We start from the raw sequence: 144,179 nt of genomic DNA, 5'->3' as shown, positions 1-144,179 counted from the left end.
TAAATAATTCCTGTTTAAAACTAAATACTTACCTATAAAATAAACCCTAAGCTAGCTACAATATACCTATCTTAGGTTTTATTTTTATTTCACAGCTAAGTTTGTATTTATTTTAACTAGGTAGATTGGTTAGTAAATAGTTATTAACTATTTACTAACTACCTAGTTAAAATAAATACAAATTTACCTGTAAAATAAATCCTAACCTGTTTTACACTAATACCTAACATTACACTTAAATTAAATAAATTACATTCATTAAATACAATTAACTAAATTACAAAAAAAATAAACACTAAATTACAAAAAAGAAAAAAGAAATGATCAAATATGTAAACTAATTACACCTAATCTAATAGCCCTATCAAAATAAAAAGTCCCACAAAATAAAAATAAAAAACCTAGCCTAAACTAAACTGCCAATAGCCCTTAAAAGGGCCTTTTGCGGGGCATTGCCCCAAAGAAATCATCTCTTTCCAAACAACCCCCCAAAAGTAAAACCCACCACACACACAACCACCACCCCCCAAAAAAAAACCTACCTAAAAACCTAAGCTCCCCATTGCCCTGAAAAGGGCATTTGGGTGGGCATTGCCCTTAAAAGGGCATTTAGCTCTTTTTCATTGCCCAAAGTCCCTAAGCTAAAAATAAAACCCACCCAAGAAACCCTTAAAAAAACCTAACACTAACCCCCGAAGATCCACTTACAGTTTTTGAAGACCGGACATCCATCCTCATCCAAGCGGGCAGATTATGTGATTATCTTGTATCTAAGCCTCTGCAAACTGCTTCTTTATTTCAGTTCTTTTGACAGACTTGCAGTTTAGCCAACCAGTGCTGGCTCCCAGATAACTTCACGTGCATGAGCACAGTGTTATCTATATGAAACACATGAACAAACACCCTCTAGTGATGAAAAACTGTTAAAATGCATTCTGAAAAGAGGTGGCCTTCAAGGTCTAAGAAATTAGCATATGAACCTCCTAGGTTAAGCTTTCAACTAAGAATACCAAGAGAACAAAGCAAAATTGGTGATAAAAGTAAATTGGAAAATTGTTTAAAATTACGTGCCCTATCTGAATCATGAAAGTTTATTTTGGCTTAGACTGTCCCTTTAAACTCAGCACATTATTGGTTACTCTAGTATATATAAAGCATTTGTTGTTTAAAATCCATAGCCTTAGAGGCACCAATCTTTGTTACCCCTCAACATTAATTGACACAGCCAATAAATCTAATATTCAGCAAGATACTTGTTTCAGCTTTAATCTTTTTGAATTTATTATAGTAAGTACTAGTAACCTTATTTCTTGTTGCCTTTTACATTGATTTATTTTTAGGCTTTACTTCTAACAAAATTAAAGTTTTTTTCCAAGCAGTTTGATGTATAAAAGTGAGTAAATAATGCATCCTAATAACAAACTGATGTCATATGAAAAGATAATAAAACTGAAATTAAAATCTAAAATTAATCCAGTGCATGCGGAGTTAAAATATGAAATGTCTCAAAGGAATATAAAATTATTTTTTTTGATACTATCATAGTCAACTTTAGTGTAGTTTCCAACAATTCTGTGACAAACAATAATTGTAATTTATTATTTTAAATATAAATGACAGATACTGCATTAGAATTATAAATAGGATGGGAATAAGGCATTAACATAATTATATTATAATGAATTAATTTTAGTTAGGCATGTGATCCTAAAAAGAAATCTCTGGTTCTCTGTATTTGGTTCTGGTTCTCTGCATTTGCACAGATCCTATAGTATGGGAATTAATCCGGCTACGAAAATATCCAAACAGTAAAAGCAGCTGCTTAATTCCACATTAAGATCTTCACAAAGGATCTGAATTCACATCCCTAATAGATACTGTATATATATATATATATATATATATATATATATATATACACAGTATATATATATATATATACACAGTATATATATATATATATATATATATATATACTGTGTATATATATATACATAGTTATATATGTGTATATATATATATATATATATACATACATAGTTATATATATATACACACACTCACATATACTGTATATAGATATATAGCTTAGTGTACAATTATAAGTAACATTTTAGAACAACAGAGTGTCCCTTCCTCAAACCTGAAAAAATAAACAGGCCCAACATATATAACAAAAACATGTTAAACCCCACCCACCCTACAGCCAATCACTAGATTTCCAAATTAATGATAATCCCCACAGCACCTGTTTATCACTGACCCCTTAAAAAGTGCATAACACACCAACATTAATTATAACCATAGTGAATCACCACATAGTAAACAGATTCCATTTTATTAAGTTTGTAGCAAGCAAGGTTTAGACCCTAACATCACATTAAAGCTTTCAAAGTCACCATGTAATTAAATTATTCCGATCATCGCAACACTCGATCACACTAAACTAAACTCTGTCCCTTCTCTGACGTCACTGCGTCATTCATAGCTAATGTAATCAAGTCATAGGGTCAAAAGCTGTCCTAACTGACAAAAGGTAAATACTGGTCATTTAGCCCTTAAGGACCAGCACCGTACCCTGTACAACGCTGCTGTCCTGGGCTCTTTCTGCTGCGATCACGCTAATGGTGGTGCTATTTCTGCATGCACCACAAGTGGGGCAGTGCAGAAATAGCAGGGCAGAAGATCATCAATGCAGAGAGGGGCACTCTGTGTCTGCATTGTTTTGGGGTGGTGGGGTACGTTGGTGATGTGGGAGGGTGAGAAGCAGGAGGGAGGGATGGATGGAGAGAGAGAGAGAGAGAGAGAGAGAGAGAGAGAGAGAGAGATAGAGAGAGGGAGGGAGGGATCCACTACCTATAGAAAATGTGCTGGGAGAGGGGGCCCTACAGAAAATCATTTTTGTTTTTAATTAAATTAGAAAAAGTAAAAAATGATATGAACTTGGTACTGGCAGACAGCTGCTAATACCTAAGATGGCGGATAGTAGTTAAAAAGGGGAAAGGGTTAGAGGGCTGTTTGGGGGATCAGAGAGGTCGGAGGGTAAGGGGGGATTCCTAAACTGGAGGAAATAAAAACTTTAAAAAAAAATTCCCTAAAACTTAGCATTGGCAGTAGCTAAGATGGTGGTGACCAGTGGCGGGGGGGGAGGGGGTGATGCAGAAAGGGAGCTGTTTAAGATGAATCAGGTAGGGATCAGAGGGTGGGAGGTATCAGGTGGAAGAGTAATTTCTACACTATAGCTAAACTTAACATTACAAGCTACCTGATTAACCCCTTCACTGTCAGGAATTTCTGAAGTGTGATGCGCAGCTGCAATTAGCAGCCTTCTAATTACCAAAACTCAATGGCAAAGCCATGCATGTTTGCTATTTCTAAACAAAGGGGATCCCAGAGAAGCTTTTACAACTATTTATGTTATAACTGCATACGTGATATGTAAATAATTTCAGTGAGAATCCAAAAGTTTGTGAAAAAGTGTGAAAAACACTTTTTTTTAATTTGATTGCATTTGGCAGCAAAATGGTGGCATCAAATATACCAATATGACTCTAGATCAATACCTTGGGTTGTCTATCTTTTCTTAATGCAATACTAATTCTATTTTTATACGATATTCAGATAGGACATGCAATTTTAAACAACTTTCCAATTTACTTTTATCATCAAATTTGCTTTGTTCTCTTGGCAGTCTTTGATAAAAGCTAATCCTAGTTAGGCTCATATGCTAATTTCTAAGCCCTTGAAGTCCGACTCTTTTCTCAGTGCATTTGGATAGTTTTTCACAGCCAGGCGGCATTAGTCCATATGTGCCATATAGATAACATTGTGCTCACTTCAATGGAGTCAGCACTGATTGGCTAAAATTCAAGACTGTCAAAAGAACTGAAATAATGGGGAAGTCTGCAGAGGCTTAGATACAAGGTAATCACAAATGTATAAAGTTTATTAATATGTTAGTTATGCACAACTTGGGAATGGGTAATACATGGATTATATATTGTTTTAAACAATAAAAACTCTGGAGTAGTCTGTCCTTTTAATTCCTTTTTTTATCTGAAGAACATAAATGTATTAAAGGGACAGTCAAGTCCAAAAAACACTTTAAAAAACAAACAAAAAAAAAACCCTTTCATGTTCAAATAGGGCGTGTAATTTTAAACAACTTTCCAATTTACTTTTATCACCAATTTTGCTTTGTTCTCTTGGTTTTCTTAGTTGAAAGCTAAACCTAGGAAGTCTCATATATGCTAATTTCTAAGCCCTATAAGGCCGCCTCTTATCACATGCTTTTTTATTTGCTTTTCACAACAGGGGAGAGCTTGTTCATGTCAGCCATATAGATAACATTGTGATCACGCCTGTGGCTTATGGCGACACTGCACTAATTGGCTAAAATGAAAGTCAATAGATAATAAATAAAATGTCATGTGATCAGGGGGCTGTCAGAAGAGGATTAGATACAAGTTAATCACAGAGGTAAAACGTATATTAATATAACTGTGATGGTTATGCAAAACTGGGGAATGGGTAATAAGGATTATCTATGTTTTTAAACAACAACAATTTTGGTGTTGACTGTACCTTTAAGTTACAGAGAGTTATATTATATCTGAATTATATAAAATTATTTTAGATACATGTAATGCTGTATTTACTTGGTTTGAAGAACAGTTAGCTAATTTAAACCTTAAAAGCCAAAAGCATATTAGATCATAATAGTCTATTTTGTCTAATCCATTAAAAATAAAAAATAAATATTAAAAAAAATAAAAAAAATAGTGATATATTTAGATGCATATGACAATATTAAAAACTCAATGAGCATGGTTCCTGGAAATTATTTAATAAAAAATTCTCTCATGTCCTTTATTATAACACAATGCTAATCTTGACAAATACTTTATATTCTCATACACACTCAGAGAGGAAAATGTTCCTGGAGACAATGAGAGTCTAAAGTGCTGAAATTATTAACAGAGATGCTATTTGCAAGAACTTTTACTTAAAAGGAAAAAAAAAATCAGCAATGTCCTTTGTACCAGACTCAAAATCATAAAAATGTTATTCCTTGAAAAAGATATAAGTTATAACTAATTTTTCCTTAGACAACAATGATAGTATTACTATAAGTTTTATATTTGTCTAAAAGTCGATTGACCTGGATATAGACTATGGACATATTCCATGCCATTAACATGATCCCATCTATGATAATTAATTGGCCAAAAACACTGAATCCTGCATAGGTGCTTTTTTACTTCATTTATATGAAAAACTATCATTTCAATTAGTTAAACCCACCTAAATATTATCAATAAACTGATTAAAGGACTAGTAAATACAGTAGATTTTCATAATCAACAAATGCATGATACAAAGACAATGCAATATCAATTAGTCTGAACTTCAAAAAATTAGTACATTTTTTTCTGACACATTTCAAAGTTATGTCTATTTTCACTCCCTTTTATCATGTGACAGCCATCAGCCAATCACAAATGCATATACGTATATACTATTAACTCTTGCACATGCAAAGTAGGAGCTGGTAAATCAAAAAAAGTGTAAATATGAAAATACTGTGCACATTTTGTTAATGGAAGTAAATTGGAAAGTTGTCTAAAATTGCATGCTCTATCTGAATCATGTTCCATTTAGTATGCAAAAAAATCCACTATACAACACCTTTCAAAGACCCTTCAATAGTTTTTTTTTTTTTTTCAAAATATTTTATTGAAGAAGAAATATAGAAACATCAAAGAAGTCTCATCTTACAGACATAAACCGTATTGCATAATGCACAATGTACCATTTGTCATTATCAATGTCCATGCAAAATTGCCCATATGGTGCTGAACCAACCGTCCATTGTGTTTATCTTTTTCTTCTCTTTTCCATTTTCTGTAATGTATTATTTTTGTACAACAACTTTAAACCAATAAAGAATTATGAAATAATTACATAAGGAGCAAATAGCTTCATCTTATTATTGCTTAATTATCTTCCTTTTGTACCTTAATTATATAGCAGAATAAAATTTTCCATTAAAAAACCCATAATATTAATAAAATAGCTTTAACGTCTCTCCAGTTGCCAACACTCCATGTCTTAGGAGGTAAGGGGGGGGAGGAGAAAAAAAAAGGAAGACCACACAGCAATCTGTGTATGGCGAGCGTGTAAAACGCTACTTGGTTGTACTATTCTCTGCAACTCCTGTAATTCTGATTCAATGAGCATCCTATTTGTGGGTTTTAGTATCTAGTCTTTTTTGGGGTGTGATCTAAGAAACCATGTATCCCAAATGCTCCAGTATGTCTGACTTGTCTAGATGCTGATAGAAGTCTCTTTCCATTGTAGCAAATGACTCAATTGCTTTCAAAACACTTTCTAGAGTATGAGGGTTTGTTTGTTTCCATGATCTGGCTGATGATATTTTTGTAGCTGCAAAAATGAAAGAGGCTAAGTGTTTCGAAGTTTTGGCCATTTTCTGAGGAAAGAGGTTTAAGAGAACAGACTGAGGGTTTTTTGAAATCTCCGATTCCAGGGAACTACCCAGTCTAAACACTTCTTCCCATAATGGGGCTATTTTTGGGCAATCCCACCAGATATGTAAGTCAGATCCCACCTGCCTACATTCCCTCCAGCATTGTGACGAATGCTTGGGGGCCATTTGTGAAAGTCGCAAAGGTGTGTAGTGCCATCTAAGTGTTATTTTAACAAAGAGTTCTATAGAGTTTGCACAGTGAAGTGTATTTTTAGTGATAGAGAAGGCCTGAGTCCAGGTCTTAGCTGGGATTCTAACTTTTCAGATCTTTTTCCCTGGCTTTCAGCTGCCAGATGTCTCCAGTGACCACATCCTTCATTATATGGGTGTAGTGCCAAGAAAGGGGTTTGATCAATTTGGATCCTGATTGCCATCTTTTTTCCCAGTCATTTTGCTGTCTTAGTCCCTTTTTACGGGAATCCCCACACAACCAGAAAATTACACAGTCTAATCTGCTCGAATTGAAACCAACTAGGCTGTAGGAGCCTGTCCGGTGTTAGGATTCCTAACTGTTGTAGCTCATCTTGCAAATACAGTTGGGATACTTGCTCAATATCCCATGCTCTCCATTGTGCAATATGGGAGTCTGGTAAACCTCTTAATTGACCCAGAACTAAATAAGTAGGAGAGGGATAGGGGAGCCACCTCAGAGTAGTGTCTGAGTGACTTCCAACAACACAAATTTTGTATAATGATCTCATTATGGATATTTAATCTTTGCGCCTGATATTCCGGAATCCAAGGTAGATCCCTGTGAAAATTGTTCTATTCTTTTCCAGCCTGAGGAGTCATCTATCATGTCCCATCTAGAGATGTGTGCCAGGCGCGCCTCCTTGTAGTAGATGAGGAAATTTGGGAGAATAACTCCCCCTCAAGTAAAATTTTTTTGCAATATTTCCTTAGAAATCCTTAGTTTTTTGTTCTGCCATATGTATCTCATACTCAGGGCATTTAACTTGTCTAGGAGCTCTTTAGGTAAGTTCTGAGGTAGGCAGTGGAAATGATATAGGATTTTTGGTAAAATGGTCATTTTAACCAAGACTATCCTATCTAGCATGACACCTCCCGAAAGCACCAATAATTCTGGAGACTTCTAATGTTCTGAGTAAGAGCATTGTAATGTGTGTCCCTTACTATAAGAATATTGGTGTCTAGTTGAACTCCCAAGTGTCTAATAGTCTCTGATGCCCATTTGAAGCTGTACGACTCCTGAAGGATATGTAATTCGAACGACGGGATATGAATTGGCAATGCTCCCGTTTTAGAGAAATTAATCTTATAAAAGCTTAAATCACTAAACTTAGCTATGAGGTCAAAGAGCGCTGGGAGTGATACTATAGGGTTAGTTAAGAATAAGGTATTGTTCCCTCTGATCGCAGCAGAGCATCTAATGGCTTCGGCAAGGGGTTCTACGGCTAGAGCAAAGATTAATGGGGATAAGGGCCATCCTTGGCGGGTTCCATTGGTAATTGCAAGTTCTTCTGAGCAGAACCCCAGAAGATGGTGGGAAAAATATAGTGCCTGTATGGCTGTAACTATGTCTGTAGAAAATCCAAACTGAAGTAGCACCTCCCACAGGTATTCCCATCTGACCCTGTCAAAAGCCTTCTCAGCATCCAGGGACAGGGCCAGCATGGGAACCTTCCATCTATGTGCTTCAGTTAAAATGCCAAGCAGCCTCCTAGTGTTATCTGGGCCCTCAAGACCCCATGTGAACCCCACTTGATCTGGATGTAGGAGCAAAGGAGTGACAGTTTGCAGCCTATTGGCCCAGAGCTTAACGTACAGTTTGACATCTATATTAAAAAGAGATATGGGCCGGTAACTGTTACATAGAGTGGGGTCTTTATTGGGTTTTGGGATGGTAAGGATCGAGGCTTCTAAAAGTTCTCTTCTAAAAGAGCCACGTTCCCTAGCCTTTACAAAAGTGCTTAGAAGTAAAGGTAAGAGGGATTCCTGAAAAGTTTTATAGAACACTGCGGTGAAACCATCTGGGCCAGAGGCCTTGTTATTTTGCAACTGCTTAATTACTCTTTTTAATTCAGCTATCGAAAATGAGGCCATTAAAGTTTCTCTAGATTCCTCTGACAATGCAGAAAGTTTAACGGTTAGATTACCAGTTTTGTGGTAAGCTGAAAAAGCAGCGTTAACAGGTCCTAACGCTGCTTTTTCACTACCACTGCTATTACGAGTATTGCAGGTTTAGGGGCACTCATAACTAAAGTGCTAAAAAGTACACTAACATCCATAAACTACCTATTAACCCCTAAACCGAGGCCCTCCTGCATCGCAAACACTATAATAAAATTTTAACCCCAATCTGCCGCTCCGGACATCACCGCCACTAGAATAAACATATTAACCCCTAAACTGCCACATTCCTGCCTCGCAAACACTAGTTAAATATTTTTAACCCCTAATCTGCCACCCCTAACATTGCCGCCACCTACATTGTACATATTAACCTCTAATCTTCCGCTCCGGACATCGCCGCAACCTACATTATATTTATTAACCCCTAATCTGCTGCCCCCAACATCGCCGCCACCTACCTACATTTATTAACCCCTAATCTGCTGTCCCCAATGTTGCCGCCACTATTCTAAATTTATTAACCCTTTAAACTTAAGTCTAACCCTAACCCAAACACACCTAACTTAAATATAATTTAAATAAATCTAAATAAAATTCCTATCATTTACTAGATTATTCCTATTTAAAACTAAATACCTATAAAATAAACCCTAAGCTAGCTACAATATAACTAATAGTTACATTGTATCTAGTTTAGGGTTTATTTTTATTTTACAGGCAAGTTTGTATTTATTTAACTAGGTAGAATAGTTACTAAATAGTTATTAACTATTTAATAGCTACCTAGCTAAAATAAATACAAATTGACCTGTAAAATAAAACCTAACCTAAGTTTTAATAACACCTAACACTACACTACAATTAAATAAATTAACTAAATTAAATACAATTAAATCAATTAAATTAAATTAGCTAAATCACAAAAACAACAAAACACTAAATTAAAGAAAATAAAAAACAAATTACAGATCTTTAAACTAATTACACCTAATCTAATAGCCCTATCAAAATAAAAAAGCCCCCCCAAGATAAAAAAAAACCCTAGCCTAAACTAAACTATCAATAGCCCTTAAAAGGACCTTTTGCGGGCATTGCCCCAAAGAAATCAGCTCTTTTACCTGTAAAATAAGTCTTCATCCAAGCGGCAAGATTTCCTCAAGGAAGCCGGCAGAAGTGGTCCTCCAGACGGGCAGAAGTGGTCCTCCAGACGGGTAGAAGTCTTCATCCAGATGGCATCTTCTATCTTCATCCTTCCGATGCGGAACGGTTCCATCTTCAAGACATCCGGAGCGGAGCATCGTCTTCAAACGACGTCTTCTTCGGAATGAATATCACTTTAAGTGACGTCATCCAAGATTGCGTCCCTTAGATTCCGATTGGTTGATAGAATTCTATCAGCCAATCGGAATTAAGGTAGAAAAAAACCTATTGGCTGTTCCAATCAGCCAATAGAATGCGAGCTCAATCCTATTGGCTGATTGGATCAGCCAATAGGATTAAAGTTCAATCCTATTGGCTGATTGCATCAGCCAATACAAACTTGCCTGTAAAATAAAAATAAACCCTAAGATAGCTACAATGTAACTAATAGTTATATTGTAGATAGCTTAAGGTTTATTTTATAGGTAAGTATTTAGTTTTAAATAGGAATAATTTAGTTAATTATAGTAATTTTATTTAGATTTATTTAAATTATATTTAAGTTAGGGGGTGTTAGGGTTAGACTTATATTTAGGGGTTAATACATTTAATATAGTGGCGGTGACGTTGGGGACGGCAGATAAGGGGTTAATAAGTGTAGGTAGGTTGCGGCGACATTGGGGGCAGGAGATTAGGGGGTTAATAAATATAATGTAGGTGTCGGCGATGTTGGGGGCAGCAGATTAGGGGTTAATAAGTATAATGTAGGTGGCAGCGGTTTCCGGAGCGGCAGATTAGGGGTTAATAAGAATAATGTAGGTGTCGGCGATGTCGGGGGCGGCAGATTATGGGTTAATAAATGTAAGATTAGGGGTGTTTAGACTCGGGGTTCATGTTAGGGTGTTAGGTGTAAACATAAAATGTGTTTCCCCATAGGAATCAATGGGGCTGCGTTACTGAGATTTACGCTGCTTTTTTGCAGGTGTTAGACTTTTTCTCAGCCGGCTCTCCTCATTGATGTCTATGGGGATATTGTGCACGAGCACGTACGATCGGCTCACCGCTCACTTAAGCAGCACTGGTATTGAAGTGCGGTATGGAGAACATTTTTGCTCTACGCTCACTTCTTGCCTTTTAACACCGGGTTTGTAAAAACCCATAATACCAGCGCTGCAGGTAAGTGAGCAGTGAGAAAAAACTGCATAGTAGCACCGCATAGCTCATAACTCAAAACTTGTAATATAGCCATACGTTTTTTAAGAAGGATTGGATTTTGTCTTTCAAAAGTCCATCATCTACTACATAATCACAAATATTGTAAAGTTTAGAATAATATGCCGCAAACGCCTCACCTATATCTCTGGGGGTAGTGACAAGTTTGCCTTCATTTTGGATGGCGTGGATACGGGAATTCGCGCATCTAACTTTCAATTTATGTGCAAGAATAGACAACACTTTATTGCTTGGTAAAACAATAGCTGTTTAAAGGGAAGTGCTGCTTCCTGTACTCTTTTAGTTTCTATATCTTTGATCTGGTTGCGTAGGGATTCTATTTCTGTGATTAAATTTGGAGTGAGATTAATTTTCTTAAGTGTTTCTTTGCTCCTTAGCTTGGCAACTAGGAGTCCTAGAGGCTCTCCACATAGTTTTTTGATGGAGGCTTGTTTTTTTAATACAGACTCCTCTGATGTAAGCTTTTAGAGCCGCCCAGATTGTCAGATTGGAGATCATTGGGTTTAAATTATGCGCCAAATAGTTTGGTGGTTTAGCTATAATATATACTGTATATATATTTTTTACTTTGTTTTTTTTCTAACTTAGTGGTTTTAGTTTAGAGGGGGATAGGAGTGAGGTTAGTTTGTGTTTGGGCTACTTTCTGTTTAGGGGTATTAGGATTAGACAGATGGAAGTTCTATTCAAGGAATCCCTTTACTATACATCTCCAATATGGTCAGCGATGCTGGATGATGTCTAAAGCCAACATCGCCGACCAATGGCATATATAGTAAATGCCTCTCGGCAATGCCACTATGTCAGGATCTTGGAATATTTTTACAGGCTCGCTTGACATAGCAGCGTATGCCTTTGAATATCTCGCTGCCTCGTAGCACTTTCAATCATCGGGACCACAGTGAGCAGATATTGAACAAGTTAGCTTAGCAACCTTAGATCTTCAGTAGAGAGCACAGAGTGTCTAGCAAGTGTGGCAGTGTCCCCCCTTCTGCTATTCTCTATGTGAAACACTAGGGTTCCTTTGTGATTATGCTAAACCTGATTTTGTTGAGTTAAATGGCCCCATCCTACTTCCAACCTTGTTTTGTCACAGGTCTTTCAGAACCCTTATTCTTAAAGGTGAATACTAAAAATGCATTGGAGGTGGTAGAAGGCAATACTATTAACTTATTTAACCTCTTAAAGTGACAACATGTCTTATTGAGGATACTTATTAAAGATAAGTATATAAGTATAAGTATAATGATACGTATATATGATTGACAGTCAAGCTAGATAAGAATGAACTTTCAAATGGAGATTTTGAACACAATGTCATAGGTGTGTTACTAGGTTGAAAGGGTGTTACTAGGTTAAAAATCACCATAGGGTTTTAGCACGTTAATATGATCAATGCCCCCCTCCTGAAAAACTCACCTAAAGTCCACACCAATCCCATTGTATATTTCTCCCCAGCTATACAAAATATTTCCTAAAAATGAGCAACAAATGTATCCTTCCTGGCTGCCAGTAACACAAACAGAGCAGTGATATTACTCCTGTCTGGTTGCTGTTTTTATAATAAAAAACTAAAAGAAAATATTTTATTCTGCTAATTTATATTGAAGCCAGTAGAAATATTATTCTATGAATCAACATATAAATCTGGAATTCCCCAGGGTCAATTATTTGTATTTCACAGTAGAGGTTGATAACAATCTTGAGTTTAATTATTTGGTAAACAGTGACACTTTTTAATGTTGATGCAATCACAATAAGCTATTTCCCTTGTTTATCAATAGAAAATATATAATTGGCTTGATGAAATATGACACTATCCTTAACCTGTTTGTCTGATCACAATACAAATTTTGAAAACTTTACAATGCATTTACAGGGACATTTTTCACTTCTCAAATTCTACAGCTAAAAACTACTTGATCTTTTCAAATGTAACATTGGACAAAACACGATAAGGCATCAATATTTAAAAAATTGCAATATATATTTTAAAAAGTGGGCTGAACCTCTCTGTGTTGACAAGATGATATAATAGGGATCGCAATTTCAGCAAAAGTTCGCCCACATCGCTACTTACCTGCGATATAGATCACAGGGGGGCTGTCTTTAAAGTGTGTTTACACAACATAGACTGTTAGCTTGCAAAACAAAAATGGTTTCTGTGTAGTAACACTTCAATTCATGCATATTGAAATTCAGTTTCACTGTACATTCACTAGATTTGTCAAACTGGAAAATATCACCACCAAAAAGCTGGCGAGACTGATATGGCTGAAAAGGTAAAGATAAGAAGGAGGATAGTTCTTTGAATATTAGAAACTTACGGTGATATTTCCCCATTAAAATACAAGTTAGTCCGACGGAAACCGTTTAAACTCCCACTAAACGCCTATATATTCACAATGGTTCCTATTTAAGAAAGTCTGGTGGAGCTGATCCGACAGTGCGGATCAGGTCCGCCAAACCTCGCTAAATACGGCGAGCAATACGCTTGCCGTATTCAGCATTGCACCAGCAGCTCACAAGAGCTGCTGGTGCAACGCCGCCCCTTGCAGACCCGCGACCAATGGGCCACCAGCAGGGGGGTGTTAATCAACCCGATCATACTCGATCAGATTGTTTTCCGGCGATGTCTCTCCGCCTGCTCAGAGCAGGCTGACAGGTTATGGAGCAGCGGTCTTTGTGACCGCTGCTTCATAACTGCTGTTTCTAAAAATCTTGTATTGTTTCCTTGTTTTTTTACTTATTTTAGGAATGCGATTGGGCATTCACAATATTTCATAATATACCATAGGCATGACTTCTGTTTTTTTTTTATGTCCTGAGCGTTTTATACTTATAATATTGCGACCACACTGTAGCAAACATGTTATTAATAAATAACACGTCTGCTACAGTGCGGTCGCAATGTTGTAAGTAACACGTTCAGAACATCGTATTCACAATCTTAGAAGATTAAAAGGCACATAATATTGAATGCTTAAAGCGCAAATATAAAAAGAAAAATCGCATTCCTAAAATAAGTAAAAAACACGCCAAAGGAGACAACACAAGATTTTTACAATCAGATCTAACTTTAACATACAATATAAAATTATACTATACAAAACATGTACATTAAACATTGTATATACATATATCACATATCCGAAATCAACCTGCTCTTATAGGTGTATTATTGATGTGTTTATTTCAGTACTGTGTAAAGGGATCATTGCATTACACCTTCGATGTAAATGGCAATGCTGCTTTAAATATATCACCAGTATCTTTAATGCATCACCGCCCACTGAAATGTATGTTAAAATGCCTGTCAGATAGACTGCCTATGTACAGTTCTGTTGGCCCTTTGAAATATGTTGCCAGTTTTATAAACATTGCAAAGGATCCCTTTTGAATATTTTAGGGAAAAATGTCACCAGATACAAATGATACCTGCTCGATCAATTCAACTCAAAAATGAATAATAAACACATTTGCACTAATAAAAATTTGCCAAATCAATAAGCCTATAAACACACATATCCACTGTAATGATGATGCCTCTTTCAAATCCTTTAAAAAAGACATACACACATATTTCTATGGGTTTGGACTATAACATATTTTGCACACTACACTTATTATCATCATTACAAACTGTTAAAAGAAATGAATCAGCATAAGTTGCTTTAAACTGTGATGCAATAGTTAAACCACAAAAAACATAAATTATGCTTACCTGATAATTTTCTTTTCTTCAGATGGAAAGAGTCCACAGCTGCATTCATTACTTTTGGGTAATTAGAACCTGGCCACCAGGAGGAAGCAAAGACACCCCAGCCAAAGGCTTAAATACTCCTCCCACTCCCCTCATTCCCCAGTCATTCTGCCGTGGAACAAGGAACAGTAGAAGAAATATCAGGGTGAAAAGTGCCAGAAGAACAAAAATTACAACTGCCCCCTATAAAAGCACGGACGGGGAGCTGTGCACTCTTTCCATCTGAAGAAAAGAAAATTATCAGGTAAGCATAATTTATGTTTTTCTTCATAAATGGAAAGAATCCACAGCAGCATTCATTACTTTTGGGAAAACAATAACCAAGCTATAGAGGACACTGAATGCTAAAATGAGAGGGTACAAAAATGCGGCCCATTCAGAGGGCACCAAGCTTGAAACCACAACCCCAGAAAAAATCCGCTTCGTACAAAGCCAGAAAATATTTGAAAAGGAAAACACATCCACAAGGACACTGACCCACAGATAGTACATAAGCCGTACTAGAGTCCGCAAAATGGATGCAACTGAGCCAACACTCCTCCAGAAGATACCATCGCCCAAAGGACGAACCTCAACCACACACCCCTTCATAGAAAGGGAGGCAACGGAAAGAGGGAGAGGACATGGAGGAGCAAACAAGGATTCCCGGAAGACCCTAAACAGGGCGCAATAAATCCAAAGAAAGTGGAAAGCCCCCAAAAAAGCTAACCACACTCACAGGGGCCCCAAGGGTACCCTAAACAATGGAAAGCAACTCCCAGACCCCAACATCACTGAACCACAAGGTTGAAACTGGGAAACAGAACAGAGAAACAAACTTCTCTGAAAATATCAGAGCAATCACCCCGAACAAACGACTGAAACCGTAGTCCCAATTCACCAGAAACTCAGAATATCAAATTATTCTCACCAACACGTGCGTTATCCCCAGAGACGCAACCTCTGAGCACCAAACGCCGCAGTCATACCAAGATGACTGAAAAAAAGAGCACTTGCAGACAAAAAAAAGCAGCTGAGAATAGAGTAACATCCTCCAAGTAGTGGGTACACTCAGGTTATCCAAAGCCGCAAGGCCAACACACGTAGCCAAGCAACAAGGAGCCCAGAACCTCAAAAAAAAAGGCTCACCAGTCCTCCACAAACTGAGGATACACAACTCATCTTAGATCCTAATCCACACCGGACCAGCCCAATCCACAGGTCTAAGAGACAGAGGAACAGAAAGGGTCCCAACGACTAGCCCCCATATAAATAGGGCAGAAAAAGGATGGCCCCAGACACTCCAACAGAGCTCAGAATCCTTCCAAAAGCACCTACAAACAGATACTTCCAAGGAACATCCCCATAGAGTTAGGTAGAAAAACACAGAAGTCCTATGAATCTAGCCTGATACTCTATGGCAGTTGGCAGACTGCACATAGCACCTACAACGGACACTCCAAAGGAGAACCTATATAGATAAGCGGAACTATGCAGTTTAACTTGGATCTGCAAAATCACAGACAGAACAGAACAATCCCAGAAAGTGAATCACTCTCTTAACAGGACAAACCACCTGTTCTATTCACCTGCACACAGGATAGGGCAAAAATCTTTCAGAGAGAGGAAACCTCACCTCTGAGAAAGGCAAAACAACCCACCTCAAGAGAAGGGCATAGACAAAGGACAGCATACATACTCATAAGGCCAAAGCCATAAGTAGAGCTGAACAAAAATCATCCAGGCGCCCCTGATGAACATGAAAAAAGGAACTCCCAAAAGGAAAGCATATACCATCAAGAACAAAGCAGTCCATAAGGAGGCTAAGCACACAGAGCTCCTAGCCCGCTGCTAGTAGGACAACAAGCAAGGCCATAAGAAATAGTCCACGTTCCCTGGAGAGTAAGAGCTTCCGGACCAGACATAGAAATATACAAATTTTCTAAAAGGAAGCCCGAGCCCCAGAATTGTTTAGACAAACAGTACCCCAGGAAACATCATACCCCATCTGAAGAAAAAAACAGACTACACCAGGAAGAAGACTAACCTGGGGAACGGGTCGAAGACTCACACAAAAATTCCCAACCCAAAGGGAAGAGAACACCCCATACAGAAGTCCAACTCCAAGGAGCAATAGGGCACATCAGACCCGAAAAGATTCTAAACCCAACAGGTGCACAATACCCACACTTCCATAACTGAGGGAAAACATTGTGGACAAAGTCACCCGAGTCAATAAGGCTAGGCCTCATAATCTCCTCAGAGTACAAACCCAGAGGAAAACATCCAGGGAAGAGACTGTATAGCATCCCAACCCCGGAAACAACCCTTAGACATAGCTCTTGCTTAGCTCTTGAAGGTCGCCTCTTATCTGAATGCATTTTGACATTTTTTCACAACTAAAGGGCATTAGTTCATGTGTGCCGTATAGATAACATTGTGCTCACACCAGTGAAGTTACCTAGGAGTCAGCACTGATTGGCTAAAATGCAAGTCTGTCAAAAGAACTGAAATAAGGGGGCAGTTTGCTGAGGCTTAGATACAAGGTAATCACAGAGGTAAAAAGTATATTAAAATAACTTTGTTGGTTATGCAAAACTGGGGAATTGGTAATAAAGGGATTATCTATCTTTTTAAACAATATAAATTCTGGTGTAGAATGTTCCTTTCATTTTAAGCATAAATACCAAGGTGCATGTGCTGGAAAGGGTGCTACATATGGTATTTTAGAAATGTTCTTACTCTGCAACCACATTTTAAATTGATGAAGAACACATTTATCATATAATCTGTTCTAGTCAAATCTACATTTTAACTTTTATGACCTTTATAATATTTCTATATTTTATTAACAGTAAAGGTTTATAACAATATGTTTAAATTTTGTTGTTTTTCCTGGTAAGTAATTCTGCCTATAAAATATGCTACTAAAAACAAACAAAGCAGCCACACAAATGGTACAATGATCTCACTCAGTTCACTTAAAATGGTGGAACCAGCAAAGTGAATGATAATTGACACTTTTTCAACATTGTTTCTCATATCATTCTTTTGCACCATGAACATGGGGACACATTTTTTATTTAAACGCAATTGGTTTCCTCTTCTTTTTACCCTCATTGTTTAAAATTAGGATTAAATACAAGGTACAGTTAAACAAAACATGGAGTTTCATATACCCCTGTACACTTAAAGACAGTAAACACCTTGAGATTTTTTATATAAATAATTAGCTATGTTTAATGAAGCAACTTTTTAAATATACAAGTACTTTAATAGAAGAACAAAAAATAGGCCAGTTTCTAAACTTTACATTTCTGCTTTTTAAATAAATATAGCAATAGAACAAAGAAAAATTTGTATTAGAAGTAAGTTGCTTAAAATGGCATGCTCTATCAGACACACTAAAGAAAAAATGTGGGTTTAGCATCCATTTAATTATTGCGCACCCGCAAACAGACAAATTTGCCCGTTTGCGGACACGTGATAATTTAGCACTCCACTTGTATTCTAGCCCATAATTTGACCAACGTACCAATATATACAAGTAGGTATTTAGTAGAAGGAAAATATAGGTAGACATTTTTGTAGTAAGTGAAAAAATAACAAATATATAATAGGAAAGGGACATTAAACATTCAATACATGCTAGATGTAATTATTCTAAAAATATGGAATAAAAAGCGCAGAGTAAAAGCACCAAACTCCTGATATACCTAAAAAGTCCCTAATATAGGCATATAAAAAACAGATAAAATTATATTTAAACAGGAGCGCTGTAGCTAAAGGTGTTGGTGGATGTGAAACAAATTATCAAATTTATGAATAGAACAAGTGATAAAATTACAAAAAATACGTGTTAAAACATCAATATTGATAAAAATTGATAAAAATATTGGGATAGTGACAAAAACTTAGTGATAAGGTTATTCGTGCATATTGTGAATAATCAAAAAAAGGGCTTTATGAAGCAAAATAAACTGAAATAAACAGTGACAAGTAAAGTGTAGTTTAGCAAGGCTCTGCCTAAAAATATTTAATACAACATATGCAAATACAGAATAAAAACACAATATACTAAAAACGGACGTCTCCGTATATAACAAAATATGCCAATACACCGACAATGTCAAAATGTATCTCCTTATGGCCAGAAACGGGATAAAACAGTCCAGGTAGAAGTTAATATGTGGATAGATGATGCAGGCTTACCCCCAAACAATTGCGGCTCTCGTTGAAGGAAAAGAGAAAATTACCGCTGTAGCGAAAGTGACGTCACTTATAGGGGCGCTGGCCTGACTTGTCTATGTACCGATACTATAAGCCTTATTGAAGGTTATAAATGGAACTTTTGCATCTACTCTAAACAGTTGCATCTAGTACATAACAGCCGTTATTAGTATCCTGCGTGCATTTGGGCACATAAAGAGCGGATACCTTGCCACTGTGAGCTAAGAAGCTGAAACCTGAGAGCGATCGTAACAGGAACCAATCGGAGTGCTCAGTCAGGCCAGCGCCCCTATAAGTGACGTCACTTCCGCTACGGCGGAAGTTTTTAGTATATTGTGTTTTTATTCTGTATTTGCATATGTTGTATTAAATATTTTTAGGCAGAGCCTTGCTAAACTACACTTTACTTGTCACTGTTTATTTCAGTTTATTTTGCTTCATAAAGCCCTTTTTTTGATTATTCACAATATGCACGAATAACCTTATCACTAAGTTTTTGTCACTATCCCAATATTTTTATCAATTTTTATCAATATTGATGTTTTAACACGTATTTTTTGTAATTTTATCATTTGTTCTATTCATAAATTTGATAATTTGTTTCACATCCACCAACACCTTTAGCTACAGCGCTCCTGTTTAAATATAATTTTATCTAGATGTAATTATATTTTCAAAGCAAAAATTACCCTAAGAAAAATATGCCATGTATATACATATAAATATGTATTTTTTTAATTAATACTTGTTATTTAGGTATTGAAGAATAACCTTAAAATTGTAGTTTTTATAAACTAATGAGTGATACCATATTTTAATATAGTTTTACCTAGTGTTAAAAATATTCGGCTAGATTACAAGTTATGCGTTAGGGTTTGGGCAGCAATAGAGCTAAATGCCCTTTTTAAGGGCAATGCCCATCTAAATGCCCTTTTCAGGGCAATGGGGAGCTTAGGTTTTTTTAGTTAGGGTATTTATTTGGGGAGTTGGTTGTTTGGGTGGTGGGTTTTACTGTTGGGGGGTTGTTTGTATTTTTTTTACAGGTAAAAGAGCTTATTTCTTTGGGGCAATGCCCCGCAAAAGGCCCTTTGTTTTTTATTTTGTATAATTTAGTGTTTGTTTGTTTTTGTAATTTAGGTATTTGTATTTAATTTTGCTAATTGTATTTAATTTAGGTAATTTATTTAATTGTACTGTAAGGTTAGGTGTTAGTGTAACTAAGGTTAGGTTTTATTTTACAGGTAAATTTGTATTTATTTTAGCTAGGTAGTTAGTAACTAGTTAATAACTATTTGGTAACTATTCTACCTAGTTAAAATAAATCCAAACTTGCCTGTAAAATAAAAATAAACCCTAAGTTACACTGTAACTATTAGTTATATTGTAGCTAGCTTAGGGTTTATTTTATAGGTAAGTATTTAGTTTTAAATAGGAATTATTTATTTAATGATAGGAATTTTTATTTAGATTTATTTTAATTATATTTAAGTTAGGGGGTGTTAGGGTTAGACTTAGGTTTAGGGGTTAATAAATTTAATATAGTGGCGGTGACGTTGGGGGCGGCAGGTTAGGGGTTAATAAATGTAGGTAGTGGCGGTGATGTTAGGGGCGGCAGATAAGGGGTTAATAATATTTAAATAGTGTTTGCGAGGCGGGAGTGTGGCAGTTTAGGGGTTAATATGTTTATTATAGTGGAGGCGATGTCGGGAGTGGCAGATTAGGGGTTAATCATTTTAGTGCTTGTGATGTGGGAGGGCCTCGGTTTAGGGGTTAATAGGTAGTTTATGGGTGTTAGTGTACTTTTTAGCTTTGTAGTGTAAAACTCATACCTACTGACTTTAAAATGCGTTACGAATCTTGCGGGATAGGCTGTACTGCTCACTTTTTGTCCTCAAAAATAAAGCTTGTAATACCAGCGTAATGGAAGTCCCATTGAAAAAAGACTTTACGCAAATTGCGTAAGTTAATTTGCGGTACGGCCAAAAAAGTGTGTGGGACAGCTGTACCTACAAGACTCGTAATAGCAGCAGTAGTAAAAAAGCAGCATTATGAGCCTTAACGCTGCTTTTTTACTCGTAACGCAAAACTCGTAATCTAGCCGTTATTCTGTTATCGTATCTACCCTATCAAGGCCAGTTAGGGACCGTAATAACAAAGCTGATAATGTAACAATCTAACAGTGTTTAATGTCAATTTAAGTAATAACAACATATTTATATTTAATACTGATATAACGTAAACATATTATTAAGTGGAGCATAAGGTATGTTTTTCACACCAATAAAAACAGTTTTACTTTAATATGAATAATGTAAACTTTTGAGAATAAACAGATATAAATAGAGATACAAATTGAGTTTATGTGCATAGTTTAAAAAGAAATCTCAGTGGATAATCATTCTAACATGAATTTTATTTGTGAGCACATGCCACTTTTTAAAGATGTAATGTTCATTATTAAGTGAAAAACTGATACTGATCTTAAGAGCTGGAATGGTTTAGACGATAGGGCAACAGATGCCTATTGTCCGTTTACAAGGTTCAAATCCGGTCAAACACTTTTTCACCCTTCGACATGTAGAGAGTAATATTTATAGAACAGATGCTGAGTCTATTTTAGATATGATTAATATAGCCCACTGTGTGTTATGTAATAATATGAAAGGTTTGTTCACTAACAGGAAACTATAAAAATGTGGCAGTATGCTATTCTAAGGAAAACATTTGCATATTTTTCACAGCTTAGTTGAACCTGAATAAATAAAAGAAAGTACTAACTTTAATTCATACAATTCAGTGTTTGAAATATCCTAAGGGTTGGAAATAATTGAATAAGCAGAATCAATTACCAAGAAAAAATTCTGAAGAAATTAGGTCACTTACAAAATAATAATTGTCCTGGCTATAATAGAATTAAAGATACTGGAATGATAATCATTTAATTAAAATAATATTTTATGTCCCTATTCTTCTATTTCCTATAGTAACCCTTTAGCTATATAAAATGAGAGGACATTAACAAACATCTCATTTTAAACGGGTCAATAGTGGCCTAAAATAAGATTCTTAGCAGCCTATTTTTAAGTATAGCATACTATTATTTTCTGTACTCAGTCAACTAATTCAAGACCCTGTTTTAATTATATTTCCTATTAAGTTTGCTAATTCTGAATGGTTTATGCCATCAAAACTGAAAACATAATCAAATTATGGTCATGCTATTGACCAGTTTTATATATGTTTGATATATATATATTTTTGGACTTCTATTACAGTTAATCATCCTTTACCAGCCTTGGGGGTGCGTTCCGATCTCCTTGATGAGCTTGAATGGATTAATATAATGCAATAATTACTTAAATGATCAAGAAGGACAATTTGATTTGGAATGGAAGATACAGAGATATTGTAATATAATATACTCATTTGTCTGTTGTATTTCTCTCTCTTTTATTACCTGGTATATACATTTTGACATTTAAATACTATAGAAAGTATTGATTACAGTAATTTAAAAAAAAAATAACAGTATACAGTATATAGGATCCATAAGCAGAATCATTTGCTGATTTTATAACTCTTTTTTAATTTTTCTTACCTAACCTTAAAGGAACATTAAAGTCAAAATTAAATGATTCAGATAGAGCATTGATTTTAAACAACTTTCCAATATACTTCTATTATTCTATTTTGCTTTGTTCTCTTATTATATTTTCCCAAAAAACATAACTAGAGGAGCAGCAATGAACTTCTGGGAGCCAGCTACTGATTGGTGGCTGCACATATATTCCTCTAGTCATTGACTCACCCAATGTGTTAAACTAGTTCCCAGTAGTGCATTGCTTCTTCTTCAACAAAGGATACAACAATAATCAAGTATAGTTGTTTTAAATTGCACTAAGATGTTGAGAAACACAAAAAAATAAAATAAAAAGAAGGTATAAATGCAATGAAAAATAAATTAAGTAGGCAAGCATCCATCCTCATATACTTATGTTTATCCAGATTTGACATTGAACTATTTTTTCTGCACTTTGGTTAACAAACTATTACAGGACTTTTTATTTTGCAAAAATATATGTAGAGAGTTAGGGGCCAAGGACATACAAAAATACAAAAGCAAAAAGGGTAGGAGATGAAACAGTCCAATGATCAGATCCCTTTTTAATTGTGACTAGTCTTGTCTGCATATTGTTTCTATGGTCAGAAATAGCAATTACTAATTTAACCTACTAAAGCAATTGTGGCTTCCTGAGATGTGATAAACCATTTGCTATGATGATTACGATGATGATAACGATGATGATGATTATTACTGCAATAGTAATAATTAGAATTTTAATAGTAGTAATATTAATAGTATTATTAAAAAGAATCATAATTAAACATTTAAAACAATGGGAATAAAATGAGATACTACAATATATATATATATATATATATATATATATATATATATATATATATATACTGTATATATATATTGCGGGTAAAGTCAGATATCGGGTAATCATATGATTACCCGGTAAAACTGACATTACCTTCTCGGGTAATCCTACTCTACTTTTAGGATTATCTAAATGCTTCTGGACAAAGCTTTGCCTGGAGGGTTCAAAGGGGGAGCAGCTGTTAGATCAGGTTTGTGCAAGACATGCTTGAGCATTACATGCACATGTGGTATGAGTTTCATTTGAAGCTTGCCAATAAGTCCAACATTCAATCACATCATTACATTCAAATTGCCAAAGATCACAGAATTTGACAGACATAAAATCATACTTTTGCATCAGCAAGGCCACTCTGAAAGGGAAATCAGCAAACAAACTGAATACACAAGATGAGGTATTCAAGCTGTTATAACATTTTTTGAAGAATCAGGAGAAATCCAGCGAGGACCTTGCTCAGCATTTGGCAGCTGCATCGAGAGGCAAAGTTGACCCTTCTACAGTCCGACGAAGCTTGATCAGGAATGGTCTTTGTTTAAGGGTAGCAGCCAAGAAACTACTTTTTTTGGAAGGGAAACAGGGTGAAAAAGCTAAGATATGCTAAAGCTTGCAAAGATTGGAATGAAGATCAGTGGAAATAAGTATTATGGAGTGATGAATCCAAGTTTGAAATTTTGGGGTCCAATTGTCAACAATTCTGTATGTGAGAAGACTTGGAGAGAGATGTAAAAATGAGTGCTTGTTCCCCTCAGTGAAACATGGTGGAGGGTCTGTCCTGGTTTGGGGCTGCATTTCTGCCAGTGGTGTTGGCAATATTGTCCGAATTGATGGCTTTATGAATGCTGAAAATTACAGACAGGTTTTAATTCATCATGCCATTCCTTCTGGAAAGCACCTGATTGTGAATGGTTTTATTTTTAAACATAATAAAGATCCCAAGCACTCTGCTAATGCAATGAAATCATATTTGGAAAGAAAAAAAGCTGATAAAACATGGACAGTCATAGACTGGCCTCCATAGAGTCCAGACCTGAATATTATAGAGGCAATATAGGATCACCTGGACAGAGAAATAAATAAAAGGCAACCTAAATCTAAAGAAGATCTCTGGGATGTGCTGAAAGAAGTTTCCCCAAAAGAGTTCAAGATGTGCTTAATGCCAAGGGAGGTCACACTGAATACTGACTTTTGTTCTGAAAATTGTGTGTGTGTGTGTGGGGGGGTTTATTTTTTTTTACATATTTCCTGTATTTACTGTTTGTATCTTAATAAAGAGACCAAAAATAAATATGAACAATCATTAAAACTTTGCTAAAGCAACACATCTAATGGTGGCTTAAGACTTTTTGTACAGTACTGTTATATTTCATACAGTCATTGACTGCACACTCTAGTGACATATTTATAGCTATACCTAATTGGCCACAGAAGTGAAGGTAACCTAAGTTACAATGTGGCCGCACCCATGGCTTTATATACACAAAGGGCCACATTACAAGTGGAGCACAAACATTTGCGTGCAAACGATCGTATGCAATCCATTTAAATTGTGCTCATATTACAAATTAAAAGTAAATGTGATTGCTTGATCGCAATTGAAGTGAAAGCTTGCACAACCTCAGAGCTGTGGTTAACTGTTTTGCAAGACAAAAAAGTGTCACAAAACACATTAAACATACATTACACAATACAGTTACACTCATAATAACACTATGTAATATTTTTTATAAAAAAAATATTTCACAAAAAAGGTTATAAGGGCTCAGAGATATGTTAGAAAAAAAAGGCAGACAAAGGGCTTTAACATAGACATACATACATATACATGTCTAAGGATGTAAATGTATATATATACATATATATATATATATATATATATATATATATATATATATGTATACATATGTATTTTTATGTTTATATATGTATTTACAGACATATACACATATAAACACATAAATACATGTGAACACATCTATAGATATATATATATAAGTGCATTGGAGCTCTTTGCAGTTAAGTAGATGAAAACATGTTGAATAATATTTAATGCCCTATTCATATTTAATAAAGTGCTATAGTGTGTATTTACTGTAAATATTTCACAATTCAATATTCTGCACATAGCAGAATATGTTCTATGTATTTCAAAACAGATATTCCGATTCATCTGTAATAATATATACTTATATATAATCAAGCAAAAGAAAGAGAGGGTGATAGAAACTAGAGGGCGCACTAAACTGTCTGTACAAATGATAGAAGAGGATATCTATTTATAGATTCTTTAATTTATTGGGTAACACCCCAGTATGTATAAAGAAGGGGGTAAAAGATGTGTTCAAATAATTCCAATTGTTGTAATTGACTGCGATTATATATACCTATAATTATCCTAATAATAATAATAATAAAAATTTCAGAAGATAGCAATGCCCAGAATGTTATCGATATTGAAATGTTTAAAAATATGTTTAAAAAAATGCTTATTATTACCTGATGATGATCAAAACACTAAATATAGTCAATACAATGCAGTTAGTATAGATAATATCGTCAGTACAGTTAAAAAAGACAATATCTTCAGTAAAAAACAGTAGATATAAATGTACACTCTATAAGAGTTAAAATGCCAACAGCAGTATATTATGTAATTGGTTCAAAAGTTCATTAAGTGTAATAAGTTTGTTCACATCAAATAAAAACCATATATATGGTATATCTTTAAGTACACTCTAAACTCCACAGAGCCTGGAAAACGATAACCCCGTAGGGTGTCTACTTACACTCCTTACCCCCAATCGATATGAGGTTAGAGTCGCGCAGTGTAGGGAGAGTCTTATTCCAGCTTCCACGGATGCAGATTACAAATACAGGACCACGTTGGTGTCTTTTTTCATGTGGCCGTTTGCATGTAAAACAGAGAAGAAATAATAGTGCAACCCTGTTTTTTGGAAACAAACTGGTATATTTATTGAGAGTTTAACTACTCACATTAAAAAACCTCAATGACATATGAGGTAATCGAAAGGTATAGGTATACACGGTCAACAGACCCACAGTCTAAGTAAAAAAAAAAAATTAGTTAACATTTTTTTCCAATTGCCACAGCAAATAAAAAACAGTCCACAGCAGAGTTTAATATATGCAGTAAAATAGAACAGCAGACTGATTTGTCCTGACGCGTTTCAAAGGTATATCCATGACAACCCTCTTCTTCATTGCTGTGGCAATTTGAAAAAAAAATGTAAATACATTTTTTTTTAACTTAGACTGTGGATCTGTTGACCGTGTATATCTATACCTTTTGATTACCTCAAATGTCATTGAGGTTTTTTTAATGTGAGTAGTTAAACTCTCAATAAATATACCAGTTTGTTTCCAAAAAACAGGGTTGCACTATCATTTCTTCTCTGTTTTACATGCAAACGGCCACATGAAAAAAGACACCAGCGGTGTCCAGTATTTGTAACTTGCATCCGTGGAAGCTGGAATAAGACTCTCCATACACTGCGCGACTCTAACCTCATATCGATTGGGGGTAAGGAGTGTAAGTAGACACCCTACGGGGTTATCGTTTTCCAGGCTCTGTGGAGTTTAGAGTGTACTTAAAGATATACCATATATATGGTTTTTATTTGATGTGAACAAACTTATTACACTTAATAAACTTTTGAACCAATTACATAATATACTGCTTTTGGCATTTTAACTCTTATAGATTGTACATTTATATCTACTGTTTTTTACTGAAGATTATGGCCTCTTGTTATCAACGTGTCTACTTAACTGCCATCGCCGGCCCTAATACGCTCGCCTAAGCTCGCCTCACATCGCCGCCGTGGACCTGAATACGCTCGCCAAAGTTATCAAAAAAGCTGTCAAAAAGCCACGCACCAAGTACGGGGCGATGAGCAGCGGACTGTGATAGTTATCACTCATCCGATCTTGCTGCTCTTCGGCTTTTTTACAGCTTTATTGATAAGCTGTCACTAAGCACCCACACTAAACTACACTGTTCTACCCCCTATACCAGCGCCCCCGGAGCCCCCCGCAACTAAATAAAGTTATTAACCCCTAAACCGCCGCTCCTAGACCCCGCCGCAACTATAATAAATGTATTAACCCCTATCCTGCCCCCCTTATACCGCCGCCAACTATAATAAATTTATTAACCCCTATCCTGATGATCCCGGACCCCTCCGCAACTCAATAAATTGTTTAACCCCTAATCTGCCGCTCTCGGACCCCGCCGCAACCTATATTAAACTTATTAACCCATAATCTGCCCCCCCTACATCGTCGCCACCTATATTAAACTTATTAACCCCTAATTTGCCCCCCTACACCGTCGCCACCTATAATAAATTTATTAACCCCTATCCTGCCCCCCCCTACACCGCCGCCACTATAATAAAATTATTAACCCCTAAACCTAAGTCTAACCCTAACTCTAACCCCTAACTTAAATATTAATTAAATACATCTAAATATTATAACTCTTATTAACTAAATTAATCCTATTTAAAACTAAATACTTACCTTTAAAATAAACCCTAATATAGCTACAATATAAATAATAATTATATTGTAGCTATCTTAGGATTTATTTTTATTTTACAGGCAAATTTCAATTTATTTTAACTAGGTACAATAGCTATTAAATAGTTATTAACTATTTAATAGCTACCTAGTTAAAATAAAGACAAATTTACCTGTAAAATAAAAACTAACCTAAGTTACAATTACACCTATCACTACACTATCATTAAATAAATTATTCCTATTTAAAACTAAATACTTACCTGTAAAATAAACCCTAAGATAGCTACAATAAAATTAATAATTACATTGTAGCTATTTTAGGATTTATATTTATTTTACAGGTAACTTTGTATTTATTATCTTTATTTTCTGACATTTTTATTATTATTATTAGGAAAATGAAAGATATATGTAATCGCAGTCAATTACAACAATTGGAATTATTTGAACACATTTTTTTACCCCCTTCTTTATACATACTGGGGTATTAGCCAATAATTTAAGGAATCTATAAATAGATATCCTCTTCTATCATTTGTGCAGACAGTTTAGCGCGCTCTCTAGTTTCTATCACTCTCTCTTTCTTTTGCATTTTTTCCATATCATATTCGAAGTATTTAGGGATACTTCGGCTCTGATAGATAGATTTGGGCAACATATAAGTAAATTGTCGGTTTCTTTGGGCTCTGTAAAGCGGATAACTCACAATTCTTTGTTTCTTTATTTATAATCATGTATATACAGTATATATATATATATATATATATATATATATATATATATATATATATATATATATATAGGTTAAGATATATATTGTAACAAAATACCATAAAATATATGTAGATATATGTATTTATAGATAGAACATATTCAGCTATGTGAAGAACATTTAAATATGAAATATTCATATTTTCATGTCAGGTTAGTGCACATGAGAATATGGGATTGGGTTTGGATGTGAGCGGGGTGTTTTTTTTGCTCTATTGACTTCTATGGCAGGAATAGTTTATCGTACGTGCAATATTCTAAGTTTGTCTTTCTGCGCTGGTCGGGTTAGTGCAAGAGCGATAACTTTTTAGTTTCAACTCATACTACAAGTGCAACCCAATGCTTGCAACAAGTTAACTTCTAGCGCAATTAGCGCTCTAGCGAAAGCACTAAATAGCGCTCCACTCTTAGGGGCCTATCTATCAAGCTCCGAATGGAGCTTGACGCCCCGTGTTTCTGGCGAGCCTGCAGGCTCACCAGAAAAAACAGTTATGAAGCAGCGGTTTAAAGACTGCTGCTCCATAAACCTGTCCACCTGCTCTGAGCAGGCAGACATGAATCGCCACAATTCAACCCGATCGAGTATGATCGGGTTGATTGACATTTCCTGCTGGTGGTCGATTGGCCACGAGTCTGCAGGGGGCGGCGTTGCACCAAGAGCTGCTGGTGCAATGCTGAATACGGAGAGCGTATTGCTCTCCGCATTTAGCGATGTCTGACGGACCTGATCCTCTGGCCCTAAAAATTTACACTTATTTTGTCAATATTTTAACAGCTTGTGAAACTTTAAAAATATATCTACATGTTATTCTCAGACTAATCTTTTCTTTGAATGCATCATTCTGTCTAGCATTTATTCAGTGTTTAATCTCCTTTTAATAACGGGCTCAGGGCCGGACTGGAAAATCAAAGCAGCCCTGGAAATTTTGAAGACCAGCCCAGAACCCCCCCCCCCCCCTCCGGCCCTTCACCTTGCCTGCAAAGTCTATCCTTTCCATATATTCCCTCTTTTGATTCTGCCAGTGACTTTATTTCTCCAACCCAGACAGAGCAGTATTTTTTCCCCCCTGATCTGCCCCCACCAGTGGTCAGTTTCAAAATTAGGGCTTCATGGGCCAGTAGTCGAACATTTTGGTGGGTCTATTTTTGCAGAAACTCTGACAAACAGACACACTGACACACAGAGGCACTAACACCCTAAACACACATACACACTAAAACAAACACTGACACACTAATATTCAGACACACTAATACATTAATAAACACACACTAACACACCCAGAGACACTAACAAGCACACTGATTGAGGGACACACACATACACTGATACTCTGACACACGCAGACACACTAACACACACAGACATACTAAACAAACAGACACACACACACACATATACATATATATATATATATATATATATATATACACACCCCACATGTATACACAAATACAATGCAGGGACACAGTATATTTTTTTATAACACCCAATTTAGGGACACAGTATATTTTTTATAACTAAGGCAGGGACACAGTATATTTTTTTAGAACACCCAATTCAGGGACACAGTATATTTTTTATAACACCCAATTCAGGGACAACACAGTATATTTTTTATAACAACTAATGAAGGGACACAGTATATTTTTTATAACAACTAATGCAGGGACGCAGTATTTTTTTTATACCACCCAATACAGGGACACAGACTGTATATTTTTGTATAACAACTAATGCAGGGACACAGAGTATATTTTAGCGGTTGTTTTGTTTAGAATAGGAACAGCCACTAAAAGCACAGTATAGTTTGTGTTAATCCAAATAAGTGTGACAATCTAAATTAATTACTCTCTGAATTAATATATATTAAATTAGTGGGGGGTGTTTTATGAAATGGCTGAGTAAACTCATACAGCAATGTAGTAGTACTCTATATAGAATGCCAAAACATAATAATTACTTCTTACTTAGTTAATACTATTAATTATTTTTAAACAGGGAATACAATTAATTATATACTTATTTATATTAGTAGAGCACCGTACGGTGAGCTTGTGGTGTTCAAGTCTGACTTACTGTAACCCACAGTTTACCCACTAACTTCTTGGTGTTCAAGTCTGACTTACTGTAACCCACAGTTTACCCACTAACTTCTTGGTGTTCAAGTCTGACTTACTGTAACCCACAGTTTACCAACTAACTTCTTGAATCTGCCTCTGTGTTGCTGGCCTGCCACCGACTGCCCCACCGTGACCGTCGTCTTTGGTCCATCCCTCCCACATGTGACCCAACGTGGCCTGCCTCCAACGCAACTGGCTTACTAATGCTCCCAGGCTGAGCCAGTGTTACTCAGTCAGTGACGTAACGACGTTCAAGCCGGCATGGCCCACCCCTGCAATTTCATCCAGTGACAGTCAGACTTGAGCTGTGAGTGACACAGACACAGACTCAGTCTGATTGGCTTGTGGAGCAGTAGCCTAGGTTGCGTTGTGGCTGGAGGGGGGGTATTGGACTTAGACTTAGTTAGACATAAACAGTCAGACTCAGACACACAGTCAAGTAGCACTAAGCGTGCCGCTTTTAGCCTATACTTGCTAATTTGCAATGATATGTAACTATCGCAAAAAAAAATTGGTTGCTAATTAATTGCTGGCACTGCTCTACTGCAGCAGCTGAGCCCAGGCCAGACCAGATGAGCTGCCGGCCGGTGGCCCACCGGGATTTATCCCGGTATCCCGGCTGCCCAATCCATCCCTGAATGGGCTTATTGGCTTTATAACAATGGGTCATGTGATTCTCTAGGTCTTTCTGATGGCCTATTATAAGTATAAATATGATTAAATATATGTGGTTTATATTTTTAACAGTGTGTTTAGACTTTATATTCCCAAGAAACACAAAGTAGCTAATTGCCTTTCAAACAGTGAGTTTTGGGAGTTTCCATTGCTTAAAGGTACAGTCTAGACCTAATACATCATTTTGATTACTTATGGTTCATACCAGAGAAGCATCCTGCAACTGGTCCCACACCTATAAGCTTGTAAGAAGTACATGAAACATTTAAATATTCATCACTTTTTAGGAGTCAAAAACTCTGCCTATTGCATGTATAGTTTGGTATGTTAAGTTTGTCCAATAACAATCAACTTTTAAATAAACTGATTTGTGCTGGTGCAATTTGAAATAGAAAACTGAAAAATAAATATTAAAAACACAGCCAGAGACAAAGAAGAGGGGAAAACCCTCACAAGTGTAGTTGCGCATTTTTTAGAATATCTTGACTCCAAACAAGAAGATGTTCAATGCTGGGGGATAGAAAAGGTTAGTATGGGCATGAGAGGTGGAGATCTTGAAACAACCTTACTGAAGGCAGAAAGTAGATGGATTGCCGCCTTTGATAAAGCCCTGAGGGGCGAAACACGTTAGAGAGCTTACTGAGAGCTTACAGGGGCTCTTTTGTAAAGGATTAGAGTAGCGAGTCAGTAGCAGTGGATCTGAGCAATCCAGTATATTTCACTTAATGTTGTTGTATTAGCGCTTTCCGTGCATGGTAACTAGTTAAGGGTACAAAAGCGGAAATACTCAAAGAGTACTATTATTATTATAATTATTACTGTAATGATAAGAACGCTCTTCTTAACTATTTAGAATTGAGCATAGTAATGGGTGCTTTCGGGTTAACCCAAATTTATTCCTACTACCATACTGAATATAATGCTCTGTATACCAGATCACCGAAGAGTAATCCATATATTAAGCTTACAATTTGAATGTAACTAATATTTGTATCGTTATAAGTACTACCGTATGATTGAGCAATAGAACGTATGTTTCAAATTTATGCTGCAATAGTATTTAAGAGATCTATGAGGGGTCTGCACCTGTTACAGTAGGCCCATTATTTAACCACTAGATATGATATATTATTATAGATTGCTAATTTATTGATAAATTTGTAACAATCCTACGTAATAAGGATCCTAATGCTGGATATGTGGAACAGCAAGGCTTTCCTTTACTAGTATTAGTTAGCAATCCATACTTACTACCTCAATAGGGGTTAATATTTGATCAACTATATTGGGTATCTGCAGCTTACATACTTCAGCAATCACATACTTTATATGTAGTACAGCATAGTTGATATCTATTAAAGCGATATAATACCATGCTCTAGGTGATATCTATTCAAGCGATATATTTCCATGCTCTAGGTGATACTGAGCAGTATTTATTCAAATAATATATGTATGTAGGAATTGTACAATGTGTGAATATTGACATTTATATAATATGATGATACACGTGTATAAGCACTACATTACATAAAAAATGATTATGCCCTCCTTATTTACCCTGACTTGGTGACAATCCATAATATCTAACAGACTAAATCTATAACACCAATCTGGTAGGAGTCACTGAGATAATTTTGCAGAGTTATCTCTTTTCTTACACATAGGGGGTGTTCTACATATCCCTATAGGAGTACCTTTTACCTATTACATTTGTTACTTATTTTAAGGAATTGGTGTAAGCTTCCCTACAGTTTGTGAATAATTCTAAACTTATTATATGAACACATTGTGATCAGAGTACTTATATTGTTCCACGCTTATGATTTAACCCTTATTTACAAGAGGCTATTAAAACCTCAGAGGCCCATTGAGAAATATTCAATTAGGGTTATTATTATCTCACCTTTCCATCCATGGTTTTAAATTTCTTTACCCATTTTATATGGTAACTATAAAAGTTATGATTTAATTTAGTAGTCCTTTATCTTCTGCCTAGCAGTCAGGGCAGTGAGTTCTGCAATCACATTCTTTAGTGGGAATTTCTTCTTATTCCCACGACTTGTGCTTAATAAACTGTTTGTGCGAAGCACCCCTCCTTTATTTTCATCAATATTATAATATTATCTTTATGACTATTATATAGGGAGTTGGCCTGTAGCATTGCCATTGCTCTAAATCAATGTAAATCATCAGCAGCATATGCTTGTGCAATTATCAATCGGCCAGATTACGAGATTTGCGTTAGAGGCTATGCAGTGCTAACGAGCAGTTTTCTCTCACCGCTCACTTACCTGCAGCGCTGGTATTACGAGTTTTTACAAACCCGTCGTTAAAAGGCAAGAAGTGAGCGTTGAGCAAAATTTTGCTCCTTACCGCACTCCAATACCAGTGCCGCTTAAGTCAGCGGTGAGCTGGTCGTACGGGCTCATGCACGTTTTCAACGGGGAGAGCCGGCTGAAAAGCAGTGTAAAACTCAGTAACACAGCCCCATTGATTCCTATGGGAAATAAAAGTTATGTTTACACCTAACACCCTAACATGAACCCCGAGTCTAAACACCCCTAATCATACACTTATTAACCCCTAATCTGCCGCCCCCGACATCGCCGACACCTATATTATACCTATTAATGTCTAATATGCCGCTCTGGACACCGCCACCACCTACATTATATGTATTAACCCCTAATCTGCTGCCCCCAACATCGCCGACACCTACATTATATTTATTAACCTCTAATCTGCCGCCCCCAATGTCGCCGCAACCTACCTAGATTTATTAACCCCTAATCTGCCATCCCCAACGTCGCCGCCACTATAATAAACATATTAACCCCTAAACCGCCGCACTCCCACCTCGCAAACACTAGTTAAATATTATTATCCCCTAAACTGCCATCCCTAACATCGCTGCCACCTATCTACATTTATTAACCCCTAATCTGCCGCCCCAACGTCGCCGACACTATACTAAATATATTAACCCCTAAACCTAAGTCTAAACCTAACACCCCTAACTTAAATATAATCACAATAAATCTTAATAAAAAATTATTTTATTACCTAAATTATTCCTATTTAAAACTAAATACTTACCTATAAAATAAACCCTAAGCTATTTACAATAGAACTAATAGTTACATTGTATCTAGCTTAGGGTTTATTTTTATTTTACAGGCAAGTTTGTATTTATTTTAACTAGGTAGAATAGTTATTAAATAGTTATTAATTATTTAATAACTACCTAGCTAAAATAAATACAAAAGTTTCTGTAAAATAAAACCTAACCTAAGTTACAATAACACCTAACACTACACTATAATTAAATACATTTACTAAATTAAAAACAATTAAAAAAATTAAATTAGCTAAAGTACGAAAAACCCCACTAAATTACAGAAAATAATAAACAAATTACAAGATATTTAAACTAATTACACCTAATCTAATAGCCCTATCAAAATAAAAAAGCCCCCCCAAAATAAAAAAAACCCTAGCCTAAACTATCAATAGCCCTTAAAAGGGCCTTTTGCGGGGCATTGCCCCAAAGTAATCAGCTCTTTTACCTGTAAAAAAAAATACAAACAACCCCCCTAACAGTAAAACCCACAACCCACACAACCAACCCCCCAAATAAAATGCTAACTAAAAAACCTAAGCTCCCCATTGCCCTTAAAAGTTCATTTGGATGGGCATTGCCTTTAAAAGGGCATTTAGCTCTTTTGCAGCCCAAACCCTAATCTAAAAAATAAAACCCACCCAATACACCCTTAAAAAAACCTAACACTAACCCCCTGAAGATCAACTTACAGTTCTGAAGACCGGACATCCAACCTCAAGGAAGTGGCAGAAGTCTTCATCCAACCGGGCCGAAGTCCTCAACGAAGCCGGGAGAAGTCTTCCTCCAAGCCAGGGGAAGTGGTCCTCCAGACGGGCAGAAGTCTTCATCCAGACGGAATCTTCTATCTTCATCCATCCAACGCGGAGCGGCTCCATCTTCAAGACATCTGACGTGGAGCATCCTCTTCTTCCGACGACTAACTGGCTAATGAAGGTTCCTTTAAGTGACGTCATCCAAGATGGCGTCCCTTAGATTCCGATTGGCTGATAGAATTTTAACGCAAGGCAGGAGTGCGGCGATTTAGGGGTTAATATGTTTATTATAGTGGCGGCAATGTCCGGAGCGGCAGATCAGGGGTTAAACATTTTATTTTAGTGTTTGCGATGTGGGAGGGCCTTGGTTTAGGGATTAATAGGTCGTTTATGGGTGTTAGTGTACTTTTTAGCACTTTAGTTACGGATGTTGGAGGTAGAGGGTGTACCACTCACTTTTTGGCCTCCTAGGACAGACTCGTAATACCGGCGCTATGGAAGTCCCATAGAAAAAATACTTTACAAAGTTTGCGTAAGTCATTTTGTGGTAAGGCCAAAGAAGTGTGCGGTGCCCCTAAACCTGCAAGACTCGTAATAGCAGCGGTAGTGAAAAAGCAGTGTTAGGACCTGTTAACGCTGCTTTTTCAGCCTAACGCACAACTCGTAATCTAGCCGACTTTTTGTCCAATGACTGCTTGCTGTGAATGCGGGAGGACAAGTTCACTAGCTGGGATCCTTGTCCTCCCTAAAGTTGATAACATGACCCCATTATTATTTGCCCTATATGGTGCTGGACATTAATTTTCTATTCAAGCATATATATGAATAGAGGGCTTGTTGATCTGGTCTGATAAAGCCTGCACTTGTAAAAACAGAAAGACAATGCCTAACCCAGGAGTAACAAGTCCTGGCATTTTCTACCAGGTCCCTTTTAACATAGTGCTTGATTCTCTAAAATTTGATTTGCAGGGAGAGTAATATCACACTGACCTTCTCAAATGCAGTCCCTTCTATAGTTTCTAAAAGAGGTTCAGAACAGAAGTCTGAGCAAGTGTTGAGTTGCTTGACACATAAAGTAAAGAAGATCTCTGCATTGGAGAATCTATCAGGGAACATTAAAGGGAGCAACAGGCACTGATAGCAATATTTTTAAGTAAATACAAATCAATCTGTGTCGCTTTCCGCGCAGGCTACTTTGCTTCCACTTTCACATACATGTCTTCTATCACAGTGCTAAAATATATTATTTAAATTACATTGCACTTTTGACTATTTATACTATTGTGTTTATATAAAAACTTCTGCCAGTCTTATATTTGTGTAGCATAGGTTTATAATGCTACAAATACTAAACTAAAGTGCCCTCAGCTGACAACCAGCAATATGACAATGATTATGTCATCAAGTAATGCAGGCTGTTTGAGTTAACATGATTGTTACGACTGTTTGATATAAGAGCCTGGCCTAGAAACCTTTATAATTAATATAAATGATGTGTGTGCATGATGCACAATATATTATGCGTTATAACACTTCCAATTAAGTACTGGATTATTTAAATACATCATCATTTGTCATTCATTGTGACAAATGTTTCATTTTTTCAATGTAGCGTAAACTATAAAATATTACATTTTTATGGCTACTTGCACAAGAATCCAGTATTAAGAGCACACTTGTGCCATGACAAATATTTGCTTTGCCATGTGTGCCATAGTCTACAAAAATCTGAGAATCACTGTTTGCATATTTAAAAAACAAACTTTTCTGCAAGATAAAATAGTAAGATCTGCAGATGTTACATGCTTAAGGAATATGATCAGACCTGTGAGAAAGCTTCAGACACACCCAAAGGAAGTCAATATTTAGCCTGCTCGCCAAACTCAGTTTACAATAGAAAAAATAAATACACTTTTTGGTACAATTTAGCTTCATATTTTGAAATGGCATTGTACTTTTAAATTATTTTTACTCTTTATCTTAGATTCAGGTTTTTCTTATAATTGTAAAGGGACATAATACCCCAATTTTTTCTTTCATGATTCAGAGAAGCATACAATTTTAATAAAGTTTCAAACTGACTTCTGTCTCAGTCTTAGTTCTCGTGTTATTCTTTGTTAACCCCTTAGTGACCAGAGCACTTTTCCATTTTCTGTCCGTTTGGGACCAAGGCTATTTTTACATTTTTGCGGTGTTTGTGTTTAGCTGTAATTTTCTTCTTACTCATTTACTGTACCCACACATATTATATACCGTTTTTCTCGCCATTAAATGGACTTTCTAAAGATACCATTATTTTCATCATATCTTATAATTTACTATAAAAAAAATGATAAAATATGAGGAAAAATGGAAAAAAACACACTTTTTCTAACTTTGACCCCCAAAATCTGTTACATATCTAAAACCACCAAAAAACACCCATGCTAAATAGTTTCTAAATTTTGTCCTGAGTTTAGAAATACCCAATGTTTACATGTTCTTTGCTTTTTTTGCAAGTTATAGGGCCATAAATACAAGTAGCACTTTGCTATTTCCAAACCATTTTTTTCCAAAATTAGCGCTAGTTACATTAGAACACTGATATCTTTCAGGAATCCCTGAATATCCCTTGACATGTATATATTTTTTTTTAGTAGACATCCCAAAGTATTGATCTAGGCCAATTTTGGTATATTTCATACCACCATTTCACCGCCAAATGCAATCAAATACAAAAAATTGTTCACTTTTTCACAAATTTTTTCACAAACTTTCGATTTCTCACTGAAATTATTTACAAACAACTTGTGCAATTATGGCATAAATGGTTGTAAATTCTTCTCTGGGATCCCCTTTGTTCAGAAATAGCACACATATATGGCTTTGGCGTTGCTTTTTGGTAATTAGAAGGCCGCTAAATGCCACTGCGCACCACAAGTGTATCATGCCCAGCAGTTAAGGGGTTAATTAGGGAGCTTTTAGGGAGCTTGTAGGGTTAATTTTAGCTTTAGTGTAGTGTAGTAGACAACCCCAAGTATTGATCTAGGCACATTTTGGTATATTTCATGCCACCATTTCACCGCCAAATGCGATCAAATTAAAAAAAAACGTAAAATTTTTCACAATTTTAGGTTTCTCACTGAAATCATTTACAAACAGCTTGTGCAATTATGGCACAAATGGTTGTAAATGCTTGTCTGGGATCCCCTTTGTTCAGAAATAGCAGACATATATGACTTTGGCGTTGCTTTCTGGTAATTAGAAGGCCACTAAATCCTGTTGCGCCTCACATGTGTATTATGGCTAGCAGTGAAAGGGTTAATTAGGGAGTTTGTAGTGAGCTTGCAGGGTTAATTTTAGCTTTAGTGTAGAGATCAGCCTCCCATCTGACACATCCCACCCCCTGATCCCTCCCAAACAGCTCCCTTCCCTCCCCCACCCCACAATTGTCCCCGCCATCTTAAGTACTGGCAGAAAGTCTGCCAGTACTAAAATAAAAGGGTTTTAAAAAAAAATGAAATTTTTTTTAGCATATTTACATATGCTACTGTGTGGGATCCCCCCCTTAGCCCCCAACCTCCCTGATCCCCCCCAAAACCGCTCTCTAACCCTCCCCTCTGCCTTATTGGGGGCCATCTTGGGTACTGGCAGCTGTCTGCCAGTACCCAGTTTACAATAAAAAGTGCTTTTTTTGGGGGGTTTTTTTTTTTTCTGTAGTGTAGCTCCCCCCCCCACCCCCCACAGACAAACCCCCACCACCTTGCTGATTGTTTTAATTTTCCATTTTTTTATATTTTTTATTTCCACATTTTCTGCAGTGTAGCGGTTCCCACCCGCTCCCTCCCCGTGCACGCGCCCGCCCCCACCCTCCCGTGCACGCGCGCGCGCCCGTGCGCGCCCCCAGCCACCCCCGCCCACGATCCGCCCCCCTTCACATCCACAGGGCCATCGATGGCCGCCACCCGCCTCCCGGTCCGGCTCCCACCCACCAACACAGGGAGCAACCGATCTCCGGTGCAGAGAGGGCCACAGAGTGGCTCTCTCTGCACCGGATGACTTAAAAAGGTTATTGCAGGATGCCTCCATATCGAGGCATCACTGCAATAACCGGAAAGCAGCTGGAAGCGAGCAGGATCGCTTCCAGCTGCTTTCCACACTGAGGACGTGCAGGGTACGTTCTCAGGCATTAACTGCCTTTTTTCTGAGGACGTACCCTGCACGTCCTCAGTCGTTAAGGGGTTAAAGAGATACTTAGATAGATAGCGTGCACATAGTGCTGCCATCTAGTGCTCTTTGTAATGTATAACATTCTTGCAAAACTGTGCTGCCATATAATGCTGCAGACAAATGCACACACCTGAGGTTGCCTTCCTGCTTTTTAACAAAGGCTAACAATAAAACAAAGACAATTTAGAAATAAATTGGAAAGTTGTCTAAAATGGTATGCTCTAGCAGTGTTATAAAAGAAAACCAAATGGTTTTGTGTCCCTTTATTTAAGAATTTGCTAAATCATTGAGTTTTCTGTTTGCTGTGTACTTATAAAGGGAATTCTAATGCATATTATTAATATGATTTTTATTTCATATAGTTTTACATTATACTTTCAATACACTTTTAAATAGCTCATTTTATTAAGAACTATACTGAAATGAATTTGTTTCTCCTTGGCATTCGGAAATGTGGGTTAGTGAGATACACAGCTATTAAAGTAAAACATTGCCTTTAGAGAATATGGTGAAGGATCTCATAGCATTGATAGATCTTTTTTAGAGAGACTTGTCTGAGTGAAGAACTTTAGTGAATATGACCCTGAATTATAACATAACAGCCTTGAGTTTCAGAAACTTGCTAATGAAGTTACATTTGTAAAATAAATCTGTTCTTAAGGAGACCATTATTAAAATGCTGCAGCTAAAATGTATCTGCATTGTAAAGACTGCAGTAAATGCTGCTTTTGCCTTGATAATTTAAGTTCTGGTGCCCTCTGCTGTTCTAATGTACGTTAAATATGAAGATATTGCGTTTTAATTGCTTAGTAAGATATATTCTTCAATAAATAAAATCCCATATCTACAGTCGTAAACTGTATATTCTTTATTGTGTGCTTAAAATATAACTGATATAATTCAGACTTTCTGAACCATACAATCATGTTAAACTTGCTAAAGAAACACTGTGAAAAAAATCAACCATTGCAGACCACGATGCACAAAACTCATATTTTACATTATTATTATATTATCATTATTATTATTATTATTATTATTATTAATATTATTATTAAATATATTTTTCTATATATATCTGATACTGTTCATGTAAAATAATCCATAAGTAAAATGTCCTTTATTGAATACACGTAAACGGATAGTTATGTATATTCAATAAAGGACATTTAACTTATTGAAAGGTGCTGAGAATCATTTATTTGGATTATTGTGTGGCTGGAGGTCGCCAGCTTTTACCTATGTGCACCTAGCCGGACAAGGCTCTACCTGGGGTTGCTGGTCTCACTTTGAATTGTTCATGTAAAATACATATCCATACATATATATCTATAGGAATAAATATGCAGATATAGGCATATACACATATATAGAAATGTGTATTTAAGAATAAATAGAACATTATCCTGTAAGTGAAGAACATTGGAATGTGAAATATGTTTAGTAAATATACAGTAAAACACATAAATACTTATATAGATCTGTACACACACATATAAACATATATATATATATATATATATATATATATATACATACATATTTAGACATGTATATGTATGTATCTCTATATTAAAGCCCTTTGCAGTCCTTTATTTTCTAACACTTAATATCTCACATCTTTGAGCCATTATACCTTTTAATTGTAATTTTTTAAATACTTTGTATTAGATAGTGTTATGAATGTAACTGTACTTTAAAATGTATTTTTGATGTTTTTGTGCAACTTTTTATTCAATCGTAACAGTTAAACAGAGCTATGAAGTTGCGCTTACCTGATGCGCGTTAAATGAAATTGCACTTGAGTGAATCCTTTCAACTTAATACACTCTACCTTATCGCTCGCACATAACAAAGCATTCCACACCTAACCTAGCCCCATGTTGGTCAATTAACCCTGTTTCTTAACCTACTAGTGACATGTCTCAATCCCAACAGACTTCTCGGGGAGAGGTGATTGACAGCTCCTGCTCATGTGCAATTGCAAGTGCGCAAGCAGGCGGCATGTGCAATGATAAACGCTGACATCATATCTGCCCTCTAGCTACAATGACCACTAGCCACAATGCAATACATCACTACTAGCTCTCTGAGCATGCATGGAGCTAGATTTACTAAAAGTTTTGCAGACAAGGGCAGATATATTCGCCCCTGTCCACCTAACCTTTAGTAAATCTAGCTCCATGCATGTTCAGAGAGCTAGTGACGGTGTATTTAATCAGTGTCATAAAAGCCACTGCTGACTCTCTAAGAATGTGTGGTGTTTGAATGTTGGCTAATGGGATGTTCCCAGCAAATGTGCGCACACTGCTGACAAATAGTATTACTTTTTACTAGAGGCTTTATGGCTATTGTAAGTATAATGCTAAAATGTTTCTATTCCAAACTGAAATGCACCCATGCACATCTAAATTTTGTCCTTTCTATACCTTTAACCTTCTGTAAAGTACTTAACGCAAATGCATTTGGTCATTTTACAAATCATCATAAATATTATGGCATAACGTGAATAGGTACATGTTAGAGCAAACCACATGTGGCGATAAAGTTTCAATAATGTCTCTCAGAATAATCTCCTCAGTGGAATTTTAAATAATTTTACAAATTTTTACTAGACATTTATTATAAGAGTTTGTAAATGTTTAAGAAAACATTAATCTCTCCCCAGTTAATAAATAAACATCACAGCTTTCATTATGAGGCTTTTTGTGTTTTTCTTTTTTTAAACGGATATGTTATAATCCAGCATGCAATTTGTAACAATTTTCCAATGTACTTCTATTATCACAATTTTTTCATACTCTTGGTATCCTTTGTTGAAGAAGCACCAATGCATTACAGGAAGCTAGCTAAACACATTGGGTGAGCCAATAAAAAAAGGCATATTTGTGCAGCCACCAGCTCCCAGGAGAGCATTTCTAGTCATGTTCCTACCTAGGTAAGCTTTTCAACAAAGGATACAAATAGAACAAAGCAAATAAGATAGTAGACATAAGCTGGAAAGATGTTTAAAATGCAATGCTCCATCTGAATGAAGTTTCATTCTGACAAATCCATCTCTTTACTAATATAAATGCATCATTTGTGACAAAGGGTCTCAATACATTGTTTTTGTCTGCACTTATTTTATCATGCGGACTAGACGTGCATTTGTTCCGTTACAAATACAAATTATTTCATGTTTTTCATGACACAAATATCCCAAATGAATGCACAATGAAATTTAAAGAAAATGGATAAATACTGATGAAATTTGGCATTTATTGGTTTTCTTTAAATTACTTTAGGGGGTTAAAATACGTACCTGTAGCATGCTGGAGAGCCGCACAAATCCCAATCCTTCTTCACAGAGCCCAGGATGCGCTAATAGGAGGATTAGCGCTGCAGATCCCAGGGCCTGTGCTAAAGATGAAGTCCTTTTAGCATAAACCATGCAATTCACTAATCTAAGCCTCCTATTAGCGCACCCTGGGGCTCTGCGAAGAAGAATCGGAATTAGTGCGGCTCTCCAACACTCTAAAGGGGAGTATTTACCTGTAGCAAAGAAGCATTTACATTTGTTTAACAAAATCTAATGACAATGTTCCATGGATATTCAGTATTTGTTTTGCAAAACTAAATGAATACCAAATAGTATGGGCAATGAATACTTGAAAAAGATGCAACAATAGGTTACTAAAGGTCTAAAGTGTATCTGCCTTTTTTTAAATAAAATAAAAAATACATTTCTGTCACAGCATGGACGTAAAACCCATATGTTTTCTTTCATGATTCAGATTGAGCAGCTGATTTTAAACAACTTTCCAATTTAGAGAGACAACAATTAGTACGTCAGGTGACACCAATGTCCCCAGAGTACTACTTATTTATTTTAAATATGGCAGCTTAGAGAAATGTTTGTATAGCCTGATGAAACAGTGTGTTACACTGAGAAACGCGTTGCTTTTGTTTTTATTGTTATTATACATTTTTAAATCTCTATTTACTGCTGAATACACTTTTTCTGTATTGAATTTTGGCCTAATATATCCATTTGGCACCTTCCTAAGCATCTTGTCAGACTCCCTGTTGGATCTTTGGAGCACTGATCCACACCTACTATATTTCTTGGGTATCCCTGGACTCTCCCTGGTGAGACGAGGACCTCCATCGGTGAAATCTACCTATTGTGGTCTACCGGACGACGTGCGGTTCCGGACTGCGATTACTGCACTCTTATGTGCGCCAAAACTTGTGAGTAGGATTCCTTTGATCATACTGTTGCTTTGCTTTTATCTCATATGATCTGCACCATGTGGCGCCCTCTATCTATTTTCTCCTAAACTTTCCAATTTACTTCTATTATCTATTTATTTATTTATTTATTTTTGTTCTCTTGATTTTTTTGTTTAAAAGGATACCTAGGTAGACTCAGAAGCTACTATTATTGCTATAATTACTTTTTATTGCTGCACATAAATATCTCATTTTATTGGCTCACACAATGCATTAACAAGCTCCAAGTAGTGCATGTATGCTTCTTCAATAAAGGATACCAAGAGAATGAAGCAAATAAAAATAATAAAAAAGAAGTAACTTGGAAAGTTGTTTAAAATGAAATTCTTTATCTCAATCAGGAAAGAAAAATGTTGGCTTTCATGTCCCTTTAAATTGGTTGTGGGCCTCTTGCAGCTAAGGATAGCCCAGTAGGAGGTTTAGCATAGTAGAATTAAAAGCTCCTTAGCAGGTTAACAAAATGATCAGACAGAAAAAGTTAAAGGGAAACTGAATCCAATTTTTTTTCTTTTGTGATTCAGATAGAGCATGAGATTTTAAGCAACTTTCTAATTTACTCCTATTATCAACTTTTCTTTATTCTCTTGGTATCTTTATTTGAAATGTAAAAATGTAAGTTTAGATGCCGGCCCATTTTTGGTGAACAACCTGGGTTGTCCTTGCTGATTGGTGGATACATTCATCCACCAATAAAAAAGTGCTGTCCAGAGTTCTGAACCAAGAAAAAAAGCTTAGATGCATTATTTTTCCAATAAAGATAGCAAGAGAATGAAGAAGTAATTTAGAAAGTTGCTTAAAACTGCATGCTCTATCTGAATCACAAAAGAAAAAATTGGGGTTCAGTGTCCCTTTAATATTATGATAACAGTATAGACACAAAATTGTGAAGGCTATTCTTCTACTGTCAATTTATTTTAATGGTGGCACCTCAGTTAAAATCTAGCTCCTAGCAATGCATTTTTACTTCTTTGATAGTTAATCCACAGCAGTATAACTAATATAATAAATCTGTTCCTATATGAATTGCAGTTTTAAAAGCATTCTTTGAAGTTGCCAGGCTCTGTATAAGGCAACTCCATTGACTTTCTGGGTTACGAGGAAATACTTGATGACTGATGAGATGTAAGGATCTTGATTAATCATTCATCGTTTAGGCAAACCTAGCCTATTGGTTTACCTACAACCTATTCTAATTCATCATCAAACTGTCAGTGCTGGGTGATAATGTGTTACAGAATGAATGTGGCATTCTCAAAATTAATCTAATCTGAGTTTATTGCTTGGCCTAAAGTTTATGTTTTGAGGTGTTCTAATTGAAAATGCAAAGTAATTTGCAGAACAAATTGTCATCTAAGGAATGTATTTCTCATTATTTTTGGTATGCATACACCACTTTTAAAAAATGTTCAGAATTGTGGATAATTCTTATTTTATCAGAATTATTTTTTTGATTGAAGATGTTGGTTGACAATTTTTAAATATGGTATCCTTTTCTAAGTGAAACTATGACATTTTTTTTCTGCTGCACTGCTGTTTAGAAAAAGAAAATTCCATAAAGAGAGTATATGAGTGTAAGTAGTTTCTCTGTATGTCATACTTCCTCTTACATCAGATGTAAAGGTTTCTAGATGCTGGAAAAGAATGTTTCAATATTATCATAATCTAAAGAAGCCCTATCTATTCACAGGCAGGAAGCAAAGGCATCATCAATCACACTTAAACAGAATTGATCATAATAATGTGGCAAAAGTCACATAACTCTAGGCCTGATATACATAATACTATCATGAGGATTAATTAAGCTGTTTGTTTAGGTAGGAAAGATATAAGGAGAATATGTTTTCTTATCTGCAAAACTAAAAGCTCCTTCTCCATATTTTGTCTAATTAGAAGATCACAGTAGACCTAATAGTGAATGTATTCTAAATGTAGTTATTTATAATTAGACATTATAATTATTTTTTATATATGCATAATATATTTATTAACAATGCTGCAAGTGCAAAAGGTCAGCACATTAGATGTTTATAATAATTTAAAATGGCCATTTGCTAGGTTGAATTTTACTACAAACATTTAACCATTGTGGGCTAGATTACTAGTGGAGCATCATCGACTGGGTAGGGTGTGTTATCTTTTGCCTAACCTTGTGCAAAGAATAGTGCACAATCTAGTATTACAAGCGGATTGTTAAATAGTTTAACCAAAGCATCTTAACCCTTTATGCCTATTGGACTTAGGTACTACATAATAGGGTACTTTGCTGTTGATGTAGGACCTATGTCCAACCTTCTGCCTCATGCTGTGGTTTCTACTGTCAGCTTTGATAGCTAAGACTGTAGCCAGAGGCAGAAGACATCTGCCTTCATATATACTTATAGTGCTCCATTTCTCATATGAAGGAAGATCGCTGATGCACTCAGTGTCACTGTCTGCATTTGCTTGTGGTGATGCCTTTAATGCAAAAGGTGGGCAGGTGTCTCTTCAGAGGAGAGGGAGGGAGAAGAGGAAGGGGAGGGTCCCTTATGCTCCTTTTTTTTGTGAGGGAGGAAGAGGTATGGGCCACTATGCTACTGAAATAGGTGAGAGAGGGGGCCCTATCAAATAAACATTGGGGGGAAGGTGAGGGGGAGAGCACTACACTACAGAAAAAAAAACTACAAACCTGATACTGGCAGACAGCTGCCAGTACCTAAGATGGTAGCATCTAGTGAGAGTGAGAAGGATTAGAGAGCTGTTTGGGGGGTATCATGGAGATGGGTTGGTAAGGAGATTTGCCTACATTACAGACATTTTAAAAATATATATTAAGAAAAAATTATCCCTAAGATGGTGGTAACAAGTGGGAGGTGAGGGAGGTAAAAGAGCTGTTTAGGAGGGATAAGGTATGGATCAGGGGATGGGAGGTGTCAGGTTGACCAGAAAACTCTACGCTACAGCTAAAATTAATCTTACAAGGTACCTGATTAACCCCTTTACTGCCGAAAATATTAGAAGTGTGGTGTGCAGATGCTATTAGCGTCCTTCTGTTACCAAAAACAAATAGCAAAGCAATGCATGCCTGCTATCTCTGAACAAAAGGGATCCAAGAGAAGCTTTTACAACCATTTGTGTTATGACTGTACAAGTTGTATATAAATAATTTTAGTGAGAAACTCAAAGTTTGTGGAAAAGTTAACGATTTGTTTACTATGATCGCATTTGGCTGCAAAATGGTGGCATGAAATATACTGAAATGGGCCTAAATAAATACTGTCATAACAGGGACTTGGCTAGAAGAGTGATTTCTGTTCCTGCTGCCTGCATTAAGACGTAATGTACCTATAAGGAGACCTAGGAGCAAAATTAGGCCCTTATTGTAGTAGTCTTTATTAGCTCTCTGTTTTCAGTATGTGGTTGCGTGTATATTGAGTTAATTCCTATACTCTGGCAATTACTATTTGGATATACTGTTTTGACTTCTGCTTCTGTAAACTTTTGTTTGGACTGACTTGGTAAATGACTTTAGCTCATTTGTTGACTCTGCATTTGTTTAATGTTTGACCAGGACTGATTGACTAGGACTGTCTGACTTAGATTAGACTGTGTTTACATCCAGTACTCTAATAAGGGCTTATTGTGAAATAGTCCTCTCAACCATTGATTCCAGCTTGTTTCATTATAAAACTACAGCACTCTACCTGACACTGAGAAAACGCGTTCTCAGACAGGTTTGCTGTTTTCTACAAATACTTTGGGTTGTCTACTAATAATTATAGTTTTGATAGGTAAATAAAAAAAAGAAAAGCAAAAAAAAGAACAAGGCTCTATTTCTGTTTAAATTGAGTGATAGAAATAAATGATAAAAATGCTCTGGTTCTTTGGGCAAATTTTTCTCTAAAATTCCTGGTCCTGAAGAGGTTGAAGGGGTTAGAAAAATCAAAATTGAAATGTGTTTGGGTGCATTTCAATTTGAAATAGAATAATTTTTTGCTTTAAACTCTTATTAGCAAAACATGTTTTAAGCAAAAATTATTACTGTTTTTTAGCAGTATATGCACATATGTTGTGTGGGACCACACCCATTCAAGCTCAGAGAGCTGGCAGTGGTTTGCATTGTATCTGTTAATACTTAATTAGTGCAATACAAGTCACTGCTGATTCTCTGAGAAGGTATAGTGTTTGAATACTGATGCATGAGCCCTCATAGCATATGTGTGTATGCCGCAGAAAAAACAATAATACATTTTACTAGAAGCATTTTTGCTAATGGAAGTATATTGCAAAAAATGCTACTATTTAAAATTGAAATTCACCCATGCACATTTCAATTTTGACCTTTCTATTACTTTAATACCGCCAAAAATGTTTTAGCGTTAGGGACCAGGGCTATTTTTACATTTCTGTGTTTTTTGTGTTTAGCTTTAATTTTCCTCTTATTCATTTACTGTACCCACACATATTATAGACAGTTTTTCTCGCCATTAAATTGAATTTCTAAAGATATCACTATTTTCATCATATCATATAATTTACTATAAAAAAATTATAAAATATGATGAAAAAATGAAAAAAACACACTTTTTCTAACTTTGACCCCCAAAATCTGTTACACATCTACAACCACCAAAAAACACCCATGCTAAATAGTTTTTACATTTTGTCGTGAATTTAGAAATACCCAATGTTTACATGTTCTTTGTTTTTTTTGCAAGTTATAGGGCAATAAGTACAAGTAGCACTTTGCTATTTCTAAACCATTTTTTTTTCAAAATTAGCGATAGTTACTTTGTAAGTAACACTGATATCTGTCAGGAATCCCTGAATAACCCTTCACATGTGTAAATTTGTTTTTAGTAGACAGCCAAAAGTATTGCCCTAGGCCAATTTTGATATATTTCATGCCACCATTACACCGCCAAATGCGATCAAATAAAAAAAATAATGAACTTTTTCACAAAATGTAGGTTCTTACTGAAATTATTTACAAACAGCTTGTGCAATTATGGCACAAATAGTTGTAAATGCTTCTCTGCGATCCCCTTTGTTCATAAATAGCAGACATATATGGCTTTGGCATTGCTTTTTGGTAATTAGAAGGCCGCTAAATGCTCCTGGCTAAATGCTCCTGTGCACCACACTTGTATTATGCCCAGCAGTGAAGGGGTTAATTAGGTAGCTTGTAGGGTTAATTTTAGTTTAGTGTAGAGATCAGCCTCCCACCTGACACATCCCACCCCGTGATCCCTCCCTAACCTCCCTTAAACAGCTCTCTTCTCTCCCTCATCTCACAATGATCACCCCCATCTTAAGTACTGGTAGAAAGTCTGCCAGTACTAAAATATAAGTTTTTTTTTTAACCATGTTTTAATATATATATTCTGCAGTGTAGGTTCCCCCCCAAACTCCACAATCCCCCCCAAAACAGCTCTCTTAACCTCCCCCCTCTTCCTATTTGCGGCCATTCCTAGTTTGTAATAAAATTAGCCTCCATTTAAATTTTTTTTATAAACCCATTTTTTTCGTAGTGTAGCTGCCCGCCCTAATACTCTACCCCCCTATCCTTTTCCCAATACTTATACCCCCTCACCCTCCTTCCCTTTCACTACAAATATTCCATAGTGCAGAGGACCCACCCTCTCCCGACCCCCTGGCACGCGCTCCCGCCCCTCACGCGCGTGCTCCTGGACCTCTCTAAAATGGAAATTAGACTCTTTCCAGCGATGGGCCGCTCACCCGCCTCCCTGCTATCCCTTCCATGCCACCAACAATCTGCACCATCGCTGGACGATGCAGAGAGGGCCACAGAGTGGCTCTCTCTGCATTGGTTGCTAAAAAATGGTTTTGCATTATGCCTCAATATTGAGGCATCGCTGCAATACCCTAAAAGTGGCTGGAAGTGATCACAATCACTTCCAGTCCTTGAAACCCCAGACAACGTGCCAGACAGGTCCTTGATCTTTAACGACCTTTTTTGTAGGACGTGTCGGGCATATCTTTAGTCGTTAAGGGGTTAATGAATAGTGCAGGCAGAGCTATTAGCCTTCTCATTACAATCGTAAGTGGTGAGTAAAGTGCTGTGCTTAAGCCCTAAACACTAAACACAACATAAAAACATTAAAATAACTGAAAAACAACCCCTAAACTACTTAACCCCTAAACTACCACAACCCCCATCGCAAACCCCCTGTTACACTACTTAAGCCCAAACCACAAAAACGCTAGTCTTAAAACCACAGCTAAACTACTCAACCCTTAAACTGCCACAACCCCCATTGCAATAAACCCCTACTCTATTAAACCCTAAAATACTACAACCCCATCAGAATAAACCCCTTACAGCTAACCCCTTAAGACCCCTAACCTAAATCTGAAATGGAGAAGAGGACCACTGCCTCCATGGACCACCTACCGCTGTAGAGCCACTGCTGCCCCCCCCCCCCAAGGTTCTAGCCTTGAGTTTAGTTTTTTTGGGGGGGTTAGAATTGGGTTATTTTTTGTGGGGTTCATTTAGTTTTAGGATATATATTTTTTTTTTGGGAAGGTACTCTAGCTTTGGTATAGGGATTTTTTATTTGTGTGTATTTTTTTTTTTTTTAAACTGGCAGTGTGTTTTTTATGTTTTTAGATGTATGGTGTCTTAGGTTAGAGGTTAATAAAGTAGTGGGGTTATTGAGATGGGATTGTGGCAGTTTAGGGGTTAATAGAGTAGGGGGTTTATTATGATGGAGTGGTGGCAGTTAAATGGCTAATAGAGTAGGGGGTTTATTGTGATGGGGGTTGCAGTGGTTTAGGGCATACATAGTGTAGCAGGAGTTTTACGATGGGATTGTGGTGGGTTAGTGGTTATGTAGTTTAGCGGGGGTTTTGCGATGGGGGTTGTAGTGTGTTAGGGGTTAGGTAGTGTAGAGGGGTCTTTTTGCGAATGGGATTGGGTTGTGGCGGGTTAGTTATAATGCCATCACAAATAGAAGTTGGACCACCATAGACACAGGTTAAATATGTTACAGGATCATATGCATTATGTTTCCAGCGTTCAAAAGTGTGATATAAAGTATATTTCTAACTTTTCATTGAAAACAATGTCTAATAACATGTGAAATTAACATATTCAAGAAATTAGCATTAAAACCAGCTACACACATAATGACTGATTGGAATTATGGTGATGAATTGTCTCCATAGGGGTATTTGTGTGACGTGAATGTGTTATAAAATGATAAATAATTAAATACAATATTGTGTTATTTTCAAATTATTTGGAATTGGTTTGAAATTGAAAAAAATCATAAAAACGATATATGATCAACTTAACAAGTAAACTATGATCAATTGAAATGCACCACACTGTGTTTGTCTGCTTTCGCAAAAAAAAAAAAAGCATTGCAGGTTTTGTTATTTTTTTATTTGTTTTAATCAAAAGTTACTGATTGATAGACTGGTTATATACGCATTATATAATTATTTGTTTGTGTGAATTTTAAGATTTAATTTAGTTTGTTTTATCAGACAGGACATGCTTAAATAACCCAAGGGGCATAATAAGCTCAGGAACTTGGTCAGTGTTGCCTATGGGAAATTTTAAGGCTGAGCTGTTACCAGACGTCATCTTCACAGTTTCTACAAGATTTAAATGCCACATTCTTTAAGTGTCTTCTGCATTTTACATTTCATAAGAAGTGAAAAATGAATTGTGCTTTCTTTTCTTCAAGCATAAAAAACAGCCTTTCTATGTCTTTTCTCATACAGGCAGGGACCCCGTATTCTGTTCTTTCATAATTCTTGTTTAGAAAAAAAAATATATGACAGCTTTGATGATTTTTTTTTTTTATCTATAATGTTCTTCTCAATTTGAATTACTACAGTAAAATAGCTACAAACAGTCAAAATATAACAGGGAAACCTAGTGAAACATACAAATAAAATAAGAAAAATATATATTATAGGCTTTTCAAAGGAGGTTTTGCAAGTACTTTCACACCTTAGAAGCAAAAGATAAGTCTTCAAAGCAATACTAATGGATAATTCATTCAGTATTGATGATTACTGCCTAACATGTCTGCATTTTTTTAAATTAACCAATAAAGGGCTAAATTATTGTAATTACTGCTCCCGCTTAAGCGTTAACTTTGCTACAATGTAACTTTTTACGCACATCGGGCAGCACATATATTACAAGTTGAAAGTAAAAACGTTGCATGCGAGCGAAACCCGATGGATGCAAAAAGTTAGACTTACAATATTCTCCCAATACACTACAATGGAGCCACAAATTATAGGGCAATAAGTACAAGTAGCACTTTGCTATTTCCAAACCATAACACTGATATTTGTTAGGAATCCCTGAATAACCCTTCACATGTATACATTTGTTTTTAGTAGACAACCCAAAGTATTGATCTAGGCTCATTTTGATATATTTCATGCCACCATTACACCCGCCAAATGCGATCAAATAAAAAAAATGAATTATTGCAAAACCCCTGTTACACTACTTAACCCCTAAACCACAAAACCGCTAGTCTCAAAACCACAGCTAAACTACTTAACCCTTAAACTGCCACAATCCCATTGCAATTAACCCCTACTATAATAACCCCTAAAATACCACAACCCCCATCACAATAAACCCCCTTACAGCTAACCCCTTAAGACCAGTAACCTAAGTCTGAAATGTAGAAGAGGACCACTGCCTCCATGGACCCCTACCGCTGTAGACCCACTACTGCCCCCCCCCCCCCAAGGAACTAGATTCAAGATTGTAAGTAGAATCTTAGGGTTCTTGCCTTGAGTTTAGTTTTTTTTTTTGGGGGGGGGGGGTTAGTACTGGGTTATTTTTTGGAGGGGTTACTTTAGTTTTAGGATATTTTTTTTTTTTTCATTTTTTTGGGTATTCTAGCTTTGGTATATGGATTTTTTATTTTTGTGTATTTTTTTTTTAAACTGGCAGTGTGTTTTTTATTAAAAAGTAAAAAAGGAGAGAAGAAAGCAGTGCCAAATACCAAATAACGTGTCCCTTGAAAAAGGTAGGAAACTTTCCAAAATCAGGGAAAAGGCTATATCCAGCCAAATGATTGCTGCTGTACACAAATCTGTGGGTTCCTCCTCCACAAATGAATAGTTGACAAGCTGTACAATTTAAAAGGGAGACAGAGCAATCCTCGATTCAAGGTAGTATTTATTAACAAACGAACACAGCACAATAGTAAGTTTGCACTTACTAGAACTATAAAAATAACAAGCCCCAAAGTGGAGATAAGTCCTACAGGAGGAGATACAGATCTTGCAGTGACCAGCGTAAGTGCCTCAATGTTAAGAGGGACCATCACAGAGTTCAATTAAATTCAAACCTCCCGGCTTTCAGCAAAGGTGACTCCACTGACGTCAGTGCAAAACGCTTCTCCTACTGGTTCTGTAGAGGACCAAAAAGCTCAACGCGTTTTGCCGGTAGAACACACCGGCTTTCTTAAGAGTGATTGATCCTATAGTGACTCAGGTGCTTATTTTAAGGGCCTCCTAAGAAACAATTGGTTGTTCATATGCAAATCAAGGGCGGATTTAACAGCCACATTTTCAACAATTGCGGTACATTGAAATGAATAAAACGTGAATTCACACAGAACAAGCATTTAAATTCATTTGTGATATATATGAAAAGAAAATTAATCAATTGATTGACATCATTTTATACATCAAAAATATCCAGAAAGAGAGTAAAATGAAATTCAACTACATTAAAACAATAATCATCTACGTTAAACGCATATCTTATATGAAACATACAAAAAATACAAATCTAAGAACACATGTTAAAAAAATTAAGGTAGGAAAAATTAATTAAGGTAGGAATTAATTAAGGTAGGAAAAATCTGATTTGCTGATTGGATCAGCCAATTGGATTAAACTTCAATCTGATTGGCTGATTGAATCAGCCAATCAGATTTTTCCTACCTTAATTCCGATTAGCTGATAGAATCCTATCAGCCAATCGGAATTCGAGGGATGCCATCTTGGATGATGTCATTTAAAGGAACCGTCATTCGTCGGGAAGTCATTGGCCAGGATGGATGTTCCGCGTCGGAGGTCTTCAGGATGCTGCCGCTCCGCTCCGGATGGATGAAGATAGAAGATGCCGCTTGGATGAAGACTTCAATCGGATGGAAGACCTCTTCTGCCCCGCTTGGATGAAGACTTCAACCGGATGGAGGACCTCTTCTGCCCCGCTTGGATGAAGAATTCGGCTTGGCTGGGTGAAGACGACTCAAGGTAGGGAGATCTTCAGGGGGTTAGTGTTAGTTTTTTTTAAGGGGGTTTGTTTGGGTTTTAGAGTAGGGGTATGTGGGTGGTGGGTTGTAATGTTGGGGGGGTATTGTATTTTTATTTACCAGTAAAAGAGCTGATTACTTGGGGCAATGCCCCGCAAAAAGCTCATTTAAGGGCTGGTAAAAGAGCTGATTACTTTGTAATTTAGGATAGGGTAGGGCATTTTATTATTTTGGGGGGCTTTTATATTTTATTAGGGGGCTTAGATTAGGTGTAATTAATTTAAACTTCTTGTATTTTTTTTTATTTTTTGTAATTTAGTGGGGGGGTTTTGTATTATAGTTTAATTTATTTAATTGTATTTTAGTTTAGTTAATTGTAGCTAATTTATTTAATTAATTTATTGTGAGTGTAGTGTTAGGTGTATTTGTAACTTAGGTTAGGATTTATTTTACAGGTAATTTTGTAATTATTTTAACTAGGTAGCTATTAAATATTTATTAACTATTTTTTTTAATTTTTTTTTTAAATATTTTTTATTGAGGTTTTGCATGTCAAACATTGAACATAATACATCTCTTATGAATAAAAAAAAGAAATAGATACAAACAAATTTGAACAAAATACTTTGACAATTATATAAACCATTAATGGTAGGCTAATGAAACCTCGATTTTTCGATAAGATAGCATACATGACTGACCAGATGAAGACACAGGTTTAAGCCCAATGGACCAGAATTGTAATAGAAGAAATAACTACTGGTCAGGTAAACGGCTCTTTAGGAGCTACCAGAAGTGAAGGAATATACATATAGTAAGGGGGGGAAATATTCAGCGGATAAGCACCGCTCTAAGGATGTGGGGGGTGGAGGGCGGAGCTATAAGTTATATTGTTGCTAACATACTTCCCAGGGCTCTACCATGGTAGTTGCATTTTATGAGTATCTTCGAGTAGAGACCTAATAAAGGTGTCTAGGCTTTTATGGGTATAATGAATAAGATTAACTCCTAATACAGTTGTACTCAGGGAGGGATATGATTATATGTGTAATATGAAATATGAAATATAAGATATAAGTGCCTTCTGGATGGGCTCCTCTCCCAGGGGAGTGCCACCTATAGGCGATGTGGAAAAAGGGAGTAGGGATATGACCCGCAGGCAAAAAGTACCGGCGGGAAAGGGAGGAGAGGGGCCCAACAGGGGGAAGCTGATTTACTTTAGTAATGAAATTAACCTAGGGAGCACCCTTAATCATAATAAGGCTTACAGCGTCACCTTGACATGTAATCACTGCATATACGAGATGGGGGTCATATATAGAGGAATATCACACCAATAGAAAAATAGTTCAGACTTTCTCTTTAAGCTCTTGTATGGCAGAATATCAACTAGTCTAAGCATAATGTATCAACCATAACTACAGCACCATGGTGATTGGAAGGTTGACAATTATGAGCAGTGCAGTGCTTAGGCCTTTAAAAAATGTTGTTTTAAGTAGCTAAGGGTATAGGCATCATTTAAAATACTAATGTCATTGAAATATAGAGCAATATAGAAATCCAAAATTACACTAGCTTCAGGTAGAGCACATGTACTAAAAGGGGAATACGCTAATGAAGACAAAACAACTATGTATATAGGTAGATACAAAGGGACTTAGTAGTGCTTGCTCAAGCTAGCCCTGGAGCCTAAGTGAAGTAGAGGACTGTGCTGTATATATCTGCTGGTATACTGATATGAAGTAAAGAAGCTAACTCTAACTCTCAGGAGTCAATATAGCAAACTAATAGATCGTAACACAGGACTATACACTTTCATAAATTAAGTTTTAACAAAGACATGCTGAGCAGAGTATTATAGTCACACAAGAAGATGTAGCAAGTGAATCTGGATTACCATGTTATTCTGCTTAAGCAGTGGCTTCAGCCAATATAGGCTTCTACTATTGAGTTACAGTAATATTATCTTATTTTACAAATTAGGCCATGATATACTGATGATTAACCTCTAAGTAAGAAGTCAGTACAAGCGCTTAGATTGGCACGAGAACAAGAACCCTAAGTCAGGTTAGCATAACCTACCTAGTAAATATATTGAATCTAGACGAAGTTTAACAAATACATAACTTAATTAATAATTAACAACACTGTAAACAGGCATGTACTAAGTAACAGCAGTGTTATCCTCATGAACCTTCCTTTAAAGGTGTGAGCAAATTAACATAATGATACAACTATAGCATAGACAGGATAACATTGATAATGTTTTGGCCCTAGATAAGGAAGTTCAAACATATTTTGGAATAATTATATGTGCCTTAAACAGATAGGTATAGATGAATTCCTCAAATAGTTTAATTCAGGGTAATAGCAGCCCATGGGTGCAGTGTTGTCCCAAAATGCAACAGATCATATACACTTTAAAGCAAAAATGTAATATATGGCATGTGACAAGTAGCTGTAGAGACAGTAAAGGTAAGAGCAAACAAAGTGCAGGTCTCATTAGTCACTAGTATTCAGGATAATTGCAAGGATAGCAATGTAAACTGTAACTATTTTCTATCTATTGTCTGCAAAGTCACTACATGATATATAAACTAAACATGTGAAATATAGGTATTATCATGTCTGGTAAAGCAAAATTCTAATAAACTGCTGAAGCAAACTATGGTAAGTGGAAGATAGGCTACACATTACTAAAGAGAGGGCCCAGAGCAAAGTTTAACGCACAACTAGGCTAGCCATATTTTTTTTAACTAGCAGCTGTTGTTACTAACATTGAATCTAGATTCCATTAGCGTCTAGGTAGGTGCAAATAAAATGGTACATAGGCTCAACAAGGCTTCCTTACAAATAATAAAAGGTAGAGTAAATACAAAATTCAGAGAGCACTAATGTTAAGCCTAATCAGCTCTATCCTCAGGGGATGAATATAGTGGGAACATTAGATCAGAACCTTAAGGCATACTTCTAACAGTAAAACAAAATAGTAAAATCCAGAGCCTGTAACGTGTGAATGGTAAACATGTATGCTGCGTCTATAGAGTTATATCATTAAACATGTCGCAGCAGCATAAGTAGAAACAAGATATAAACTATTAGAGTGTGAGCTAACATGCCCACAATACACATATCACTATAATATTAACAAAGAAAGACATCAGAGTGCATTTGTTGTGATAACACAACTATGATGAGCTAGAGAGCAAAACAAATGATATACTGCAGATGCGTTAATCCCGGCCCTAAGGCCGACAGTGAACAAGGGCAAACACAAATCATCAGGTAATCAAGGACTCTATCAAAGTTTGATGCTCAGTTCAGCAAACACAGTCCTTAAATGGCCAGTGTTGGTAGAAACATGGAGAGTCTTCAACCGATGAAAGATTTGAAACTAGGCAGTGTAGGGAGTATCATCACAGGCCAGTCTGCTTCAATTGCACTTAGTAAGTCCCAGCTATTCTGAGCTGTTTTCCCTGTAAATACAGACCTTCGTGTTTTCTTGCATTTGGTCCCAGTATCGTTAAGACAAGCATTCCCCTTGCCTCCCTGTCGCTCAGGTAGTTTACCGTTAGTGCGCTCCCAAGCTAAGATGTTTGCTGGATTATTCTTCTTTGTCTGTGAATGGCTCCGGTCTTGCTCCCGGAACACAACCGCTATCTTGCTAGTTCGGGCAATGTTTAGAGTGTGTAGATGCGTGCCTGGGACACATGGAAGAGATGACAAATCAGCCACTAAACCGTCATTATCCAGCAGCTGCCCATGCAGACTGTCAGGTGGTTCTGTAGGGACTTGAATACACATCCCAGTAGTTACACCTCCCTGTTTAACAGACAGTTCCTCTGTAGTGTACACATCCATGCTCTGTAAGGGAAGGAGATCAGCAGGGCTTGATGGATCCGTGATCGGTATCTGACTAGGTAGGAGTCTATACAGCTTGCCAAAGACAATCTCCAAGTCCAGTTTTAGGTCTCTAAAATGATCAGCCAAGACTTGTGTCACCTCAGATTCCCATCTATTCAAACCCTCCATTATGCTGTGCGAGCAATTGAGATCACTTATTGTGTAAACTTTAAGTCCAGCTGGTATGAGTAGTAACGGGCTGACTATAACTACGGCGTTACAGCCATATTATAAGTGCATCCAAGTTATCAGTCGACAGCGTTGTCGCAAGATAGTCAGTAGAAAAGAGCATTTGTATGCCAAGATGGCGATTTGCCCCTCTGCTGTAAGCTATGCAGCATAGATTGCAGGGTCTTTTCTTTCCGTATTAACGCTCCATATGTATGCCGTTACTGAATAGGCATCAGCATTATCTGGGCTATCTGCTAGGATTGTGAAATAACATGGTTTTCAAATAATGCCATTTTGCACACAAAGTATTCAGGAGCTCTTGCTATGTGTGACTGATCTCTTTAGCAGTTGGCCCCGCCCCCCAATATTTATTAACTATTTAATAGCTATTGTACCTAGTTAAAATAAATACAAAGTTGCCTGTAAAATAAATATAAATCCTAAAATAGCTACAATGTAACTATTAGTTATATTGTAGCTATATTAGGGTTTATTTTATAGGTAAGTATTTAGTTTTAAAGAGGAATAATTTATTTAATGATAGTAAATTTAGTTTGTTTTATTTAAATTATATTTAAGTTATGGGGTGTTAGGGTTAGGGTTAGACTTAGGTTTAGGGGTTAATAACTTTATTATAGTAGCGGCGGCGTTGGGGTTGGGAGATTAGGGGTTAATAATTGTAGGTAGGTGGCGGCGATGTTAGGGAGGGCAGATTAGGGATTAATAAAATTTATTATAGTGTTTGCGAGGCGGGAGTGCAGTGGTTTAGGGGTTAATACATTTATTATAGTGGCGCCGATGTCTAGTCGGCAAATTAGGGGTTAATAAGAGTAGGTAGGTGGCGGCGACGTTGGGGGGGGCAGATTAGGGGGTAATAAATAAATAATATAGGTGTCGGAGATGTTAGGGGCAGCAGATTAGGGGTTCATAGTTATAATGTAGGTGGCAGTGATGTCCAGTCGGAAGATTAGGGATTAAAAATTTTTTGGGGGGCCTCGGTTTAGGGGTTCATATGTAGTTTATGGGTGTTAGTGTACTTTATAGCACTGTAGTTAAGAGCTTTATGTTCCGACGTTAGCCCATAAAATTCTTAACTACTGAATTTTTTTGCGGTTGGAGTCTTGGCGGTAGAGGCTGTACCGCTCACTTCTTCCAAGACTCTTAATACCAGCGTTAGGCAAATCTCATAGAAAAGATAGGATACACAATTGATGTAAGGGGATTTGCAGTAGCCTTGAGTCGCGGAAAGAAAGTGAGCGGTAGACCCTTTCCTGCCTGACTCTAAATACCAGCGGGCATTAAAAAGCAGCGTTAGGACCCCTTAACACTGCTTTTTAACCCTAACGCAGAACTCTAAATCTAGGTGTATGCTAGCTACAATATAACTACTAGTTATATTGTAGCTAGCTTAGGTTTGATTTCACAGGTAAGTTACTTTGTATTTAGTTTTATATAGGTATACTATTTATTTAGTTAATAATTGTAACTTTAATTTAGGTCTATTTTTAATTATGTTAAAGTTAGGGGTGTTAGGTTTAGGGTTAGGGTTTGGGTTATGGTTAGGGTTATGGTTAGGGTTAGGTTTAAAGTTAGGGGGTATTAGGTTTAGGGGTTAATATAGTTTAATTTAGGTTGCTGAGATGTGGGGCCGGGAGTTTAGGTGTTAATAGGTTTAGTTAGTGCTGGCGGTGTGGGGGGTGCGGTTTAGGGGTTAATAGGTTTAGTTTGTGTTGGCTGATGTGGGGGATTAGGGGTTTATTAGGTTTAGTTTGTGTCAGCGATGTTTGGGAACAGTGGTTTAGGGGTTAAAAGGTTTTGTTTGTGTTGACAATGTTTTGGAATGGCGATTTAGGGGTTAATAGGTTTATTTAGTGATTTAGTTAGTTTTGACGATGTCATGGAACTGCGGTTTAGGGGTTAATAGGTTTAGGTAGTGTTGGTGATGTGGGGCGTGCGGTTTAGGGTTAATAGCTTTATTTAGTGGCGGCGATGTTTGGGAACGGTGGTTTAGGGGTTAATATGTTTAATTCATGTCGGCGATGTTTTGGGACAGCGGTTTAGGGGTTAATAGGTTTAGTTAGTGTCGGGGAACAGTTGATTAGGGGTTAATAGCTTTATTATAGACTTAGAGTTAGTGTTGGTGAACTGCGGTTTAGGAACAATAAAAAATTCCAAATATGAATAATGGATCTGAAAATTCGGAAACTAATTTATAAATTTTTGGAATTTTTCAAAAAATTTTCGGGATGTGCCAATTCGGAAATTCGGATGCATCCAAATCTCTGAATCAGTCAAAATTCAGTCTAATTCCGAATTTGTCCGAAACGAAACGCACATGTCTAACAAATACATTCCATTAGAAAAAGTCAAAAATAGGTTCAAAACATCCATGTTTCAAAACTAATTTGAGTAGTACTTTTGTGACGGATTAGAATTATGGTGATGAATTGTCTCCATAGGGGTATTTGTGTGACGTGAATGAATTATAAAGTAATAAATAATTACATACAATATTGTGTTATTTTCAAATTATTTGGAATTGGTTTGAAATTAAAAAAAAAATCATAAAAAAGTAAATGATCAACTTAACAAGTAAACTATGATCAATTGAAATGCACCACACTGTGTTTGTCTGTTTTTGTGTTTGAAAAGCTAAGTTTTTGAATATTCCTCATGAATGATTCGGCTGAACTCAAATTTTCGCCTAAGCGCACCTCAAATAAGAATGAAGATAATATAGCTGAAAGATGCATGAGAACCTCATACATATTAACATATATATATATATATATATATATATATATATATATTCATATACATATGTATTTACCGGGAACCCACAGTTCCATTAGACTGCAATGTAAAGACACTTTTCACACTCCCGTAAAATTTTAAACCATAAAAACTGCTTTTTGAAGATATTTTATAAAAAAAATAAGATTCTGCTACACTCAGTCAGTGCTCCACTTGTAATCTAGGCCCTAGACTTTGAAATGTTATCCCACTCTTCTTTGCAAAAGTTCCTTCAAATTGTGAGAGAATCTCTTGTGTACAGTTCTCTTTAGGTCATTCCACAGGTTTTTAATGGTATTGAGGTCTGGGCTCCGACTTGACCATTACAAAACTTTGATTTTCCTTTTCAGAAGTCATACCTTGGTCGCCTTGGATGTGTACTTTGGGTAATTGCCATATTGCAATGTAAAATTCCTCATTTTAACAACACCAAAGGAAGCGCTGGTGCATATATAGGAACTACCCTTATTATGAACCTGCTGACCAGTACTTATAGGTTACTCACTCAAAGTGCTGTATTACAGAAAATGCTTAGTATATATCTATACAATATATAAATGTATTACTTTAAGACATTTCCATTAAAATTCAAACACAGATAAATTATAGAGAAATAAAAAAAAAAAAAATCAAATGAACAAATCCTAAATAGCACACACATACACTTAAAAATTGTCTCAGGTACATATAAATTGCGTAAGAAACATATAAAAAATGTATATATATATATATATATATATATATATATATATATATATAAAAGACTCCATACATCTAAAGGAGGAAGAAACAGGAACTCCGGACTCATGGAACTTGTGCAAAAAAGTTTTATTCAGCAATGTTGCTCATGGTAAGGTGTGTAACCCAGAATACACCTGACGCGTTTCGCGCATGTGCAAATGCGCTTCATCAGAGGTCTATATATATTGAGTAACCTATTAGTACTGGTCAGCAGGTTCATAATAAGGGTAGTTCCTATATATATATGCACAAGCGCTTCCTTTGGTGTTGTTAAAATAGTGTTTGTTTTATGATCTGATTCTCTGGATCATTTTAAAGGGAGGACAGTACTATCATATTGCGCTAGACCCATACTTTGTTTTTTCCAATTTAAAATTCCTCTTCAGTTTTCTGACAGAGGCCAGCAGGCTATGGGGCCTATCTATCTTATCAGCTTACAAGAGCTGCTGGTGCATTGCTGAATATGGAGAGCGTATTGCTCTCCGCATTAAGCGAGGTCTGTCGGACCTGATCCACACTGTTGGATCAGGTCCGACAGACCGTTGTTAAATAGGCCTCTATGTGTCAAAATATCTTGATATTTGGAGTTCTTGACAATACCCCCTGTCCTAGCTGAAGAGAAGAAGCCCCAAAGCATGATGCTACCACCACTATGATTCATAGTCAGTATTGTGTTCCTTGGATGATGAGCTTTTTCGGCTTTGCGCCAAACATTTCTTTTACAATTTAGGCAGAAAAGTTCAACCTTTGTCTTGTGAGATCATAGTACATTTGACCACATGGTCTGGGGTAACTGAATACAATTTTTAACATAATTTAGCTGAGCTTGGATGTTTATTTTTGTAAGAAAGGGTTTCTGTCTTGCCACCCTACCCTATAGCCCAGACAGGTATAGAGTATGTGAGATTGTGACCACATACAAGGAGTGACAGGTCCATGCCAGAAAATCCTGTAGCTCCTTCAGTGTTGCTGTTAGCCTCTTGGAAGCCTCCCTGATAAGTTTTCTCCTCATCCTCTCATCAACTTTGAAGGGTTAACCTGTTCTTTGATATGTCTATGTGGTGCCACATTTTCTCTACTTATTGATGATGATTTTGACAGTGTTCCATGGTACATCCAATGCCTTCAATATTCTTTTAAATCCATCTCCTGATTGTTACTTTTATATAAATTAGTTCTCACAGTTTAATGTGCAACTCTTTGTTGACTATGGCTCTCCCAGAAGAACGCAATCCCAAACTTTCACACAAATCTTCTAGCAGCAGCTAACTTTAATTTGGGTTTAATCATAATCACTTTTATTGATGACATGAATACACTATTTACCTTTAGGCATGATTTAGAATGTGATAAGTTAACTGGGAACACGGCTAAATACCTTAATATGCAGACTTATGCAGGGTCTTATATTTTTTTTCTTTTAATTTAAAATGTTAATTAAATATTTTTTTCTCTGGATTTTAGTTTGTCGGAAGACCACATTACATATTGAAAAAGTCAAGAAAAAGCTTGCAATTTCATAAGGGTGTATAGACTTTTTATATCCACTGTAATTTACCTAAGACTGTCTTTGTGGTTAGATGTAAGTTGCATACATAATTAGCATTCCATGTGGCACAGGGAATTATGGATTGAATGGAATTGATGATATAAAATACAGTGCTCTCCACTAATATTGACACCCTTAGTAAATATGAGCAAAGAAGCCTGTTAAAAAATGTCTTTATTGTCACAAAAATACTCTGCTCAAATACATATTAAACAATTGCAAACAGAACACAGGTTTATAAAAAAAAAATATACATATATGTGGCACAATTATTGGCAACCCTATGAATTCATATGAGAATGTTTTTGTGTATTTTTTTAACAAAATATTACAATATTGAACAATAAAGACAATTTTCCAGAGCCTTCTTTGCTCATATTAAGCAAGAGTGCCAATATTAGTCGAGGTCAATATAAATCATGACAATATATAAATGAAACTCAGCATTAGTTTCAACAATAATAATAATCATTTAATATCAGGATTTTAGTCATTCTGTTCATCTAGAGTTAACATTGCTTATAGTCTACTCAGATGAATTTCCTTACTTTTGCCTGACAAGCTCAGAGAATAATCATCTTAAGGTAATATGATCTTCACAAAGTCAAACAGCATACATTGCTGGGTCAGCAAAGATCGGTGTAAAAACCTAAGGGCCTTAGAGTGCATGATTTCATTATATTACACTAACAGAATAAACTATACTGTTACATCAGTTAACCTTTTTAAGAAAGAAGCATTTTAAACCGGCTGCATATGGACATTCAGGTATTATTTTCACATCTGAAATAAAACACAATTCATTATCTCCCTACTCTACTGTAGAAATGTTCATTTGTGTTGGAGCTTTGTTTATGGTATCGTCCACGAAAGAAAAAAATATCCTTCTAACATAAATTATGCATATGGATCAGGAGTACCAAAGCACTTATCCCCTTGCTGTAGACTTGACGGATCTGCATTAGAGTCACGAGGTGCTCTGTTTCTGCACATGAATGCATCTTTCTTGTTACTGTTTCCTATTATTTTTTAATAAGTGCATTATTTTTAAATTACTATTTATAATTACAACATTTCTGAAATAATTCCTGTATATTCAAGAAGATGGTGATAAAATAAAAGCATGGGAGGGGAAGAAATGTACATTCATTGATTGGATAAAAAAAAAATTGGCTATACAACAAATCAAATGAGCATTAGAGATCAATGCGAAATAAGAGATCAATAGTGACACACTGGGTGTACCAGTTTTAAGCAGACGAAAAAGCAACATTGTCTGTTACAAATGAGTCAGTCACATTAAGTTGTGGTAGTCATTCAACATTAGTATTTTCAATGTCATCCTTCAGATAGCACCATTAGAATATAAAAAATAGAGGTTAACCAAAACTTGTTAGTTTTATTAGTTTTCAAATGTGTAATTATTTTATGTGGGATTATATATTATCATGTATCACTTTCAATGTGTGGTAATTAAAAGGGACACTAATTTAAAAATGACACTTTTACAATTCAGATAGAGCATGCAATGAAGTACAAAAGAAATACAAATTGCTTCCATTATAAAAATGTGCACATGCTTTTCATATGCACACTTTTTGAGGCACCAGATTCTACAGAGCATGTGCAGTAGTTTACAATATATATATATGTATATGCATGTTGTGATTGGATGATGGCTGTCACATAATACAGGGAGCAGAAAAAATGAAAATAACTGAAATTAATTAGGGAAAAAAAGCTACTACTCATTTTAAACTAAAGGACAGATGATCTAAAGTTCTCTACTCTGGCAAGATTATCTATAATGTCTTGTCAGTACTGTGAGGAGCCTTGAAAAGGTTTAGAAGGGCAAATTTCAGCTTGAGAGCTGTTTATCTTACTTTGGAGGTGTCTTTGTTTGAGTTTTTTGATCATCAGGCCCTAATTGTTATTGCATTGTCTTTTTATTTTACACTTGGTATTGTCATAAAGTTAAAGGGACATGAAACTCAATATTATTCTTGATTCAGATAGAGAATACAATTTTACATAACATTCCAATTTACTTCTATTATTCCAAGGGATACTAAATGCATTTTTTTTCTTTTATGATTCAGGTAGAGCATGCAATTTTAATTTACTCCTATTATCAATTTATCTTTGTTCTCTTGCTATCTTTATTTGAAAAGCAGCAATGTAAAGCTTAAGAGCCCATTTTTGGTTCAGCACCTGGGTAGCGCTTGCTGATTGGTGGCTACATGAAGACACCAATAAGCAAGTGCTATCTCCATATCTCCTTAGGAATACAAACCCCCAAGGGTCATAAATAATATAGATATATTAGCTATACAGATATATGTTTTTATATATTTAGACAATTTGTTGTGGACACAGTTATTGATCAATGCATAACATTATTATATAATATTATATTGTATCATATATTTTAGATGTTTATTTGCGTCAGTGTGCATGTGCAAAGCATGTCTAAATTACTGTACACCTCTATCACAAATCCCTTTAAATAATTACGCGCTAATCAGAATCAACTTTCTTTCTAGATTAACTGAAGTACTTGTGCAGGGAAAAGATGTTTAGAGTATTTAAAACTAATGCTTTAACAGTGTGTTGTTTTCCATGCTACACGTTTAATGCTACTTTGAACATATGCTGTTGTATCCATTTTGCTAGGTCTTTAAGGTGCCCTCCTTGTAAAACTAATAGGATTATTGGACCAGTCAATGTTTTGCTAATGCTTCTGTATTAGCTAATCATCTTAAAAGGTGCAGATGGCAGAGGATTTATTTGTCTAAAGTTTTACAATGATGTTGCTACAAATAGCAGTTAGAGTAGTATTTTAATCTAAGGAGAAGTTGAAAAGTTTGACTGATAGGAAAACAAACTTAAAGAATGACTAAAAGAAAGTATGCAAAATAAAAAGACAATACAATAGCACTGACTCTGAATTTTACATTTTAAAGCAGTAATTTTTTTTTTTAGACAAATTTCAAACTTTATGTGAATTTGATGACCCACCTGTATCATGTGAAAGCCATCAGCCAATCACAGTCTCATATACACTGTGAGCTCTTGAACATACCCAGTAATAGCTGGTGCCTCAGAAAGTGTACAGCCCCAATTCCGAAAAAGTTTGGACAGTATGGGAAATGCAAAAAAACAAACAAAAAGACCCATCTGAAGATTCAATTCACCCTGTACTATATTGAAAACACATTATTAACACATTATTTGATGTTTTACTTTGTGAATTTAATGTATTTTTGAAAATATAAACTCATTTCAAATCTGATGACTGCAACAAACTTCAAAAAAGTTAGAGCAGTCGACTGTTTACCACTGTGTAACATCACCTTTTCTTTTAATAACACTTATTAAGCATTTGGGCACTGAATACACCAGTTGGTTAAGTTTAGCAAGTGTAATCGTCCCCCATTTATCCATTATGTATGTCTTCAGCTGTGCAACTGTACAGGGCCTTTGTTGCCTTCATTTGTGCTTCATTATGTGCCACACATTCTCAATCGGAGGCAGTTCAGGACTGCAGGTGAGCTATACTAGCACCCACAATCTTTGCTTATGCAACCATTCACTTGTAATCTTGACAGAATGTGGTTTGGTGTTGTCCTGTAGGAAAATGCAGGGACATCAGTCGAAAGACGAAATCTGTCAGAATATGTTGTTCCAAAATAAATATATATCTTTCTGTATTAATGGTGCCCTCACAGATGTGCAAGTTACCTTACCAATGCCATGTGCACTGACACACCCCCATACCATTATAGGTGCTGGCTTTTGGACCTGATGTTGATAACAGCTTGGATGGTTCTTTTCCTCATTGGCCCAGAGAACACGACGGCTGTTTTTTCCAAAAACTATTTGAAATGTTGACTCGTTGGACCACAAAACATGATTCCACTGTGCTACTGTCCATCTCAGATGAGACCAAGCCTAGAGAAGTTGGCGACGCTTCTGGACAGTGTTGATGTATGGCTTCTGCTTTGCATAGTAAAGACTTAATTTGCATCTGTGGATCCAGCTGCAAATGGTGTTGACTGACAAAGGTTTACCAAAGTATTCCCAATCCCATGTCAGGATATATACTGCAGATTCATGATGGTTTTTGAGACTGTGACATCTGACTCATTCAGAAGTGGTTTTCAGCCTTGCCTTTTATGCACAGAGATTTGATTGGATTCCTTGAATCTTTAAACTATATTGTGCACTGTAGAAGGAGAAATGCCCAAAATTCTACAGATTTGTCTTTGGGGTATGTTGTTCTCAAAGTGTTTGATTATTCACTGACATATCTGTTGGTAGATTGGCGAGCCTCAACCCATCCTTGATCTTGAAGGACTAGGCCTTTTTTGAAGGCTCCTTATATACTATGATTAGACAATTGCTTCTCCTGTTTCACATAACCTTTTTATTTCAACTTGTCAAATCGCTATTAGTAAATTACCCCTGTCCCAACTTTTTCGGAATTGGGGTTGTACAAATAAAAAAGACACAATTTAATAATGGAAATAAAAGTGGAAAGACTTTTAAAACTGCATGCTCTGTCTGAATAATTAATTCAAGTTAACAGCTTGTGTTAGCAATACCAGCGCACATTAGCACTGGTATTACACAGAGGAGCGCAAATATTGCTTTCTTGTAAGCGATATTTAGAGCTCCACTTGTAATCTTTAAATATGTTTTTTAAAGCTTCATTAGTTGTTTAGTTTTAAAGTTTATAAAACAATGGGAGCTGCCATGTTTTAACTTAGGTTACTCTCTGCTGTTGCCAATTAGGGACAGTTATAAATAGGTCACTAGAGTGTGCAGACAATGGCTGTGTGAATAATAACAGTGCTCTCTACTTCAATTTTTTACAGAAACTGAACAGCTCACAATTTCAGAATGGAATTACAGGAAAAGGGGCAAAATAAATATTGAAAGTACTTTGTAGAGTATTGAAATATCTATCTATCTATCTATCTATCTATCTATCTATCTATCTATCTATCTATATATATATATATATATATATATATATATATAATTTTATATTACTATCTCAATGTGTTTAATGTTCCTTTAACCCTTTGAGTGCTAACAACGGCCCAGTCTGGTGCTGGCAACGGCTCAGAGCCATCACTAGCACTCACCCACCTTAAAGGCAATCTGGGGGCTCCCATCGACTCCCAACCCGGCGATCGGGCCTGTATAGTGACAGGCATCGCCGTGGCTTCACGTTTTGTGTGGTGACATCACATGCAATGATGTGATGACGTCACTGCACAACTTTATTGAAAAATTACTATGTACAGTATAGGGAAATGGGGGCATGCTGCTTAGAAGCTTGTATCTCAGGCATCTAAGCAGTTACAGACCCCCAAGACCCACCATTGGAAAGGTAATCATCTAACCCCAAAAAATTCAACTCAAATATATTTAAAAAAATAAAAAATGAAAAAAATCCTCAAATCCAGCTTAGCACCCAGGTGGGAAATTGCTTAGCACTCAAAATGTTAAACACTCATTAAATGCTAGATTCCATTACATATTCAAAGCAAAGATTAGCCTGAATAAGATACAGATGTATTATTTTATTATTTTAGTTGTTTGAATATTGAATAACAAGCGTAAAGTTTTAGTGCCTATAATGTAGGGTTGTCTCTGTTGATGCCAATTAGGGACAGTTATAAACTGGTCACTAGAGTGTGAAACCAATGGCTGAATGGCATCGAGTAGTACTAAGTCTAGAACCTGCATTTCCATTTTTAACAGGAATTGGGCAGTCCACAGTTTTTAAAATTTAATCACAGGGTAAGGAGGCAGCAAAAGTTATGAAAGTATATTTTATTATGTGTTTAATGTCCCTTTAACTATGGGTTTAATATTTGTGATTAAACATATAGTTATAGGCAAGCAATAGAGTAATACATTGAAGTGAAAATGATATAGCACAGCAGAGTATGTTGTATTGTTCTTTTATGTCCCTTTAGATTTTATGTGGAATTAAATGCTCACATACATAAATACCTTTTATATAAAAAAAGTCTAGTTGAGTTTAGAGGGAGGTAAAATATGTGTTCATATTTCCTATACAAGCTTTTTCAGCAGTCTTTGAAATTGATGTTTAGTCCTGTGTGTAGTTGTCACAATTATATTTCTAAAGTTTATTTGTGAGATATTTTCCTGCTGTTATTCAAAAGGGAATGAAATACCATTGGCACAATTTCAAGGTTTGGTTGAAAATATGATCTGCTTAAAAGCAAAGCTATTTATTGTACAGAAAGAAAATATATAGATCTGGAGTAATGTCTTTGCTGTTGACCTATTTTGTGTGGACTTCAAAATCTATGTTACAACAATAGTCCCGTGATTCACTTTATTTCTCATCACTATGAAATAATGTAAACAAGGTTAAACAGAAATACATTGTATACAATATATTAATCATCTGTATGTGTTATGCTTTAAATATAGTGTAAATATATATTATATTAAAGGGACAGTCTTCTCCAGAATTTGCATTGATTAAAAATAATAGATAATCCCTTTTTTACCCATTCCCCCATTTTGTATAACCAACATTGTTATATTAATATACTTTTTACCTCTGTTATTAACTTCTATCTAAGCCTTTGCAGACAGCCAACTTATCTCAGTTATTTTTTATCTCAGACTTGCATTTTAGTCAATCAGTGCTGACTCATAAATAACACCATGGGAGTGAGCACAATGTTTATCTATATGGCACACGTTAACTAGTGTTCTCTAGCTGTGCAATACTGTCAAAATGCCCATTAATAATATAAGAGGTGGCCTTCAAGGGCTTAGAAATTAGCATATTAACCTACCTAGGATTAATTTTCAACAAAGAATACCAAGAGTACAAGCAAATTTGACGATAAAAGTAAATTGGAAAGTTGTTTAAATTGCATGCCCTATCTGAATCATAAAAGTTTAATGTTGACTAGACTGTCTTTTTAATAGCAACTCTTTTTAATATTTTATGTGAAGAGATATCTAGATAGGTAGCAGCTGCTTGTGGAATTGTGGCTGATGTCACAGACACCTGAAATAACAATAATTTACTGAAAATTATTCAAGTACTTAGGACCGACTCTAAACAGACATCTTAAAAGGTATATTTCAGAAGTTTGGAAAAGTTGACAAAGATGTGTCTTGTTACTTTGTAGAATATAGAAACTGAAAAAAAATAATTATCAAAGGCCGATTATGCTATAAAGTTTTATTTTTAGTGGACATTTTAGCATATTTAGGGATTGTGTGATAATTATACGTGTCAATGAGAAGTAATAATTAGGGGCTGAAGTGGTAAAAGAGAGCTTTAGTTTTGTCTTTGTCAATATGAAAAAGATGAGGAGTTTGATATTTGCATTGGGCAGTAGGACATGTAGAGGGAATTCTACTAGTGGGGAATTCTGTGACTGATGATTATTGCAGTTGGGTAGTTGTTGATTTTGAAGGAGAACATATAGAAGGGAGTCTACTAGTGGCGGGGGACTCTGTGAGTGATGATTATTGCAGTTGGGGAGTTGTTGATTTTGAAGGAGAACATATAGAAGGGAGTCTACAAGTGGGGGATTCTGTGAGTGAGGATTATTGCAGTTGGGGAGTTGTTGATTTTGAAGGAGAACATATAGAAGGGAGTCTACTAGTGGCAGGGGACTCTGTGAGTGATGATTATTGCAGTTGGGGAGTTGTTGATTTTGAAGGAGAACATATAGAAGGGAGTCTACAAGTGGGGGATTCTGTGAGTGATGATTATTGCAGTGAGGGAGTTGGTGATTTAAAATGGTAAATAGAACAAATAGAAGGGAGTCTACAAGTGGGGGATTCTGTGAGTGATGATTATTGCAGTGAGGGAGTTGTTGATCTCAAATGGGAAATACAACAAATAGAAGGGAGTCTACAAGTTGGGGATTCTGTGAGTGATGATTATTGCAGTGAGGGAGTTGTTGATTTCAAATGGGAAATAGAACAAATAGAAGGGAGTCTACAAGTGGGGGATTCTGTGAGTGATGATTATTGCAGTGAGGGAGTTGTTGATCTCAAATGGGAAATACAACAAATAGAAGGGAGTCTACAAGTTGGGGATTCTGTGAATGATGATTATTGCAGTGGGAGACTTGTTGATTCTGAAAGGGATATTGTTGTGTGGAGCAACTCAGAGTCATTGACACTGCACAAAGGTTGGTATGGGTTACTTGTGTGATTAATAGAAGTGGATAGTGAAGAAGATTGGGTATTGTCTGGGGACTAGAAAGCAGTGAACAGGGTTAATAGTTGTCTGGGGCTGCGAAAGCTGCCTTTATGGTAAATAAGGTAAAATACAGGCACTTATATATTATAGCTACCAATGATATCTCAGCTGGGGTTAGGAATTCTGTGATGGTTTGATTAGAAATTAATTCTTACTCTATTGTATATAAAAATACAAAATAAACTGTGTAAAATACAATTTTAAAAGTAAGACTCACTAGAGTCAAGACATCCTTTATTAATTATATAATCAATATCTAATACTCTTTTCCTTGTCCTCCTATATTTGTCTAGGTCTCTGCTAGGGATAAATGAAAGTTTTGCAATATTTAGTGATGTCCCAAATAGTTCGCCGGCGAATAGTTCCCGGTGAACATAGCAAGTTCGCGTTCGCCGCAGACAGCAAACATATGCGATGTTCAGTCCGCCCCCTATTCCTCATCATTGAGTAAACTTTGACCCTGTACCTCACAGTCAGAAGACACATTACAGCCAATCAGCAGCAGACACTCCCTCCCAGACCCTCCCACCTCCTGGACAGCATCCATTTTAAATTCATTCAGAAGCTGCATTTTTAGTGAGAGGAGGGACAATGTAGATCAGATGAAGGACTCATCTGATCTCTGCTGTAAGGATAGCACCCCAAAAAGCCCTTTTTAGGGCTAGAACATCAGTCTGCTTTTTTTTTTTCCCTGTGTAATCTAATTGCAGTTGCCTGCCTGCCAGCGTGTGTGTCAGGCTCACAGCGTATACTAAGCCCACTTGCCCAGTGCCACCACTCATATCTGGTGTAACAGTAGTGTACATTTAAAAAAAACAACACTTTTTTGACTGTGAAATAATAGCAGACAGCTGCCAGTACCCAAGATGGCCGCTAATAAGGCAGATGGGGAGGGTTAGAGAGCTGTTTTGGGGGGGATCAGGGAGGTTGGGGGCTAAGGGGGGATGCTACACCACAGCATATGTAAATATGCTAAAAAACAAAACAAAAAATTTTAAAAATTTTTTTATTTTAATACTGGCAAACTTTCTGCCAGTACTTAAGATGGCAGGGACAATTGTGGGGTGGGGGAGGGAAGGGAGCTGTTTGGGAGGGATCAGGGGGTCTGATTTGTCAGGTGGGAGGCTGATCTCTACACTAAAGCTAAAATTAACTCTTGCAAGCTCCCTACAAACTACCTAATTAACCCCTTCACTGCTAGCCATAATACACGTGTGATGCGCAGCAGCATTTAGCGGCCTTCTAATTACCAGAAAGCAACGCCAAAGTCATATAAGTCTGCTATTTCTGAACAAAGGGGATCCCAGAGAAGCATTTACAACCATTTGTGCCATAATTGCACAAGCTGTTTGTAAATAATTTCAGTGAGAAACCTAAAATTGTGAAAAAATTTAAGTTTTTTTAAATTTGATCACATTTGGCGGTGAAATGGTGGCATTAAATATACCAAAATGGGCCTAGATCAATACTTTGGGTTGTCTACTACACTACACTTAAGCTAAAATTAACTCTACAAGCTGCCTACATGCTCCCTAATTAACCCCTTCACTGCTGGGCATAAAACACTTGTGGTGCGCAGTGGCATTTAGCAGCCTTCTAATTACCAAAAAGCAACGCCAAAGCCATATAAGTCTGCTATTTCTGAACAAAGGGGATCCCAGAGAAGCATTTACAACCATTTATGCCATAATTGCATAAGTTGTTTCTAAATAATTTCTGTGAGAAACCTAAAGTTTGTGGAAAAGTGAGCAATTTGTTTTTATTTGATCGCATTTGGCGGTGAAATGGTGGCATTAAAAATACCAAAATGGGCCTAGATCAATACTTTGGGTTGTCTACTACACTACACTTAAGCTAAAATTAACTCTACAAGCTCCCTACATGCTCCCTAATTAACCCCTTAACTGCTGGGTATAAAACACGTGTGGTGCGCAGTGGCATTTAGCAGCCTTCTAATTACCAAAAAGCAACGCCAAAGCCATATAAGTCTGCTATAAGGGCATGTCTGGCACACAGTGTTGGGGCAAGGGTCCATCTGACCACTGATACCTGGTCTGCAAAGCATGGTCAGGGCAGGTATATCACCGACACTGAGCACTGTGAAGCGGGCATAACCCTTACACTACCTGATCGATACAACATCATACCTGATGTTTTAAAGCAGGTTATTCCAAACAATTTAGGAATGTTAGGTGATTTATGCCCTTTATGGATTAAAACCAGACTCTGCATCAACTATGTAATTTTCCATGGGAGTTTTGCGGAAGTTTGCGTTCTCCGTTCGCAAACACAAATTTTTATGTTCGCAACATGACTAGCAATATTAAAAAAAAATTAAACAAATTTTAACAAATTTATTATTTATTTTGAATATTTGTACAGCATTCTAACATTGTTTAATATAATAATATTTCTAATGCTTTCTTTAAAAGCAATATTCAATTCAAATTTTTCTAATAATTCAGTTTGAATTATGCAATATTGGAATTCGGAAAATTTGAATTGAAATATTTGTAATAGTATTTCTAATGCTCTCTTTAAATGTAATATTCAAATTATGCAATATTCGAAATAGAAACATTCAAATTTATATATTTGTATCTTTTATGTATCGATTTACTAAATTCCCTACCACATGAACTATTGAAAATCTGAATAGTATTTATTGATTTAAATGTTACATATGAAATTTTGAATGTGGATATTCAATCTAATTATGAACATTCAAAAACGAAAGTAACATTCGAAATCCGGAAATAACATTTGATTACCGAATTTGAATGGATTTTCATTCTTATCAACATTTGATTGTCCAAAACAAATGTCCACAGGATTATTGTTCTACCAAAAAAAATTACACGTTCAGCACATTTGCCCATCCCTAGTCTCTGCTATGCTTTTACAATTGCTTAAACATTTACTGCTCTAGTATTATGTTGTGTCTTTTGAACAGTTTTATAGGTTCCTTTTATGCATATTACAACTATTATTGAGTTTTTCTCTGAGATTGCTTTAATTCCCAGTTAATGCTGAAAATCTTTAACCTATATCATGGGTAATTAATTAATGCCAGCTAATTAGAAACAAATGTTTAAGTTATATAATAGAATACATTTTTCCAGGGTAAATCAAAATATAAAGACAGCTACACAGAATGCCAAAATAACTTATTATCATTCTGCTAGTTGTAAAATTAGGCAATTAATTTCTTGTTGTAATTAAGAAAAACTGAAAAGACGTGTCTTAGCACTGTTAATATATTTTCCTCTTTCCTTTTCTTTTGTGTATGCTCTGTGTCATATACTGAAAAGCTAAACTAGGTCAGAAGAAGCTTAGAATATAGCCTAAAAGCTTCACTCAGTGATTTCCAAGAAATGAAATAGAGTGTGGATTAAAAAAGTCATTGAAAGATGAGCTAAAGATGCAAAAAAAAAAAAAAAAAGATTAAATGAAGCAATCCAGAGCCTACAGAAAGGTTACAAGAGACACATATAGCATATAGTTCCCTATCCTTACATAAGATAAGGCTGAACAGATTGCTTTGCATGAGTTTAGAAAAAAAACACATTTTAAAATACAAAGCCGTTGTATTATTAGAATATATCTAATTTCCTAATACCCAATTTTTTTTGATGATTCAGATAGAGCATGCAATTTTAAGAAACTTTCTAATTTACTCCTACTTTCAATTATTCTTCATTCTCTTGCTAGTTTAACCCCTTAAGGACCGGGCACTTCAGACAAAAACTTCCCCAAAAGACCAGAGCATTTTTAGCATTTTTTCCATCACTACATTTAAACATAAATAGAACCCTTTTTATATATATACCTATCAAAACTATATATTTGTTTAATTTAGTATAAAAAAAACAAAGTATTGATCTAGGCCCATTTTGGTATATTTCATGCCACCATTTCACCACCAAATAAGATCAAATTAAAAAAAAATCATTACATTTTTCACAATTTTATGTTTCTCACTGAAATTATTTACAAATAGCTTGTGCAATCATGGCACACAAGGCCGCTAAATGCTGCTGCGCACCACACTTGTATTATGCCGAGCAGTGGAGTTAATTAGGTAGCTTTTAGGGTTAATTTTAGCTTTAGTGTAGAGATCAGCCTCCCACCTGACACATCCCTCCCCCTGATCCTTCCATGACCCCTCTCAAACGGCTATTTTTCCTCCCCCACACCACAATTATCACAGAAAGTCTGCCATTACTAAAATAAATGGCTGCTTTTTTTATATATATTTAATTGTTTTAAATATATTTTGCAGTGTACAATCCCCTTTTACCCTCACCTCAACCTCCTTGATCCCCACCCAAACAGCTCTCTAACCCACCCCCTCTACCTATTTGCTGCCATCTTAGGTACTGGCAGCTGTCTGCCAGTACCCAGTTTGACTCAATTTATGCATTTTTTTTAAACACTAACCATTTTTTTCTGAGTTGTAGCTGCGCCCCCTCATTAACCTACCCTCTCCAAGATCCCTTTCCCACAATGGATCCCACATAGGATACCCCTTATGGCCCTTCCTCCCTCCTTCCCCCTCACTTCCCGGCTTTTTTTCCCCTATCTGTGTAGCGTGGCGTAGCTGTTCCACCCTCCTCCTGCCTCCTCCAACAATGGGCCGCCAACCCACCTCCCTCCTTATGCTCCCACCCACCAACGATCGGCACCACCACTGTCTGATGCAGAGAGGGCCACAGAGTGACTCTCTCTGCATCAGTAACTCTGCAAAAAGGGTACGTCGCTGGGGTTAAAGAAAAAAATATTTAAATATTGTAAACATAAATAGCCATTCAGTTTAGTTTCCTGCCCTAAGTAAATATATAAAACATACAAATACATAAACTCATTTGTCATGATTACCTTGCTTAGGAAACCATCTCTTTGGTGTTCACATGGTCATCTGAATATAATAGTTTGTCCAAATCTCTCATAGGTAACAGTATAGCATGAGGATGCAAAAAATCTAGGAGAAAAAAATAAACTGTATTTAATTAATACATAATTCAACAAGAGCAATGTTTCAGTATGCTAAATATGTATATATAGCTATATGGCAGCATGACATTGATCAATATCTATTATACAATACAAGTATTATACTAGAGTAGGAACAATACAGTAATGTTGGCCTTTATCCACATAATAAACATCTCAAGATGTAATTTTCATTCTGTAGAAGATAGTCTTTGTGTTGGATTTTTAACCTGCAAACTCTGATATGTGAGGATTTAGATTATAAGTGATTAACCCTTTGACTGCTAAGTCATTTCCCACCTGGGTGCTAATATTTTATTTATTTATTTTTATTTTTGACATTTTTGAAAACATTTTTTTAACTTTTTTATTATTTTTTTACAGAGCCACTTACACTGTTGGAAAGGTTAAGCGATTACCTGAGATACAGGCTTCTAAGCAGCATGCCCCCTCCTCCTATACTTAACATTGTAAATAAAGTTGCTCAGTGATGTCATCACGTTATTGCCTGTGACGTCACCGCGCATCACGTGAAGCCCCGGCGATGCCTGTCACTTTACAGGCACGATTGCCGGGGTAGGAGCAGTAAGGAGCCCCCAGATCTCCCTCAAGGTGGGAGAGTGCTCATGACGGCTCTGAGCCGTCATTAGCACCAGAGTGAGAAACTCTGTGACGGCTCAGAGCCGTCATTAGCATTCAAAGGGTTAAAGAGACAGTAAAGTTAAAATTAAACTTTCATTGATAGGATAGAGCATGGAATTTTAAACAACTCTCCAACTGACATTGGTTATCAAATTTGCTTAGTTCTTTCGGTATCCTTTGTTAAAGAGTAATCCTAAGGGAGTTCAGGAGTGTGCAGGTGTCTTTAGTCATCTAGCAGCAGTGTTTTCAACAGTGTTTATAGTAGGCGTGTGCATTCTTGAAAACAAAATGAATATCCGCGTTTTCAGTACGAATGTGAATTTTTACCGATAACACCAATGTTCCTTTCGCTTTAACAAAACGAATATTCAAACAATTGCACCAACTTTATTTAAAGGGGCAGTCAAGTCCAAAATAAACTTTCATGATTCAAATAGGGCATGTAATTTTAAACCACTTTCCAATTTACTTTTATCACCAATTTTGCTTTGTTCTTTTGGTATTCTTAGTTGAAAGCTAAACCTGGGAGGTTCATATGCTAATATCTTTGACCTTGAATGCTGCCTCTATGCTGAGTGTTTTTAACCACTAGAGGGTGTTAGTTCATGTGTTTCATATAGATAACATTGAGCTCACGCACATGAAGTTACCTAGGAGTGAGCACTGATTGGCTAAAATGCAAGTCTGTCAAAAGAACTGAAATAAGGGGGCAGTTTGCAGAGGCTTAGATACAAGGTAATTACACAGGTAAAAAGTATATTAATATAACTGTGTTGGCTATGCAAAATTGGGGAATAGGTAATAAAGGGATTATCTATCTTCTTAAACAACAAAAATTCTGGTGTTGACTGTCCCTTTAAAGAAAAATAAGTAATACTGATGAAATTCATCAGTATTCATTAGTTTCCTTTTAATTACCATAAGGAGTTAAACACTTACCTGTAGCACGCTGGAAAGCTGCGCTATTCCCGACCCTTCTGTGTTAAAGGAGAAGATCCTTTAGCACAGGCTCTGGGATCCGCATTACTAAGCCTTTTTTTAGTGCATCTTGGCGCTCTGTGAAGAAGGGTCGAAAATTGGCGCAGCTCTCCAGGACGCTGGAAGTAAGTTTAACGCTACAGGTGAACTTTTCATCTGTAGCAAAGGAAGCTCCTCAGCTTACCTAGGTTTACTCTTCAACAAAGACCATAAGAGATGATTTACTTTTTAATACTAAAAATATATATTTTAAATTCACTTTTGATAAAAGTTTAAGGAAACCTTTGCAATTAAAAACATAATGTTCATCTTTATACCTTTATAGGGCTTGAATCCTAGATTGATAACATGAAATATAGCCCTAGGGCATGTGCACTATCATTCATTTGCAGTGCACAGTGATATCATCTATGGTGGACAAATGCAAAGGGATGCAATCTGTGGCAGTATCAATAATGGATCTCATGCATGTTAAAAGTAATGAATCTAATAATGATTTCAGTATTAACCTTTAATAGAAGCATTTTTATTTCAGTGTCTCTTTTTGGTCAAAGATTAATATGTGCTCATTCATTCTTCTAAATGTATCACAGGGTTTATCGATGGTATTACAAGTTGAAATTAAACGTGATCGCTTGATACCGCAAATCGGGATAGTGCGTCCACAAAGCTCTGGTTAACTATTTCGCAAAACAAAAAAGTGTCACAAAACGCATCAATAATACATTACAAAGTACAGTTACACTAATAATAACACTATAAGGGCTCAAAGAAATGAGTTCTCAGGGAGGAAAAGGGCTTTAACATAGAGCTACATACATATACATGCATAAATATGTACATGTATTTATAAATATATGTATATATGTGTGTAGAGATGAATTTATGTATTTATATGTGTATATATGTATTTATAGATATATATATATACACATATTAACAGATACAAATATTTGTATCCATATAGACACTTATATACATATATATTAATATTTACTGTAAATATTTCACATTCCAATGTTCTGCACATAGCAAAATATGTTGTATTTGTAAATTGATATTTATATATATATATATATATATATATATATATATATATATATATATATATATATAAAACTATTTATAACCATGTATATATAGTGGGTGTTGTGCCTGTCCACAGCATTATCCCGGAGATCTTTTGACAGTGCCTTGCCACCCATAGTTGATTGTTTACTTCAGTAAAATATTTGTCCCTGTTCCCTATTTTACGTGGGGAAAACTATCACAACCTTTAGAGAAAGGATGGCCAATAATAGAGACGCCATAAGGGAAGGGGTCCTCAGACCAGCCAGTGGCTAAAACACAGTGTCTCTAGTCTAAGGACTATGATCATTGATCATATACCACCCCTGACTAGAGGTGGTGACCGAGGGAGACATCTACTACAGCTTGCCTTTCTCTCATGAGAATGAATCCTTAGTATTTTCTTGCCTTGCACAATGTGTTGCAAGGATTCTATGCTGATATACATACAGTATATGTATATATATATATATATTTGTCCATTACGTTCATTGTTTTTGTATCACCTATTGTTTATACATATTTTTATTGATGCTGCAGTCACCAACAACTAAATACCCAGACTCTCAGTCTGTTATGCGCAGTATCACGCATGTTAATTAGCCATGTGTCTGATCCGTTCTCCTAGGAGGGATGTTTTTGCTGATGACGGTGTAATCTGCACCAATGATAGCTCACAAAACGGACTGGAAGGGGCATGGCCTCAGATACAGGCGTGTTTTGGATTTCAGAATGGCGCTTTTACTATTGGGTACTTAATGGATACATAGGGTATATAAGGCTGCAGCGCCTGATGTTTTAAACAGACTCCCCGATGTCTGGTCACTTCATCTACATGTTTTGCAGCTGAATCCATTTGAAAAAGGTGCTAGTCAAGCACCAAAACGTCATGGGACATTTTATCTTTTGATAAACTTCAATAAAAGCTACATTTTATACAGCAAATCCAGTGAGTGCTGTCTTTCTACATTATACTGTGTTTACCGCTGATATAGCACCCTGGTGGATGTTTTTTAAAATTTGAGGATTGGAGTGCAGGCCCCTACTATTGAACTATATATATAACTATACCTCTATATATTCATAAAAATCTATAGTTATAGATATATATTTTGCAAAATATATATGAGATATATATATATATTTAAAAAAATAGAACATTTTCTTCTGTGTGAAGAACATTGGAATGTAAAATATTAGGTGTTCGGTTTTGTTCCAGTTTATGCTCTTTATTAAGGTCTAAGGGAAGAAGTTAGCATAGTCGCCTTATTCTAAGTCCGAAAGTTAACCTGTGCCAGCTTTTCTTTGTGCGTAAACATTTTACTTTCAACTTGTAATACACGCACTAACCCGCGTGCATTATAAGTTTAGTTGGTGTTTGAAAAGGAGCGAAAGCGCTCAATAGCGCTCCACTTGTAATCTGGATCAAAATGTATTATTATGTCTAACCACTGGATATTACTCAATAATCTGAAATGAACTCAATTTCCACACAAAAGTTACAAATATACGTCTAGATTACGAGTTGTGCGTTAGGGTAAAAAAGCAGCGTTAAGAGGTTCTAACGCTGCTTTTTTATGCCCGCTGGTATTACGAGTCTTGAAGGTTTAGGTGTACCGCACACTTTTTTGGCCTTACCGCAAAACGACTTACATAAACTTCGTAAAGTCTTTATCTATGGGACTTCCATAGCACTGATATTACGAGTCTGTCCTGGGAGGCCAAAAAGTGAGCGGTACAGCCTACCCTGTCAAGAGTCCTAACGCATTTAAAAGTCAGTAATTAAGAGTTTTATGGTACAAAGCCGTAACATAAAACTTAATGTGCTACAAAGGACACTAACACCCATAAACTACCTATTAACCCCTAAACCGAGACCCTCCCGCATCGCAAACACTATAATAAAAAATGTAACCCCTAATCTGCCGCTCCAGACACCGCCACCACCTACATTATATTTATGAACCCCTAAAATGCTGCCCCCAACATCACTGACACATACATTATATTTATTAACCCCTAATCTGCCGCCCCCAATGTCGCCGCAACCTACCTACACTTTTTAACCCCTAATCTGTCGTCCCCAATGTCGCCACCACTATAATAAACATTTTAACCCCTAAACCGCCACACTCCCGCCTTGCAAACATTAGTTAAATATTATTAACCCCTAATCTGCCGTCCCTAACATTGCCGTCACCTACCTACATTTATTAACCCCTAATCTGCCGCCCCCAACATCGCCGCCACTATATTAAAGTTATTAACCCCTAAGCCTAAGTCTAACCCTAACCCTAACACCCCCTAACCTAAATATAATTTAAATAAATCTACATTATTCCTATTTAAAACTAAATACCTATAAAATAAACCCTAAGCTAGCTACAATATAACTAATAGTTACATTGTAGCTAGCTTAGGGTTTATTTTAATTTTACAGGCAAGTTTGTATTTATTTTAACTAGGTAGAATAGTTATTAAATAGTTATTAACTATTTAATATCTACATAGCTAAAATAAAGACAAATTTACCTGTAAAATAAAACCTAACCTAAGTTACACTAACACCTAAAACTACAATATAATTAAATACATTTACCTAAATTAAATTAAATTAAATTAGCTAAAGTACAAAAACAGACACTAAATTACAGAAAATAATAAACAAATTACATATATTTAAACTAATTATACCTAATCTAATAGCCATATTAAAATAAAAAAGCCCCCCCAAAATAAAAAAAAACCCTAGCCTAAACTAAACTACCAATAGCCCTTAAAAGGGCCTTTTGCGGGCCATTGCCCCAATGTAATCAGCTCTTTTACCTGTAAAAAAAATACAAACAACCCCCCCAACAGTAAAACCCACCACCCACACAACCAACCCCCCCAAATAAAATACTATCTAAAAAAAACCTAAGCTCCCCATTGCCCTGAAAAGGGCATTTGGATGGGCATTGCCCTTAAAAGGGCAGTTAGCTCTTTTGCCGCCCAAACCCTAGCCTAAAAATAAAACCCACCCAATACACCCTTAAAAAACCTAACACTAACCCCCTGAAGATCGACTTACCGGGAGACATCTTCATCCAAGCCGGGCCGAAGTCCTCAACGAAGCCGGGAGAAGTCTTCATCCAAGCCGGGCGAAGTAGTCCTCCAGACAGGCAAAAGTCTTCATCCAAGCCGGGCAGAAATGGTCCAGATGGGCAGAAGTCTTCATCCAGACGGCATCTTCTATCTTCATCCATCTGGCGCAGAGCGAGTCCATCTTCAAGACATCCAACGCGGAGCATCCTCTTCATCTGACGACTAAAGCTGAATGAAGGTACCTTTAAGTGACGTCATCCAAGATGGCGTCCCTTAGATTCTGATTGGCTGATAGAATTCTATCAGCCAATTGGAATTAAGGTAGAGAAAATCATATGGGCTGATGCAATCAGCCAATAGGATTGAAGTTCAATCCTATTGGCTGATGCAATCAGCCAATAGAATTGAAGTTTAATCCTATTGGCTGATCCAATCAGCCAATGGGATTGAGCTCGCATTCTATTGGCTGATTGGAACTAGGTGTAGGCATAACTTTTATTTCGCCATAGGAATCAATGGGGCTGCATTAGGGAGCTTTACGCTGAATTTTTGCAGGTGTTAGACTTTTTTTCAGCCGGTTCTCCCCGTTGATTCCTATGGGGAAATCAAGCATGTTACACCAGCTCACCGCTGACTTAAGCAGCGCTGGTATTGGCGTGCGGTAATGAGCAAAATTTTGCTCAACGCTCACTTCTTGTCTTTTAATGACAGGTTTCTGAAAACTCGTAATACCAGCGCTGCATGTAAGTGAGCGGTGAGACAAAACTGCTTGTGAGCACCGCACAGCTCAAAACAAAAAACTCGTAATCTAGCCGATAGTTAATGAAATGAAAATATGAAAAACTGCATCAGGGTTCCACCTAAAGAAATTTTTTGGGAGAGGATATAAACCCATGAATTTGATTTAGATGCTTAATATTATATTTGACAACATTTGTTTTGCAGCTGTTTTTTCATATTTTTTTCCACAGGGATGCTATATGTCAATAACTTTTTTTTTTTTTACATTCTATTTTTACTTTTTCTATTAAAATGTCCCCAATGTCTAAGAGAAGAGGGTGAATGTCTTTTTTTTATCAACAAAACAAAGTATTTGACACTGTCCCAAACAACAAACTAATTATTTCCTTGGACTTGGTAGAATGCTGGCTTAAAGGGACATGAAAGTCAAAATTTGTCATCGTGATTCAGATAGAGCATTCAATTGTAAACAACTTTCTAATGTACGTTTAGTATCAAATTTTCTTTGTTCTTATGGATATCTTTTGTTTAAAAGCAAGGACGCAAGCTCAGAAGTGGTCATGTGTCTGGAGCACTTTGTTGCAGCACATTTGTAAGAATGTTGTACATTTGCAAGGGCACTAGATGGCAGAAGTAATTTGGAAACTTTTAAAAAATTGTATGCTCTATCTGAACCACAGAAGAAAATATTTTGGGTTTCATATACCTTTAAGGATAGACAGAGGGGACGTAACTACCGGTGTTGCTTAGTGATGAGTTCTATGGCTAGTTTTATTTAACATCTTTATTAGTGACTTCAGCAAAGGCTACAAAGGAAGGTATGGCTGTTTGCAGATGATGCAAAAGTTTGTTGATGTTCTGGAGGGGAAGAGACAAATGGTAGGTGATATAAAAAATGGAGGACTGTATACAAGACAGTTCAACATTGCAAGGTTATATATTTAAAAAAGAAAAATCCAAAATGTCATTATAGATTCAATGACAGTTACAAAAGTGGAATTGGGGATTATTATTTCAAATTGTGTGAGATTTGGTAAACAATAAAGTACAGCAACAAGTAAGGTCAGTAGAATGCTTGGTTGTATAACTTGTATAGGTAGAGGCATATGCAGCAGGAGCAGCATTTTTATTTTATTTTGGAGAATGTGATAAGGAAGATTACTGTGGCCAGAGAAGAATGAGCTTTATGTTATAAGCTAGTGAACATAAGGATCTATAAAAAAAGAACTATCAACACGTTAATCCTTGCTGTAATATTTTTTTTAAATGGGATCTCTTGCAGTATTGGGGTCATGGTGGCTTTGAAGCCCATATAAGGTTGCTGCACTTGGTGTGGTGGGTATCTCAGAGAGTCAAGGATATATTAGGTGTAGATTTTCGATGGTGAAGAGGAAAAGTACTTTTTATGTGGGGAAATAGAAGATGGATGATAACTATTTAAAGGGGACTTAGTGATGTTGCGAACATAAAAATTTGGGTTCGCGAACAGCGAACGCGAGCTTCCGCAAAACTTCGCAAACCGGCGAACCAGGCGAACTGCCATAGACTTCAATAGGCAGGCGAATTTTAAAACCCACAGGGACTCTTTCTGGCCACAATAGTGATGGAAAAGTTGTTTCAAGGGGACTAACACCTGGACTGTGGCATGCCGGTCCGGGATCCATGGCAAAACTTCCATGGAAAATTACATAGTTGATGCAGAGTCTGGTTTTAATCCATAAAGGGCATAAATCACCTAATATTCCTAAATTATTTGGAATAACGTGCTTTAAAACATCAGGTATGATGTTGTATCGATCAGGTAGTGTAAGGGTTACGCCCGCTTCACAGTGCTCAGTGTAGGTGATATACCTGCCCTGATCATGCTTTGCAGACCAGGTATCAGTGGTCAGATGGACCCTTGCCCCAATACTGTGTGCCAGACGTGCCATTATAGCAGACTTATATGGCTTTGGCGTTGCTTTTTGGTAATTAGAAGGCTGCTAAATGCCACTGTGCACCACACGTGTTTTATGCCCAGCAGTGAAGGGGTTAATTAGGGAGCATGTAGGGAGCTTGTAGAGTTAATTTTAGCTTAAGTGTAGTGTAGTAGACAACCCAAAGTATTGATCTACGCCCATTTTGGTATATTTAATGCCACCATTTCACCGCCAAATGCGATCAAATAAAAAACAATTGTTCACTTTTTCACAAACTTTAGGTTTCTCACAGAAATTATTTACAAACAACTTATGCAATTATGGCATAAATGGTTATAAATGCTTCTCTGGGATCCCCTTTGCTCAGAAATAGCAGACTTATATGGCTTTGGCGTTGCTTTTTGGTAATTAAAAGGCTGCTAAATGCCACTGTGCACCACACGTGTTTTATGCCCAGCAGTGAAGGGGTTAATTAGGGAGCATGTAGGGAGCTTGTAGAGTTAATTTTAGCTTAAGTGTAGTGTAGTAGACAACCCAAAGGATTGATCTAGGCCCATTTTGGTATATTTCATGCTACCTGATCGCACCACCAAATGCGATGAAATTTAAAAAAAACTTAATTTTTTTCGCAATTTTAGGTTTCTCACTGAAATTATTTACAAACAGCTTGTGCAATTATGGCACAAATGGTTGTAAATGTTTCTCTGGGATCCCCTTTGTTCAGAAATAGCAGACATATATGACTTTGGCGCTGCTCTCTGGTAATTAGAAGGCCGCTAAATGCTGCTGCGCATCACACGTGTATTATGGCTAGCAGTGAAGGGGTTAATTAGGTAGTTTGTAGGCAGCTTGCAGGGTTAATTTTACCTTTAGTGTAGAGATCAGCCTCCCACCTGACACATCAGACCCCCTGACCCCTCCTAAACAGCTCCCTTCCCTCCCCCACCCCACAATTGTCCCCGCCATCTTAAGTACTGGCAGAAAGTCTGCCAGTACTAAAATAATAAAAAAAATATGTTTTTTTAGCATATTTACATATGCTGCAGTGTAGCATCCCCCCTTAGCCCCAAACTTCCCTGATCCCCCCCCCCCCCAAAACAGCTCTCTAACCCTCCCCATCTGCCTTACTGGCAGCTGACTGCTATTATTTCACAGTCAAAAAAGTGTTGTTTTTTTAAAATGTACACTACTATTACAGCAGATATGAGTGGTGGCACTGGGCAAGTGGGCACAGTATACGCTGTGAGCCTGACACACACGCTGGCAGGCAGGCAACTGCAATTAGATTACACAGGGAAAAAAAAAAGCAGACTGATGTTCTAGCCCTAAAAAAGGCTTTTTGGGTTGCTGTCCTTACAGCAGAGATCAGATGAGTCCTTCAGGACTGTAGTGGACACTGAATACACTAGCCTAGCTATCAATCTCCCTATTAAATCAGCAGCAGCTACACTGTCCCTTCTCTCACTAAGAATGCAGCTTCCGAATGAATCTAAAATGGATGCTGTCCAGGAGGTGGGAGGGTCTGGGATGGAGGGTCTGCTGCTGATTGGCTGTAATGTGTCTTCTGACTGTGAGGTACAGGGTCAAAGTTTACTCAATGATGAGGAATAGGGGGCGGACCGAACATTGCATATGTTCGCCGTCCGCGGCGAACGCGTACATGCTATGTTCGCCGGGAACTATTCGCGACATCACTAAAAGGGGTTATTGAATTGGCTATTCTGCTTGGAAGGCGTCAATTATTTTTTTTTAGAAAAAAAAACAAAAAACAATAATATTTTAATGCTTCCTTATCAAGCTGGACACCTATGGCCAGATTACGAGTGGCGAGCTAACAGTTATGTGCAAGCGTTATTGGGTTTATCACAGCTGTTTGCTTTTGTTGAGAGGCGTGCAATTAATTGAAAACGCGTGAGCACAATCGCAATTAATGCTAGAATTATTACCACAACCTCAGAGCTCTGGTCAACTGTTACGCAAAACACAAAATACATTACAAAGTAATACAAAGTAATACATTAAATGCATAAAAAAGTTAATAGGGCTCAAATATATTTGGTCTCAGGCGTAAGAAAGAAAAAAAAAATTACTGCAAAGGGCTTTAACATAGAGATACATACATATACATGTCTAAATGTATATGTTTATATGTGTACATATGTATTTATAGGTGTATTTATGTATTTACATGCATACTGTACAGAAACACATAAATACATATGTATACAGTACATATATAGACCTATACATAAGTGAATTAAGGAACTTTGCATTCAAGTAGATGAAAACTTGTTAAAGCATATTTATGCAATATTTAATAAAGTGTTTAACTATGTATTTAGTGTAAATATTTCAAATTCAAATGTTCTTCACATAGCAGAATATGTTCTATGTTCTATGTATTTTTAAATAGATATTCCTATATGTGTATGTATTTAGATACAGGGTTCGCTCCAGAACGAATTAAATGGGGGGGGGGTCACAAGGGGGCACGCATTTACAAAGCATGTACGAGAGTCAAAATAAGAGCAGACCTACATATTCTGCAGGAAAGTATAGCTTCTGGTTGGCTTATCCCCCACTATTAACATTTGGAGAATATGTGCTAAATCACTAGGTAAAAGAAAGAAGTCTAAATCCAATGCAGTGCACTAAAACAGAGCCTATAAACTTGAGACCCCCAGAGCAATAGCTCCTTACAAACAATTCACCCCTTAATCACCATAATCCAAAACCTTTTAACTCATTCTCAAATCTCAATCATGTCCCCTAAACAGTCATGCACCCCCAAACCCCCAACGAATTAACCCCTTTGTTTGCTATGGCAGTGAGGATACTAGGTTTTCAGGTACTGGTAATTTTGTAGATTAGATTTAGCTATACCTGTTTCACAATAACTAACGGATATCAGGCTACTTAATACAACCTATGTACTGTGAACCTAAATATAAGTTTAGAAATGGCTACCAGCTTCTATCGATGCCTCAAAAGTGCACTGTGATCTTAGGCGCGTATGACCCCATCTAAACTGTTGTCTCTTCCTGGATCTTTTAACACTGCTTTATAACTTATTCTATGGTATGTCCCCATCTAAACTGCTGTCTCTTCCTGGATCTTTTAACACTGCTTTATAACTTATTCTATGGTATGTCCCCATCTAAACTGTTGTCTCTTCCTGGATCTTTTAACACTGCTTTATAACTTATTCTATGGTATGTCCCCATCTAAACTACTGTCTCTTCCTGGATCTTTTAACACTGCTTTATAACTTATTCTATGGTATGTCCCCATCTAAACTGCTGTCTCTTCCTGGATCTTTTAACACTGCTTTATAAATTATTCTCTAGTATGTCCCCCATCTAAACTGCTGTTTCTTCCTGGATCTTTTTTTAACACTGCTTTATAACTTATTCTATAGTATGTCCCCCATCTAAACTGCTGTCTCTTCCTGGATCTTTTTTTAACACTGCTTTATAACTTATTCTATGGTATGTTCCCCATCTAAACTGCTGTCTCTTCCTGGTTCTTTTAACACTGCTTTATAACTTATTCTATGGTATGTTCCCCATCTAAACTGCTGTCTCTTCATGGTTCTTTAAACACTGCTTTATAACTTATTCTGTGGTATGTCCCCATCTAAACTGTTGTCTCTTCCTGGATCTTTTAACACTGCTTTATAACTTATTCTATAGTATGTCCCCATCTAAACTGTTGTCTCTTCCTGGATCTTTTTTAACACTGCTTTATAACTTATTCTATAGTATGTCCCCCATCTAAACTGCTGTCTCTTCCTGGATCTTTTTTAACACTGCTTTATAACTTATTCTATAGTATGTCCCCCATCTAAACTGCTGTCTCTTCCTGGATCATTTTTTAACACTGCTTTACAACTTATTCTATGGTATGTCCCCCATCTAAACTGCTGTCTCTTCCTGGATCTTTTAACACTGCTTTATAACTTATTCTATGGTATGTTCCCCATCTAAACTGCTGTCTCTTCCTGGTTCTTTTAATAGTGCTTTATAACTTATTCTATAGTATGTCCCCCATCTAAACTGCTGTCTCTTCCTGGATCTTTTTTTAACACTGCTTTATAACTTATTTTATGGTATGTCCCCATCTAAACTTCCTTCTATGCCTGTATCTGGATCTTTTAATAGTGCTTTATAACTTATTCTATAGTATGTCCCCCATCTAAACTATTGTCTCTTCCTGGATCTTTAACACTGCTTTATAACTTATTCTATGGTATGTCCTCCATCTAAACTGTTGTCTCTTCCTGGATCTTTTTTAACACTGCTTTAATAGGGTTAAAGACAAGTCCAAAAAGTCTCTAATTAGGTTCCAATTCCAAATAAGAGGTTAAGATACGGAGCTCCTTGCAGATGTTTGATGCGACCTCACGGTTCAGTAGCTAACTCCGCCCCTAGCATGCAGCATTATTTAACAATTCATTATTTTATTTATTATTTTTAAAGCGTATGATCATATCAATATTTTTTGGATCTGTTCTCTATTTTTAGGAAATCCATCAAGGCCTTACATTAGTAGTAGACATGTCCACAGCGGAAAAATTGTTTCATTTCGGACAGTTTTCGATTTTTTCTAATTTTGTGGCAGCACTAAGAATTACAAACAGGACAAATGCTACTTATTCAAGCCTAAACTAACCCTGCTATTTCAATTACTTTCATGTATGACCTCCATCTAACCTGCTGTCTCTTCCTGGATCTTTTAACACTGCTTTATAACTTATTCTATAGTATGACCCCCATCTAAAGTGCTGTCTCTTCCTGGATCTTTTAACACTGCTTTATCACTTATTCTAGGGTATGTCCCCCATCTAAACTGCTGTCTCTTCCTGGATCTTTTAACACTGCTTTATAACTTATTCTATGGTATGTTCCCCCATCTAAACTGTTGTCTCTTCCTGGTTCTTTTAACACTGCTTTATCACTTATTCTAGGGTATGTCCCCCATCTAAACTGCTGTCTCTTCCTGGATCTTTTAACACTGCTTTATAACTTATTCTATGGCATGTCCCCCATCTAAACTGCTGTCTCTTCCTGGATCTTTTAACACTGCTTTATAACTTATTTTATGGTATGTCCCCCATCTAAACTGCTGTCTCTTCCTGGATCTTTTAACACTGTTTTATAACTTATTCTATGGCATGTCCCCCATCTAAACTGCTGTCTCTTCCTGGATCTTTTAATACTGCTTTATAACTTATTTTATGGTATGTGCCTCATCTAAACTGTTGTCTCTTCCTGGATCTTTTAACACTGCTTTATAACTTATTCTATGGTATGCCCCCCATCTAAACTGTTGACTCTTCCTGGATCTTTTAACACTGCTTTATAACTTATTCTATGGTATGTCCCCCATCTAAACTGCTGTCTCTTCCTGGATCTTTTAACACTGATTTATAACTTATTCTATAGTATGTCCCCCATCTAAACTGCTGTCTCTTCCTGGATCTTTTAACACTGCTTTATAACTTATTCTATGGTATGTCCCCCATCTAAACTGCTGTCTCTTCCTGGATCTTTTAACACTGCTTTATAACTTATTTTTTGGTATGTCCCCCATCTAAACTGTTGTCTCTTCCTGGATCTTTTAATAGTGCTTTATAACTTATTCTATATTATGTCCCCCATCTAAACTATTGTCTCTTCCTGGATCTTTAACACTGCTTTATAACTTATTCTATGGTATGTCCTCCATCTAAACTGTTGTCTCTTCCTGGATCTTTTTTAACACTGCTGTATAACTTATTCTATGGTATGTCCCCCATCTAAACTGCTGTCTCTTCCTGGATCTTTTAACACTGCTTTATAACTTATTCTATGGTATGTCCCCCATCTAACCTGCTGTCTCTTCCTGGATCTTTTAACACTGCTTTATAACTTATTCTATGGTATGTCCCCCATCTAAACTGCTGTCTCTTCCTGGATATTTTAACACTGCTTTATAACTTATTCTATGGTATGTCCCCCATCTAACCTGCTGTCTCTTCCTGGATCTTTTAACACTGCTTTATAACTTATTTTATGGTATGTCCCCCATCTAAACTGCTGTCTCTTCCTGGATCTTTTAACACTGCTTTATAACTTATTTTATGGTATGTCCCCCATCTAAACTGCTGTCTCTTCCTGGATCTTTTAACACTGCTTTATAACTTATTCTATGGTATGTGCCTCATCTAAACTGTTGTCTCTTCCTGGATCTGTTTTAAAACTGCTTTATAACATTCTAAGGTATGTCCCCCATCTAAACTGTTGTCTCTTCCTGGATCTTTTAACACTGCTTTTATTCTATGGTATGTCCCCCATCTAAACTGCTGTCTCTTCCTGAATCTTTTAACACTGCTTTATAACTTATTCTATGGTATGTCCCCATCTAAACTGTTGTCTCTTCCTGGATCTTTTAATAGTGCTTTATAACTTATTCTATAGTATGTCCCCCATCTAAACTGTTGTCTCTTCCTGGATCTTTAACACTGCTTTATAACTTATTCTATGGTATGTCCTCCATCTAAACTGTTGTCTCTTCCTGGATCTTTTTTAACACTGCTTTATAACTTATTCTATGGTATGTCCCCCATCTAAACTGCTGTCTCTTCCTGGATCTTTTAACACTGCTTTATAACTTATTCTATGGTATGTCCTCCATCTAAACTGCTGTCTCTTCCTGGATCTTTTAACACTGCTTTATAACTTATTCTATGGTATGTCCCCCATCTAAACTGTTGTCTCTTCCTGGATCTTTTAACACTGTTTTATAACTTATTCTATGGCATGTCCCCCATCTAAACTGCTGTCTCTTCCTGGATCTTTTAATACTGCTTTATAACTTATTTTATGGTATGTGCCTCATCTAAACTGTTGTCTCTTCCTGGATCTTTTAACACTGCTTTATAACTTATTCTATGGTATGCCCCCCATCTAAACTGTTGACTCTTCCTGGATCTTTTAACACTGCTTTATAACTTATTCTATGGTATGTCCCCCATCTAAACTGCTGTCTCTTCCTGGATCTTTTAACACTGATTTATAACTTATTCTATAGTATGTCCCCCATCTAAACTGCTGTCTCTTCCTGGATCTTTTAACACTGCTTTATAACTTATTCTATGGTATGTCCCCCATCTAAACTGCTGTCTCTTCCTGGATCTTTTAACACTGCTTTATAACTTATTTTTTGGTATGTCCCCCATCTAAACTGTTGTCTCTTCCTGGATCTTTTAATAGTGCTTTATAACTTATTCTATATTATGTCCCCCATCTAAACTATTGTCTCTTCCTGGATCTTTAACACTGCTTTATAACTTATTCTATGGTATGTCCTCCATCTAAACTGTTGTCTCTTCCTGGATCTTTTTTAACACTGCTTTATAACTTATTCTATGGTATGTCCCCCATCTAAACTGCTGTCTCTTCCTGGATCTTTTAACACTGCTTTATAACTTATTCTATGGTATGTCCCCCATCTAACCTGCTGTCTCTTCCTGGATCTTTTAACACTGCTTTATAACTTATTCTATGGTATGTCCCCCATCTAAACTGCTGTCTCTTCCTGGATATTTTAACACTGCTTTTTAACTTATTCTATGGTATGTCCCCCATCTAACCTGCTGTCTCTTCCTGGATCTTTTAACACTGCTTTATAACTTATTTTATGGTATGTCCCCCATCTAAACTGCTGTCTCTTCCTGGATCTTTTAACACTGCTTTATAACTTATTTTATGGTATGTCCCCCATCTAAACTGCTGTCTCTTCCTGGATCTTTTAACACTGCTTTATAACTTATTCTATGGTATGTGCCTCATCTAAACTGTTGTCTCTTCCTGGATCTGTTTTAAAACTGCTTTATAACATTCTAAGGTATGTCCCCCATCTAAACTGTTGTCTCTTCCTGGATCTTTTAACACTGCTTTTATTCTATGGTATGTGCCCCATCTAAACTGCTGTCTCTTCCTGAATCTTTTAACACTGCTTTATAACTTATTCTATGGTATGTCCCCATCTAAACTGTTGTCTCTTCCTGGATCTTTTAATAGTGCTTTATAACTTATTCTATAGTATGTCCCCCATCTAAACTGTTGTCTCTTCCTGGATCTTTAACACTGCTTTATAACTTATTCTATGGTATGTCCTCCATCTAAACTGTTGTCTCTTCCTGGATCTTTTTTAACACTGCTTTATAACTTATTCTATGGTATGTCCCCCATCTAAACTGCTGTCTCTTCCTGGATCTTTTAACACTGCTTTATAACTTATTCTATGGTATGTCCTCCATCTAAACTGCTGTCTCTTCCTGGATCTTTTAACACTGCTTTATAACTTATTCTATGGTATGTCCCCCATCTAAACTGTTGTCTCTTCCTGGATCTTTTAATAGTGCTCTATAACCTATTCTATAGTATGTCCCCCATCTAAACTGTTGTCTCTTCCTGGATCTTTAACACTGCTTTATAACTTATTCTATGGTATGTCCTCCATCTAAACTGTTGTCTCTTCCTGGATCTTTTTTAACACTGCTTTATAACTTATTCTATGGTATGTCCCCCATCTAAACTGCTCTCTTCCTGGATCTTTTAACACTGCTTTATAAGTTATTCTATGGTATGTTCCCCATCTAACCTGCTGTCTCTTCCTGGATCTTTTAACACTGCTTTATAGCTTATTCTATGGTATGTCCCCCATCTAAACTGTTATCTCTTCCTGGATCTGTTTTAACACTGCTTTATAACTTATTCTATGGTATGTCCCCCATCTAAACTGCTGTCTCTTCCTGGATCTGTTTTAACACTGCTTTATAACTTATTCTATGGTATGTCCCCCATCTAAACTGTTGTCTCTTCCTGGATCTTTTAACACTGCTTTATAACTTATTCTATGGTATGTCCCCCATCTAAACTGTTGTCTCTTCCTGGATCTTTTAACACTGCTTTATAACTTATTCTATGGTATGTCCCCCATCTAAACTGTTGTCTCTTCCTGGTTCTTTTAACACTGCTTTATAACTTATTATATGGTATGTCCCCCATGTAAACTGCTGTCTCTTCCTGGATCTTTTAACACTGCTTTGTAACTTATTCTATGGTATGACCCCCATCTAAACTGATGTCTCTTCCTGGATATTTTAACACTGCTTTATAACTTATTCTATGGTATGTCCCCCTTCTAAACTGCTGTCTCTTCCTGGATCTTTTAACACTGCTTTATAACTTATTCTATGGTATGTCCCCCATCTAAACTGCTGTCTCTTCCTGGATCTTTTAACACTGCTTTATAACTTAGTCTATGGTATGTCCCCCATCTAAACTGCTGTCTCTTCCTGGATCTTTTAACACTGCTTTATAACTTATTCTATGGTATGTCCCCCATCTAAACTGTTGTCTCTTCCTGGATCTTTTAACACTGCTTTATAACTTATTCTATGGTATGTCCCCCATCTAAACTGCTGTCTCTTCCTGGATCTTTTAACACTGCTTTATAACTTATTTTATGGTATGTCCCCATCTAAACTTCCTTCTATGCCTGTATCTGATCACATCCTGTCCCCAGCATTTGCATTTCCTAATTTTTTAACTTAGCTTAATTTATTGACTATTCCCCACCCGTTGTTGTTTTATCTACATCTATCCATTTGATCTAGTTCTTAATTTTCTCACCTGTGTCACTCATCTCCCTGTCTCCACTCAGTTAATTGATTTAACTCAGCTGTCTGCAGAAGCTCTATAAATTTAAGATCAGCTTTAGGGATAGCATTTGTTGGGTTTAGCATTTGCAGAAAACACCATCTCTCTAAGCTACCATCCCTCTAAGTGACACCTTTAAGTGGCAGCTCTAAGAATTAGTCAAGAATTTGAACAAGATTTGAAGAAGATTTGAGGCAAGCTAAATATTTTCTCTTCAAAACCAAAATTTTGCCCTTAAAATTCTGCAATGTTTTTAGAACTGCTTTTCCTTTTAACAACCTCATGCCTATTCCACAGGCATGCTCACATGTTCATAGCTTACCCTTTTCCACATGCAGTGTACATAGGCCCCGCTCTCCGTTCCTCTCCTTACCTTAGCTCTCATGAACTACTTTCTATTTTAAAATCTATGTCACTGAACTGCTCCACCTCACAGAAATGCCCCCACTGCTATAAATCTCGTTCTTACCTACTCTTACTTTCCATATTTAGCATCAGGTGACATCTCTCCAAATCCTGGGCCCACCCTCATTCCCACCATTACCCAATCACGCATGCCTTATAGTAACTTTAATAAAAGCAACACACGTAACCTCATATCCATCCAATGCATCCCATACGCACACACTCCTTTCACTTGCACACTATGGAGCTCTTGCTCTGTCTTCAACAAACTTACAACCATTCATGACCTGTTTATTTCAAATGCTTTCACCCTTTTAGCAATTACGGAAACCTGGCTATCTCCTTCCGACACCATTTCCACTGCTGATCTCATACATGGTGGTCTTCAGTTTAACCATACCCCTAGGCCAGGTGAGAAAAATGGTGGCAGTGTTGGGATCCTGCTCTCCCCCTCCTGCACTTATCAGTACCTACCTTCAATCCCATGTCTCTCCTTCTCCTCCTTTGAAGTCCACTGTATTCGCCTGTTCTCCCCCCTCTCCCTCAAAGGGGCAGTTATCTGATGTTCTCCTGGACCTATCTCCCAATTCCTTTGACAACTTTGCCGCCTGGCTTCCTCACTTTCTCTCTACAAATATACAAACTCTAATTCTTGGGGACTTCAACATTCCCATTGACAACCCGTCTACCCCTGCTGCCTCTAAACTTCTTTCACTCACATCCTCCTTCGGTCTCTCACAATCCACCCTATTCCCTACCCACCATGATGGACACTCCATAGACCTGGTATTTTCCTACCTCTTTTCTATATCTGACCTCACCTGTCATCCTTTTCCCATTAGACCATCACCTGGTCACCTATAATATTAATGCAACATCTAAACCCACTCCTCTATCCCGCCCCTGCACCTGTAGAAATATGCATGCTGTGGATCCGCTCTAATTTTCAAAAATATTTCAAGATCTCCTCCCTCACACTTCCACTATAACCTGCACTGATCTCGCAACAGCCCACTATAACAAAACTCACTCCTCTGCACTAGATACAATTGATCCTCCCCAGCTGTGCAAAACATTATGCCGTCAGTTGCAGCCCTGGCACTCTCAGCAAACACGCTATTTGCAAAAATGCTCCTGTACTGCTGAGCATGTCAGGAGGAAAACTCACTCTGAACCTGACTTCATACACTATAAGTTTATTGCTCGTTCATACACTTCTGCCCTTCACTTAGCCAAGCAAACCTACTTCTCTTCTATTATATCTACTCTTTCCTCAAACCCTAAATGACTCTTCTCCACCTTTAACTCTCTCCTCTACCCCCCTGCTCCACCCCCCCATCTGTCTTTAGTGCTCAAAACCTGGCAGACTACTTTTTTTAAACAAATCACGTACTATCCAAAGCAAATTCCCAACACCAACCTGCAATATTCCATCAACAGGCCCAGTTACTCCCTCTGCCACCCTCTGCATCTTCCATCCAGCCACAGAGAATGAAGTTTCTTCCTTACTATCTTCCTCACGGCTCACTACCTGCCCGCTCGACCCTATCGCTTCCCTTCTAATATCCTCCCTATCTTCTGCCCTCACTCCTGCTCTTACCCACATCTTCAATCTAATTCTCTCTAACGGCTCATACCCATCTTCTTTCAAACATGCAAAAAAAGTCACTCCCATAATCAAAAAACCCTCCCTCAACCCTAATTCTCCTGAAAGCTACCGCCCCATATCACTGCTTCCACTAACATCAAAACTCCTTGAAAAACTAGTTTACAATCGCCTAACCACTTTCTGTCCACCAACTCCTTGCTTGATCCCCTGCAATCTGGATTCCGCCCCAAACACTCAACTGAGACTGCCCTTACCAAGGTTATTAACGATCTTCTCTCTGCTAAAAATATTGGCCACTACTCTATACTCATCTTACTTGACCTCTCAGCTGCCTTCGACACAGTTGACCACCCCCTCCTCCTACAGACCCTTAGCTCTTTTGGCCTCTGTGACAGGTCTTCCAAGTCCGCTGCCTCGGATTTAAACTTGACTCAAATCCTTCGCCCCCCATATCCACTTTCTACATCCTACCGCAACCATCTACGCAATATTTCCAAGATTCAAACTTTTCTGTGCACTGACACCACAAAGCAAATAATCCACTCCTTTGTTATTTCCCGACTTGATGACTGCAATAACCTACTTACTGGCTTTCCTTTTTTCCGCCTCTCCCCCCTTCTATCCATCCTAAATGCCTCTGCCAGGCTGATCCACCTTTCCCGTCGTTCTGTATCTGCTGCACCTCTATGCGAGTCCCTTCATTGGCTTCCCATTCAAAATTCAAAATTTTCACACTTGCATACAAAGCGCTCACCAACACCACTCCCCTCTACCTATCCTCTCTAATCAACAAGTATACTCCAGCCCGCCCACTAAGATTCAACAATGACCTGCTCCTTGTATCTGCGACTATCACCTCCTCTCATGCTAGACTGCAGGACTTCTGCAGTGCAGCACCTACCCTCTGTAACACTCTCCCCCATGCTGTCAGGCTTTACCCTAATCTTTCTTCCTTTAAATGCTTTCTGAAGACTTTTCTGTTCAGAGAAGCCTACCACCCAACTCAATAATATTTCTCTTACCTAACAACATTTCCCTCATCTAACTCTGCATTAACACCTTTTTCAATCTTGCAGTCCTCACCTCCTGTTTCTCAAACTCATACCCTTCTAGATTGTAAGTTCCCATGGGAATAGGGCCCTCAATTCCTCCTGTATGTGTTTGTAAAATTTTGTCCTGTCTCTTAGAAGTTTTATATTATTGTTTTATTTAACCCTTTGAGTGCTAAGCACTTTCCCACCTGGGTGCTAATATTTTCTATGTTTTTTTGAATTTTTTGAATTTCTTTAATTTTTTTTTAACTTTTTTTTTTTACAGACCCCCAAGACTTACACTTAAGGCGATTACCTTTCCAAGGGGGTCTGTAGCTGCTTAGATGCCTGAGATACAGGCTTCTAAGCAGCATGCCCCCTCCTCCTATACTTAACATTGTTAAGTATAAATAAAGTTGCACAGTGACGTCATCACGTTATTGTGCGTGACGTCACCGCGCATTACGTGAAGCCCCGGCGATGCCTGTCACTCTACAGGCACGATCGCCGGGGTAGGAGCAGCTAGGAGCCCCCAGATCTCCCTCAAGGTGGGAGAGTGCTCATGATGGCTCTGAGCCGTCATTAGCACCAGAGTGAGAAACTCTGTGACGGCTCAGAGCCGTCTTTAGCACTCAAAGGGTTAAATTAACTGTATACATAGACAGCGCTGCGGAATATGATGCCGCTTCATAAATAAAGTATAATAATAATAATTTGGATACATTCAAATGTATTCGTTTCGAATTCATTCGGATTCAAATAAATTTGGATGTATTTGTTTCAGATTTGATTAATAAATTCGGAAGTTTGGTATGTGTTATGTTGATTCAGATGGTTCCAAGTTACACAAACGGAATTATTTCACTGTTCTATCTCACTAAATCTCCCTAAATGTAATTTTTATACTGAATTGTGATTAGTCCATGGCCATTCAAATGTAACGAATACATCCAAACTAATTTGGATTTATTCGTTACAAATGTATTCGGATTAGTTTAGTTTTGTTGCTAGGGTAATTCGGAAATTCGAATCGATTTGGAAAATTCGTCTGAATTTCGATTCGGAACGAGACAAAATGCACATGTCTAATTAGTAGTCTAACTGTACACAGGGTATGATTTAGTGCCTGTAACATGTTGCCCTATACCCTTTCTAAGTATTTTAAAATGTATACAGTTATCCCATCTTTCTAGCAGTTATATTTGTTATGTCCATAGTAGCTGAAATGAATTACTGAATAAAGTAACCTTTCACAATCACTTTAGGGTTTCTGATAAGAAGTCACACAAAATATTTGGGGGGGTTTTATACAGCTCTCAAGCCAAATTTAGCATTTTTTTTTTTTTTTTTTTTCTCAATAGTTTTTATTTAGATTTTGAGATATACATTGCAGATAAACACATAAAAAGCAATATCTAGTACCTGGGTTTTAAAGGATTCTACAGTGGCTCAGAAATGATATTCTTAGGACACAATGACGCTAGAGCCTAAGTACTTTGAAGAAGCAATGTTACATATACCAACAGAAATAATAAAAAAATGACAAAAAATACATCTTATGTTTTTCTTGTTTAAGTCTCACTAATGTTTGATTTGACTATTTCCCATTATCTAGATGTTTGGGAGTACTACAATTGCAAATTGTTTAGCTGATATCCATACAAGGAATAAGTATGTAGTAAAAATGCTATTGGAGACCAGATAGGGTAGTAGGGGATGGTATTATGAAAGAAATATAAACATTTAGAATCATAGCTTTAGGGGTAAAGGGCTAAGAATGTATTTTTCTTTGTTTACTCCGTAAACAATATTTAGGGGGGAGGAGTTTTATATTGTGGAGAGGGGAGTATTTTAGAGTATTGGAATAATATATGTACAGAGTATATTATGTCTCAGGATGGGTAAGTTATTACTAAATATGGCCTATAAAGTAACATGAATATATAGAGGTACCTGGACTTTCACTGGTATTAAATAGTAAACCTATAGATGACAAAATAATTTAAATAGCACACCTCTTGTATACTAGGGCTATAGAAAATATAACACAATAGGCTATATAGGAGCAAAATACTTTATTAGAGTAGAGCAGGATGCAAATTACTATTATTCATAAGGCAGTATTTATATATGTCCAAGTGACTCAACATATGGATAGATTAAGCAAATTATATTTAATACATATAAATAAAATAGAATAAAAACAATATTCACACACATTAAAAGTATATTTTGTGTTCTGTGACATCCAGCATTTTGATCCGATTGCAGTATATTTGCTCTGGCTGACAATCTATATTTATGTCCATGCTGTGCAAACCTTTGCTGTGTGCTTAGGCCTCTACATTGTCATCTGTGACATTGGTCTCAAAACATCTAATAAGACACATGTTTTGCCAAGTGTGTTCAGTTTTATCAAGAGATAGTGAGAGGACTGACTTTTTAGATATACAATGTATAAAATGAAAAAAAAAAAAAAACTGTTAAAACAAGGCATTACATGTTAAAAAAAAAAAAAAAACATGTAGAAAATCCTTTATCTGAACTGCTTGGGAAAAGAAAAGATTTGAATTTCGAAATAGTTTGGGTTTTGGAATATTTGCATCTGTAAAATAGGACAGTTTGGAGAGGGGATGGAACCAAGTGTAAACAACAAGATCTTATGTCATTTAGGCAATATGTATATGTCATAATACAACTTATACATGTAAGCTAAAGGTAGTTTTATATCATTTGTATTACTTTTGTATACATAGTACCATTAGAAACTCTAATCAGAAAGGTTACTGGGTTAAAAGAAGTTGCGCCCAGGTGGTAAATTGCCATAGAGCAGGCTAACAATAGTATTGAGCTTGTTGTTTGTTCCTGTGAGTGCGCTTCTCTCTGTATGTATTTAGTCTCGCCAAGGGGATTTTTACCCCATGTAGGCCATGAACCTGGGGTTAATTTGTGATTAAGGGGAGGTCTTTTGGAATGTTATAAAGTCTGCAAATGTAAAAAGAAGCCCCAACATTATCTGATTTATGGTGATTGTCACAAATGAGTGGTTAGATGCTTGCCCTCTGGTGAGAAGAAATCGAGGTTTAGGGAAGGTACCTACACATTGGGTATAAAAGAAATTGTGGGTCTGGGGCATGACTCTCTTTAAGTTGAAGGAAGGCACGTGATGGTGGCTAAGGGAGCAAGCTCCACATGGGTACTTATAAACAGTTTATAAAAGGTTTTCATAATGTTATTTTGCATTAATACATTAAATATAAATAAAAATGGCTGCTGCTTTTTACATCCCATCTCTGGTGTTAACATATTATATATATATTAAACCCATGAATCATGGATATGAAACAAAGATATTTGCATTTTAATTGAAGCTATTGTTTGTCTTTGAATAGAAATATTTTTCATACATGTGCAAATTGTTGGAGATCTGTAAAATAATAACTGGAAGTGTAATGTTTAGCTCAGTCATAGATACAGTAGCCTGACCTATAAAGGGACATAATTCATATAGAGCATAACTTTTTAAATAACTTTCTAGTTAACGTCTATTATCAAATTTACTTTGTTTACCTACTTTCCTTTGTTAAAAGAGCAGCAATGCATTACTGGCAGGCACCAATTAGTAACTAGATCCCAGTAGTGCATTTCTGCCCCTGAGTCTACCCATGTATGCTTTTAAAAAAAGAATGCCACAAGAAATAAGCGAAATAGATAAAAGAAGCAAATTGGAAAATTGATTAAAATGGAATGTTCTATCTGAATCAAGAAAGTTAATTTTGACTTCACTCTCACTTTAATGTATGTTTCCCAGGCTTGGTCTGTGGGACAGAGGGAACCGTGCATAACACTCCTCAGCAACACACATCCCTTTTACAACCTACAATACAAATCCCATTTGTGCTGTTTTACTATAAAAATATAGTCATTCAACACTTATATATACTGTATACAATTATACTTATTTATACTGTATAGGAATTTTTTTCTTTTTTTTTCAATTTTGTAAAGTAGATAAAGAAAAATACAAAGTTAAATGGATGTACAATTTGCAAATCTGGGTACTTGGAAACATATTTAAAGAGAAAGAAGAAGTATGGATGTATGGAACAGGAAATGTAGGCAGAATACAATTACAAGTGTATCATTAGACCAGCTTACATCATATTCTTCTTTTCCTGTCTGGTGACTTATTCATTGCTATCTTTGTATTTTAAACTGAAAAAAACTGCAATTTTTGAAAGCATTAAAAAAATAATGTATTCTTGTAGGTGGAAAAGTGTTACTCAGAAGTGAATCATATGAGAGATACTAAAAGAAGCTCTTTCGGTGCATAAATGATGTGCCTGTATTTATTTTATAAATAAAATGACATTTGAGAATTATTTAGCTTAAACGTTTTTATATTATTTACTCAGCTTTAGATAATGCTTGCCGAAAATGCTAATGTGTATAAATTGCCACTATTTAAACATCTTCTGAATATTTTAGAACGAAAAAGGTTATGTTAAGGTTGTTCTTTTGGAGCTAACTGGAAAGTGTATGTAAAGCTGGTCCTTAATGACTGATTGTTCAATGGGTGAAATTTTAATTAGAAAACATTTCTTTGTGTCATGTGTGCTGAAAAAAGTGCTAAAAGAACATACTTGTCAAAGATAAGTGATTTTCTGTGCTTCATAGACATTCCTCTTTCTGGCTTACTTTCTTCACAAAGAAAAGTATTTGAAATAAATTAAACTAATAAATAAAAGCATTTTAACAAGCTGTCCCATCAATGTTATGTATAACATTGCTATAAACAATGTTGCAATCACTTTTTTTTACTATAGAGTTTAGATTTTTTTAAAAACATACACACAAACTATGGTTTATAATCTTGTTTATTAAAAATGTAATTAAACATGCCTTTAAAAAAAATAGTTGCAGGTTTCTTAAATGTCATTATATATAGTTAAAATGAATGGTATATTGTAAGTCTGCTGGGTCTCCTGGAATAATTTATTTATATGTGTGGGTTTCTCACTAAAAAATTACCTACAGTAGGGCCTAAATGTGAGCAGCATCTATAAACTGCAAATCAGCTCAATACAGAATAGAAATGTCTCAGAAGTTAAAGGGTTAAAATACTTTTGATGTTTAAAATCTTAGCTTTTAAAAAGTAAACAAGTGAAGAACTATTGATTATGCATAGGGCTAATCCAGTCCCATCTAACCCAAGGAACAACATGTTTTTGTTTTGTTTAAAGAATCAATATGAAAACCCTGGGGAGAGATTCTGCGGACCCAGTTCTCCCCAGTAAAATGCATCTCACTTAAAGGCTTAGTCACCTAGTGTCATTTACTATTTTGTCTGATGTTGTTGGCATACATATGTTTTTAATTATTGTATTATTTTTCTTCCCTACCAAGAGAGCTGTGTGGCCTGCCTACACGTCACTATCAACAAAACGTGACTGGCCAACAAAAATACCAAAGAGGACCATGTCACAGTGAGTGGTATGGGGTCAAAATGTATCTTACCTCTTAAATTTTTCTTCTTTGAGATCATGAATTTCATTAGTTTATTTGGGCATATTGTGGCAAAAAGGGGATTTATTTACCATGAATATGATGTGTGGTCTAAATTATTACGCACATATGGTACAGCGGGAATGCAACGGTCATGTAACTAACTTGAGCTCTAATTTAGTCATGCTGCTTGCATGAAAAGGGCTGCTCTGAGCTCTATATTTGTTAGCATAGCTGGAACAAGGGGTCTGCACAGCCATTTATCTGAATTGTGCTCTCATTTAGGCTAACATAAGGGAGCTACAGGTAATATGAGGTCTCACTTGGATACATACAGTTGCAAGAAAAAAGTATGCGAACCCTTTGGAATGATATGTATTTCTGCACAAATTGGTCATAAAATGTGATCTGATCATCATCTAAGTTACAACAATAGACAATCACAGTCTGCTTAAACTAATAACACACAAAAAATGAAATGTTGCCATGTTTTTATTGAACACACCATGTAAACATTCACAGTGCAGGGGGAAAAAGTATGTGAACCTTGGATTTAATAACTGGTTGAACCTCCTTTGGCAGCAATAACTTCAACCAAATGTTTCCTGTAGTTGCAGATTAGACGTGCACAACGGTCAGGAGTAATTCTTGACCATCCCTCTTTACAGAACTGTTTCAGTTCAGCAATATTCTTGGGATGTCTGGTGTGAATCACTTTCTTGAGGTCATGCCATAGCATCTCAATCAGGTTGAGGTCAGGATTCTGACTGGGCCACTTCAGAATGCGTATTTTCTTCTGTTTAAGCCATTCTGTTGTTGATTTACTTCTATGCTTTGGGTCATTGTCCAGTTGCAACACCCATCTTCTGTTGAGCTTCAGCTGGTAGACAGATGGCCTTAAGTTCTCCTGCAAAATGTCTTGATAAACTTGGGAATTCATTTTTCCTTCGATGATAGCAATCCGTCCAGGCCCTGACGCAGCAAAGCAGCCCCAAACCATGATGCCCCCACCACCATACTTCACAGTTGGGATGAGGTTTTGATGTTGGTGTGCTGTGCCTCTTTTTCGCCACACATAGTGTTGTGAGTTTCTTCCAAACAACTCAACTTTGGTTTTATCTGTCCACGGAATATTTTGCCAGTACTGCTGTGGAACATCCAGGTGCTCTTGTGCAAACTGTAAACGTGCAGCAATGTTTTGTTTGGACAGCAGTGGCTTCCTCTGTGGTATCCTCCCATGAAATCCATTCTTGTTTAGTGTTTTACATATTGTAGATTCGCTAACAGGGATGTTAGCATTTGCCAGTGACTTTTGTAAGTCTTTAGCTGACACTCTAGGATTCTTCTTCACCTCATTGAGCAGTCTGCGCTGTGCTCTTGCAGTCATCTTTACAGGACGGCTACTTCTAGGGAGAGTAGCAGCAGTGCTGAACTTTCTCCATTTATAGACAATTTGTCTTACCGTGGACTGATGAACAGCAAGGCTTTTGGAGATATTTTTATAACCCTTTCCAGCTTTATGCAAGTCAACAATTCTTATTCGTAGTTCTTCTGAGAGCTTTTTTGTGCGAGGCATCATTCACATCAGACAATGCGTCTTGTGAAAAGCAAAGCCAGAACTGTTGTGTGTTTTTTATAGGGCAGGGCAGCTGTAACCAACACCTCCAATCTCATCTCATTGATTGGACTCCAGTTGGCTGACATCTCACTCCAATTAGCTCTTGGAGATATAATTAGTCTAGGGGTTCACATACTTTTTCCACCTGCGAATGTTTGCATGGTGTGTTCAATAAAAACATGGCAACATTTCATTCTTTGTGTGTTATTAGTTTAAGCAGACTGTGATTTTCTATTGTTGTGACTTAGAAGATGATCAGATCACATTTTATGACCAATTTGTGCAGAAATCCATATCATTCCAAAGGGTTCACAATCTTTTTCTTGCAACTGTAGTTTGTAAAAATGGGTTTTAGGTACCATCTAAGTCTTAATCTGAGTTTGATTTAGGCATATTGCTGGTATAAAGGGGTGGAGTGCCATAATCTGTTTTGAAATCTCACTTTGACATATATCTTACATGAAGGGATCTACAGGGGTCATGGATTTGGTTGCACGTAAGATATAGGCATTTATTATGCATAAAATTGTCTAAAGAAGCAATTTGTCTGATTTTAGCTTTGATATAGCTAAATAGCATATAGCTTTAACAAGGGAGCTACATGAGTAACACATTTGACCTGACATCTAATTTAGGCAAATAGCAGACATATGGGGGTTACAGGGGAATAAATCTGATCTGAGGCCTGTTATGTAGGAGACTGAAGAAGCTTGTATCAAATCTAAGGTAATTTAAGCATTTAGCTAGTGACATTTTTATATTTTGATACATTGACAGATAGGGAGAAGGGCAGATGGACAGACATGTAGACAAACAGACAGATAAATAGACAGATAGATAGATAGATAGATAGATGTTTTGTCTTGTACTATTACTGTTAGCTACTGCTGAATAGTTTCAAAGTTGTAGAGCCTGCACTCCTGAAAAGCATTTTTAAACATTTAAGAGCATAAGAAACACATTTTTATTTTATCTCACAATACAAAGGAACATGAGAAAAGCTCTTACTGAGAAAATAAATAAATGCAAGAACAAAATTATTTGATAGCTGCTATATTCAAGATAAGTTCAATTAGTGGAGACCTTGAGAAGTGCTCTTCACTGTCTAATCTATAGCTTCCACTTCGTCCTGCTTTTGACATGCTGTTATGTCAGCTAATGGACAGAGCAAGGCATTAAATGTGCATTTATATCCCTAAAGATTACTGCAATATCTATTTTCTGCAATTTATATTTATTAAACTGATAGCTGCAACTCGGAATGTATGGATTTGCTTATTGTTTAAACATACTGTATTAATTGAGTAATCTTTTTTCAGAACACATTGCACAAAGCAATTTATGTACAAACATATGGATTATAGTTGCTAAGGCTCTGTGTCTTAATATTCTAAACAATACTGTTCCCTACACTCATCTATCAATATAACAAATATACATCTCATTAAATAGATGTCGGACGCGTCTTTACTTTAATTATTTGTAATTTAGAAAGATTTAAATAATAACACAGTGCAAAATGTAAAAAGGTATATTGTATTAAAGATAATGGGCCAGATTGATCGTGGCATGCTATTTTTTTTTTCCGCTTGCGTGCAAACTTTGCTAGAAGTAAGCTTTAAATACAGGCAGGTTATCCCGTATATTACAAGTTGAAATTAAAAGGTTTGTGTGCAATCGACACCCGATAAACGCTAACTTCAGAACATTGGAAATTGAAATATTTACAGTAAAAACACAGTAACACATCTTTAAAAATATTAAAATTGATTAAAAATGATGTATTTGAGTGGTAAGGGCTCCAAAGTGTATAAATATGTGTATATAAGTATATACACGTGTATATATTATATGTTTTTATATCTGTATATATGTAAATAGAAAAACAAATACACATTTATATAAACACTGTGTGTACATATATATATATATATATATATATATATACACACACACACACATATATATATATATACAGTATATATATATATATATATATATATATATATATATATATATATATATATATATATAGATATGTCAGTCACATACCATATACTTTATGACCCTTATAAAAAATGATCAATTTTATTGGATTACAATCTATAATCAATAATTTAGAATCATTTTTAAAACAATAAAAAAAAAAATACATAAAAAAATGATAAAGGACACAGTGTTATTTCAAGTAATTAGTATAATTAGGGATGCACTGAGTAAGACATGTTAAAGTGGCTAATAGATGATTGTTTATTAATTTAAACATGTCAAACAAACATTTCATTACATATGCCTTATTTTATCATTTCCATTTTAATTGGTAAATTAAACATAGACATAAACATCTCTTCAAATTAAAATCCTAAAACAAAAAAGGCTTCAACATTTTATACAAAATAAACACTAACAAACACATTACAAATTACATTTGTAGCATTAGTGCAAAAAATATTTTTAGCTGACTTTTAAGTCTTTATCTCCCCAATCTCCTAATCTCTTTTATACATATTGAAAAATGAAAGCAGTTTTTAAAATGAAAACTGCGTTTCAATTAAATTTCATTGATGACATAAAATCTCTAGTTATTAGTCCAGTTGCAAAAACACTCAGTATGAGATGGTCACGCAATTCTAGGTTTACAATATCTTTTCATGAGCTATGAAATTGTGTGTGATGGTGCACAGTGACTCCATACAATCTACTTAATCATCTGTGGCAGCACATGATGCATGCAAAAGGACTGCAACAGCTGATATGTTCTATTCCAAAATCCCTAGACAAAACCAGGGCTGCCACAGAGCTAGCGAAAGTGTTTGTTTTTAGTAATTGTAAAGCATGAATGGACTTTAATATCTGCCCCCCATTGTTAAGCCCCTTAGTGCATGCCACAAACAATTTAGAAAAAATAGGTAGTAGTATTTACAGTTGTATAACTTAAAAAGCCAGGAATCTGCCCCATTTTATGAAAGACCAATGGGCAGCAGCCTACTTAAAACTTTAAAGTGAATGTAAACTTTGGTGAATGAAAGCCCATTTTTAAAAAATACTATTAAAAACAGGGGCACTTTCATTCATTAAAGTTTACAAAGCAGCCGTTTCGTTAAAAAAAAAAAAAAAAATAATAATTTTCACAGCTAGAGCAGCTTCCCCCACCTAGAGATCCTCTATTCATACATCAGCAATGACTAATCCTGCTTCCTCCAATCACAGCATGGCCTCATGCAATGACAACCCTGGGGGGGAAGCTGTGATTGGAGGAAGCAGGATTAGTCATTGCTGACGTGTAAATAGAGGATCTCTATGTGGGGGAAGCTGCTCTAGCTCTGAAAAGAAAAAAAGGTTTTTTTTTTTAACAAAACGGCTGCTTTGTAAACTTTGATAAATGAAAGTGCCCCTATTTTTAATAGTATTTTTTAAAAATGGGCTTTCATTCACCAACGTTTACCTTCACTTTAATATATCCAACATTGAAACTAGGTTATATAATTCTTTTAGAAAATATGAACATCTGTTATATTATAGCATGAATTCCATGTTCTGACATTGCCACTAAGGCAGGAAGGAGAAATGAACACCTTCAAAACATTTTGATCCCAAGTCTTCACATTTTCTTCACAATACAGCAACTTACTTAACACCTAAGCTCCTGTCATCAATTATCACCACTGTAAAATGATTGGAATGTTTTTTGAAGCAATTTTAGCCTGACTTCTTATATAAATGCAAATAAAAAAATGATGACTTTTAGACTGCATTTACTAAAAAATGAATTTTCACCAGCCGCTAACCCTTAAAATGCCATTTTAAAGGTTAAAAGGATAAAAAGGTCAAAATTGAAATGCTTTTGGGTGCATTTACATTTTAAATATAATTATTGTTATTGTACTACTAGGCGATAAGCCTGCCCAGAGGGCAGTCTATGTTTAAAAAATACAAACCCCCAATATAATTTTACTAAAAATAAAAAATGTAAAATTACAGAAAAAAATAAACAAAGCTCTGCACCTCCGCTCCGACTTCGCTCCCGGTGAAGATATAAGATGATTGAGGCACCTGGAAGAAGACCTTCTCCACCGGACTTCAGGAACGGTGAGTACATATTTGGGGCTTAGTTTTAGGATTTTATTTATTTATTATTTTTTATTTTTTTAAGATTAGAGATTTTATGGGCTGTAAAAGAGCTTAGTGCCCTTTTAAGGGCAGTAAAAGAGCTGAATGCCCTTTAAAGGGCAATGCCCATACAAATGCCCCTTTAGGGGCAAAGGGTAGTTTAGTTTTTTTTAGTGTTAGGTATTTTTATTTTGGGTTGCTTGGAGGGTGGGGGTTTTTTACTGCTAGGGGGGACATAGTATTTTTTAAATGTAAAAGAGCTGTTTAACTTAGCCCCTTCAAAATAAAAACACCCCCTAATCTAAACTAAGCTACCTATAGCCCTTTTAAAGGGCCTTTTGTAGGGTATTGCCTTAAGTTGAACTTAAGGCAATACCCTACAAAAGGCCCTTTAAAAGGGCTATAGGTAGTTTAGTTTAGATTAGGGGGTGTTTTTATTTTGAAGGGGCTTTTTTATTTTCATAGGGATGAGGTTTAATTTTTTTTTATTTTTAATGATTTTGTTAATTTCTTTCTGTAATGTTAGACTTTTTAATTTTTTGTAATGTTAGATTAATTTTTTGTAATTTGATTTTAGGATTTTTTATTATAAGTGTCATTTAGTAGTAATTGGAGTTAATATAGGGGATGTTAGGTTAGGGGGCTTAGTAATTAAATTACTGAGCCCCCTGGGTTGTCGGTTTAGGAGTTAATAGGTTAATTTGGTTTATTGTGATGTTGGGTATTGGCGCTTTAGGGGTTAATAGGTTTATTAGGTTTATTGTGATGTGGGGGTTTGTTGGTTTAGGGGTTAATAGTATAATTAGTTAGTTGGTGTTGTAGGGTTTGGCGGTTTAGGGGTTAATATTGTAATTGATTTAGTTGGCGTTGTGGGGGTTTGGCAGTATAAGGGTTTAGGTAGTTTCTGTTGTGGGAGTTTAGTGATTTAAGGGTTAGGTTTTTTTTTGTTAATACTTAGAACGAGCGGTTATGTTTATTTTTTTTCCTTAATACTTTGTGTGGGTGGTTAGTTTTTTTTTTTAATACTTTGTGCAGGCTGTTAGTTTTATTTTTTTTATACTTGGTGCGGGCGGTTAGTTTTTTCTTTTAAGGCTTTGTTTGCTTACGCTGCATCCAGGTGGATTCCAAAAATGGCAGGAGCTCCGCTGCATCTAGCAGGATTCTTTTGACTGCATGCAGGCAACATTCTTTTGGCTGCCTCGCACAGCCAGCATTCCTTTGAGGATGCGTGCGCAACTGGCGACACCGATGGACACGTTACAAATGCCATTATAGTATAGATACTTCCATTAGCAAAAAATGCTTCTAGTAAAGATTATTACAGTGTTTTCTGTGGCATATGCATATATGCCAGGAGTACTCTGTGTACGAGCATTCAAACACTGCACTTTCTCACTGAGTCACCAGTGGCTTGTATGACACAAATTAACCCCTTAGTGACAGACCATTTTTACATTTTCTTACCGTTAGGAACCAAGGCTATTTTTACATTTTTGCAGTCTTTGTGTTTAGCTGTAATTTTCCTCTTACTCATTTACTGAACCCACACATATTATATACGATTTTTCTCGCCATTTAATGGACTTTCTTAAGACACCATTATTTTCATCATATCATAAAATTTATTATAAAAAAAATTATAAAATATGATGAAAAAATGGAAAAAACACTATTTTTTGAACTTTGACCCCCAAAATGTGTTACACATCTACAACCACCAAAAAATACCTATGCTAAATAGGTTCTAATTTTGTCCTAAATTTAGAAATACCCAATGTTTACATGTCCTTTTGCTTTTTTTGCAAGTTATTTGAAAAATAAAATGGTTTGGAAATAGCATAGTTACATTGTAACACTGATATTTGTCAGGAATCCCTGAATAACCCTTTACATGTATATATTTTATTTTAGTAGACAATCCAAAGTATTGATCTAGGCCCATTTTGGTTTATTTCATGCCACCATTTCACCGCCAAATGCGATAAAAAAAAAAAAGAATTGTTACATTTTTCACATACTTTTTCACAAACTTTAGGTTTCTCACTGAAATTATTTACAAACAGCTTCTGCAATTATAGTACAAATGGTTGCAAATGATTCTCTGGGATCCCCTTTGTTTAGAAATAGCAGACATATATGGCTTTGGCATTACTTTTTGGTAATTAGAAGGCCGCTAAATGCTGCTGTGCACCACACTTGTATTATGCCCAGCAGTAAAGGGGCTAATTAGGTAGCTTGTAGGGTTAATTTTAGCTCTAGTGTAGAGATCAGCCTCCCACCTGACACATCTAACCCCCTGATCCCTCCCTGACCCCCCTCAAACAGCTCTTTACGCTCCTCCACCTCACAATTGTCACCACCATCTTAAGTACTGGCAGAAAGTCAGAAAGTTTTTTTAAAAAAATGATTTTGCAGTGTTGGATCCCCCCCTTAGCCCCCAACCTCCCTGTTCCCCCCATACAGCTCTCTAACCCTCCCCCATCTACTATTTGTCACCATCTTGGGTACTGACAGCTGTCTGCCAGTACCCAGTTTGCCAAAACAAATGTTTTATTATTTTTTTATATATAATAAAACATTTTCTGTAGTGTAGGTACCCCCAAATACCCGACCCCCCCCCCAGATCCCTTGCCCAACATTTATTCCCCCCCTTCCTCTCCCTCCTTCCCCTATATTTACAATACATTTATGTATATGAGCTAGTTGCTAAGCTTACATTCCTGCTTTTTCAAATAAAGATACCAAGAGAACAAATAATGATTGATAATAGGATTAAACTAGAAAGTTGCTTAAAGGACCACTCAGTGCAGTAGAATTACATAATTAACAAGTACATAATAAAAAAGACAATGCAATAGCATTTACTCTAAATTTTAAATAAGCAGTAGATTTTTTCTGACAATTTAATTTTTTTCCCAATTTTCTGGCCCCCTGTATCATGTGACAGACATCAGCCAATAACAGGCTAGTATACGTATACCCTGTGAGCTTGTGCACATGCTCTGTAGGATCTTGTACCCCCAAATACCCGACCCCCCCCAGATCCCTTGCCCAACATTTATTCCCCCCCTTCCTCTCCCTCCTTCCCCTATATTTACAATACATTTATGTATATGAGCTAGTTGCTAAGCTTACATTCCTGCTTTTTCAAATAAAGATACCAAGAGAACAAATAAAGATTGATAATAGGATTAAACTAGAAAGTTGCTTAAAGGACCACTCAGTGCAGTAGAATTACATAATTAACAAGTACATAATAAAAAAGACAATGCAATAGCATTTACTCTAAATTTTAAATAAGCAGTAGATTTTTTCTGACAATTTAATTTTTTTCCCAATTTTCTGGCCCCCTGTATCATGTGACAGACATCAGCCAATAACAGGCTAGTATACGTATACCCTGTGAGCTTGTGCACATGCTCTGTAGGATCTTGTTCCCCAGAAATTGTGAATATAAAATGACTGTGCACAATTTGATAATGGAAGTAAATTGGAAAGAGGAAAAAATAGACAAGAAACAATTGTCTAAACTACCACTATTCAGTAAAGCTCTCAAAACCCACCCCTAACCTGTGTCTATCTCAAAGAGTGAATAGTGAACCAATATTACTATACAAACCAAAACCAAATTGGCAATATCAGTCCAAGAAATAACATGTCCTCAGCAGCCTTATATGGGAAGTGTTCCAGCGAAGGTTCCTCAAAAGAGAAGGACCATAGTGTGAAACAGTTAGAACTTGCTTGATTCAATACACATGTCTCAATATACTCACATATTCCAGAGCCTCAACAGCTCTGGGTATTATTGTGCTTTATATAAAAAAAACTCAGGGATACTGGATACAGTAGCAAAACTTTTTTTGCAGCATACAAAGTATCAGGCTTTGTGATTACTTAGGGTAAACAGCATAGTTCAGCATCAGGCACTCAAAGTGTTTTACAATTCGTAGCTACAGGGCAGTAACAAAATATATGTCAGAGTAAAGGAAGGAATTGTTGGCTGATCACCAGGAAGGGTGGGACTTCATTTATGGCACTAGCTAAATACTGTGTTCAACAAACGCTGTTTCTATAACTATGAATTGTAAGACATTTTACTCCTGCCTTGTAGCTATGAATTGTAACAGATTTTCGCCTAGATTACGAGTGGTGCAATAAATAGTATTTAATAACATAAGGACTGGTGAGGTTAGAGAGGCTATAGGGATCCTAAAAAAAAACATATCGCACTTGCCCTACAATTAGCGCACCACTCGTATTCTTGGCATTTGAGTGCTTGATGCTGAACGGTGCTGCTTACCCTAAGTAATCACTAAGGAGCCGATTTATCAAGCCCCGTATGTTGCCTTATGCAGCTGTTTCCGGGTGAGCCTTCAGGCTTGCCGAAAACAGGAGTTAACTCGTCCGCCACCTCTGAGGCAGCAGACAGCAATCAGCTAGATTAGATACAATCGGGTTGATTGACACCCCCTGTTAGCGGCCAATGTGCAGGGGGCAGCATTGCACAGGCATTTCACTAGAAATGCTTGTGCAATGATAAATGCAGACAGTGTATGCTGTCGGCATGTATCGATGTGCGGCGGACATGATCATTCGGCCCCAAAGCCTGATACTTTGTATGCTGCAATAAGATTTTGTTACTCACTTTATCTAGTATCCGTGAGGAGTTCATATATAAAACACAATACCCAGAGCTGTTGACACACATGTGTATTGAATGCTTTATAGTTTAAAGGGATGCTACATTAAAAACTAATTTTCATGATTCAGATAGAGCATGCAGTTTTATGAGACTTTCCAATTTACTTCTATAATCAAAATTGGCACAGTATTTTTATATGCAAACTTTTTGAGCGCTATATCCTACTGAGCATGTGCATAAGTTAAGTGATATTGCATTTTCTTGTTATTATAAAATTGTTAATTTTGCAATTCTACTGTATTTAATGATCATTTAAATAATTTTAAAGTTCAGTATAAAAAGTTATTAGAAGTCCTTTACATAGAAACTCCTAGTCGCCATCTTGTTTACAGTTCATGGCAAAACGGAAATGGTGTTTTAAATAAAAAATAGATTTAAATATTAAAAAAGTCATTGTCAGTTAACATTGAAAGTTGCCCATATAGCGATAGAAAAATGGTGCACAGTCTGTTCTTCCTGACAACATAAAAGATGCAATTAGATAGTTTTGCAGTCATATGGATGGAAGCAGATATAAAAGGTTCCTATGAAATGCGCGGCTAAGCACTCTCCTTTAAAAACATAATTGTAAAAACTCCCATACTATGTATGACAATCATGACAGTGAGTGAGATTTTTTATCAAATATTAAATGCACATTAAACCCAGTTTTTTCTTTTCATGATAGAGCATGTGGTTTTAAACAACTTTCAAATTTTCTATTATCTAATTTGATTAGTTCTCTTGGTATCCTTTGGCAAAAAGGATACCTAGGTAGGGTCAGGAAAAGTTGATTGGTGGATCTACATGTATGCCTAATGCTATTGGCTCACCCAAAGCCCTCAGCTAGCTCCCAGTAGTGTATTGCTGCTTGTTTAACAAAGGATTACAAGAGAATAAAGCAAATTAGATAATAGAAGTAAATTGGAAAGTTGTTTAAGATTGTATTATCTATCTGAAATTTTTTTTCGAGTTTCATGCCCCTTTAGGGATGAAAAAAAAACATGCCATATGTAAATGTTGGTGTCCTGGAGTGCTGTATAAATATGCAAACTCATGCCAAAAAATCTACGGCATTCACATAGTTAAGGATGTATTCTAATGATAGTAGGTTAAAACCTCACACATACAAATGAGTATTTGCTTTGCAGAGTCAACAAAGGGTTTACATGAATAGAGCTTTCCTGTATCCTTAAGAGGTGTGAATGGCTTTGTATCAGTCAGTGTCGGGAGATATCCTATTTTCTATTTCTAAAAGAGGTACTTAACACACAAAAAGTAATTTTCAGGAAGCATTTCTGTTGAAAACTCAATGCAGCGTGGTTTTAACAAATGGTGTTCAATAAACAAAACAATATAGTATTGTTGACTGTCATAAAACTCGGCGACCAATTTCTGTTGAGAAGGCAAAAAACCTTTTCAAGAGTACATCGCAAATAGATTATAATCAAGGCCCTAAATAGTTTACCTAAAATATAATAAAATATATTTTGAATGGAAAAACGAAGACCCTCCAGCTACATCACATGTTCTTTCTGTTGCAAATTATATTAAACAGATGGAACTATACTCTTATAGATCCCTAGACAAAACTAACTTTTATTATGAAGTGTGGTACCCTTGGATAGAGTCCTTCTCAGACTAGACTGTATATGTCTATTGCAACTTCAGCTAGATACCTACCGATCTCCCCCCCCCCCTTCTTTTTTTTCTCTCCTCCTTTCTCCGCTTTGTCCTATTACCCCTTACTTACCCTCTTCCCTTACCCTTATTACCAGTTATAAACGCCATTATTACTTTAAAACTCACCTGATACTTTCTATATACATTTCCTTTTTCTTTCCTTCTCCCACTCATCTGACCCGATTCAGCAATTCACAGCTTTTGCTACATTCAATTCTCAATGGATATCAAAAAAACCTATTGAGATATTAGGTTCTCACATATAACCCACCTGGGATTATAATTAGATTTGATGATTGTATGTTTATGTTTTATATTTTATATACTATGTCATTTCATGGCAAGGTTTGGATGTATATATGAACCGAATTCTCAAAAAAAAATGCAATTTAAATATATATATATATATTTTTATTTTTATTTAAATGACTTTAATTATAGTGAAAATATTTTTTGCTTAAAGCTAATGTTTTAAATACTGGAGTAATAATTAGAAAGAGTCCAAAATTAATTTGTTCATCCTATTAGAAACCCAACAGATAAACCGATAAAAATAAAAAATAGCGAATTTTCCCAAAAAGAATCTATGTTTTTCTATCAGACATTTATCTTGTGTTAATAAAATATAATTAATCTGTTTTAAGCATACTCTTTGGTCCTGATAACTCTTACAGATACATATGTGGTCAATGCATTTTGTACAATACATTTCTTTCTGTTCCCCATACATATATCATTCTCCTTTTTCACAGATTCTTATAACACATTTATGTTATCTTGAAAAAAAATAACAAACCAGACAAGTGATAAAGTTTTCTTAATTCATTAACACAACATTTATTGTTTTGCAGTATCGTTTCACTTATAAATAGTAGCATGGAATGTATTTTTCCGATTCTAAGAAATGGTAACCCATGGTTTTCGGATTTAAACTACAATAAACAGGGGCAAAATAATTACTGAAACTATATTTCAAAGTTTGTCTTTTTTTTTTAAATACAATTGTAATTATTCCATGTCATTATGCATGGCTTTTCTGACTGTCACTGCTCCTTGAAAAACTGCAGAATACTCAGAAACCCTGATGTCTTGTCTTAACAATGCCCTAAAAAAAATATTGAATTTTTAGAAACAATGGTCTCCATTTTTGACTGGTCACTGAAACACTGTAGAATCACTAGCTATGTGTTCTCTTGTCTTCACTGATCCTTGACAAACAGTATAATCTATGAATTCATTAATCTTTTATCTTTATTACTGCCTGGAAATGGCAGATACCCCAAATAGATTGGTCTCTTGTGTCTACTGTTCCAAAAAATGCACAGTTCAAACAGTGATTTTCAGTCTTCACTGCTCTCTGAGAACTTCAGGACCTCACAATACTTCCATATCTTTACCGTTCCCCAAAAAATTGCATAATTACTATTAATTATATTATTATTTGTAAATTGCACTCATTCTTTGCAGTTATATACATGTGTATGCTACATATCTGAGACAAACAATGCTTATATTAACAAATACACACAAAGGTGTGTGCACCAATAAGCAAGTACTACCCAGGTGCTGAACCAAAAATGGGCTGGCTCCTAAGCTTGCATTGTTGCTATTTCAAATAAAGATAAAGAGAATGAAGAAAAACTGATAATAGGAGTAAATCAGAAAGTTGCTTAAAATTGCATGTTTTTTCAGAATCATGAAAGTTTAAATTTGACTAAATTAATTGACCCTTTTATACCTTGATTAATTTGTCAGAGTCTAGCCAGTTCAAGCAATCTTGTGACTTAGTTTAGTTGGTGCAAGGGTTAACATACACTCTCATCTGTAATAGACCCAATAAAAGGCCCAAACTCCCTTTAATGCCACCCACACTAAACTATCTCTGCTGCCACCACATTAAGCTTATTATATGTGAAATCCTAAGAAAAAACCCAGGCTGAAAGATTAAAAATCCCAAAACACAATTTGGCAAAAATCTATCTATAAAACACAATACTGTTATTTTTAGTCCCTTCTGTAACGTGGCTCAAATATTAGACAAAGGCAAAAAATTTAATAAAGGAAAACATTATGAACAAAACGGAACCACAGTGCATTAATATAAAAAAAGGAATTAACAAACAAATACATACAAAATTGAAAAAGTTTAAAAAAAATAAAAAGTATAAATATATCAGAACTATCACTTTGCCAGAATAACCTGTTCCATAGAGAATGCAGAAATATTGTCAAACACGCAGCTGCACATTGCCTCCCATGTAGAATGACAATATTATTTTGCTAAAATCACCATTTTTTTCCTGAGGTCAGGTAACTGGTCAGGCTCCTTCCAGAATGTGCAAGGAAGGTAGCAACCACTTTTTATGGCATGTTATAAACCACATTACAAACTCTGGCTGAAAGTTTAGGATAAATTATAATTTTAGTTATGGATATGCAATACATATGCCCTTTTAGGCAATTCCATTGAGACATCGTGCAGGTTATTTTGATACCAAACATGACAGATCTGCCATATTTTGTCATCTAGTGTATAAAACATGTCTTAAGATATCCTAGTGTTTCAACTCTAAGTGACCTAAAGTATGTGCCTTGATAGGGACACTGTACTCTGTCACTCTGTGTTGTCATCATTGCTTCATAAAAATCTCTGTAGTAAGAAGATTGAATTGACCCTTCTGTATTTTGTTGAGTAAGATGAAGGTTGTAAAAATCAGTGGTCCCATAAAATTGACTTTGTAGATAGTTTTGGTACAGAGTTGTAAGTAGCAGAGATAAAAATGCAAAGAAATAAATAATAAACCCATGACATCCTAAAATCATGAGGTCTTCCTGCCTTAACACCATTTATCCCAACAACTTTACTCTTCTGCTTTCCTCACCTTTTGCTTTACATCTTCCTCTTTTATACTGTAAGCTACAGAATCATTAATCCTCACATTAGATGAAAGCGCATCTACTGATTGTTGCTCAAGGATAAGAAGTCCTTTTACTTTTTTGTTTCCATTTAATTTATCAAGTACTGTGATATCCACATGTGTGAAATGTACCCATATACAGTAAAATCTATAATGTATAAACATACATAGAGATAACACATAGTAATTCTGTTTTAACTGCCCTCTAAATCAAGAGGCACAAATCTAATTTACTGTATATCTTGCATTACCATTCTTGTCAATCCCACAATGCATGGTGGCTCTCTGCTTAGACTTTGTATAGTTAACTACACATATTTATGAAATACCCTTGAAGATTTAGATAACTTTTTAAAAACAAAACAGACAGTTCATCAAATTATTTCCAGTACGTCCTCTGCACTCATAAACAGCCCTTTTTTATTATTCTTTTATAGAAAAAGCTACTTTTAAAGGGACACTGAACCCAAATTTTATCTTTCATGATTCAGATAAAGCATGCAATTTTAAGCAACTTTCTAATTTACTCCTATTATCAATTATTCTTCATTCTCCTGCTACCTTTATTTGAAAAACAAGAATGCAAGTTTAGAAGCCGGCCCATTTTTGGTTCACAACCTGGGTTGTCCTTGCTGATTGGTGGATAAATGCTGTCCAGAGTTCTAAACCAAAAATTGGCTAGTTCCTTAGCTTAGGTGCCTTCTTTTTCAAATAAAGATAGCAAAAGAACAAAGAAAAAATGATAAATGGAGTCAATAGAAAGTTGCTTAAAATTGCATGCTCTATCTGAATCATGAATTAAAAAATGTAGGTTTACTATCCCTTTAAGCAACTTTTTTAATGACCATATCTTCCATCTCTGCTGCTGCCATTTATTTATTGAAATATATTAGTCAAACCATCCAACAACAACACTCCTTAAAGAAATTTAAAACCAGAATTTTTTTTTGTGATTTAGACATATCATATAATTCTATTTTTTTTTTCGCAGTTTACTTCTTCTTTTGTTCACATGATATTCTTTGTTGAATAGATACCTAGGTAGGTGTCTGGAGCAGTACATGGCAGGACATAGTGCTACTATCTAGTGTTCTTGCATATTGATAACATTTTTGCATACCTGCTGCAATATAGTGTTCCAGACACATGCACGCTACTAAGCTTACGCCCAGGCTGTTAAATAAAATATATCAAGAGAAGGAAGAATATCTTATCATAGAAATAAATTAGAAAGTTAAAATTGCATGAGCTATCTGAATCATGAAAGAAATGTTTTGGGTTGCATGCCCCTTTAACACATGCTTTTTTATTTACCCTCTATACGTTGACTTATGCATTTTTAAATTAACAGAACAATAACATAATTAAGTTCATTACTCTGACTCATGATACATATGATAAATATACTGATAAATATGCTGTTATAGATACTGCTAATTAGATTATTGTTCTATATAACCTCTACATTGCAGAACTAGAAAAAGTTCAGAGAAGGGCCACAAAGCTAATAAGGGGATTGGAGAATTTAACCTATGAGGAGAGGTTAGCCAAACTGGGTCTGTTTTCTTTAGAAAAAAAGGCGCTTAAGAGGTGACATGATTACTTTTTATAAATATATTCAAGGCCCATATACAGAGATGGCAGAAGCGCTGTTTATTCCAAGAAAATTGTTTGTGACCAGAGGTCACAATTTAAGGTTGGAGGAAAGGAGATTTAATCTCCTGCAACGGAAACATTTTTTTACTGTAAGAGCAATAACATTTTGGAACTCATTACCAAAGGAGGTAGTGAATGCCAATACCCTAGATACATTTAAAATTATTTGGATACATTTCTTCTATAAACAAAATTCATGGATATGCTTGCTAGTATTAAATGGGTCACCTTTTAGTTGGATTATTTAAGCTTAACTGGAGCTTTTGTATATATTTTAAATTTGTATAGGTTGAACTCGATGGACTTCGGTCTTTTTTCAACCTCATCTACTATGTTACTATGTTACTATGTTACATGCTTGGTACCTGCTTCAATATTTGTCCTATTTTAAGATATCCAGATGGCTGTTCTATTTTTTCCTCTAAATCACCCAACTCCTCCATTATTTTGTTGTTGTTTTTTTTTTATTATTATTATTTCTTAGAAGGTTATTTATTCTAATACTCATCTTTCTAACTGAAATATTTACACTTTTTTTTATTAATCTCTAGTTAAAATGTTTCCTCTATCCCTAAAAGACATAGGGATAGCTAGTACTAACTATTGCCCCTTGTAATTGTAACTGCTTTCCATTGGCATGGATGTTTTAGTCCTTTGTAGTAGAAAACGAATGTGCTCTGAATTAAGCTTTATATTCACCAGTTGCAGGGTTTATATTGTTTGTATGCCACTCTTGCTTCATAGTAATCTAATCAGTCAATCTGGAGTCCCAGTGGAACAGTGTTCTTAACTCTGTAATCTCTTTAGCTGGATTATGCTACCACTATACACATTCTTGCTCTGCATAGTGCTTAGTTAGTTGTAGGGCTATTTTGTGCTCTTGAAAAAATATTTACTAAATGAAGTATAACATGATGATAAAATGTTTAGAAATATATGGTATTAAAGACACATACATGCTCCAAATCCATAATTTAAAGGGACTTAATACTCATATGCTAAATCACTTGAAACTGATGCACTATAACTGTAAAAAGCTGACAGGAAAATATCACCTGAGCATCTCTATGTAAAAAAGGAAGACATTTTACCTCACAATTTCATCAGCTCAGTTCTGTGTAAAAAGTTATACTTCAGCTGTTGCTCAGCTGCAGGTAAAAAAAATAATGAAGAAATGAGCACCAGCCAATCAGGATCAGCAGTGCTGAGGCCATGAACTCTTTTACTGTGATCTCATGAGATTTGACTTAACTCTCATGAGATTTCATAGTAAACTTCCTTAAACAGAATAGGGAAATAAGATGAGTGTGCACATAAGCTCACTCCCTTAGCTGTCCCGGGACAGACATACTGATTTGCTGCTTATAAGTCCTTTACAATGGGATGTGGCTACTGAGAACCTTTTGAGGTAAAATATCTTTATTTTTTACATAGAGATGTTCAGGTGAAATTTTCTAGTCAGCTTTATACAGCTATACTGCATCACTTTCAAGTGTTAACAAACTCTAAAAAACAGACATATTTCACATTTTTACCACTTGGCATGTGTTATATCAATATTGATGACTTCCAGTCACATACAACTGTCAGTTCCACATCTCTGTTCCTTTTGCACTGTCTAGTTGTGACATTATTATGCCTGTTCAGTTTGAATAAGCAAAATTATAATAAAAAATATTGCCATACCTGTTTTGTTCATTTGCTTTATCTGTCTTTTTTGCTACTCCCAGTCACTGTTTTTTCTCTCTTACAATTACATAAAACCCTATTTTTTTTTAGATTAATATAGAGCATACCATTTAAAATATTTTTCTAATTAACTTCTATTATCAAAAATGATTAATTCTCTTGATATCCTTTGGTAAAGGAGCAGCAATACAATACTGGGAGTAAGCTGAACACATCTAGTCAGCCAATCATAAGAAACAAATGTGTGCAGGCACCAATCACCAACTAGCTCCAATTAGTGTAGGATATGTACATTTAGGGCTAAATTAAAAGTGGAGTTTTAAATATTGCTTGCATGCAATCGATATTAGCACTCGACTTTGTAATACCAGCACATGATACAATGCCCTGGTATTACAAGTGTCAAGGTATGTGTGGGGTAAATAAATATATATATTTTAATCATATATTTTAAGGCTATACAATACAATTATATGTATTCAGATCTGAACTGATCAGTAGAAAATAACTCATTGCATTCAGAAAAACTGACTTCAAACAGGTTTAGTTCTCCCCCCCCTTCTTCAATTACACAGGGGGGGACAATGGAACATGAGGCCCATACCAAATTTGCTATAATCAACTTACAGTTTGAGACAGGATGAGTCATAAAAGACAAATTAAGAGGATAGATTGTCAGATAGGTGACACCACACAAAATATATGGAGACAAAATGTCTGAAATACCCTTTTGGAACTGATCAAAATCATAGGGAAACAGCTTTTATGCACATAGGTGTTAGTTATCCCTAAACATCAAATACACATCTGCACTGCTAGCTAAACAGAAAATATGCTGTATTAAGACTTTTACAACTACTTGTGGATTGACCCCATGTGGGGCAGTGAAGGCCTTGGGAAACAAAAGACAGATGCTGAGGTGTGACTCTGAAGCTCATTAAAGCAGATAGCAAATAAACATTTTTTTTCTCTCTGTTTGAATGCATGCCCCAGAATGTATTAAATATAGAAATTTGGGAAATTGTCTAATTCTCTATTATTACATGGGTATTTGCTAAGCTGGGAGGTAACTGTTTTAGTCAGTCAAAAATGTTTAATAACCTCTGTCTTGTTTATATTTTTCAGGCATATAATCTCAGATCTGCATGAAGAAAGTTGATACATCCTGGGCTTATTAGAAACATAAAATATGGCATATTCTTGTTGGAATACAATACAATACTGAATTCAAAATAGGCTATTATTTATATATAAATGCCAGGATACTGATAAAATTGTAATGCATTTTAAACTAATAATTAGAAGTATTAAATTGCCTTAATATAATAAAATGTTAATAAAATAACATATTTGGTATCAGAATAATCAGAAAAAATAACCTAATATTAACCATCTGTAATTGGGGTTATATATGATTAATGCAGAGAGTGTAATCTGATTAAATAACCATTTTATAAAAATAATTAAGTTGTTTAAAAATGTTAAGAAATGATATTGCCACGTGTATTGCTATGTCTATTCGTAATGCTGCCACCCGGTGTTGCCATGAGAGAACTACAGCCAGAAAGCCTTTTGGCTGTTAAAGATATTCCAATTATCCAATAGCAGGGACAAGGTTTCGAAGGGCCACCCATATTTCACACCAATGATTACACTATAAAGTTGTATGCAGGAAAAGGTAGAGGGACTGGCTGCTGAGTTTTGTAACTGACTGAAACTGTTTGCGTGGGACACAGTCAAACTATAAAAACAAAGGCCTCGCTTCCATTGAGTCATAATTCAGTTTGCGTGCACTCGCAAACCGATAAATATGCTGTCGGAAGCAATATCGTTTATCGACTGTTTCCAATGGTGCGTTATACCTCAATATCGGCAGCCGGACTTCGGCTGCCGAAAAGATCTTTGCGTCCCATAGAAAGTAATAGAAGACGTTAATCGATAAATTATACCAAGTTTCCAATGAAAGCGCTAACCGTTAATACACTGTCGGAGGCTGTCGATACATTGAGAAATATTACCCCCAGCTCAACTAGGTGTAAAAGAGGAAAATTGTGCTTTTTGAGACCTATTTTCTATTGAAATTATAAAACTTGCAAATAATGCAAGTGTTTTAATGTAGAAATAAATTGTTATAAGTAATATTTATTGTTGCCTCATGTATAGAAATAGTTGAACTTATATTCTAATAGAAATATCAGTATATATTTAAATATAATAATATATGCAAGAACATATCTACAGAATGCAAACTAGACCTATGCCTAGGGCAGCAATAAATATTACTTATATTTATGAAGTGTTAAATATAATTATATTAGAAAATAGTATTTGATTATTAAAAATATGGATAAGTGTTTCTTTATTTTTCTTGAGAGGTGATCACCAGTAAGGAGCACGGACGTTAAACGTAAATTCTATAGTGTAAGGTCTGGTTACCTTAGCAACTAATTGATTTTCAAGAAATCCGACATCAGATGGAAGCGTTAACACAACGTTAACTTACAGCTACACGAAAAGAGCGACTGCACGCTATCCGCAAAATATTTCAATGGAAACCTGGTACTAAAATGGAGCCGTAAATTACTTTTAGCTGTCGGCCGCTTCGGTAGCTTATGGCTCCATTTTTAACTACTCAATGGAAGCGAGGCCAAAGTGGGCCATACTTCTCCTCTTCCATTGCAATTACACTTATTTTATATGAGGTGGGAAAAGTCTTGAAGCTGAAAATCATTTTGGTAAAGTATAAGAAAAGGGCTGCTAATTACAAGTGATATTTTAAAGTCACTGCAGTTTAAAGTACAGTTAAAAGATTTAAAGAAGCAGTGTGTTTTTCAAGTTAGCATTTCACAGCCTATATATTGTTTAAATCTGTATCTGATTTGTTAAGTAATTCATCTGTGCAAGTTCTGATACTGTAAATTTTGTATTAGGATAAATTGCAGTTAAATAGCAGAATATATATATTATCCTATTGCTTAAGAGCACAGTTTAAAATTGTATTGTTTGGATGTTAAAAGATTTGTAAATAAGGCTGGTTTTTAAGATAAGCATGTATGAATTGTGCATAGCATATTTAAATAGTTTTCAAGCGCATATAATATTATTTCATTTCCTTTTATTGCAAATATATTTCAATATGTTCATGGATATTAACTAAATAAAAGAATTCAGATATTTATATTAATTGTATGGTCTAGTAAATGCATGTTGATTAAGGATTTCTATTTTTAAGGAAAATTATTATTTGTATTGTGATTATAACCCTGCCATAAGCTGATATATTATTTGGATAGCACTACTAAGATTTTCATAAATATACTGACACAAGTAAATCGCAATATGAATGTGGCAAAGGGGGTGAGTAGCGCAGCAATGGGCAGCATTTTTAAATAGATATGTATATGAATATATACATATATATTTATGTGTTAACATGTGTAAATACTATATTTATATCTATACTATAATTGCGTTTGTAATGTCCATCGCTGTCGGCAGTTGCGCACGCATCCTCGATGGAATGTTGACAGCGCAAGGACAAAAGAATTCCGAAAATGGCAGGATGGTGAAAGAATCCACCAAAGGTGGATTCTTTCACCACCCTGATATTTTCAGAATCCACCGGGATGCAGCATAAACCGCAAAACCCCTACATCGCAATAAACCTATTTACCCTATTAACCCCTAAACCCCTACATCGCAATAAACCTATTTACCCTATTAACCCCTAAACCGCAAAACCCAACATCGCAATAAACCTATTTACCATATTAACCCCTAAACCGCAAAACCTCTACATCGCAATAAACCTATTTAACCTATTAACCGCAAAAACCCAACATTGCAATAAACCTATTTACCCTATTAACCCCTAAACCTCAAAACCCCACATCACAATAAACCTATTTACCCTATTAACCCCTAAACTGCAAAACCCCTACATTGCAATAAACCTATTTAACTTATTAACCCTTTAAACAGCCAAAAACCCACAACGCAAATAACTATTGAAATAACTAAGTACAGTACACTAACCTAACACCCCCTAACCTAACACCTCCTAACCTAACACCCCATTAAAGAAACCCAAATTACCTAAACTAATTCTAAAGTTACAAAAAATAAAAAAAATAAGGTTACTAAAATAAAAAAGCTAACTCTACAGAAAATAAAAAATAAAATTACAAAATGTAACAAAATTAAACCTAATCCCTATGAAAATATAAAACACACCCCAAAATAAAATGAGAGCAAGAGAAATTCTATTGGCTGATTTGAATAGCTAATAAAATTTCTCTTGCTCTCATCCTATTGGCCAATTTAAACAGCCAATAGGATTTGAGCAGCTTTCATCCTATTGGCTGATTTGAATTGGAAAAATCAATTCAGCCAATAGGAATTCAAGGGACGCCATATTTAATCGCGTACCTTGAATTCACTATTCAGTGTACGGCGGAGATCGTACGAAGAGGATCCTCCATGCTCCATGACTCCGCGGTCACCGGTCTTAAGTTCCAGAGTCACCGGTCTTCAGCTCTGCGGTCTTCAGCTCCACTTCGCGCAGGATGTTCCTGGAAGAAGAAGAGGTTGCACTTGGAAGAAGACTTCACCGCCTGGAACAGGACCTTCTCTGCCGGACTTTAGGAAAAGTGAGTACCAACCTGGGGGTTAGACTTAGGATTTTTTAAGGTTTTTTTTGGGGGGATTTGTTTTATTTAGATTAGGGATGGGCAGAAAAAGAGCTAAATGCCCTTTTAAGGGCAATGCCCAAACAAATGCCCTTTTCAGGGCAATGGGTAGTTTAGGTTTTTTAGTGTTAGGTTATTTTATTTGAGGGGGGGTTTGGTAGGTGGGAGGGTTTTTAGTGTTAGGAGGGGCTTTGTGTATTTTCTTGATAAAGAGCTGATTATCTTGGGGCAATGCCCTGCAAAAAGCCCTTTTAAGGGCTACTGGTAGTTTATTCTTAGAGTAGGGGTGTTTTTATTTTGGGGGGTCTTTTTATTTTCATAGGAATATTTTATTTTCTGTAATGTTAGCCTTTTTTATTTTTTGTAAACTTAGTTTTTTTTTTGTAACTTTAGAATATATTAGTTTAGGTAATTTGGGTTTATTTAATGGGGTGTTGGTTAGGGGGTGTTAGGTTAGGGGGTATTATGTTAGGGGGTGTTAGGTTAGTGCACTGAAGTTTTTTGCGTTGTGGCTTTTGGCAGTTTAAAGGGTTAATAAGTTAAATAGGTTTATTGCAATGTAGGGGTTTTGTAGTTTAGGGGTTAATAGGGTAAATAGGTTTATTACAATGTAGGGGTTTAGGGGTTAATAGAGTAAATAGGTTTATTGCGATGTTGGGGTTTTGCAGTTTAGGGGTTAATAATTTAAATAGGTTTATTGCGATGTAGGGGTTTTGCGGTTTAGGTGTTAATAGGGTAAATAGGTTTATTGTGATGTAGGGTTTAGGGGTTAATAGGGTAAATAGGTTTGTTGTGATGTAGGGCTTTAGGGGTTAATAGGGTAAATAGGTTTATTGCAATGTAGCGGTTTTGCGGTTTAGGGGTTAATAGGGTAATAAGGTTTGTTGCGATGTGGGGGTTTTGTGGTTTAGGGGTTAATAGGGTAAATAGGTTTATTGTGATGTAGGGTTTAGGGGTTAATAGGGTAAATAGGTTTGTTGTGATGTAGGGGTTTAGGGGTTAATATGGTAAATAGGTTTATTGCAATGTAGCGGTTTTGCGGTTTAGGGGTTAATAGGGTAAATAGGTTTATTGCGATGTGTGGGTTTTGCGGTTTAGGCGTTAATAGGGTAAATAGGTTTATTGTGATGTAGGCATTTTGTGGTTTAGGGGTTAATAGGGTAAATAGGTTTATTGCGATGTGGGAGTTTTGCGGTTTAGGGGTTAATAGGGTAATTAGGTGTATTGCGATGTGGGTGGTTGACGATTAAGTGGTTATTAATTTTAGTTTTAATTGCGCTTTTTTGGGGAAGGAGGAAATATAGGTTTATAGTATTGCTACACCTGTAGCTTAAATTTTTATATAAAAAAAGTGTTACAAAATACGTTGTTTCTACATCTGTAGTTTAAAAAATAATTAGACTGCCCTCTGGGCAGGCTTATCGACTGGTACATATATATTTACATTGTGGTCTATGAGAACACACAGTTCCAATAGACTACAATGTAAATACCCTTTCCAGTGAATTTTTTTTCTAACACTCCACTCTCACCAACTTTAAAGCCCCAAAACTGCCGGAAACTTAGTTAAAGTTAAGGAGCAGCATTCGTAAGATACGATCGGGATTGGGATGATTGACATCCCCTGCTAGTGGCTGCAAATGTGCAGAGGGCACAAGAAATGCTTGTGCAACGTTAAATGCTGACAGCATATACTGTCAGCATTTAGCGATGTCGGGCGGACAGTGAATCATGTCTGCCCGGCATATGATAAATTGACCCTGTAATCTAGCCCATTAATTTTCAATTACTGATACCAAGAGAACAAAGTATGTTTGAAAGGAAAAGTGGATTTTAAAGTGCCCTAAAATGACATGCTCTTGGGCCGATTTATCAAGGGCAGAATGGCCCCTAATGCCCCTATTTCTGTGCGAGCCTTCAGGCTCGCCGGAAACAGCAGTTATGAAGCAGCGGTCTTAAGTCTGCTGCTCCATAACTGGTCCGCCGCCTCTGAGGCTGCGGTCTGCAATCCTCCCGATCCTATACGATCTGGTTGATTGACACCCCCTGCTAGTGGCTGATTGGCCGCAAATCTGCAGGGGGCACTAGAACTGTTTTGCAATGTTAAATGCCGACAGCATATGCTGTCGACATTCAGCGATGTCTGTCGGACATGATACGCTACAGCGCATTATGTTGGACAGACCATGATAAATCGGCCCCTCTGTCTGAATCATGCAAGTTAATTTTGCTTTGTCTTTCCCTTTAAACTCGCTTAAAATGCCAACAGTAACTCAGAAGTTCATTAACGCACTAAATATTTCATAAAAAGTAATTTATCACACATCACAATTTTTCAAATGTAAAAAAAAAATCTTAACTTTTTATACAAATTTATTACAAAATAATTTATCTTAGTTTTCTTTAACGTAAATGTTTCTTTTGCATCTAAAATAGCAGGCGATTAAGAAGCAGAAACATGAAATATACCTAAAATAAAAGCCCAATACATATTAAATAAACACATATATAATTAAAATCTAATATCTTCAAAGTGCTTTCTAGAATGGTTATAATTTACTGAGAAACCCCATATTATTAAATTTAATCTTAATAGCCTATCAGAAAAATAATAATATGAACTGCTTCAACTAGTTACTCCAATGTTAATGGTCTGTATAAATGAGAAAACAGATTTCTAAAAGGAACTTTTTTATTACAATTTTTATGAAGCCAGAACAATCTGTAGATGTATTTAAATAATTGAACACAGTTAGATAATGTTTTATTTTTCTAATATTCATAAGCATCTGTTTAAAGAGTCTAATAATATTAATAGAAACAATAGGGAAGATTTTTATTTGTTGCTATTCAGACAATCATAATTATCACTACAGTGTGTAAATTATCTCAGCTCATGTATAGACAGAAATTATAAAAAAAATAATAATAATATTATTTTGTATTAAAACAAACATTTTCTTTTATGAACCTTTAGAATGGAATATACAGGGCTAGATTGCAAGTGGTGCACTAAAGATAGCACAGGTCATAAGTAATGAGTATTAGCGTCCCGGGAACCCAGTTGTACGCATTCATGCTCTTCCTGTCAGTTTCACATTAAGGGCGAGATTACAAGTGGAGCGGTATTTAACACTCCCATGCTAAGTCCGCTAGAAGTAAGCTTACTACGCGCGTCGGGTAGTGTTCATATTTCAGGTTGGAAGTAAAGAGTTTTCACTCGCATGCTAACCCGATGCGCGTAAAAAGCCAAACTTCATATATCGCAACTGCGTTATCGTATTCCCCCATAGAAGTCAATGGAGTAAAAATGATTCTCTACAGCGAATAATGTCCGCCCAACATTTGATAAATCGGCCCCTTTGAAGTTATTAAAAACTCAGTTAAAAAAAAATCCAGCCAATCTGATTCCAGTTTAGTGAACTTGATTTAGAAGAGTTGTAATATATTATTAATTCTAAAAAACTGAAAATTAAAACTATTATTTTTTATCACAATGAAAAATATCAATGAAGTGTGATCTGTGCTATAGATGTTAGTAGTAGACACAGATGCAGATTTCCTCACCAAGGTTAATGTTAGAAAGATGATATAAAAAAATCTTTAAATGGGCCACATCCCTAGAGAAGATCATAAAACATCTTGCTCATGAATATAAAATATGTGGGGGTTTTTATGCTGTATGGTAATACACTTTGCATTACATTTATTTGTAACTGTCAGAATGAAACATCTCTCTAGAACCAAAAAGTTGCTGCATAAAATGCACGAATCCTGAGCAAATTAAACAGTAGTACTTTGTTTAAAATGATATAGCTAAATGTTATATACACTGTAAATATTTCTGCTCTCCTATTTATTATTGTAGTAATTTAACTGGCACAACATCAAAGCTAATTAAAGTCCAAAATAAAAATAAAGGACTGGATTACAAGTGAAGCACAATAGATAGCGCTGGATGCATTATCTTTTCCGGGTGCTCTGACAAAATGCAGAAGGACATTTGGCAGACGGACATTTGGCCGACAGACAGAAAGCTAAAGAATGTTCCGATTTCGGTCGAGGGCAGATACGTTCCAGAGTGCTCTGTTCTAATCAGAGCCTCGGGCGCCGCAACTGCCTCTGGGAACCTTACCATGGGTCACAGCCCGCACGTTTTGTAATTCTCTGTCTGGGAAATTATCTATCTATCAAATCTATCTATTTATCTATCAAATCTATCTATCTATCTATCGTATCTATCAAACGTATCTATTACATCTATTGATCTATCTATCTAATCTATGTATCTATCTATCAAATATATCTATCTCGTGGCCGGACTGTTATCTGACAGACACTTGTGTTTCGGCCAAATGTCCATCGGCCAAATGTCCATCGGCCAAATGTCCGTCTGCCAAATGTCCGTCGGCTAAAAGTCCGGCCACGCTTTTCCGTGACCTTGCGCAAATAATTTTAATGCACATCAGGTTAGTGCGACTTCAGGGCTCTGCTTAACCCCCATGTGAGACAAAAAAATTGTGTGAAAAACATCAAAAATACATTTAACTGTACAGTTACACTGATAATAAAACATAATTATTAAACAAATTGCATTAAAAAGTTATAAGGGTTCAAAGATTTGAGGTCTCAAGTGTTAAAAAAGGCTGCAAAGGGCTTTATCATAGAGATACATACATACACATGTCTATATATATTTATGAATGTATGCATACATATTGCACATTCCAATGTTCTTTACTTACAAGATATTGTACTTTTTATAGTATATATATATATATATATATATATATATATATATATATATATATATATATATATTTACCTATTCCTGTATGTGCTATCTTCAATGCACATTATTGAAATATTAAATATATATTTTTTTTAATAAAAATCATTTTAAATTATTATACATACGTAATATGTATAACATATATTTATTTTTTCCTATGGATTATTTAGAATATTTTACAGTGTGTATAATAATTTTAAATAATTTGTATTATTTTTTTTTTATATTTTGTATTTAATATTTCAGTAAACGTGCACTGAATATAGCAATTTATCATGAGAGCTAGCCCAATCTTGTTAGTCCTAAATTGCGAGCCCCAATGCGTGTTATGCATTTTTTACATTCCTATGTCCTTTGCATAGAAAATAATGTACTCTTTATTATTAAATATATATATATATATATATATATATATATACCTATATATCTATAGAAATATATATACAGGTATAGGTATATATATATATATATATATATATATATATACATAGCTATTTGTATTTACAATAAAAAGTATACTATTCTGTATGTGAAAAACATTGGAATGTGACATTTTCATAAGGTTAGTGCTGAAGTATAGGTGTTTTTTTTTTCAGTTTGCACCCTCTTCTTATAATGGTATTTTTTGTTGCAAATAAAAGTATGTATAATTAACATGGTCATAATAGTTTGTTAGTGTGCATCGGGTTTTTATTGCGTGCATCAGGTTTTTATTGCGCGCAAACTTTTTACTTTCAACTTAATATGAACGCAATCAGAAGCACGCAAAAAGCTTCTGTTTGCATAGTTTACACTTGAGCAATAGCAGTACATTGCGCTCCACTCATAATCTAGCCCTAAAGGGATATGGTATAGGGTTCAAACTATATATTTATATATGTGTCTTTGTATGTGGTTTTATATATATATATATATATATATATATATATATGTTTGTGTGTGTGTGTATATATATATATATATATATATGTGTGTGAGTGTGGATGTGGATGTGCGGATGTATGACCAGAGACTTAGTACCTCTGGCTTATGTTTTTTTTTTTTAATGGTTCCCCTTTTTTTGCGGGGGGGGGTTAAATCTGTGACTTTACATAGTTGTCTTAAAATAAGCAATTCTGGAAAATGTCCTTTACCTAATGAAAAACTGACAGGATACCACAAACTGACACATTGTTTATGCTTATACAGGACTAATTTAATTTCCCCATTCTCAGCTATGTTGGTGGGCATTGATGTACAAAGCATGTGGGTAAAGAGATGTGATGAAAATATTTTTTATTACAAATAAAACATCACCTCTTTGATAAAGATTACATTTTAAACATATATATATATATATATATATATATATATATATATATATATATATATATATATATATATATATATATATATATATATATATATATATATATATAAGACTCCATAACATCCAAGGGAGGAAGAAACAGGAACTCCGGACTCAAAAAACTTGTGCAAAGAAGTTTATTCAGCAATGTTGCTCATAGTAAGGTGTGTAACCTAGAATACACCTGACACGTTTCGCGCATGCGCACATGCGCTTCATCAGAGGTAACGATCTCAGAGCAAAGCCAAAGCCTATATGCAGACCATCAGCCAATCAGGTAGTAAAGAAACAGATACTAATCATGAACTAATAATTCAAATGTTCAGTCCACCATTGGTAAGCATAAAGGCATAATATCTCTCACAAATACATTTGTAAATATATATTAACATTAGTCCATCTAAGTGTACGTTCACATCAACTTTCAGATCAAAAAAATGTAATTAATAAAATGAAAAACAATTTAAGAACTAAAAAGTGAAACTAAAGAAGTTATTTAAAAAAAATATATATGTAAACACAAAAAATGTATACACACATATATATATATATATATATATATATATATATATATATATATATACAAACACAAAGAACAATGCAATACAAAAAAATATACACATAATCAATTAACTTTGGGACATCCAAAAGCTGCGGGTTTAAATAAACCCTAAGGTAGATACATAATTTAACAATAGAGATTTTTAAGTGTCCCAATAATCATTATAATCCATTTACAAAATAAGCAGTGACAAAACCATTTATTAAAAAATACAAATTAAGTAAATAAAAAAATAATTGGTTAAAAAAAAAATATATATAAGCCAAAGTTCACAGGGTATATGCACTCTCACCACTGTCCTGCAACCGCCAGGGTGCTCTGGAGAAGAATAAGCAAAAGGAATAAGATGAAGCACTCAATGGACTTTTTCATCACTGTGTACAAAAAATTAATTTCTTGTACACAGTGATGAAGAAGTCCAGTGAGTGCTTCATCTTATTCCTTTTGCTTTTATATATATATATATATATGTTTTTATTTGCAAAAAAAATACCATAATAAGACCCTATAAACAACTCTATGGGGCCGAATTATCAAGCTCTGAATGGCATTTATCGATGTGCAGCAGACATGATACGCTACATCGTATCATGTCCGCTCGCACTTTGATAAATATGCCCCTATGTCACTAAAAAAAGGATTTATTTTTTAGTGTTGAAAATTATGCTTAGCATATACAGTATATGTTAGCAAACCATTCCACAAAAGCAAATAACAATATTATCTACTTCTACTGTTTAACATTTTAGTGACTTTATGTAAAAGAAAGCTTTTAATTGTATGTTTATCAAATAGATAACATTTAGATTGACTTATTTTTTATTGCAATTATTTGTATTTCAATTTAGATTAGAATGGTCTTTTAGTGTAAAAATATATTATATTTTAATTACCTCTCCCTCTTGTTATGGAAAAAAAATGTCACTGGTAAAGCAAGCCTCTGTAACTGCATTGCAGTAAAAAATGATTAATCTAACAGGAAGAGTGAAACAAAAATATTATATTTAAAGTACAGTTTTATATGTGCTGGAAGCTTTACAATTGTGTCAAAAAGAGTAAAAATGGTTAGATTTATACCTGAAATGACTGTTCATGATGACTTGTGGACAAAAACAGCTGGAGAGTTAATGACAAGGATCACTGGGCATGAAAGAACAGGAAAAGCCAAAAAATGAAATGACAAAGAGCTCTCTACAGGTACAGAACACATTGCATGCCTGTTATCTTGAGACCAAAAGGGAATTGATTTACGCTGCATTACTTTTTGCATTGTGAGTAAGATGCTTACAAGATCTTAGCGGCACAAAAACAATGATTAATCAAAGAATTAGCAATTCATCCCAAACTTTCAAGAATGCAAATTTTTAAAGATGGGAAATCAAAGGTTCAAAGCATTATCTATATTTTGCATAAATATGAATAGAACTTAATCACTTCATCTGCGATTTAAAAGCACATTATATTAAAATAGAAATGTTAGCTTATTTATTTACTGATTAAATCTATGATCTGTACCATGATGCCTAATAAAAAGAAGATGGGATTAAGTTAACATACAATCCATCTGCAGTAAAAGATAAATACTACAAATAGCTTAAATAAAAAGAATTTATAATAATTGTCTGTAATTATTTTCTTTATTAAATCTTGTTTTAACTTACAAAATAAATAGAGGATATCAAGCACTCTAAGGCCTCGATGATATATTGTTCGCCAGCTCAAACCTTCTTTTTCTCGCTGACACTCGCAGGGCTGCCCCGATGCAATGATCGTAAAAAAGGGGCAGTCCCTGCGAGTTGCGAGATGGCTCCTATTAAAAGTAATGGAGCTCGCTGGATAGGGAAACTTCGCTACTTAGTGCGAAGTTAGCAGAGAGCAGGGGGAGCACTTTAAAATTAAAATCCTGCAGCCAATATAACTCACATTACGCTGCTTTCTGCTTATAACATCTTACATTCGCCTATATGTTCGTATGCATTTGTTTTTCTATTGGGGTTATAAGTGTTCGTATTGTTTTGACAAAAGCTCGCCACCTTTTAGTTGGCGAGAAAAAACTGTGATATCTGCAGTGCGAAAATCTTTATAGAATTACGCTGGGATTAGTGAGACATTGTCATATACGCCCATGGAACGCCCATGTTCAGCCCATTTTACAAGAAAACAACAATTACGCTTTGCATTTTGTATTTATAAATTCAAATTTCTGTGTTATTTTTGCACATTCAGTGTACTACAATTACGATTTACGCTGTGAATATTTAATTTGATTTATTCCTGTGTAAATTAGATACTAATTTTACGTTTTTGTTAACATACGATTTTTGGTGAAGAATTTTGTTACGATTTTTGATGCACCTTAACAATACAATTTTTCCCTGCTTATTTTTGTGTGAATGATTCAAATATTTGTTTTGTATAATGTTTAAAATACGAATTTTGTTGTGCACATTTCATATGAAAATGCAGTATACGCCCCTTAGCGAGACACCCTGTTTTCATGGTAAAAAATGGCTTTAGATCATTCCACAAGGGAAATAGAAGGACTGGCGAGCATTCTTTAATAATCTCGCCAGCCCAGAGAGCTTTCAATCATCGAGGCCTAAGAGTCCTTCCTGCCACTGGACAATTATTTATTAGTGGATATGAAAATCTTTCAATATTGCCAACGTTCCAATTGTTTGAGCCTTGCGTATTTTACTGACTAGAATACATCCTAGATAAAAGGAATTGTGCCCATCAGAATATTTCTCAGCTACAAATTATTGGGGGGTTTAATAAAAGACATTTGGAGATTACATAATGCAAAGTAATTAGTATTCAAGGAAAATCTCCACAGCAATTTCTGTTGGTAAAGAAGATAGTGGTGCTTCTAAGATGTCCAGGGTTTCTAAAAAAATGCAGAATTTAAATATTAGGAGTTAAAATTATAATTTGGATATTGCACTTATTTAAATCATACCAAAGTCGATATTTTATATGCAAAGTGTAGTGGAAGTGTCAATTACTGTAAAACTAGGTATGAGTTATAAATTGGAGGTTCAGCAATTTTTTTTATAAATTATGTTTTACATTATTATTGAAAAAATCTGCAGGTTACCTAAGGGAGAAAAATACTATGGTCACTGAAGAAATTGATACAAATTGTAAAACATTAGTAAAATACGTCTTGAAGTTACCATGCCCTAAGAAGAAATTGATTTCTAATTTGTTTCCATCTTCAATCTAATGCACATAGAAAGTGGATGCTCTTGTGCATACAACTAAATAGCTTAAAGGGACAGTTCACCCCAAAACTTTCTCCCCTTTAAATTATTCCCAATGATCCTTTTTATCTGCTAGAGTGTATTAAATTGGTTGCAAGTAGTTTACTCATATTTCGACATTTGAAATAGCCGATTTAGCCTGTGGTTTCCCAACCTATACTGAAAGTTTTGATACTGGCGTATACGCTATTGACAAGCCTAAGTAAACACAGTCAGCAGAAGGTAATAAACTCACAGGGGGGGCAGGATAGTTAAGTAATAAAATGATACTTTTCCATTGTTCTCTCTATGTATTGAGCTTTGGTGTTCCAGACAAATATAAGATAAGGAAGCAAGTATGTGTACACCAAGTGTTAACATAATGAGATCTGATATTACCTGAAGCTCAACCCATTGTAATAGGCTGTGGTTTCAAAGCACAAAACCAGCTACTTCAGATAAACAAATAAACCTGAAAATGCAATTTCTCAAATATTTTATACTCTTCAGTTGGTATAACAAGTAATTTAAAATACATTTATGGAAAAACAATTTTACAGTGTACTGTCCCTTTAAAGGGACACTCAATCAAAATTAAACTTTCATTATTCAGATAGAGCATGCCATTTTAAACAACTTTCCAATTTACAAAATGTGCACAGTCTTTTTATATTTAAACTTTTTGAGTCACTAGCTCCCACTGAGCATGTGCAAGAATAAGTGTGTATGCATTTATGAATGGCTGTTGGCTGTCACATGCTACGTGTATGCATTTGTGATTGACTGATGGCTGTCACATGGTGCAGGAGGAGTGGAAAAAGACATAACTTTTAAAATTGTCAGAAAAAAAATCTACTACTTATTTGAAGTTCAGACTAAGTGCTACTGCATTGTCTTGTTATCTTGCATTTGTTGATTATGTAAATCTACTGTGTTGACTGGTCCTTTAATCAAAAGTAAAACTTTTTTTTTTTTTTATCATAAGCTCAACTTTTCCATTCATTCATCTGTGGTTGAATGAATCTTCTTATTTGGTAAAGTAGTAACACCAGCTTTCACTATAAACATTCAATTAAGCTGGTTATCATGTAAGCCATTTTGTCAATTTTGTTCTTATATATGAAGACTGTAGTTGTTCCACAATATAGTTAACGAGACTTATGAGCATGGATGTGTTTTACCTTATTGGGTTACAACTATTCAGTATTTAAAATTCCATTATTTAAAATTTTATCCAGATTTTATGGAGGGGACCTCAGTTAAAGGGACACTAAAGTCGAAATCAAACTTTCATGATTCAGATAGAGCACACAATTTTAAACAACTTTCTAATTCACATCCATTATCTAAATATGTGCAAGCTATATGCACATTTTCTGAGGCACCAGCTCCTACTGAGCATGTGCAAGATTTAGAGAATATACATACATGCATTTTGTGATTGGCTGATGGCTGTCACATGATGAAGTGGAAGGAAAATAAAACTAACTTTGAAATTTGTCAGAGCAAAATCTATTACTCATGTGAAATTCAAACTAAGTGCTATTGCACTGTCTATTTATTTGCATATAATGATCACACAGTTCTAAAGTGTTTAGTAGTCCTTTAAATAGGATTTCTACAAACCTCTTGATTTATATATGGGGCATATTGGGACAAGAATATTCCCATTTTGTGTTGCAATGATTAAGAGCAAATGTATGTTGTGTGATATTTGAAGGAGGGATATTTAGGCAGTTGTCAACATTCAAAAAACAAACCATCAAGTATTTTTTTTTTAATTTGCATAATTAAGAATAAAATGGTAGCATTGAGATTTCCCATTAAATTGCAAGAGATAAATTAAAACAATCATTATAGCTATAAAAGAGAACATTTTATTTCTAATTTTGTTAAACATTCACCAAAATCCATTCCCTGGAGAATATAATGATCAAACCCAACAAATCATAAACTACTCTTGCTTAGGAAGAATGGACATTTTGAATTTTATTACTAATATTTAAAAAATGCTATTATTTTCTATGGTAATACCCATTTAGGGCTAGATTACACGTGGAGTGGTATTTTGCATTTCAACTATAACAAAACTCTGGTAGGATTTTCATTTTTGCGCTACCTGGGTTGCACTGGTATTACAAGTTGAAAGTAAACTGTTTCTTTCTCAAGCGGTAACCCAAATCATGCTTAAAGTCAAAATTAGATTGTGTTTTTGCATTCCCCGATAGAAGTCAATTGAGAAAAAAAAGTTTTTTAAAAAAACAACACTCACTCACGCAAACACCATGACATATTCTCATTAGCGCTAATCCGACATGTAATTATGAATATTTCGTATTGCAATGATCTTTAACATGTTTGTTTGTAATATTTACCGACATGAACATATGAAAAATATGTATACATATATATTCATATTTTTATATGTGTATATATGTCTGTAAATACATATAGACACATAAAAATGCATATATATATATATATATATATATATATATATATATATATATATATATATATACTGTATATATATATATATATATATATATATATATATATATATATATATATACACACACATTATACATATTTATACATACATTATATAGACATATATATATATATATATACACAATATACACACACATTATACATATTTATACATACATTATATAGACATATATATATATATATATATATATATATACACACACATTATACATATTTATACATACATTATATAGACATATATATATATATATATATATAAATATATATATACACACACACACATGCATATACATGTTTAGACATGTATATGTATGTATCTCAATGTTAAAGCCCTTATGCTGCTATTTTTTCTAACACCCGAGATCTCATATCTTTGAGCCCTTAAAACGTTTGAATGCAATATTTTTTATTAGACAGTGTTATTGTGAGTGTAACTGTACTTTGTAATGTATTTTTGATGTGTTCTGTGACATTTTTTAGTTTTGGAACACAGTTAACCACAGCTCTGAGACTTCGGCAAGAAAAGTAGCGTAAATCACGATTCGCTCAAATTGTAATATCAGCGCAATTAAATCTGCTCGTGGAAACACAATATCGCTTGCTCAAAAACATTTGCACCTCACTTGTAATCTAGCCCTTAATCTTGCATAATATGTTTGTATTTGTATGTGTTCATATATATATATAGATATATATATATACTGTATGTTTATTGTATATATATATATATATATATATATATATATATATATATATATATAAAACTTGCCTTTCACACTGCTAGCCTGAAAACCTTATTTTAAACATTTGTTTCATTATATAAAAATATGTTTGCTCCAATTTGAAATGTAAATAAAAAAATATAAACACATAGAATGTGCTGTATGTGCTTATACAATACTTTAACTTCTTTTTATATTCATAAGAAGATCAAGTTTATTTCATAATACAATGTTTTGACTGATTTAGAATTCTCTCTTCTTCAAGTTACTGATATCTTGCTAGACATCCAGATGGTAAGGTTATGACTATTGTAGGATTTAATATTCTAGAAGTTGAAATATTACTTATAATGTATGTAGTGGGTGTTAAAATATATAAAGAGAAAAATGATTCTTGTAGCTATTAGAGGGAGTGCTTGATTTAGTATAGTAAAATATAAAGGATAGCTTGCTTATACTACACAAATAATATTATTTTATATTTAATATTTGAAAGAAAATTTTACAATACACCAAATGAGGACAACATGTAGCCCTATGATAATAAGAATATACTGTACCTCTAATAGATTGCAAAGTTTTCTACACAGAAAGCATTAATCTATGTTACTGCAAATATACTAATTTGTGTATCACTTCTTAGCCTATTCCCCTTAGACTCAAACTCTTTATTTCTGGGACATAATAGGCTACATTTATGAAGCTGCAGATGCAACGTTTGAGCTCTTGCATTTTAAGCAGATGCTTTGTAACCTTTCTGCCACCTCAGACCTATTCTTGAATGTTTTAATGTTTATTTAGTCAGTGAATGGCCAAAGAAAGCTGACAATGTCTATGATGATCTGCAGTGATCTCCCAGAGCAGCTATCTATTGCCAGCTATGTGTTCCGTCACAAACAGCCAGATTACGAGTTTGCGTTATGAGTGGCTCGCTAATAACTTGCAAGTTATTTCCAATGCTAACCTTTAATAGCGCTGCTATTACAGGTTTGCAAAAACCCGGCATTTGCGGGTGATATGGCAGCATTGAGCTCAATACCGCACACAAATACCAGCGCTGCTTTGAGCTGCATTGACATGCTCGTGCACGATTTTCCCATAGACATCAATGGGGAGAGACAGCTAAAAAAAGCCTAACACCTGCAATGACGGAGCGTAAAGCTTCATAACGCAGCCCCATTGATGTCTATGGGGAAAGAAAATCTATGTTTAAACCTAACACCCTAACATAAACCATGAGTCTAAACACCCCTAATCTGCCATCTCCGACATCGCCGACACCTACATTACACGTATTAACCCCTAATCTGCTGTCCCCAACGCCGCCGCCGCTGCCACCACTATACTAAAGTTATTAACCCCTAAACCTCTGGCCTCCCACATTACTAACACTTAATAAATATATCAACCCCTAAACCTAACCCCAAGTCTTACCCTAATCCTAACGTAACCCTAACCCTAACTTTAATATAATTAAAACAATTCTAAATAAAACCTACTATTAATAACTAAATAATTCATATTTAAAAATAAATACTTACCTGTAAAATAAACCCTAAGCTAGCTACAATATAACTAATAGTTACTTTGTAGCTATCTTAGGTTTTATTTTTAGTTCACAGTTAAGTTTGCATTTATTTTAACTAGGTAGACTAGTTGGTAAATAGTTATTAACTTTTTACTAGCTACTTAGTTAAAATAAATTCAAATTTACCTGTAAAATAAAACCTAACCTGCCTCACACTAACACCTAAAATTACAATAAAATTAAATTTTTAACCCTTAAAAAACCCTAACACTAACCCCCGAAGATCCATTTACAGTTTTTGAAGACCGGACATCCATCCTCATCCAGCTGGGAGAAGTCTTCATCCAATCGGCAAGAAGTCCTCAACAAAGCTGGGAGAAGTTTTCATCCAAGTAGCAAGAAACATAGAAACATAGAATTTGACGGTAGATAAGAACCAAAAAGGCCCATCAATTCTACCCATATTACATGTTACTTTTTCCTTAGGATAGCCTTATGCATGTCCCAGGCATTTTTAAATTCCTTTACAGTCTTTGTGTTTACCACATCAAATGGAAGTTTATTCCATGAATCCACCACCCTTTCTGTAAAAAAATGCTTCCTCAAATTTCTCCTGAATCTACTACCCTCTAACTTTAGATTGTGACCCCTTGTTTTGGCATTTATTTTTTTGTGAAAAATGCTTTCAGCTTCTATTTTATTAAGTCCCTTCATATATTTGAAGGTTTCTATCATGTCACCTCTTTCCCTTCTATCCTCTAAACTATACATATTTAGATCATAGAGTCTTTCTTTGCATGTTTTATATTTTAGACCATGTACCATTTTAGTAGCCCTCCTTTGGACAGCTTCTAGTTTATTTATATCTTTCTGAAGATATGGTCTCCAGAACTGTACACAGTATTCCATATTTGGTCTAACTAAAGATCTGTAAAGTGGCATAAGAACCTTGCTATCTCTGCTACTAAAACCTCTTCCAATGCAACCAAGCATTTGACTGGCCTTGCTGGCTGCATTGCGGTATTGTGTACCAAATTTTAAATGATCTGAAATAATAATTCCCAAATCCCTTTCTTCTTTAATTACAGTCAGTAATGTACCATTGAGACTATAATTGGCCTTTGGGTTTTTGGATCCTATATGCATAATTTTGCTCTTGGTAATATTAAATTTCCGATCCCATTTATTTGACCAGTCCTCTAGTTTATTAATATCACCGTTATCAAGAAGTCATCATCAACCAAGCGGGCAGAAGTCTTCATCCAGACGGCATCTTCTATCTTCATCCTTCCGGCGCGGAGCGGTTCCATCTTCAAGACATCCGGCGTAGAGCATCCTCTTCATACGGTCCCAGCCGTACACTGAAGGATCCCTTTAAGGGACCTCATCCAAGATGGAGTCCATTGAATTCCAATTGGCTGATAGAATTCTATCAGCCAATACGAAATTAATGGGTAAAAAATCCTATTAGCTGGTGCAATCAACCAATAGGATTGAGCTTCAATCCTATTGGCTGACCCAAAGAGCCAATGGGATTGAGCTTGCATTCTATTGGCTGTTCCAATCAGCCAATAGAATGTGAGCTCAATCCTATTGGCTGATTAAATCAGCCAATATGATTAAAGCTCAATCCTTTTGGCTAATTGCATCAGCCAATAGGATATTTTTCCCTTTAATTCCGATTGGCTGATTGAATTCTATCAGCCAATCGGAATTCAAGGGACGCCATCTTGGATGAAGTTCCTTAAAGGGACACTGAACCCAAATTTTTTCTTTCATGATTCAGATAGCGCATGACATTTTAAGCAACTTTCTAATCTACTCCTATTATATTTTTTTCTATGTTCTCTTGCTATCTTTATTTGAAAAAAAATGCATCTAAGCTTTTTTTTAGGTTCAGACCTCTGGACAGCACTTTTTTATTGGTGGATGAATTTATCCACCAATCAGCAAGAACAACCCAGGTTGTTCACCAAAAATGGGCCGGCATCTAAACTTACATTCTTGCATTTCAAATAAAGATACCAAGAGAATGAAGAAAATTTAATAATAGGAGTAAATTAGAAAGTTTCTTAAAATTTCATGTTCTATCTGAATCACGAAAGAAAAAAATTCAGTGTCCCTTTAAAGGGAACCTTCAGTGTACGGTTGGTACTGTATAAAGAGGATGCTCCGCGCTGGATGTCTTGAAGATGGACCCGCTACGTGCCGGAAGGATGAATATAGAAGATGCCGTTTGGATGAAGACTTCTCCCAGCTTCGTTGAGGACTTCTTGCCGCTTGGATGAAGACTTCTCCCGGCTGGATGAGGATGGATGTCCTGTCTTCAAAAACTGTAAGTAGATCTTCTGGGGTTAGTGTTAGGTTTTTTAAGGGTTTATTGGGCAGGTTTTATTTTTAGCTTAGGGCTTTGGGCAATGTAAAAGAGCTAAATGCCCTTTTAAGGGCAATGCCCATCCACATGCCCTTTTCAGGGCAATGGGGAGCTTAGGTTTATTTAGATAGGATTTTATTTGGGGGGTTGGTTGTGTGGGTGGTGGGTTTTACTGTTGGGGGTTGTTTGTATTTTTTTATACAGGTAAAAGAGCTGAATTCTTTGGGGCAATGCCCGCAAAAGGCCCTTTTAAGGTCTATTAGCAGTTTAGTGTAGGCTACGGGTTTTATTATTTTGGGGGACTTTTTTATTTTGATAGGGCTATTAGATTAGGTGTAATTAGCTAAACTATTTGATAATTTATTTTTTATTTTTGTAACTTAGTGGGGTTTTTTTGTAATTTAGTTAATTGTATTTGATTAATGTAATTTATTTAATTTTAGTGTAATGTTAGGTTTAATTGTAAGACAGATTAGATTTTTTCACAGGTAAATTTGTATTTATTTTTACTAGGCAGTTAGAAAATAGTTAATAACTATTTACTAACTAATCAACCTAGTTAAAATAAATACAAACTTACCTGTGAAATAAAAATAAAACATAAGCTAGATACAATATAACTATTAGTTATATTGTAGCTAGCTTAGGTTTTATTTTACAGGTATGTATTTATTTAGTTTTAGATAGTAATAATTTAGGTATTAATTGTCATTTTTATTTGAAATTATTTTAATTAGGTTAAAGTTAGTGGGTGTTAGAGTTAAGGTTAGACTTAGGGTTAGGTTTAGGGGTTA

This window comes from Bombina bombina, chromosome 1, assembly GCF_027579735.1.
Source record: "Bombina bombina isolate aBomBom1 chromosome 1, aBomBom1.pri, whole genome shotgun sequence".
Taxonomy (NCBI): Eukaryota; Metazoa; Chordata; class Amphibia; order Anura; family Bombinatoridae; genus Bombina; species Bombina bombina.
This window is presented reverse-complemented; position numbering follows the sequence as displayed.